A 119,243-nucleotide genomic window follows, 5' to 3' on the forward strand; every position below is an offset into this window, starting at 1 on the left:
AAAGCTGAAATAAGAGATATCTGTTGTTGGAGAACTCTATAAAGGCTGATGACATTTGCATCTTTAGGGCATGAATACAGGCAAACAAGAGGAGACGGCACATTGCTTCAGATAGCTGATGGTTTCTCAACACGAGTAAGGATAGAGTGGGTTGACATATTCACATAAGTCCTTCATATTTGCCCCTGACAGCTTAAGTAGACTTCTGAAAAAGAATCTGAGGGCAATAGACAAATGTCAAAAAGATTGGCTATTGCGTGTCACTGGAGCTGCTTTCCTCAGAAAGGCCTCATAGTTAAAAGTCCCAATCCTTAATAAAAACATAAACAAAAAGGTAGCGCTGCCCCAGAAATCCAAAATACTGGATTGGAGATGTTTGTTTATTCTGAAAATTAATAAAAGAGCGCTTAATAAAAGGACTGACCACGTGTACCAGTTAAACATGAGTTCACATTACATTTTAAAGCCCCAAAAGGTGTGTTTACGTTTGTATTGCATGTGAAACTTTTGAGGTGATAAAAAATAAAAAGTTGTAAAAAGCTTATTTTCTATCCACAGGTAACTCTTCGAGTACAGTTTTAACAGTAATATCAAGATGTCTCTCCTCCAGTTTCTTTACAGCTATTATTTGTAAAGACAAAAAACATCTCAGACCCAAAGGAAAAAAACGGTATAATTTTCCTTGACAACTACTCGTTCTTTACTATAGTGCTAGCATGTTACAGTATAACATGAGATGATATTCTTTCATTTATGGTAGGGAAAACCAGCACTTTTGTGTCAATGTTTAAGAGGCTTTTCTAAATCTTCAATCCCTGACTGACACACGCAAAATAGGCCCATGATTTCTGGCACATCACTCACACTGCGCTCCATCCCCATCTCCAGAAAGCAGCCTGTGTTTCCTCAGAATGTATCATGGTACGAAGACACGTGAAGACTCATGGACTCCCAACAAGGCAGAATCTCTCAGATGCCCCAACAGCTCTGTGCGCTTGACAAGCCGTCTGGACTCATGAGCTATTGCACTGTAAATCCCAAGAGTGTGACAACTTCACCCAAATTCACCCCCACACCCAGCATGCCACCAACTCTTTTCTGCTGAAGAAAAAGAGAACCATAACTATCAAACTGTCTGATCTATAAAGTAATCTTCCACTGCAATGGTGGACCCGAATGAGAACATTAAATATTCATTATTCCAGCAGCCTTTTAACACCTCTGATGCAGCGTTAGTCAAGTCAAGTTTATTTTTCATATCTCTTAATCACTGTTACAGTCTCAAAGGGCTTCACAATGGCCGCATTATGAAAACAATGAATGAAAACAACATCCCCAACCTCAGACTCTCAAATGAGGACAAGGCAAAACTCCCACGAAAACCTCATTAAGAAAATAAAATGGGAGAAGCCTTTGATTAGGGCTATTTAGAGCAGGATCCTCCCTACCAGGACAGCCAGGTGTACAATGGGTGCAGAGAGCAGGCAAAGTGTTGTGCATTTTTCCCTTATGTTCATCCTCAAGAAATGTTTGACACTGATCGATTGTACATACATGTTTAAGTCATGCGATTGTCTACGAATGAATACACAACATGGCAAGGAGAGAGGGAGCGTGCATTTGGTATAGCTGTTGTTCATCACGTCCATGGCATGCCCTTGCTGTCTCCCTTGGGGATAATCAACATGCTTTCCCCCTCCTCATCTCAGCTGAATGTCAATGGTGCCAAAGCTAAAACTGATGTGTGAGCTTTGAGAGAGCAGCCTAGGACCGGCAATCAATACTGCTGTCCCTTTGAGCACCAGCCTTTCACCCTCTCGCACACATAAAAACAGAAAACAGAAACACATGGCGTAGACACAAAATTAATGATGCTATGTGTAGGATTTTCACTGCAAGTATCACAATTAATGAAATCTTATAACAACAATCAGCACTATGTTCTAAGAGCTGCTTTCTGTCAGCAGTTTTGTTTTTCTCCCCCTCTGTTGCTTTTGAAATATTTTTCTTACCACTCTTCAGTAAAAGGAATTCTTATGATTTTTTTTGTGGAAAAGTTGACCCAAAACACCCCTTATTGTCTTAATTAAAAGTAAGACACTCATCATTAGGGCTGCTGCTGTAATAGCAACAGTCAAGTTTTTGTTGGAATATATTTTCACCTCTAATTTAAATTTACATGTTAGGCATTTAAATGACTGAATGTCTTATCCAGAGCAACTTAGTAGAATTATCTTAAGTCTTTAGATCAGCATCATTAGAAGCTACCAGTGGTAAGGAGTGCAAGCAAAGCCTTAGCGCCCAGACATTAGATCTAAGAAATATTCCTGCATCTCTAGGAAATCTGTGTATAATAGAGAAGTGCTAGGCAAAGAAATAACAGCCGGGGAGAAAATATTGGTTTCTTGTGACAGTGATATATTAATGAGAAAATGCTACACATGTCACCTTTAAATATATGAGCGTAAACAGAGGGAACTGCTTGCTCCACACAGTATTATGAATGCAAACCTTGAGACTGTCACCCAGTGCATGGATACAGATATCCTTGCATGGTAAATGTACCGTTCCTATGTGGCCACGTCAGTAGACTGTACTGCTGAGTGGAGCGATCCAGGGGTTTCTTAGAAGTCCCTTGACCAGCTTTTAAAGGAGCGTATGTCTGTCTCCCTAAAATCATATTAACATTAAAAAAATGTTTGTGACCCCCAAAGACTTAGAGAATCTGATGTTAGCAAAAATGGTGCTAAATTATCTGATTTCATAATGATGGGACAAAACATATAGCAGTTTCTTTGTGTTTGTGTGTAGTTTCCAGTAATATAATGGAACTTCAAGCAAAGATCTGTTTAATAAAATGCAGCTTTTTGCAAGATTTTGGAATTTTTAATGTACATTTTCAACAAGTAAAGTTTTTCTTGGTCTTAGGTCACTTTACTTAATTGGACTGTAATCTGCTGATTCTTTATTCTTCACATATTTTCTAATGGCTGTGCTCTCAGTTGCCATTCGATTTTTTAGATAATTATCTTTGAGTTGATTTGTTCATTAGTTGACTGTTTTTGTTTGTTTACCTTTGAGCATAAGATTGCAGCCATATTCAAGAGATACTGTACTTTCAAACTGAATATGACAGGTCACTTTACCATTAAAACTGAGCAAAACAACAAAAGAGTGTATTGCGTTATGGCTATATTAAGGGTTGATACACATATTTCTTATACTTGTTGTTAAGTATCCATATTATTGCTGTTACTAGATAAGGATGCCTAATGTAAAGAAAAACACTTTGGATGTCAAAGTATGGCTCCTTCCTCTTTTCTCCATTCTCTTTCACTGTCTATGGTTTCCCTCAGCACAAAAACTCAATATGCCAAAACACGTAACCGATACAGAGGCAGAAACTTCTTTTGGACAGCTCTGTGTGCGCTACAGGTTCTTTCTGGAATATTTTAAAACGGAGAGGAGAAGCCATTTCCCTGGTGTCAACTGCCTCATCTGTCAAACCCGAAACCCCAAGGTTGGTGGCTCAAAAGCCCAGATAATGGATGGTGCCTTGAGGTAATGAAGAAACAAGATTTGTAACCGGATTCCTGAAGCTCACTGCAACGGGTTGAGAGAGACAGTAGAAAGGCAGGGAGAGGATGTTGTGGCTATAGTGAGTAATGCAAGGAAGACAGCCATCAGCAATCATTTCTCCTGTTCCTCTTGCACCTATACTGCAGAGGTTTAAATTATTCCGCTAGATTTACTCTCCGGATTGAAGCTCTGTTGACACCCAGCTCCCATACAACGCACCTCTCACAGACAACCTTTTAACATCAGCCAGGTACAAATGTAAACAAACACGTGATGCTGAGAAGAGTCGACAAGTTGCTCACTGTCCGCCTTCTCTGCAAGAGTCAAAGCGAAGGTTGATGCAAAGACACAGTGGCGGTCAGGCTGTTCGATATATTTGTAAGATTTTTTGCAAATTGAACGATGAAATTAATAAAATATGCGTCTTCCAGTGACATGCTTTCCAGGGAGAAAACAAACATTCCAGGCAGCGCTGAAAAACAGAAAATCTCATGTGGATTAATTTCCATTAATCTCTTGCTGCGCTTCCACATTTCTGTAACTCCAACATCTGAGCGAAGCCCCTACAGCTTGGTGTTTACCTAGATAATGGTTATAGACATGCACACACGCTGCACTTTCTTTTGTGTGCGAACAGGAGAAACAAGGAATTAGCACCAATCCCTCCGCATAGTGAATAGGCAGCAACAGGAATGCTGTCAACCCCCTTTTCAAAATTCCCTCGCTCTATAAGATTTTCTGAATTCCTTGGGGAAAGCTTAGACCAAGATTGAATTAAGTACGACAGCAATTTTTCATACAAGATAATACCATGAAATCTGTAATGGCTCCACTCCAGTGCGATATAACGAATATATTTCATTGCTATAGGAAGCCGGAAGAGAGGAATGTATAGCAACTACGTTAAGAACAGCGTCGTGAGCAAGCATCCTTTAATTAAACACCTGCGTAACACCTTCAAGTCGTTCGCAGGTCATAAAGTAGTTTGGAAGGGCATGGAAAATCACAAGTCTAACGTTTTAATCTCGCCTCAAACCGAGCTACATTCGGCTCCAACCAAAACTTTCCACTTTCTCCGGAAAGCAGGAGATGAATGCTGCGATGCAATTTTAAAAGAAAGAGAGAGATATACTCTTTTAGTAATAACAAACGTCTGGGGGTCTGCCCGCGCTGACCTGTGCTGGCACGGCTTGAGCAGCACTCCATTATTCCCTCCTTCCTTGGCACCTTCACTTCACCGTTGACTTCATTGCCTTTCTCTTCTTCACTCCCTCTGTCCAGACTGAGCAGAAGGGAGAAGACTTTAGGTAAGTAGCTATAGACCTAGGGACTGACATCTTGCAGAGAGGAGATAGCTGCTATGGTACTCTGTGTGTGTGTGTGCGTGTGTGTGTGTGTGTGCGTGTGTGTGTGTGTCTCTGTATGGGTGGGCATGTTTGTTGCTCGCTGCCTTGCTGACTTCCTCAACAGTGTGTCCATCCCTCATCCGCCCTGTTCTGAGGCCTCTGCTCCTCTCTCTCCTGCTGCTATTTAAGTAAACAGAGGATTTTCTCCACCTCCCTTTCTCCCCTGTCCATCAGACAGCACTCACACTGGTGTTAATGCCCAAGAGAGCAGGCGAGTGAGACAGCTCACTGCCGTTTTCCACCGTTGCTCTGACACTGATTCAGTGCTGTAGGTTGGCTGGGAGAGGCGAGCCAAGAGGGAAATAATTATTTCCCTGGGAGACGGTGTGTGTGTGTGTGCGTGTGTGTGTGTGTGTGTGTCTCAGTCAGTGCTCCCAGTGCTCATACACAGAGGGTTAAGGTGAGACAGCTAAATGTCTCCTTGCATTCCTGCAGAAGAGAGAAGGAAAAGAGCAAAGCAGAGGGAGAGAGAGAAATGTTGTTTCACTGCTCTAGACAACTGTCTCCAAGTCAAAGTGATGACCAACTTCCTTTTGACTGTCAGTCAGCCCCATACCACACACTTCTGTACTTTCATTCTGACTGGTAATGCTTCTAATTCCATTTTTATAGACTGGACACAGCAAACACACACATATAGTTGCTGGTTGATGCTTTTATATATAAGTTTGTGCATTTCTGTTACTGAAAGAAAATCTCACCATTTGACAATAAAGACTTTGAGATGAATTTCAGAAGAAAAGAAAACAGACTCTGAGGTCTTGCATGGAGTAGCTGTGTATGTGAAGCTTATCAGCCTGGATGATGCAACTCTTAAAACTATTCTTCCCTCTTAGAAACACTCTTAACTGAGTGCTGAGTGCTGAGTTCACTCTAGCTCAGTAGTGCCTCAGAGATGTAAAAAGCCGAAGCCAAAGGCTACGGTTACATTTCTCATTTCAACGTGATTTTTAGATCCAATTCTAAAGACTGGATCACCTGAAAATGGATTTTACTTTTCACTACTCTCCCTCTCCATGTCTTTACATTGATAATATGCACATTGTGGGTGGACTATGTAGAACTCCGATCACAATGTGAGCCTGACCCCTTCCATATCTGGCAGAGCTGGACTGATCCATTAAGCAATACAAGAAGGCACTCGGTATGCGCTGCAGCATCCATAATGGCCTGCGTTTGTTTATCTTTGGGTTTGTCTTCTGGGTTTGATTTTCTGAGAAAGTAGCATGTGAATACAGTACTGCAGCAGACTTGGAAGACCTGGATGTCTGCTGTCTGTCTGAACGCAGCATAATAGTCATGGCTTAAAACCGTAATCGTCGTGGAAATGGTGGAAATCCAAGATATGGATCCCAGAATCCCAGATATGGATCATCACCAAAATCGAATCAGCTGATCGTTGGGCCAAAGGCTATCTGTCCACCAAATTTCATCCAAATCCATTTGTTACTTTTTGAGATATCTTGGTGACAGACAGACAGAAAGACAGACAGACAGACAGAAACAAATCATGTCAGCTTTATAGTGGAATACCACTCAATGTAACAGTTCAATGCTATTTCTGGTCAAGGACAGCTCAATTAATATTTCTGAATATGGATAACTCTCCTGGAGTTAGAAACCAGAGAACTAAAACTCTAAGCTGCAATGCTCAGCTTGAATCTGCTCCATAGAAAACAAATACAGGGCTGACAGTGTAAACTCATTGTCAGGAGGCCCCTTACCAAAATCCCCCAAAAAGTGCAGCAACTGATTTCTGGGTTTGACAATCCCTTAGCAATGTCAGCAAAATGTGATTTTTATGCATCTATGCCACTTAATGTGTCCAGGCATGATCAGGTGAAAAAAGTCACAGTCGCTATCAGATCCTCAAAATCAGATATTGAAGTAGTCAGACTTGCAGTGTGATTAGAATTCAACGTACTGTAATCTGAACACAATCCAGCCACAGTGGCACAAAACAGATGTAATTCGGATGACCCCAAACGTCTTCCAGGGTGACAGAGGCTGTGACAATTCAAAAAGGTCATTTCTTCTGTGCTAATTAAAAGTGGGGTAAAAAAAATCCCTTCGTTAAATATCACGTATCCCTGAGAATGCCAAAGCCAGCATGATAATGAATGCTTGTGATGTCTCTTAAGGTTAGCCTTTCCATCTTCATTGCTTGTTTTCCCTGGCAGGTCAAAGGCAACAATGAGCCAGCAGGATCCTGTCAGTCTCCTCATTCTTCTGCCTCTGTTTTTGCTCAAAATCAATATGCAAGAAAGATGCAATAGGTAAAAGTCATCCAAACTAACTGAAAAAAAAATATCTTTGGATAATATTAAGAAGTTGAGAAATATGATGGGAAACACACACACACACACACACACACACACACACACACACACACACACACACACAAAACCAATGTGACACAGTTTGACCTCATCCATCCCAAGAGATTTTTATCAGAAATTAAGGGTTTAATTCAAAAATGCTGGAACAATTTAGAAAAATTATTTAATAAAAGTTTCATAAATGAAGTTTAAGTCCTCAAAAGTGTTACAATTCTTTGTAATCAAAGGTCTCTGGCTAATAACTTCAATAGTGGATGGATGGATGGATGGATGGATGGATGGATGGATAGATAGATAGATGGATGGATGGATGGATGGATGGATGGATGGATGGATGGATGGATGGATGGATGGATGGATAGATAGATAGATAGATAGATAGATAGATAGATAGATAGATAGATAGATGGATGGATGGATGGATGGATGGATGGATGGATGGATGGATGGATGGATGGATGGATAGATAGATAGATAGATAGATAGATAGATAGATAGATAGATAGATAGATAGATAGATAGATAGATCAAGCGCCTACTAAAATGTCCAGTGTGGAATCTTAAAGTCCTGAATTTCAGACATGACGGGAGGATTTTTAAGAGGAAAATAGTTTGACGGGTGATGTCTTATCACATTGACCTGAAATTAATAATTTATCAAACTTCTCTGTAAGTCAGCCACATTTCCCACCCTCCAAATCTCTCTCTGTCTCTCTGCTTGGTTGTTCATTGCTACAAACTGAAGCAAACTGCATGGAGGAGATTTGCTGAGAGTAACTTAAGGTTTTCATTTGTTTTGTCTTTTAGGTTTTAGGTGCCTGGGATGTTTTGGGTTTTTTCATCTGTACCGAAGAAGTGTGAAACATTTCCCAGCCACTGCCAGGTAGTGCTTTTATGTGGTTGTCACGCTGTTCAAGATATTGCACTTTGCTATCCATAATAGACACAAGGCATTAATTACAAAAGGCAATTAAAAGGATTCTTACTTTTTCTCAGAGATGATAGAAGCCATGTGTTAGTTTGCTCTGTAAGTTAGAAATAATATAAAAAATTAGCACTTTCTAATAAACATTTTACCATTAATTTCTTCCTATCAAGCTGTGGAACCATAATAATGATGATTGTCTAGACTAGAGCGACTCCAACACACCCAGCAAGTCTTGTTGCCTTGGAAACAAGGGCATGCTGAGAAGCCAAGAGCTAATAATTCTGTGTGAGGTGGAGATGGGATGGGAGGGGAGGGGAGGCAACCAGCCTGCGAGGGTTAGAGCATGAAGGTGCGTATGTGTGTTTGTTTTTGTTTGTGTGTGTGTGTGTGTGTGTGTGTGTGTGTGTGTGTGTGTGTGTGTGAGCGAGCACGATGCATGCTTGTGTTGGAGGGTAGGGACTTTGGTGTTTGAAGAAGGTGCACTAGGAGCAGCGCCGGTGAGTTGATTTCTTATACCGTTTTCTCACCTTTCCCTCTCCTTATCTACTCTAAAACTCCCAACGCTGTCATCGCAATGAACAAGCTCTGCAGGAGACTCCCATAATAAAACTCAATAAAACAACATCTTTCTTTATTACCTTCGTGTTGAGCTTTGCATCACTACACTTGGTGTGTAGTGGAGTGTTTTGGGTGCAAAACCATTCAACGTGCTGATATGTGAAAGACGAGACCCAGGAGGAAAGGCTCTGCAGGTGCTCATGTTGTCCTACACCCCTTTATTTACTGTCCACTGCCTGCTGAGTGCTGTTCTGTCCCATCCAGTTACCCCCCACTACACACACCTCATCCAGTAATGTGTCATTTTAACTACATGGGCATAAAAACTGCTACACAAACTCAAATTTTCCTGAGGCCTGCCATTGTTCATAATATATATATATATATATAAATAAATGTGTAGTTGATACATAAAATGTCCCCTCCCAACGCCATTTGTCAAGCACTCAACCCTGCTGTGAGTGCTGAAAGCTACAACTTTTCCCCATTGTCACCTACATATCTTGTTTTATTTTGGAGAAGTCGAGCTAAACAAAAAGCAACACATTTGAGAAAGCCACATTCACAATTCAGAGTAAGTAATTGATGCTGACATACTTCATTTAACAAGACATGAATATTTCAGCGACCTCACAAAAGAATAACAATCTTTTTCAAAACTACTTGATTTAATTAATTCATGTCAAGAGCTGAGGCATCAGCCTCAGATAGCTGTCCTTGATTTTTAGTAAAACTTGTAGAAAATTGGTTAATTTTTCACTGACTTCCAGGTACATAGGCATTTCAGTTTCTTTAGTAAACATTTCATAAAAAAAAGTCTGCTAGCAGAAAATGATTTGCTGAATGAAAAAATATTCAGTAAAATGTAAAATGTATCTGTAACCGGAGGGTCTCTAGAAGAAAGCAGGAATATAAATTACTTGTAAGGATAATACATTTTAAACTCCTTTTCTGTTTCACCTTCAATGTTATAAAATGTAGGTTTTGATTCATTAAATTCATTTTGAATTCCAGATGGAGAAAGTGTTGTGAAGCAATGCAGATGGGTTTTTCAACCTTAAAGAAGGCCAAAATGTCCGTGCATGTATTTTTCCCTGTATTGAAAAATAATTTAAAGACATTAAATGAAATATGATGTCGCACTGGTTCTACACCCCAAAACAGTCTCCCAATCTTCAAAACCAGGTCAGAATGTTAATTCTTTCCCAATTTTTAAAATGACATTTTGCTGCAAGTAATAGCAGTCACAACCTTTAAACTCTGTATCAGATAATTAAAGACCTGTGAATAGGCTTGCTCTGACCAATCTATTCCTCATTAGCATTTACTGAAAAACTGAGCGTTACAATTTTGGAATATCTTCCAGCAAATAGAAAATATGTTTTTTTTAATGGGTTGAAAACAAAGGCAAAGGCATGAATCCAATCATGCCTCTGCCTTATGATTCAGGTGTAACAAAGCTTCCCAGTCAAGTGTAACATAATGAATTGAACCCTCCATTTTAGCACGATAGAGATTTCAGAGCTCTGTAAACAATGGGGGGATGTTTTGAGCCTGGAAATCGCATCTCTTGGTACTTGGACATGGAATTGCAACCACGGGATCTCCTAAATGCACAGTGATAGTGATCCCATCTTGTTGCCATGGTGATACTGCTTATAAACCAATCGTGTAGCCTTCTCATCGACCATGATTTCTTGTGTAGGTCTTGTCCCATTATAAATTCATGAGGAACCTACGTCTTCTTGCTCACACACGTACTGTATATTGGTCTATTAAGTCACATGTGTTCTCTTGCTATCACAAAAGATAATGCAGCTGATTAAACAAAGACAATAAATAGGATCTCACTGCTTTCCCTTAAACCTTTTCTTTTGGCTCTTCTGCATTCTACATAACCAGGGGGGATTTGGCTTGATAACCTGCTCCCCTTAGGCTATCACCTGTTTCCATCACTAAATAGAGCAATATAAACCATACATTTGATGTGATAACAAAGAAGTAGAACAGCGTGCCTGACATTATTTGTTTTCCTCTCAGAGCAAAGAGAATAAAAAACCTGCTCCAGGCTGCATACCCACCCAGAGAAATCAATTTGCAGGTTGGTAGTAACCTGAGACATATTGAACTTCTTTACAGAATAATCTCTTCAGGTAATACAGAGGCAACGTCTCAAAGAAAACAGGAGCTGAATTTATTTTTCAACCTCAAACGCAAAAAATTGAACAGAAAGTACAGCTAAAAAAAAAAGCTAAATTGATTCTATTCCTTTGACATCAGTGGGAAGTACTTGACTACAAAACAGAACATATTAAGAACTTTAGGGTTTTTAGATTCAGGTACAATGTAAAGCATCATCTTTTCAAGGTCTAGGTACAAGCTTTCAAGCTGCAAACTGCTTGGTACATGGTTGATTTCTCTTATCAAAACTTTGGGGGCCATTTCTGGCATCACAGTTTATCTCTACGTGAAAAGGTCAGTCCTGCATCCATTACACGGACGCAACATGTGAACCATGAAAGATGAGTTTGAACTGGTAAAAAGGTTGACTTCATCCTGACTTTATGTATGGGAAGAAGTCTTGCTGTGTACAGTCCAGGTTTGTCATTCTGTTTAGGTGTTTGCTTTCTTACAGAGTTATTAATATCTGCCCAAGTATAAAAATGACCTGCAATCAAAAATAACCTGCAGATATTAATGACTCTGTAAGCAAGCAAACACCTAAACAAAGGTCAGTCTGGGACTTACGCAGCAAAACTGGTGAAGAACAGTGAGTGGCATTGATGGAGGGCTAAAAGCCTTTCCTCAGCTGTCCAGTTCAGCTGAGCAAACAATCCTCTAATAGTCTGGAATAACAGCTCTTGACAAGATCGATGTGTTGTCAAATCAGATTTTTAAAATTGAATGTGTAGGTTCTCAGTAACATCCACTAATGAACTGTAATTCATTCCAATAAACAATTAAGTGGTACACTGCAAAACATGTCTGTCTTAACAAGCCATTTAGTCTAGTATTGAGCCAGAAAAGCTTGTTTTCCTTACAAAGTGAAAATGGGATGGGATAATACCACTTGTTTCAAAAGCAGTTTAATCTATTTCAAGAATTCAACAATGTCAATGTGTTTAAATAAGTTGCATCACTGCACTAGTAGCAACAAAATTCTTGAAACAACTTGATATGCAATGGAAATAAGTGAAATGATCTCACCCCATTGAGACATTTTTTCACTTGCTTTAAGAAAAATCAATGAATACTATACTCAATCAATACGATAATCAATAAAATATTACTCAATACTAAATTACTAAATTAAATTACTAAATTACTTCATAAGATGGATCATTTTTGCAGTGCACATCTCATTTAGCTGCTACCAGGCCTGGAATTTCATCATTTTAGGGGCAAGGCCACTTGGCCTTTGGTGTTGTCAATTTTGTGTTGACCTTCTCTTCTCAGAAGTTCACTCAGTCACAGCTTTGCGGCATTGGCACATCAGGATGAGTCCGATTAAGTCTCCTGGTTGGCCGGCGCTAGATTTGTGTCAAACTATTGTCATAAATAACCCGGTTTTCCAGCGGTTCATACCAGGCTCGAAATCGAACCCACCACTGGTTATGTGCGCAGCGTTTCACCTGATGTTGCCCAATAAGAATTCAGAATCTCAACAAAAGGCACTGGTGTCTAAAAACCGTATTGACAGGAAAGAGGCAGAGGAGAAAACGGCGAAATCAACTGGGGCAGTGCGGGCGGGACATCAAGGCCACTGCATATCATTTTTTGAGGGGCATAAGGCCAAACTCAGGGGGCACAGCGGCCATGGCCCTCATGGCCCCCGTGAAATTCCTGCCCGGGCTGCTACATTAGATGAAGTGTTTTTAAAAAAAACTTTCAGATGAGTTCCAATCAGAAGCTCTCAAAAGAGGTTTTTAAATAAATGAGAGAAGACTTTGAGCAAAAACAGGAAAAATATTATTTGAAGCACCCTATTGTCCTTCTGCTTTGCTTCAAATATAATAGACATGACAAACAAGACTGAAACAGAAACCAAGTAGACAGACTGAAAATATCCTTGAGTAAATCTCCCGCATACTGAGCAGCAAAAATCATAGATTTCATTAAAAATACACTGCCTTCTCTTTGCCTGTTATTGATTTTGCAATGCACTTAGTTTACCAGCTCCGCCACACCAACAGGCAATGCACTGTTCTATCTAATTATTATAGGGAACATGGGATCGTCAAGTCTGCACAAAGGCAGGATTAGTCGTGGCAGGCCGGGCCTACAGAGCTTTTGTAATAACAGCCAGAGCGAAGGTCAGTCTTTGTGTACTCCCTGACTTCTTAAAGGACTACAAACTGAATCATGTATCGATTATACTATTAAAATTGATTTTCTCAAAATATACTGCGCTACCCTCTGCTGAGGCCCTGTAACTCTCTCTGCTGGGGTACTTGGCCCTAAGATCATTGCTAATAATATTTTCCATGTAATCACCAGGAAACCATTATTGAACACCATTTTCGCATTGGCGACAGAGTAAAATTGTAATTAGGGACATAATTTCCAGGTTAGAAATGACTGTCTGATGCAGTGTCTGGGCACCAGTTCTTATTGCCTCTTTTCGGATGTGGCATCAAAAAAAAAATCACTCTACAATATGACAATGCTGAAATAGAGAGCATGTTTGAAAAGAACAAACAGGAGGGAAGGGCTTGCTTCTGTCTATTAAACCCTTTATCTAGGGGGCGGTGAATAATGTATTTGGTGAATAATTTATAACGGTTTATTGATAAAAACGACTTGCCTCCAGTGCAGCACCTAAACATCTGCAGGGCAGCTGCAGAGACGCACAGACCGAAGTGACGCCGATTCCTACATCAGAAAGCAAATTAATTCTCAGCATGTTTATGTGTCCGATGTAAAGTCATTGAATGAATCACTCAGACAGAACATCATTATGGAGAGAAAATATTCAACTCTCTAAAGAGCTGGCTAAATAAAGAATTCATATCTTTATAATATGATGCATGTGCCTCTTCATTGCCCAGAATGTCTTCATCTGTTGGAATGGGTGGCTGCTCTTGCTACATGAACACTGGCGTCAATACAACACATTATGGTCCCCATCTGTGAGATGAAATGTGATCTATCTCACAAATAAACACGTTAAAACTGGCTTAGCATTAGTTAATGCTTCCCAACTGTTAGCATCTTGGCAAATGAAGATATACCAATTAAAAATTAAATCACATCACCAATAACAATCCTAACCCTAACTTTAGCCCTAACCCTAACAACTACTACTAACCCCAACCCTAAACCTAACCCTAACCCAAACTATAACTAACGTCACCCCTTAGCAAGCCCTACTATGGTAATTTTACATCCCCAACAAAGGATTAATCCTGCTGAGAATGAAGAGGTCCAACAAACAACATGCAAAACCCAAATCAACAATCTAACATTGTAAAGTAACATCAGGGAACGAGAGAAATTAATCTTCTACTAGTTAGCAAAATGCTTCACAAACAATTTGAATTGTAGAGAAATGTGAAATGGAAAAAGCAATCTTCCAATGCAACTGCACTGAAAAAATTGCCATAGAAGAAGTAACTTACAGGTCACCAGTTGGCCTATAAAGGCCAAAGACATTTCAGATGTGCAGTTCAACAAGGACTAAATGAAAATGCTACAGTCTATTAGCAACATAAGCACATGGAGGCACCTTCCCCTCTGCCAGTCATACAAACAACGTATATAGCTAATCACAAGACACTAAATGATTTACCATGTGTGCCATATTGTGTTAGATACTGCATTAAAAGAGGCAGAACTGTTTGATGACATTTGATGGTGTGGCCACCTGTCCCTATAGATCAATACAATAATGTAACTCCTTGGCAAGAAGGCACACCATATCACAGCTTTCTTTTTCATTTCGTCCCTGTCCACTTCATAACAAAGTTGCCAGCATAAGTCAGCCATGACAGTCTCTTCAATTATGTGACACTGGCGAAGAAAGGAAGATGATGGATTGGTGTCAAAGCTCTGGGGAGCAAGGAGCCAGACAGCAACCATCGGCTGCCCATCTGTCAACAATCCCAATTAACCACTGTTCAGATAGAGGTGCACCCCTCTTTCATGTTCTGCTGCAAAAAACAAAACAGGAGTATCTATCACGATGGTGAGCGAGATCCCATTTTTACAATGAGGAAACTAGATTTGTATCCAAGTGAGTTGGATTGGTCCATCCATCAGGAGGGGGGGTGAGTCAAATTGAAATCTGACATTTAGAGCCTCAACGCCTTTGCTCACTGGCACCGATATGAACTACAGCAAGTGACAAATTGTTTGTATCAGGCCTGTCCCTGGGTGAAGCCTCTGATAATGTTTAGGGTTGAAATACACACCCTTGACATTTGCTGAAAGGTCAGTTTTTGTGTTCATTAATGCTCCCTTTTTACATACAGGCAGCAGCGGAGATGAGGATTATTGTCATAATCTGGGGTTATGCCAAATCCTGATGAATGCTCCCTTATTTGTTTAGTCTCAATATCGGGACAGACAAGTCTTGGTAAGGCAGTCTGCTTATTAAAATATGAGGTGTCACCTTGGATAAAGCTTCAGGTCTTTTGTACTTTAACCTAGCTCTGCACAAATTCTCAGAGTTGACTTAATAAGCAAATAAGCATTTTGCAACTGTGTCCTCCCTGCAATGTCTGCAAAAACAGTAAAGCATTTCACAGCATCACAATACATGCAGAATTCAACTCTTTTAATTCTCACTCTCCTTGTGTGAGAAGATCTCTGACAAGGGTTATTTTTGGTTCAATAGCAGGGTGTCCCTTTCTGACTGGATTAAGAAATGGATCTTTAATTCATATAATGTCTGCACCAAACAAATTAGTGGCTTGGATCCGGAGCCAATAAACAGCTTGAAGCTGGTTCGATATGCACATAGTCCTACATTGTTGCTGACAGCGTGTGTGGCATTTTTGATTAGCTAGTCTCCTCAGGGAAGAGTGGGGTAACTTGGGCCACTTCCTGCATTGTGAGTTTCTGTGGAAAAGGAAATACAAACAATGCAGGCTGTCTACCAAGGTTTCTACTTATAGTTTATGCTCTTGTATACATACGAAAACCTTGCTTTCTTTTGGACACTGTCCCAACAAACAGAGGATGGTACACTGGCTCAATTCACCACAATATTCCCATAAGGACTTATAGTGTATCTCAATAGTAAGTTTAAAGTGATCTTATGGTAATTTATGGTCTATTTTGTTTCCTATGGTATCACTATAATATTCCAGCAGAAACTTGTAGTTTTGCTGTGATGTTCATGCAGTATCCTTATAAAATGTAGGACAGGATTACTTTTTTTTTTTTTTTTTGCCTAAGGGTGAATATGCCAGAATCTTTATAAATATCGCCAAAAAAAACAAACATCTTTTTGTTGCTGTTGTTGTTTTTGTCGTCAGTTTCGATGGAGGCACAATAAAGGGTTAATTATCATGTCATGGCATCATGACTTCCGCCTCTCGTAATTATTCACCTGCCTGAACCTTGGCGCTTCCTTGTTTATATGGGAAAGCGGTTGGCACGCTATTGGACAGTTGTAGACGCGCTTTGATTTTAGTGGTCCCGATTTACGTCAATCATCCAGGGGGGCGGGCTAATCGCGTTAGACTCCATTCCTTTCAAAAACACAGTCGTTAACTGTCCCAGTGTGCGCGAAAAGAGTTGAATAAGACCAAGTGTTTGCCAGGTTGTTCCTGCTAAAATGTACACAGCTGTGTTTGTGCTCACGCTTGTTGTTTTAGTCAGTCATGTTGCGCAAGGCTTGGACAATGGTCTAGCGCTAAAGCCCACTATGGGCTGGCTGCACTGGGAGAGATTTATGTGTAATATCGACTGTGACACGGACCCCGATAATTGCATAAGGTAAGACATCACTGCTCTGTTCAGATGATAATTATCCAGGACAATCCGACGTCTCTGTGAGTAAAACACAAGAGAAACAGTCCTAGTCTACTACCCATGGCCTTTATGAGAAGTAACTGAAGCCCTGGAGACTTGAAGTAGCCTAATAATCCGCGTCAGTCTCATATAAATAAACGTCTGTTTTGCTAATGTATATCACAGATTGATAAAAGACAATAGTGATTCAACCTGTACTCAGCTTATGAAAGCTTTTACATTTGCTGTTATAAACATCCAGTGTCAGGTCTTCCTGCATCCACCATGCACAGGAAGTGATGCGTTTTACATAAAAAAAAACAACAACAACAATATTTTGCAGATAACAAGTATTTTTTATTTTATTGTATTTTGGCTACCAAGTGCTATACGCTCATTGCTGTGGTGTTTTTGCACCGCCCCTCCCAGAAATCACCTGTCAATCAAACGGTGTGTCCAGTACTTTTTTCCTTGGATTGTTTCTGTTGATGAAGTTTGAGTTTCTGTAGGTGTCGCTCTCTTCTTTATCTGTTCAGACATGTTGGCTATCGCTACTCATTATAATAATCCAGTTCTTCTATTGAATATCAAACAAACCCGGGAAAGACCTACCAGACACCGGGTGTTTAAAACAGCAAATGCAAAAGATGTCATGCACTGGGTATAGGTTGAATCATATTGTGTTACATTAATCGGCGATGTTGAGTAGCAAAACACATTTATTAATAATCCTACTTTAACATGTATTTGGTCCTGCAGTCTGGCACGACATTGAAGACTGGCATCTAACTGATACTATTGCCCCCGCCTGTCTCCTCCTGCGCGCTGGCAGTGAGCGTTTGTACATGCAGATGGCAGATGTGATGGTGAAGGAGGGCTGGCAAGACGCTGGCTATGAGTACGTCTGCATCGATGACTGCTGGCCCTCCCACCAGCGTGACGCCCAGGGCCGCCTGCAGGCCGACCCCAAGAGATTCCCAGGAGGCATCAAGAAACTGGCCGACTATGTGAGTAGGTAGAAGAGCAGCATGAAAACTCTGCAACTCTCTTACATACACTGAGAATGCACTTACGCCTCCATAGACATCAAACCAATCTGAGGTTTGAGGTATTGCGTTTATCACTGAAGCACCTTTTAGTTGGTACTGTGTTGCATCACCTGCATTTTGTATGCTCTTTTATTTTATTTATATTGTTTGTTTTTATCATGTGAAGTTTTTTTGACTTCTCGTCTGAAAAGTTTTTTTTTACTTATTTACTTAGTTTTAAGTAACAATTTAACATTCCCAAAGTGGGATCTTTGGATAAACAGGGTCCTCGGAAAAAAAGAATAGTATCTTAATTTCATGATTATGTCACTCCCTGGAAGATAGCAAAATGACAGTATGTATTAAGGATGACCGTTTTGATCATTGTTTCCAATCTTACCACTTATCTACAGTAAAGATAGTTATATAATTCTGTACCTAACAACGAACGTCTTGACAGAATATGTTAGGGGGTCCTTGACAAAAAAAAAAAACTTTAGGAAACCCCAGGTCTAACAACTCTAGAAGGAAATGTGATTACACAGACAGGTTTTGCATTCATTATAAATCCATCTAAACAGACCTGCCACTATTTGCATAATGAAGTGAAAAGGACCAGCTGTGGAACCCAGGTCTCAGATTACACACTCGCTTAAATCCTGCACCCCCCCGGCCCAGGGAGATATTTTGGCATATATTGTCTCAGGCAGGAGTATGCTGCCATCCGCCCTCCCTACACACACACAACCCTTTGACTTCATCAGTGAAGAGGCCTTTCTGAGTTGAACACCAGTGCGACAGGCTGACTTCAAACCCAAGTTTCACATACAGGAGGCACATATCAGGCAGGGATATATTTAGGCCTGCAAGGTCTAAGGCAGAGACTGTCTCCTATGACAGAAGCAGTGTAAAGTTTTCAGCTGTGTAACACCGCCACCTAGTGGTAAAAGTGTGTCACTTGCCCAGAAAAACACTATAAGTGAGTTAATACTTCAATAAATTAATATTTGACAAATGAATTTGCTATGTTTAGATCCATTCTAAGGGTTTGAAGCTGGGTATCTATGGTGATGTCGGGACAAATACCTGTGCTGGATACCCCGGCAGTCTGGGCTACTATGAGACAGATGCTCAGACCTTTGCCGACTGGGGTGTGGATCTGCTCAAATTTGACGGCTGCTACATGAACTGGACCTTACTGGGAGAAGGTGAGCTTTCAACTCAAAATGATAGAATGATAGAAATGATAGAATAATCATAGCTGGGGATTTGTCATAACCAAATAACCAGAGGGTGTGCTGTAAGTTCTCTAACAGAGGAATGCCATTCCCTTCATAAGCTGTTAACTTACCTCCTGGTTACTGCTAGGTAGTTGACGTTGTGTGTGCTATTTGGTAGAAGGAAATCTTTGTACAGTGCAACCTGTGGTAAAAGAAAATGTGACCTCATGTTAATAGTCTTGGAAACATGATTTTGGCTGGATCAAACCTTTAAAAGACATCCTCATCCATGTTCTATGTCCATTTTCTGGTTCTCATCATCAGTGAGAACCCTTGTGGACTCAATAGATCTGGTCTAATGTGGGCCTTATTCTAACACCTTCTGATTTGTTCTGGTCAAGGCTATGTGAATATGTCAAACGCACTGAACAGAACAGGAAGAAGTATCCTGTACTCATGTGAGTGGCCATTATATGAGTGGCCCTTCCATAAGGTAAGAGGGAAGTTATCATGCATATATATGACTTTGACCCACTTTAAAAATCAACACATAACACATTATCAGTGTGATTTATAATCCAACATATACTACAGCACATAACACAATAAACAAGAAATAGAAAGTGATCAATTACATAATAACGCCATAGGCCTTCTGTTATAATATAGTAATTCTGTACCTCCAGCCTAACTACACAGCCATCCGTGAGACGTGTAACCACTGGCGCAACTTTGCTGACGTATACGACTCCTGGAGCAGTGTCAAGTCCATCTTGGACTGGACCGCTTCTCATCAGGACATCATCGTTCCCTCGGCCGGACCTGGGGGCTGGAACGACCCCGATATGGTACTCCGCTCTACTCAGACACTCCTCTCATCTTCACTCTGACTGCAAACCAAACCCAGTACCAGTGACCTTTGTTACCCACTACTGTGGGTTTTCTATTAGTCATGGGAAGCTCACTGAATAGAAATGCTGAAGACAATGCAGAGCTGAGGTTTCTCAAACTGGAGGTCCACAGGCACTGCACAAATTTTCAACACCTTACATCAGGCTTTTGTGATGACACCATCCTATTTTATCCTTACAGCTTAGAGGTTTGAAATATCACAACTCTGAATTGTCTGAATTCTGAATTATTCATTCCCTTAAGGTTCTGCTGAGTTGGTGTTAGCAAATGTATGTGTGAGTAAAGTATTAACAGCAACACAGAGATTAAAAATAGCCAAGACTTCAGTCAAGGATGTTGATAAAATATCTCTGAGGCAACTGTCTGTAAACCTAAATGTACTCTGTTACTCAAATGCCTTTGTATGAAATTGGCTTGATTCTGCCCTCCAGCTGGTGATTGGGAACTTTGGCCTGAGTCATGATCAGCAGGAGTCTCAGATGGCCTTTTGGGCCATCATGGCTGCCCCTTTGCTCATGTCTAATGACCTGAGGGACATATGCCCCCGCTCCAAGGAGCTGCTGCAGAACAGACACATCATAGCAATCAGCCAGGACCCACTGGGCAAGCAGGGATACCGCACTGCCAAGGTAGGCTTGAGGTTACTGGGTTCTACGCATAAAGCATGATTGCCTCCAGGATTGGCAATTGGCAAAGCAACACAGAGCATTTGTGGTGCGGGCATTTTGTCTTATTTGGAAATGCTGGACACTGTAGAATGGGCTTGGGAGGGTTTACATTAACTTGTTTAGTCCAGTAATAGCAATATGAGGATGCAATGTGTGCACCTTAATGAAATGGATACATTTACTTGTTACGATGCAAACAAAGCATGGGCTACATCGACTTGATTATGGCTGTAGTGTACCAAGCATTTTATGACTGATTGTAATTTACGATTTTTTGTCCCACAGGTGAATAGTTTTGAAGTGTGGGAGAGGCCGCTGTCCAAGAAAAGGCTGGCTGTTGCCGTGCTGAACAAGCAGGAGATAGGTGGCCCACGAGGGCTGGCTCTCAGCTCAGTGCCTGGCTGGAAGTTCTGCGACCCCCAGTGTAATGTCACCCAGATCCTGCCTCAATACAAAGAGATGGGTGTTCAGCCTCTACACAGCAAACTGGTTGTACTGGTGAACCCTTCAGGCACCGTTCTGTTGACGGTCAGTCCCATCAGTAGTAACTTCAAGAGCCATCACAACCTGCACTGGCAGGACACATCTATCAAAGACAAGCACAGCACCATTTTGTAGTCCATGAGTGGCTGACAAATGGTGGTTATGCACTTTATTTCCCTGTATTGGTTCTGTCTTGCCTGAAAGGGCAGCTACTGTGACGGGTATGATTTTTGTAATTATTTTAACTAAGGATCTTGGGGTTTTTTTGCATTAAATGCTTGAATTTTAAAAGAATTGTAAAATTCTATTTTACAGTTACTGGATATACGTGCATCAACTGGGACCCAAAACGGTTTACAATACTGTTATTGTTGATCATTGAATAAATCACTACTGAATCTTGTTTGCACAGTTTCTATGAATGTTTGTAAAAATCTGAAGTGATGATCCACACCATACAGCAAATTGAGCACACAAGTGAAAACACCATCTCAAAATAAGTAAAACTAGCATATAACCGTCAAGCTCTAGTCTTGTTCATCTAAAAAGCATAGTGACAATTAAGGTGAAAGAAGGACTGAACTCCAGAGTATATTTCAATCAATTTATTGAAAACAGTGACAACATCCAGAAGACTGGGCCACAGTTTAGAACTGGATGACCTGGCCCTGAAAGAGAACAGATGAAAAGCATGGTTAAATTTATATACTCATTTATAATCCACAATGAGGTCAATTGTTAATCAAGGCATTCGAGCACTGTGTTGTTGAAATGGAAGGTCACTTTCTGAACCAGGAAGAAATGCTTTATAATGAACAGGTTTCCTGCACATTTGTTAACTGAGCCCCACAACTATTGAATGGCATATCCATAATGTAAAGTATCTGTATTGAAATGTTGATTTTATTTCCCACCTTGAACAGCCTATTCTAACATCCCAAGTCATGTTTGGGCGACAACTACCACTTTGGACTTAAAATGCATTAGCTCTACCAAGCAAGCATTTAACACTTGAACAGTTTAAATTAAGACAATTTTCTAATTTTGTGACTGACCATCGAACTCAGCAGTAAGAAAAACATTTCAAGCTCTTGGGTTGCAGTCTATCCAACCCACCCACAGTGCAACACACCTAGCATGTATTTCAACCTTCTTACTCTGACCCAAAGATTTAGAGCGAGTTGCACTGTGAGATGGGTAGAGGAATGAATTATGTAAACCATGAGGCTGACAAGCTACTGTATATACACACACGGCCCATTCACCCCATCACAAACACTACCTGAATAGTGCGCAATTGTCGAGAATGTCGACAAGCTTATCCTAATGAGTTTACAGTTTGTTTTGAAACGGGGATGAACGGAAACTGACAAGCACTAACTTGATTAGATTGTTTTACTGAGTTATACGGATTTGAACAATTTGTTTGTGGTCAGTGGATCAACGCACATGGTTTTGTGTTTCAGGATTAAATGTAGTATCTTTTGTTTCTTGCAACTAAGACCACATTTCCCAAAAAATGTGTTGCTTCCTGTTGTAAAGAGGATGTTGCTACTTGACCCTCTCTCCCTCCCAGGCGATGCTCCCCATATGTTTATTATGAAGAGCAAGCAGAAGGATAAAAGCTGATAAAAGCCCTTGATAACACCAAATATGCCTTCCGACAAGGTAAGCCAATATGCAGTAGAAGCTACGCTGTTAGAATAGTGGAATTGGAATAAAGTTGTGCTTCACTTATTAAGTAAAAACACCCTGTTTTGCAGCATAAAGCAAAACAGCAGATTTCCTTCCAAATCTGGCCTGGTGGCACAGAATGTAAAATGAAGCATTGGGTAGGAAGAGGAAGCAAATCTCAGCAGTGGTTTTTCCTTTACGGCAATTATACTCATGTTTAGGAATTAACGTGGTATTGATTTATTGATTTTATTGATTGTAATGTTACCATTACTACGTCCCTATTTTGAAGAATCAAAACCTCATGTGCACAACAAAGAGTTTAAAAAGGATAAGCAGATCATTTTAGCTTCCGGAAAAACAAATGTGGTCAAAGAAGCATGCCTCCATTATATACAGAGTACACTAAACACTAATTGGACCATGAAATCAGTTATAGAAAAATTTGTGTGATTTGAGCGCAATCCAACTTCTGAATACAAATTTTAACTATGTGCCACAACATGATCACTTCTGATTCAGCCCAAATATGTTGAAAAACTGAGAACAGGATAATTTCTTGGGTCTTTATCCTTTAATTACGCTTAAAGGCCAACCCAGATCATGTTCTCGGGACATGTTTTGGACAAGCGAGAATTTTTCAGGGTGCCAATGCATTTTAATTTAAGAACTGCATAGACTACATAGCCTTTTGGCACTTCCTGCACAATATACATCGCTTTTGCCTCCATGTCTGTCATCAAGATTGCCACTCTGACCTCAACAGTGCTTCATCATTTCAGATGATCTTTGAGTGTTATTTTGTGTTGCTTAAATGAGATCCATCAAAGGTTGTACTTGGTGATGTCTTTGGGAAAATATTTTAATCTGGAGATGCTAATTCCCCAATAAGTGCCATGATAGCTCTAAATTTACTGTACAACTACCAGAGGACTCCCACAAAATACCCACTTAACTGTGGACCACATGGTGGGAATGCACACACACATTAAGTTTGATGACCCTTACCTTTCTCTTCTTGTCACCACCCAACTCAAAGTGCTTGCATCTCTTGATGGCCAGCATTCTCTTGGATCTGCAGTTGGGCTCCACGCACTCTAGCCTCAACACAATCTTCTTTGTTGTCTTAGCCTGTGGAGAGTGTGCATTGGTGTACGATTACATACACTATTCCAGTACAATACTGGACAGCCCAAGTCAGAAACCATCAGAAGGTGATGCTTACCTTTTTACGGAAAATAGGCTTTGTCTGTCCACCGTACCCGCTCTGCTTTCTGTCGTATCTCCTCTTACCTGCAGAACATAAGTACTTTAGCCACAGTTCATGGCACACCTCATTTACACCCAATACCAAGTTAGCAGTGAACCACACTTTGCTTACCCTGTGCGTAAAGAGAATCCTTTCCCTTCTTGTACTGGGTAACTTTGTGGGGCTGGTGCTTCTTGCACTTTTTGCAGTAGGTCCTGCGGGTCTTCGGGACGTTCACCTTAACATCAAACAAGAGAAAAGTTTAGGCCGATACAACATGAACCTGGCAGCAGGCTAGATAAGTAACTTACACCCAGTCTGACTGGCAGTTCGGAGAATATAGGATGCAGTGAAATGAGAATTGCAAGCATCTTTCACCAGGTGACAGCGGCAAACTGCTTTGGCTAACGTGTTACAGCTAGCAAGCTAGCTGGCCAGCCAAGTGACCAAGCCGAGAACGGACACAAACACTTAAGTTCACCTAAAATATATGCGATTTCGCTGAGTAAAATACATGCGTTTAAAAGACTAACATCAAAGAACCAAAACACAACCGTCCTTCCGTACCTGACTTTGAGAATTAACGGATAGAAACCTAACGTTACGACAGCACGGTGAGAGACCGTGTGCATGTAGCAACAAGCTAACATTTGGCATGGAAAACATTAAGGTCCTTTCAGTGTGTGGTGGATGTGCGGATGTATGGTATTTAAGGATACGCTAAAAGGCAGTTATTTGTCATAATGTCTAACGTGAATGACATTTATTCAATCTTAAAACATGGGCCAGGTAGGGTGGAACCATGACTAGCAACGGCCATTTGATAGGAACATTTACTTGAGTAGTGTTCATGGACAATTAAATGGCATAAACTGGCCATATGACGGCTAATAATACCCTGAATGTGTGTATCGAAAGAAGGTTTACACAGATGGATTAACAAAATGAAATAAAATGTCTCAAATCGCTAGGATTGAGGTTGATTCTGCAAAGTGTATCCGAGTAATTATTTCATACCATGGCTGCGTCCCGATGCAGAGGAAAAGAGAGAGGCTGAAGCCGGAACCAGTTTAATAAAGACCTCGGCGGACGACTTTTGTGGTGCACAGTTTTTTATAGTCTGCCCCCTAGTGGCTTGTCGAAATAAAAACTGTAAACATTAGAGAGGGCAAAAACTCTACACATCTCTTGTATTTAACAATTACCAGACAGCAGAGGTCTCTTTAAATTTCAATTCACATGCATTCACTAGTCTGCTTAAAACACAATAAATACCTACTTATAACTGTAAGTCATAGTAAAAAAATAGATTATTAATGCCTTGCCCCTGCAAAATTCAATTTGGCAGTAGATTGAATAGAATTCCCCCAAGTAAAGTGGAATAGTCGAACTACATTCAGTAACCGACTGTGTTAATGTTTAGCCCTCTTTCACTTATCACCAAAACTGTCCAGAGAGCTGATATGAAAATGAGCAGGAAGAAAAAGGGGAAGTAAGTGGAGTCAATTCCTCTCTATGGGTGGGGTTTAGTTTCTTGCATCACAGACTAACACACATTTTATGGAAGACAAGCCACTAAGGCAGAGGTCCATGCCATCGCCTGAACCCTCAGCATCTGTGGTCATTCGTCTGATGCTTGACTGTTTTTGGTGTCTGGGTAAGTAATGAGGCTGTTGGATTGAAGGCTATTAAAGGTCAAGAAGTATTCTTGGAGTAAATACTTTGTTCACTTGAATCTATATGATGGAAGCAGTTTCTTAACTAAAATACATTTGGAAGACAAAGCATTTAGCTGAATAGTCACCATTGGCTTATGTCTACCACTCAAAATATATTAATTCAAAGTATTTTCTATAGCTCTGGAAGTTTGGTGGAGACACTGAAGTGTGATGGAAGTCCATCAATATGCACAGAGTTTGCATGCAAATATTGGTGGGACCCCTCCCCCACTGAAAAACACAAAGATAGATAAATGATATAAGCCAAATTGATGTGGCATTACCCACTAAAAGGCAATGATGTTATATTTGTTACAGTATGTTTTGATAATTGTTATGCACTATGATTTGTTATGCTGTGCCATGCCATGATGGAGAGTTGTTACAAGTACTTGTATAACTATGTCCTGCAGTAGTACAGTGGTTTAGATTTATGTTGGATATAAATTCAAATATTAATAGTTTTATGTGGTTAACTACTTTTAACTTAGGCATTACAAACTACATGTTTTTGCATGTTTTACAATATTTCTGTGTCCTATTCCTCCCCTAACTCTCGCTTCATTTTCCTGTCAAATTATAGGGCTGTAAGCCTATGGGTACTTCATTGTCCTCATGTAAAATAGGCTTTCTAAACTGGACATTAGTGTTTGGTGTTTTGTTCTCAGTCAGTAAAAAACACTTTCAGTTGATGTTGGGGCACACCTTGACAGAATGCAAAGACAAAGAAATAATTTGGAGGTAACCTGGATATGGCTTCATTGTATTCCCCTCATCCAAATCCAAATAGTTTGTTGTGAGACTAACTGTACAGGCCTGTAGAACAGGCTTAACAGACTTTTAACAAACAGAAAAGATGCATAATAATGTTGAAAGGATGAATCGTATTTGATGTTAGTATCCCATGTGTCATAATCCAAGGTGAGCATTCCTGTAGAGGCCCAACCAAGAGTTTAACAGAATGATATGCTACTATACAAATGAGTACCATAGAAAACATCACGCTATACCACCATAAATCTACAGCACCATATTTTTTTAACTTCACATTTAATTGTGAAGTAGTTTCCCCAAAACTGGCTTCATGTGCACGCGGTAGCTCTCTGAAAATGATCGGCACGTGTTTTATCCTGTTTGTGTATTCTGAAGTGAATAAGTGAATAGTAGAAAGCTTAATTGATGTGGTATCTTAATATGGATGGAGAGTATTCCTGTGTTAGAACCTTTGAAGACTTGTGGCCCTTTCAGCATTGAACATCTCCATAACTTTGCGCTCTCTCTCTCTCTTTCTCTCTCTCTCTCTATCTATCTATCTCTCTCTCTCGTTCACTCACCCACACACACGCACTTGCACACACAGCACACACTTATCTGTCAGGAAACGTCCAAAGAGAGCATCTTACGAGTTTCCTGTTAGACTAAAGTATTCATCGGACATGCTGAGCTTTGCTGTGTCATACATAGTGGACAAAGTGCAACGCAAGACACAATTGCATTCCAACTTAAAACACACTTTCATTAGACTTTTGGACTTTTAAATTTAAACATGTCGTGTTTTGACACAATAGGCCATTTTTTGGGGGGGCATATAGATGGGGAACACGCTGAGGCAAAAATATATTCAGATGTTCTCCTGCAAAAAGATGTTCCTGTGAGATTAAAGCAGCATTGTTGAGGATACTCTCTTGGCGCTGTTGTCCAACCGAGTTGCCTTAAAGATTGCCCTGCGTAATTTCCCTTGAAAGGCACATCAAATGACACATTTTAGCTAGATGTTTGTTTGTTAAATGCCACTAGTAAATCCATAAGTTTTGCCACGCAAATGCTAGACAACCAAATACACATAACAGTGTCAGACTGAATTGCTGCAGGGCCACTGAGTTTCTTCTCCCTTCATATTGCAGTACAACACTGATGCAACTTCCCTATGAGATTGTCTGTGTCAGCCGCCGTGACTCACAACCCTTCAAATAAAAAAGCAGTCCTTCTGGTAGCCATGATAAAATGGAATATGGAAATACATGCAGTTATAGATAGTGGACAGATAAGACATTTGCACCACCAGGTCAGGGAGACAGAGAGAGGGAGACAGAGAGGGAGACAGAGAGAGAGAGACAGAGAGAGACAGACAGAGAGAGAAAGAGAGAAGGGGAATGGCACGACGATGTTCATTATCCACAGGGTTAGTTCTACTCCACTAATGACCGCTAATGTGAAAAAACTACACGTTCGTTTTGTTTAACCTTTCAGCAAATGAGGAATGAGTAAACCAGTGTTTCATGGAATGGGGAACATTGCTGTCTGTATATGACAGTACAAAACAAAAACCAGATAACCACTGTCACTCTAGTGTGAAGAAATGTCACAGTCCTGGTTAGTGGGGAGTGACTGAAGCCTCTGGTGGTGTTACAGTTCAGATGATAGAAGGAAGTGCTCACAAGCTGAAAATAGGCAGAGCTGAACTACAAACACTTCTGACAGAGTATAGACAATAAGGATTCAGCTGCGTGACCAGGGTGAGTTTGAGCCACTGACTTACTGTCCTTGTTTGAAGCGGCACTACGGCCTTTAGTGTATTATGCATCTTTATTGTATGATTAGAGTCATATTCCATGTATGCAAAGCGTTATTTAGACGTTAAAGCGTGGTTGTATTTGATGTGTCTGATTCTATATGTAGCAGTGCTTCCTCTACAAATGTTGGTAGGAGAGGTAGTTATGACTGATCCTGGTTTTAGTTCTACATCTGTCTTTTGTTTGGCCCAGGTTTTGGCTCTAGTGCAGGTTGCAGTGCTAAAGCTGTTCTTGTTTGTCCATTTTACGCACATAAAAAGTGCTAATTCTACACACCGGTCCTTTACTGGTGTATCTTGTGGGATTAAAATGTGATAAACTATAATACATCACTCAGAATTTTTCATTTTCTCTAGCAGTGGTGTTTTGTTTTGTTTTCCTGCTGAATGAACAAAGGCAAAACACTGATCTGATCCAAAATGACAAGATACTGAGAGTTTTTGTTGTTGTTTCTGTTTATTGATGCTCAGCAGTAAACAATGGTTTCAGCCCTTTGGGTGCTGTTAAGGTGACACCACAGAGGGTATATTATCCTCATCCCTAAATATATAACAGACCTGAATAATTCTCTGCCAAACTCTCTCACACTCCCACCTATCTGTGGTATCAATAGAGGCCTCTATTGACTCATGTGGTTGGCAGGTACTGAAACCATGGTACAATAAGCCTGTCATAAAAGTCAAAGGAGATATAGGGTTATTCATTTGCCTCTGTATCTTATAATGCAGGTAAAATGCAATTAAGTGTGTGTGTGTGTGTGTGTGTGTGTGTGTGTGTGTGTGTGTGTGTGTGTGACATGTGATGATGAGGTGGTTTAATATTCCTTATGATGTGTTTTCAAATGTACCCAACACCATTTTTTTAAACAAAGGCCTACGAGAAGCCCTGATTCTGGCCTGCAAAAGTGGGTTCATATAAAGTATTTAAAGTGTGTGTGTGTGTGTGTGTGTGTGTGTGTGTGTGTGTGTGTGTGTGTGTGTGTGTGTGTGTGTGTGTGCACGCACACTGTGAGAGAGCAAGATTTGTCCCATCAGGCCAGTCAAAAACATCTGCAATTTCATGGCATTTAATAAACTGGCCGCAAAATTTTGGAAAAGCAACTGTGTTTGGATGCAAGTAACTGTCCTGTCATTAATTACTGTGATACATATTGTACATACAAATGAAATTTGGTGAATACTTTGGTGAATCCAAATCTCCTTGCACCCAAGTCACTTAATACAAATGCATACTTTTCCAGTATGGGCGGCCCAGCGGGAATTGAATTCCTAACCCTGGCAGCGTTAGTGCCATGCTCGGCCCATTGTGCAGGACCACAGGACCTCTGGGTCACTGAGCAGGGTGCAGACAGAAGATATAGCTGAAGGAAACAGATGTGCCAAGGGAGGAAACTCTGGAAACAAAGGGTGTTATTGACGTGAAAAGGAGGGCTTATGCAAACCACTGTTAATCTCACACTGATACCTGTTCACACTCTCTTCATCTCTTTCCAGATCTACACTCGCACCTGTTGTAGTGGCATCGCTCTGAGTCTATGAAGAGTGGGTAAGTAAAGACAACTAGTAACTGACCTGAATTCAGTCAAAGAACCCCTAAATCTACACTTAACTTTTGCAAAGGAAATGAATAAACTGATTAATTCAGTGTGACGGGCAACATAACCCAAGGCTGCCTAATTTGCCAGGCTAAGCATTGTGCTATTGGATGAGTCAGTCACTGCTCTGAGCAATGTGAATACTGCTTGGGCAGAGGTGAAATGATCCGTTTATGTATGAATGGGTTGACTAATGTAGCTCTAAACAGCAGGGTAGGCTCTGTTGTTGTTTGCTTTAAATTTACTGTTATGCTTTACATATTCATTATGCCTTGTTCCCACGTAGGATTCATACAGATTGAATCATGTCAGACTATATACTGGAAGAAATCTTCATAAAACGATCTCAGCAGAAGAAGAAGACCTCCCCCTTGAACTACAAGGAAAGATTGTTTGTTCTCACGCAGGAAAAAATAGCCTACTATGATTACGATCCCGACAAAAGGGTAGGTATATGTAACTGCAGAATTCATGTACATTGTAACGGCATGTAATAGATCTTTTACACAAAATCATCATACACTTTCAATTAACCTGCGAAGCGCTTGTCTTGGACTAATGTTTGCTGGCAATTTTCAAGAACAATGCAGCCCCATGCATCTGTTTACCCCTGAGGTACTTGATTGTTTTCTCCTCTGTTGAGCAGAAAAGGAAAGGGCTGAGGGGAGCAGTTGACCTAGAGAAGATCAAGTGTGTGGAGTTGGTCCAGCCAGAGCCCACCGCTCCACCAGAGCGCCTGTATGCATTCCAGGTAGACGCCATTTAATTTACTTCTTTAACCCTGTAAAGTCCCACTGAGATTTAAAATATGTTTTTAAAGGGAGACGATTATATAACGATTATAAAAGTTGCGGACAGATTTGCATCAATGTACTTAGTTAAAAAGTAATGAATGCTGGGACTATATCACCTATCAAAGTGTGACTCAAACACCTCACAGTGAAACCACTTTCTCACATGTCTATGATCTATGTTTTTTTTGGTGCTTTCACTCCCACCTGCTTCCTGGTGTTCATGAGGTGTTTTTGAGGTAGCAAGCACAAAATATTGCCAAGGTACTGTAACTCAGAATCTGTGACAACAAGATTTTCATACTGTATTGCATTTTCAATTTAGGCCACTATAGATGAATAATGCAGCCCGTGAAATGTGTTTCTTCTTTGACAGTGTCTCACTTTTTCAAAATTTTGTAGAAGTTCCAAGAAGCAACATGGGGGAGGCTTTTACTGAGAAATACTGAGGCAATTTTTCTCCTGGCAGACAAAACAGTTCAGTCGTTCAATAGTTAATGTTGTGAAAGTCCATTGTAAGAAGTGAAACCATCTCTCACACCCAGATGAACATGGGGCTTTCATTGACTATGCAGGTGTTGCCACTGCAGACATGGCAATTCACAAGTCAAAGACAAGGTGGCATGACAGAAGGTGTCTGGCTGACATAAACCATCTAAAAGTACCCCAAGAACAGCTTGAAGAGTTTCTATCTTGAGCTGCACTGAATACCATCGCATACCGCAATTTGCTTCATTTTGTTTCGGTTTTTCTCACACATATGTGTTCAGGTATAGGTGTAGAATAAGAGGTACCACATGTATCCATACATGAACTAATAAATGGAAAAAAAAAAAACATCACTTAATGTCTTGAAATGACACATAACTATAACAAAAACAGCTGATGTGTGTTTCTTTTTTTATCATTTGTGCCATAGATAATTTATGATGAAGGGCCGCTGTACGTCTTTGCAAAGAATGAAGATGTTCGGGCTGAGTGGATAAAGAAGTTGAAAGAAAGTTAGTATATATGCATATTTCTGTTTATGTAAGATCTAGTTTTCATGCTATAGTCACAGTATTAAATATGCAGAATTAGACTATATTTACATAAACAGGTAGAATAATAATCAGGTAGACATCATGGAATATATCACATATATATTCACGCTGACCATCCAGTGCCTGCTGCACAGCGGAAGTTCTGGGTGGCTATGCAAATGCAAATGTTGATTCAATGTAAATGTCCGCCCACATGTGTGTGTGTGTGTGTGTGTGTGTGTGTGTGTGTGTGTGTGTGTGCCCATACTTGTGTATAGTGGTGCGCTTCAACAAGGATCTGATGCAGAAGTACCACCCTTGCTTCTGGGTGGATGGGATGTGGCTCTGTTGCCAGCAAGAAGTTAAACAAGCTATGGGATGCAAGGTTCTGGATGGTAAGAACGGTGAGAGAGCCATCCTCTTTGAAACAACGGTTTGAAATCTGCAACAATCAACAAATTAACATCACCCTGTCACTAAATTAGTCCATTCATGAATCAAATTATATCATTAATAGGCTTTGCATCCAAACAGTCTCGGAGAAGGGGATCCAGGAAACCTCTTCCTCCGACCCCACAAGAGGTATTCACACGTCCTTTTAGAACAATATCTATTGATCAGAAACAGATAGAAATTTTATAACACAGCCCCCTGAACTCATGTTGTTTCAGGAGAAGCCGGCCAGGCCTTTACCTCCACAGCCTGAGCAGCCTGCCCGCTCCGTGGGTATGACAGTCATAGCCGAGTACGAATACTCACCCGTGACGCCCCAGGACCTGGAGCTGAGGAAGGACGAAGCGTACACCATCCTCGAGATGTCGGACACAAACTGGTGGAGGGCCCGGGACAAATATGGGTGAGACGTGTGGCTGCGAGGAAGGGCAGCATCATTGCCTGTGGCTTTGTGTACGTGTGTGCAGGTGTGTGTGTGGTACAAAAATGAGCACAAGAGTGGCCCAACCCATGACCTATAGCAATAACAGTCTTCTAAGATTAGACATGAACAGCCCATGAGACCAGCAGATCTGAGTCAAGAGGCTTCAGTGACAAATAGCATCCATTTGCTGCTCTCAAAATGGCAAACATGGGTGTCACTCAAGTATCAATGCAGGTGGTAGGCGATGACATTTTTCTAAGGAGTGCATGTCCTAAATTTGAAGCGGTTGTATTCTATGGTTTTATCTGTATGTCCTGTTTTTACTGCATCTGACCAAAAGAATTTTGCTGTAGGGATAATAAAGCCTACCTCATACTTTGTGCCATGTAAACAAGGAAAAATAGGAGCATAGTAGTGACATTTAAGATTTCTTGAAAATAGTAGAAACTGCCCATTCCTACTTTGAATGAATTACAGTTGCACATGTTCAGAGATCTAGGGAACATGAATTCTGTCGCTGTTGGGTGAAAACCTGTAAATGTAAACCTTTGTTTCTAGCTTGACTACCATGTATTTTTTAGTTTATCCAATGGGTTTTTAAAGGATTTGAAAGATTTTTTTCATAGGCCCAATTTTCTCAACCCACAGAGAACCATGTGATCCTTCAAGTGAAGTTAACAACAAAATTCATGCACATTGGTATGGGTGTGTGTATGTGTATATGTGTGTGTGGGTGTGTGTGTGTGTGTGTGTGTGGACATTTTTTTACTTTTTTTGTCCTGTTCTCCTTTGCAGAAAAGAAGGATATATACCAAGTAATTATGTTGTGGAGGCAGTAAACGGGCTAGAAAGATTTGAGTGAGTATGGGTTCTGTTGTACTTGTCTGCAAATCAGTTATAGCATTCATTAGACAGTATCTTATATTATATCAGTGTTTATAAGGTGTAAGTGTTTTGTAAGCATCTTAATTCTTTGTAAAGCTCCCAGTGAACCAAATACAGTTGTAATAAATAACTGTGTCTTTGATTGCTGAAGCAGTAAATACTACCGAAAGAGTTATGTGATTTCCAGTAAAAATCTGTTGCTGCTGCTTCCCCTCCCACCATGTACTCTGAAACATAATGATAATTCCACTTATTTTAACAGCTGGTACTGCAAGAACATGAATCGCAGCCAGGCAGAAAACTTGTTGAAGACCGAGGTAAATTCAATGAGTGACATCAACAATGTTACACCTTACAACTTTAGGAAAACATCTTTGATATATTTGTGTTAGCTGCAAAATGGCATACTCTACTGAATCTACTCTTCTCTTATACCTCTGGTACAAAAGTCGTCTTGTTTTAAAGCTTGTGCATTGTTTCCCATTCTTAGAACAAAGATGGAGGGTTCTTGGTACGGGATTCAAGCAAGGCTGGGAAGTACACTGTCTCTCTGTTCAGCAAGGGTGGCGGGTGAGTAAGGCTCACTGATGTTAAACTGCACTGCATGGCGCACCGCCTATACTGTATCCACCAGCCCCAGTCATGTGTGGACACATCAAAAGAAAAACTGTTTGTAATGAAAGCGGAAACTGTAGCCTGCAGAGGGAGAAAGATGTAAATCATTCATGCAAAACCAGGGTTAATCTGTCTACAGAGCTTTCAATGGCATGGGTGTGAGAGCGAGCTGTTATGGATAACACTGAGGACACATTCACTTTCTTATACATATTGGATCGAAAACTGATAGAAAACTGTGTCGATCAAAGCCTAAACTTGTTGACTAATCTACTGTATGTCACTCTTTCTGTTGCTCTCTCTCTCCATAGGGATACCGGTGGAAGCTGCAGACATTACAACATCTGCACTACCCAGCAAGGCCAGTTTTACCTGGCAGAGAAGCATTTCTTCAGCAGCATCCCAGATCTCATCAACTACCACCAGCACAATGCAGCAGGTTTATCACTGAGAATATATACATACATCTAAAATAAATATCCCCACATAACTCTCTGCTAATTGTCATAAGTAAAGATATCTATCTATCTATCTATCTATCTATCTATCTATCTATCTACACCTTATCAAATATATTCACTTTACAGATAATGATGTGGTCAAAAAAAAAGATATGACTTGTTTATCTCCTACACTAGGTATGGTCAGCAGGCTGAAATACATTGTGTCAAACCGGGCGCAGCCTCCATCGACAGCGGGGCTTGGCTATGGTAAGAGTGTGACTATGCCAATAGTATGACTTCAACTAATGGCTGGGGTCTGGATGGGTTTATGACTTGGACAGAAAAATTCTCATGGCTAATTATCACCAGAGGCTATGAGCATAAACGAGGTACTTCTGGAAAATAAGGGCAGTGGTGGTGGTGGTGGGGCTGTTCATTTGTTTGTTCATTTGTTTGCTCAGTTGTTTGTTCATGCGTAACATTTTTTTGCTGAGGGGAATTATGGTAGGTGCTCTTTAAGCCGCACACACTTCACTGGGCTGATTTCCTGTCTCTTGGACGTAGCAAGTTATAAAAGTGCCTCTCCATTCTCTGCTGTTTGCTCCAGGCGTGTGGGAGGTCGACCCCCGCCACCTCACCTTCATCAAGGAGCTGGGCAACGGTCAGTTCGGAGTGGTGAAGTACGGGAAGTGGCAGGGCCAGCATGACGTGGCCATTAAGATGATTAAAGAGGGCTCCATGTCAGAAGATGATTTCATAGAAGAAGCCAAAATCATGATGTAAGCCAAACCTTTCTCTGTCACGCAATGTTAGAAGAGCAAAGTCATTTTTACATGTCACAATGTCACAGACTCCCTTCTCTTTTCGGTTGAAACCAGGAAGCTCCGCCATGAGAACCTGGTTCAGCTGTACGGCGTCTGCACCAAACAAAGGCCCATTTACATAGTGACAGAGTTCCTCGCCAACGGCTGTCTGCTGACCTACCTGAGGGAGGGCCTGAAGCAGCACCCGACCACCGTCCAGCTCCTGGAGATGTGTAAGGACGTGTCAGAGGGCATGGCCTACCTAGAGTCGCAGCAGTACATCCACAGAGACCTGGTGAGAGACATGGTGATGGTGCAACACATGCTCCACTACACTCCTATAATACTGCATCATGTTATGTTGAGATACACTGGGGTGAGGTCTTTCACAACAGGATGAACTGCTGCAAGATGTTCAATAATTATACATAAATCAAGAGTATTGTTTATTCTGTCCTCAGGCTGCCAGAAACTGCTTAGTAGATTCCAACGGCACCGTCAAAGTGACTGACTTTGGACTATCTAGGTAAAATACTTAATTAAAGGACACATAATACACATCGGTTACTCCAAAACAGTGTGATACGAAAACAGAAAATCCTCTCCCTTTGGTCTTAGGTATGTCTTGGATGACGAGTACACAAGCTCAGCAGGTTCAAAATTCCCAGTTCGCTGGTCGCCTCCTGAGGTCCTGCTCTACTGTAAATTCAGCAGCAAGTCAGACATCTGGGCGTACGGTGGGTAATGGGTTTTATTTCTTTACAAACTCTATCACTTTATAGTTGTGTTTACACATCGTAAATCATGCGTGTGTGTTTTTATAGCGTTACCTCCTCATTTACTTTATTAGGGGTTCTAATGTGGGAGGTGTACACCTTGGGACGGCTTCCGTACGAACGGCTGAACAACACGGAGATAGTGGAACAGGTGTCCCGGGGCCTGCGCCTCTACCGCCCCCAGCTGGCCAATGACAAGGTCTACAACATTATGACAAGCTGTTGGATTGATGTGAGTAAGAAGCCTGTGGCTGTTGTGTTTTGGGTTTCGTTGGAGGTTGCATTTAAAGATCCGTAAGTAGAGAAATTCATAATCGTTGCCACTTGAGAGACAGCATGAGCCGCAAACTGGCCTAAACAAATAATTAAGTATAAATAAGTGCAAGTGTATATACACTGATGATAGGTGTTTATTGAGTGCTTCTCTCACAGCTCCTCTTTTCGTGTTTCTGCTTTTCTAGAAGGCAGAGGAGAGGCCCACCTTCCAGGAGCTGGCATTGACTGTTCAGGATTTGCTGTATGAGCTCCAGTAGATCTCAAAATACGTGCACACACACACACACACACACACACACACAAACAGTTGACTCTCATCCCCACATATTCATCGCTGTGTGCCCTTGGAAATGTTAATACAATCATTAACCCCAGTTCCAGGAAGCTCACTCTACATGCTGAACATGGGACTGAACGGCCATTTTGAGATCCTCTGTAATGTGAATGCATAAACTATTCTGTATGTGTCGGTCTAATGTGAATGTTATGCTACTTCTCACGTTTTACTAATTGATTAGAATAATCTATCACATTATTAGAAGTACAATTATTGCCGTGTTGACCAGCATTTTAAAATGTGTATATTTTATTGAAGAAGTTTGAATTAAACGTTTATTGTATGTGTCTGTATATTGGCTCTGCTGTTGAATCATTGGGGAAATTACTGACTCTGCAAGGGGAATAGAGAATTGTTCTTGCACTAAGTAGCCTAGCTATACCAGGCTTTTCCAAGCTTAGGTACTTGGAAAGTTCAAAGAGAAACTATAATGACCGTAAAAACATCTGATAGTTGTTTTGAAATGCAAATCTATTCCCAACGTATTTTTGGACGTGAACATATTACTTTTGCATATGTGTTAGCTTATATTTTATGGTTTAAACAAGTATATATTATATGATCACATGGGTATGCTCGTAGCGGGTGTTATAGAAGTCTTGAAATTGCGCAGAAATTACAAAAATCCTATGAGAAACACGTCACAAAAAGCGTGTATGGTGTATCTGGCTGGAAAGTGCCAGCGCGCTCTCTGATTGGTCGACGTACTTCCTGTTTCCCGTCGTGTCTGTCCATCCATACACGTGAAGGTCAGCTATCAGTCATTCATAATTACAATTCTGCATTTACACTCTGTTTATATTAAAATATGGACGGCCAGGGAGCGACAGCGGACCCGCAGCTTCAGCAGTTCATCGAAGTTGAGTCTCAAAAACAAAGATTTCAGCAGCTGGTGCATCAGATGACTGAGGTTTGCTGGGTAAGATAAGCCTGCAGTTAGCTCTCCAGCTAGCACAGTATATGTAATGTTAGCTAGCAGCAGCTTTTAGATTTACTTTTTACTTGTCATTACCTGTATAGCCCTGCATATAGGTATAATTGCATGAACGTGTTTAGGTCTTATTATTGGAGTAGCCACATAAAACAGGTTTATGATGATGGGCAAGTGTGTAACTTGGACCACCAGGCCGGCGTAAGCAAAGTTAGCTAGCTAACGTTACTGTAGTTACTGTAGCGCTGTGGTATCAGTTTTCGCTTGCTTTTGATACATTAGTACAGAGTTTATGGACATTTACTGCTTGTGTTAAATGAGTTACATGTATTGCTTGCAATATCTTTCATGATCATTGTCTTTAGCATAACTCGTGTATCTGTGATCTCTCTCCAGGAGAAATGCATGGATAAACCCGGGCCAAAGCTGGACTCCAGGACAGAAGTGTGCTTTGTTAACTGTGTAGAGCGGTTTATTGACACCAGCCAGTTCATCCTGAACAGGCTGGAGCAGACCCAGAGGAGTAGGGGCTCGTTCTCAGAGACGATGTCAGACTAAACTCTGTCACTGAAAGGACTGACAAGACAGGAGCACACAGCCACTGATCCAAGACAAGGCCCTTTGGTCCTGCCAGCTTTCTGTATGGTGCAATATGAGAACTGTCCATTAATCTGGAAATAGGAACAAGAAGTGTTACTTTTGATACAAGTGCCTCAGGTTAACACCATGTATCTTGTCGCCGCGACTCATGCAAGTCTTGGGTTTGATTTGTCCTTCACTCAGTCGGATGTGAGTTGTAAGAAGTTTTAATTGTGGTCAGTTGCTAGTAATGACTTCATGTTGGTTTCGTTTTAAGTCGGGTCATACACATGGAATTCAAGTCTACTCCCTGGTCATATTGTGAAACTGCGTTGGAGTGTCTTGATGTCCGCTGCAGTAACTAGTGGGTAAAGTGTGGGAGCCTGCAAGGGGTCTGCGGCAAGATCCAAATATCTGGGACATTCAGTTTGCCTCCTGTGTTTGACAGCCACAAGGAGTTCACCACATTGTTCCAAGAGGACAATGTCTTGATTGAAAAGAGGCATGATCTATGGCTAAAGGCTTTGAAATGTACATATGCAATAAAGATAATGCCAACTAACCCGGTCTATTTTTTGGCACGGTGTAGTCAGGTAATATTGTAGTTAGGCTTTAATTAACATTACTATCAAACAAAAAAATACAATTACATCATGGAGGAATGTTACAGCTCGGCACATCATGGGATGGCATTTACATGAGGAAAGAAAGTTCTTCAGTGAGGCTTGTAAATAATACTGAGGTATTACAGTAACATGTCAGAGGACTTATTCAAACTTTGTCAACAACAAATGATTGAAACACATTCAGGGAAATTAAAGCTTTTGCCTTATCATTGGTCATAAAAAGTTCATAAAGCACATTTGTACAATATATGACGCAGGTTAAAAAGTGCAAAAATATGCATAGGTAATAGCCTTGAGAAACATAAGGCACAATTTGTCTTAAGTACTATTCAATCTTGAATTTGACAGTCAGTATGATCATATTTTTAAAAGATTGTGTGTATTTGTATAAGCTTTTAAATGTATAACACTATACACATAACACTGCAACAGCAGACATTCACGCAGACATTCAGATCAATTCTAATAAATTATACTAGATTATAATCCTGTACCATCTTTCTTTAACCACAGTAAAATGATTTGGCTCCCAACGTGACAAAGTACAAAGATGATGATAAAATACCCTTTTTTTGTAATAAAATCCCACGGGCTCATAGCAACAGTATGCTCATTTCAAAGCAACTTTGCTCATCATCCAGTGCATATATACATTGTGTATGGCAGACTCGAAATTCAGATTTAGTACACTGTCTTAACTTGTCACATTGTAAAGCTTGTCAGTGAAATAAAGCTTCATAATGGTCAGTGGCAACATTGCTAAGTAGTGACAAAGCTGTTGTTCCTCCTCACGGAGCTTTCTGGTGGGTATCCCCCCTTCGAGCCCCCGTCTCTGGGCATCTTAACCTCATCCTCTGCTTGGCTGTCGTGGTTGGGAAGGGCCACATAGGGCTGGTGGCCCCATGGGAAGCCCTGAGGACCCTTCCGTAGGTACAGTGGAAGGGAATCCAAGGTAAAGGTAATATCCTTGAAGGCATGGAGGAGGAAGATCCCCAAGATGATGGTGAGGAACCCGCTGATTGTTCCCACCACTCCATCGGTGGTCATGCTCAGCCATTCCTTGAAGAGGATGGCTGAGCAGGCCATGACCGATGTGGTGAAGAAGACATAGTAGATAGGCGTGACTATGGAGGTGTTATAGATGTCGAGGGCTTTGTTCAGGTAACTGATCTGAATGCTGATACAGACTACCAGGCAGACGACTAGGGACCAGAACAGGGGTTCCTTCAGCACTGCTGTCCCAGCGAACAGTTCCTTAATGCCAATGCCCAGGCCCTTGACACAAGACACAGACAGGGAGCCAATCACAGAGCAGATCAGGATGTAGACCAGCACATTCTTCTGTCCATACCGTGGGGCCACAGCAAAGACAAGAACCAGGCTGCTTGCCACAATGCACGCAGCAAACACAATGAAACCTAAGTGGGAGTATTCGACAGTAAGTTAGTGTCCTTAAAAACAGTTCCAGCTGTTATCTGGGAATCATTTTCCAGAGCATTTTCAATCAAATCATACAAGTAAATACCCACTGTCCCTACCTGGGTCTTTCAGCTTCTCGGCCATGGCACTGAGGGAGGCCACCTCCTCCTCCTGCGGGGCATGGATCACCATCACTGTGGAGCCCAAGACGCACAGCAAGCAACCAATCTTCCCATGCACATTCAACCTCTCATTCAGGAAGTAGGTGGAGAGCACAGCACTGGAAGAAGAAACAAACCTGTCAGATGCTGCATGCTATCACAAATGCTACTGCAGATTTAAACTATCAAACAAAAACTAGAAGTTTGATGTGCTATTGGTATTCTCACATCTCTGTATAACACCAAGAGAATGACACACGACAGCCTGAGAAGTGTGAAAAACTGCAGCCGACACATCAACTGTCAAAACCAACGTGTGAGACAATTACCTTACAAGTACGCTCATTGCACCGAGTGGAGTCACGAGTGTGGCGGGTGCAAATGCATATGCAGCAAAGTTAGCAGCCTCTCCAGCGCCCACTGAAACACAGACCGTAAACATTAGGACACACTGCCACCACAAGGGGAAATTCACAGCTGTACACGTTGCAGTTGGTGAGTTTTGACAAATTATTCTCTTCCAACCCACATGTGCAAATGTGCTCTTTTGAGGAATGTGTACTTCAAATGAATATTGTGGGCACTGCATCTACTGCAAAGACCAGCAGCAAAAAATACCAAACCCACAAGAGCCTCGTTTTCCCTTTGAAAACAAAGACCTCAATGTTATAGGGATGGCTGGTAAGCGGGGCGACCAAATCAAACACAGTTGACCGTGTCACACAGTTCAGCAGCAGAATAAAGTATTCTGTTTTAGTACAACTGGGTTCGCAAATCATTCACTTACTTGAAATAAGTCCTGCCCACCATAGCCATTCCTTGAGGTAAGCATACCCGCCTTGACCTGTGAGACACAGAAACAAAACTGCACAAGAAGTACATGGCACAGTTTTCCCCATAACTCCATATTTCCTCACTGATTTTAAGTGAGAAAGTCAGGTGCTTCTTTCACCAACTCTCTTCTTACCACAACTTCATGTCTGCTTCACTGCTGTTATGGAATTTCCCTATTGAAGTCACCAATATATTCCTATAAGTAGTTCTAATGTGTATGATGTGTGTGTATGTACTTTTACCATGTGGTATTTTATCTCCTATGGCAGTGGTTCTCAAAGTGGGGTCCTTGAGGGGGTCCCCAGCAAAAAGGGGAATAATTTATTTTCACTATAATTCCATCCATAAGTAAAACAATGACAGAATGTATGACTATTTTGGTCATGGGTTTCATACCCTTTCTGTAATAAAACATCTAAAAGTAAAAATCTTATCAGATGGGGGACCCTGGGACAAAATCTTATCAAATGGGGGTCCGTAGTCTAATTTGTGTCAGTTTAGTGGTCCTTGACGTGAAAAAGTTTGAGAACCACTGTCCTATGGTATTACTATAATATTCCTATTATGTTCCAACATATACGCAAAGTTGTTCTGTGATATTTATATAGTTCAACTCTAAAATTTAGCATTACTGTAGTTTTATTTTTTCTGTAAAAGGTTACCTGCTCGCATCGAACCCTTGCTGGCCAATCGCAGAAGGCCTTTCTTCTTCAAGATGAAGCTTGCGCCGATAAAAACACTGGAGCTCACAGCCAGAGAAAGACCAATGTAGAAATCCACACGGTTCGTATCCATCTGAAACAAAATTACACAAAATGTGCTGTGTTCATCTCAAATCGTATAGGTAACAAAGCTTGTTTGTGAACTTTTCATGTTCGAGCAACAAGTAGCCTACATTTCAAATCACATGACATGCTGCTGCTTGAAACCGCTATGTTAAAACTACAGACACTGAGATATAAAAAGCAACATTTTTCAACCTCGATGATGACTTCAGCTAAATTAGTTTAATTTATTTAAATTCAATAAGCTATTTTTTGCCTACAATTTTACAAGAAAGCTATGTTTTTTACCTTAGTGGTCACGCCAACGTTTTCGTTGCTGGGAGTGGAGCAGCTGATTGGCTGTTAGTCACCGCAGCACTTCCTGGTTACTGTCTGTGTTGAGGAAGGGAAGAGGACTGCGGCGGATGATATAACTTCTTACAAATATTATCTGCTGCTTAACTGTTTCCACACTGCATATCAGGCTGCCATGAACTCCCCACAAAATACACCTGCCTAACTTTGACAGCACGGAGCAGAAGGAACTCCTCGTAATCTGATTGGTTCTTAGTAATCGTAAAACCGCCCCGAAAAGGCGGGTTTTTTCCACTGTTCAGCGTTTTGATTGGGCGAATAAACGTTGCGTGTAGAAACCGGAAGAAGACCTAACCTTGACAAGGAAACAAATCGCACATGTTACTGTTTTAGAACAAATTCATACAATTCAATAACACATACTATGTTTATCGATAACGAATGCCAGGACTATTCTATGATATTGGTAGTATTTTGGAAATGAGTGACTGGATTACCAAATCTGTACTGCACTCCTTGGACTAAACATTGTCTGCGATTAAAATCCATTTCTTAATCTACGGTTGGACTTCATGTGAACATCACCTGCTATCCAATGATGAGGATTCCTTATCTGGACATTGTCAGAAACTGTAAGGCTGTGCGAAGAGTGCAACAAAGTGCATTTTCGACGCCAATTTCACCTCAGTGGAATCAACAAAGGATAAAGCTGAGATGCATGTGCACACATCTGTCCAAAAACGAAAGGAATTACTACATCACCACTCCCATCTTCTATGTCAACGCTTCCCCTCATTTGGGACATTTGTATTCAGCTGTGATGGCTGACTGCCTACACAGGTACAAGCTACTGCAGGGCTTCAACTCAAAGTTTGCCACAGGTAAATCTCCCATTGACACAAATACATGCTGTGGGAGGAATGTTGACCTTTTCACTCCTTACATTTGGTTGCATGTCTCTAGGAACCAGTAATCCCTTAAAATACCTTTACATTTACATTAATTCACCCCTGCATGCAAAATCCCCTTAAAATGAGTTAAGGGAGTTATTAATGGAGGAGACCCCATAACCACAAAACCACTTTAAACACCCCTTAATGTTTGACTGCTTACTTTCTAATTTAATGTAAAATTCAGAGAGAGAGGAACTTTCCATTAATAACCATGGAAACTATGCACAAAAGGCATAAAAACAATCTCTCCCTATGTCCCTATCCCTTAAAAACCCATGGCAGGCTACTAGCCTTACTTTTTTAAGCTATGTTATTTTTAATGGATAATTAATGTTTATGTAATGAGAAATTAAGGACATTTCAGGGATACAATTAAGAGGTTTGGTTTCGTAGTGTGTAGTATTGTCAATCTAGGAATTTAACCCTTTCTACTGTTGTTTTGTAAATCTCTACAGTGAGAGAGTCGGCTTAATGCCTAAAATGCAAATTTATGCAGTGAGAATTTTTAATAATACATGAGATCTTGTATTTCAGGCACAGACGAACACGGCCTGAAAATCCAACAAGCTGCTGATGCTGCGGGGAAAGATCCCCTGAGCTTCTGCACCGAAGTGTCTGAGAGGTTCAGACATCTCTTCAGGAGCTGCAGCATCTCACACACAGACTTTATAAGAACCACCGAGCAGAGACACCGGCTTGCCGTGCAGCATTTCTGGTCAGTGCTTCAGAACAGAGGGCTCATCTACAAGGGAAGTTATGAAGGCTGGTACTCCACGCAGGATGAAAGCTTCCTCACTGCGATACAGGTGGGCGATGCTTTGGACTCATCGGGGAAGAAGATCAAGATTTCTCTGGAGAGTGGCCACAGGGTGAGTGAGATATGGAGGTGTGATGTCCAGTGGTGGAAAGAGTACTAGATTGTCCTACTCCAAGTAGAAGTAGTAAAAATCTACTTGAGTAAAAGTAAAAAAGTAGCTAATTTAAAATGTTCTCAGAGTAAAAGTTACTTTTAAGAAAAGAGAACATTGTTATGTGATCTTTCCCATACCAGTCCAAAAGTTTGAGAGGACAGAGTTCAAAATAGTTTCTTTTAATTAGAAAGTTTGGAAATCACAAAATAAAGTGCACACATTTCTCTTCACTGTGAATGGCTCCACAATTGACCAATTTCGACTGGTCCAGTTTCTGATGCTTATGGAGAGCCACAAAATCTGTACTCTGTAATGGATGTGATTTAAAATGTAGCTAAGTACAATACTTAAGCAAAAACCAAGTAACATGACTGACTTATAGTACTCAATTACAGTAACACGAGTAAATGTAATTAGTTACTTCCACCCTTGGTGATTTACAGTTGAGATGAATGAATGCAAAACTGTCTAAGCAGACACCAAATGAGATCCAAAGATATATCATGCGATCAAACATGTTCTTTATTAGTTAGCACAACATTCACAGCTCCTGCATTCTATCTTCACTCCCCTGACAAAACACAGGCTTGTAGCAACCTAATCTAATCCATGCTGTTTTTGCAGGTGGAGTGGATGAAGGAGGAGAACTATATGTTCCGTCTGTCTGAGTTTCGGTCCCAGCTGCTCGACTGGCTGAGAGGAAATCCCAAGGCTGTACAGCCTGAGCATTTCTACCAGACGGTTCTGCAGTGGCTCCAGGAGGAGCTTCCTGACCTGTCAGTGTCCCGTCAGAGAAGCCGTCTTCAGTGGGGCATCCCGGTCCCAGACGACCCTGAACAAACAATCTATGTGTGGCTGGATGCTCTGGTCAACTACCTCACAGTGGCTGGTTATCCACATAAATACGACCAATGGTGGAATGAGGCCCATCATGTTGTAGGAAAGGACATCTTAAAATTTCATGCCGTCTATTGGCCATCTTTTCTTCTAGGGGCCGGACTGCCGCTGCCACAGGCGATACATGTGCACTCTCACTGGACAGCAGGGGGCAAGAAGATGTCCAAAAGTTTGGGGAATGTGGTTGATCCCCTCGAACGTTCGCAGAGGTTCACAACTGATGGTATGAGGTACTTCCTTCTACGTCAGGGTGTCCCAGACTCGGACTGCGACTACAACGATGACAAAGTGGTCAAGCTGCTCAACGCAGAGCTGGCGGACACTCTGGGAGGTCTTCTGAACCGCTGCACAGCTCCCGCTGTCAACCCAGCCCAGGTCTTCCCCTCCTTCTGCCCCGACTCCTTCCCCAGTGATCAGAGTGGCAGAGCTGTGGCCGAAGACTACCGCATGCTGGATGCTGTGAAAAGCCTCCCGGCTGTGGTGGAGCAGCACTACGAGAGCATGCATGTGTACAAAGCTCTGGAGGCCGTCGGCGGGTGTGTGAGGCAGACAAATGGGTTTGTTCAGCGTCACGCACCTTGGAAGTTGGACAAAGGGGACAGTAAAGACCAGCGCTGGTTGGACACCATCATTCATGTGTCCCTTGAATGCTTGAGGATTTATGGCACCCTCCTCCAGCCCATAGTGCCAGAGATGTCTAACAAGCTCCTGTCCAGATTAGGGGTGCAACGAGGCGAGAGGAGCTGGTCTGCTCTGAACTTCCTGCCAAGGTATCAGGGAATGGACTGTCCCTTTGAAGGGAGAGCGCTAGGGTCCGACTCTGGAGTGCTTTTTAGTCGTCTGGAGAGTCCAAATGCAGGTAAAGGAAAACCTATAAATCCAAGAAAGGCTGCAAAATTGAGATGAAAGAATTATGTGCTATGCTCCCTGTGCAGTGATTGTATTTTAGTGAATAAAGACATTGAATGTTGGTGTTAATGCTTTCTCTTGTTTTTTTGAGTGTGATAATGATTTGGTATTTGTAAAAAAATATTCATAATCTAGTTTTCTATGAATGGTTCTGAGCCTGCCACACCATACATTTGTTTCTGTTATAGAAAATAATGCTTTCCAAATAGTTTGGCACAGGTAGTAGTCTCATTTGGAGAACCTGATGATGTTTTTTGTCAAAACGTCTCTTAATACAGACTCAAAACATTACTTGCATCAAGGCTACAGGAGTGCGGCGACTTGTTATGCCCTTGTCAGCACCATAACCATCCAGAAGTTATTTCCATTTCTCTCTGTAATTGTTTCATGACAAGTACAGGATTAATTCTGAGCCACTTCCTGATATAGCTGCTGAAAAAGTGGTTTCTACCCTTAGTTTCTATCATGCAATTACCATTTAGTCTTTGAGGAACTGACTCTTCCAGAATGAGACAATAAATCTCAAGTTACTTTGTGACAGAACCACACTTCTGTTCTGCAGGAAGTAATTATTTGCTCTAAAACTCCCGGTGTAACCAACTTTTGGAACACTATTTACAAACTAGAAGGGCACTCGGAGAGTGCAGACCTCTGCCAAGGTTCGTGCTATTATTGCTTGTTCGTGTAACGCTGTAACTTAGACATTAGGTTATTGCTGTTAGATGAATAACTTGTATTTAGCTAAGGGGAGATCCTAGTGTCTGAAAAATACACTGTGGGATTTACATGCACATCTAGATTAAGTTGAAGTGTTGTCATTGCTGTCTACACAGGCTGAACTGGATACTTATGGGATCAGATATGAAAGTGGTCACACACTTGTGTCTGGGTTAGGACTATGAAACTTACTCAGCACAAAGGACTGTGTAAACTTTGCATTTAAATGCAACCCATAACAAAGCTGTAAATTCATTTGATTGCCCTTTTTCCATGGAGGGTTTCATTGAAAGTTTTAAAAGATAATATACAGGCAACCAACACAAATACAAGACATAAAAACTGACATGATTTTTTAATGAGAAATACACGAAACTGAAAAAATTGTACAAATTGAAATAAAATAAAAAATTGCATTATTCTTATAATTTCTGGTACTTTTTTACATAAACTTCCATTATTCTCCATGATCTGTTTATTTCACAGCACAATCCCTCCTCGGATATTCCGTAATTACATGACTGAAGAGATATTTTCTGAACATGTTGCCTCGGTGGTCAAGTTGGGGTTTGGTTCGCCCATTTGGTCGCCCTTTGTGCCTTGAACAGTTGTCCCTCCTAACAGCCTAAACCTCTACAAACAGGGCCTGCACGGCATTGGACACATTCACCTGCCAATCTACAGATTGGGGACACTCCCACACACTGAGGGTCTCTATTCTCCGCACACTACTATAAACAAGCAGTATCAGTAATATGAATTGGTGCTCTGTCCTGGTTGTGTATCTGAGAAAGGGAAAAAAAAAACAAGGATCATGTGTCAATATAGAATCTGTTGTTCATCAATATACAATGACAACTGTACACACACACATATACACACAAATGAAAACATGACAAGTTTGTCGTCTTACTTGAAAGTTGCTGCTGGAGCTGCCTGACCAGAGCTGCAGTCTGCTGCTGCTGCTGAGTCTGCTGCATACCTTGTCGTGGGAACTGAAATGAAGACACACACAAGTCGTTAGCTTTACAGGTGTTTAATAGATAGCCTACATTAATTAGTACTTCAATAACAAATTGACGTGAAAAAAATTGAAAAATCAACCATATATTCAACCCATATTATTGGTTCACTCCACTATCACTTTTCCTCAGGTACACCGAGTTCTTGCCTTGCGCTATATCACATATTGTCATATTAAACTTTTGACAATATGATAATGCCGATACTCCACCGGACGCGACCTACCATAGGTTGCTGCGGGGGCAGTGGCTGCATGCCCAGGGCCTGGTTCTGTGCCTGGGCTGGTGGCTGCGCCGCCGCTACCTGCTGCTGCTGCTGCTGCTGCTGAACCTGTTGTTGGGGTGTGACCTGCTGTGGCTGGACCTGCTGCTGCTGTTGCTGCTGCTGCTGCTGCTGCTGTTGAACTTGTTGTTGGGCCTGCTGCTGCTGTTGGGCGCACATAGGGAAGAGACGAAGGTGAATATCTGAAGGTGAAGACTTAGGAATTTTTTAAATTTTACTGATTATGTTTAAAGCGCAGGGATCCTACACTGTGGAACGGCCTGCCTGAGGAACCTAGCCTCACTAATTGAGTATCATCTTTTAAATCACTTAAGACACTTTTAGAGACTTACTTTTATGTAACGATTTTGATTCTGACCACTTGTAATGTTGTTTACTTGTCTTAATTTAATATTTTGTTAAATGACTTTTTTCATTACTTATTTTAAAGCTACACTAGGCAACTTTGCACATTGGCTGCTCCAAATTGCAGCGAGATACAACTTCCAATACCCAGTAATCTAATGTGTCAGTAAACTACACACAGCACACTCATGTGTAGCAACTCTGCCAGTCTGCGATCAATTTATACCAAAGAAGGGATGAGAGGCAAAATAAGTTGGTGAGTCCAGCTTTCTCTGGATCACCAGAATTTCAAACAGAGGCAAACAGAGCAAATCTATGGGGTCAAATTATGGGGCATGGGACACTCTTGTCTATTGCAACCCCACTTCATGATTTAGCCTGAGACAGATGTATTTTTACATTAAAATCTTGCCTAACTTTTTTATAAATTTCAGAATTCCTTCTATTTATGCCACTTGTAAACTCTGCTTTTAGATGAGCACTATATAAATAACATACAGTATAATAAAATGTTATTATTCCGTTACTATTATTATTATTATTATTATGAAACATTGGGTAGCTTTCAGGGATAAACTTTCGATTAAAAGGCGCAAATGAAAACTAAAACTATTAGAACTATCAGTGCATCTAAACAGTCAGTTACTGATAGCAAGTAATAGCAAGGAATTGGATAAATGGATAGCGAGAGTGGTAAAAACACATACTCTGAGTGCTTGTTGTCTGAGGTACTGCTGCTGTTGCTGTGCTTGTTGTTGCTGCTGCTGTTGCTGCTGCTGCTGTTCTGCCAGCATCTGATTGGGCCTCATGCCCGGGTGAACCCCCTGGCCTCCCATGTGGCCAAGTCCACCATGCATGATAGGGTTCTGCTGGATGGGCTGGTGGGCAAACCTAAGGTTCATAGGAGTTGAAGACAGATAATGAGACACGGACGGGCAGCAATGTGATTAATATGAAATCAAGCACAAAAACTCCACAGCATAAACTGGAATAAAGCAAAATTGACGAGACACTTGAGCTTGGTGCTACAGGAGCAGTATATTATACTTTCAAAGTGCTACTGAGTAACAACATATTAAAATACAACACTAACCTTCAGCATTATTATTAAAAAAAGTCATGACAAAGCAGCAGCCTTGCATACCTCTGTGTGTTCTGCATATTGTGTGCGTAGCCTGGGGCCTGCTGGTGGACATAGCCACTGGGCCTCGGCTGCATTTGCCTCAGAGGGTCCACCACGGCCGGGTTGGTTCCAGGATGGGCGGCCTGAAAGTTTTGGTTCCCATAGGAGGAAGGAACTATACCACCACCTTGGGACGGATGCTGCTGCATCCCCATGTGCGTGTGTGTGTGGGTATAGCCCTGAGATATGTTCTGAAGAAACAGAGAGAGGATGCTGATAAGACAAACTGAGACATAGGAGGAAACCATCATTGATATAGTGATAGTGCCTGAGTGTATTGAGCCATTTTAACAAGGAAAAGGAAACAAGACACAAAACAAGAGCCAGAGCTTGTGTGTGTGCATGCCCATCTGCATGTGTGTGAGTGGATATGAGAGTACTGGGCAATACTGGGCAGTCCAAAGGAGAAGTGACAGACTGCAGCAGAGAGTTAAAGTAGCTTGTAGGCTGTGCTGAACAAAGGACATTTTGAGTCTGGACTTAAAGAGAGGTGTCAGATAACACATGCATTTTCTAAGACTTCAAAAAAACACAAATAAAAATAGACCTCTTACCTGAGATGGCTGCATGGAAGTATATGGTTGGTTGGGTGCCATTTGTCTCATCTGCTGCCCCAGCATGCTCTGATTCTGAAAACAATAACAAGTCAGTAAAGCAGTGAGTCACTGTCCTCCGCAGGAAGGTAAAGATGACACTTAATAGCACTGCTTTTTCTAGACAAGTACATTACTCTACTTACAACAGTTATCTCATGCTTGTCTTAGACACTCAAAACCAAAAACTAGGCATCAAACAGACTCGCCACTATCCTGAGTCAAGCTCTGATCCAGCTCACTAGCTACCCCTTCTGGTCAAGTCTACTCAGTGCAGACTGACTCACCAGTCTGACCTGTAGCTGCTGGCGCAGTATCTGGCCTTGTGGTATGCTAGGCTGGGGCTTGTAACCCATTGGGTATTGCTTGTCCAGTCCCATCATGCCGGGCATGTTGCCCTGCATGCCGGGCATCATGGCCGGGTAGCTGGGCCGCGTGGGCATCATTTTGTTCATTTGGGGGTTCCGGGCCGGTCTATATGGAGGATCTAAACCTGGACCTCCTATGGAAAGGGAAAAGATGTAAAACACAATCCAAATCTGTTAGTTCATTGAAGATATTTTTGATTCCAAGTCTTAATTATTCCTGGACTCATATGTCATACTGCTAGTGATGACGGTGATGATGATGATGATGAAAAAGATATTCTGGAAACTGACCTGGAGGTAGAGGCTGGTTTTGTGCGTATATGCCTATGGGCTGCTGGCCGTAGCTTATCCTGCCATATGGGTGGTTCTGCTGTCCCATGATCAGGTCAGGTGGCATACCTGTCCCATAGGGCACGCCACTTGGTGTACGGTTCACATAGTCCTAGTGAGAACAGGAAAAACAAAATATTTTATTGCTTTCTTCTGATCTGATAGTAGCAATTTCTAACCAGGAAATAAAGTGTATAGAGAATGCCAGTCAGTCAAATCATACTAATCCGAAATCATCAGATGTGGACCAAATAACTGACCTCAGTCTTGGTATAGGGAGTTTTCTTCTTCTTGTTGGATTTCTTCTTGTTTGAATCAGTCGGCGCAGTGGGCACATTCTTCTCTGGCTTAACTGCCTCCACCATCTTCTTTTCTGGTTCCTGGGAAACAGGCGTCGGGGGCTCCTCCTCTTCCGGGGGCAGGGGGAGGGGCTCCAGGTAATAGCTACGAGGTTTGGGCTTCAGATGGGTGTGATAAAGCAGGAAGCGCTGCTGTTCCTCAAATTTGGTGACCTTGCGGTCCACACGCACTGTGCCAAACCAGCCCCAGGAGAGAGGGGCAGAGTGTTTCAGACCCTCAAACACATCCCAGGGAGAGATCTTCTGTTTGGTTGAAACTTGAAGGCCCTGGTGGAACAGAGACATGGTTATATATTAAAGGCTATGTTTAAACTGTGAAATCGGCATGTGTTTTTTTTTTTTTTTTAACTGTAATTTATCCAAAGTTTGTGGAGCAAGTATGCACTATTTCGCACTGAAACAAGTAGAGCCTTACAACATGTAGATGTCATGGAACATGACCATGTGAGAAAGTCCTTACCTCCTTCTCAAAGCCAGCGATCTTGTTACCCTTGGTGTCTATTAGTGAGCCCTGGGGTTCACAGGTTATGACATCACGGGTCTGCTTGGGCAGTGGCAGTAGCTGGCGAACTTTCTCCAAACTTTCTGACTGCCGGTCGCCGAGCTCTTTCTGTGAAGCAAAAACGGCACATTGTGGGAAACAGCGATGATGAATATGTAAACAATTAAATTAACAGCTGTTCTCAATAAGGCAGTTAACTCCCTTTTCCCTACACAAGCAAATCTGTTTAAAACTTTTGTTTTAAAGAAATTAATCAGCTAATCAAGACAGGGGTAGTTAAGTTATAGAGCTTAGCTTGGTTGCATTAAATGTAGAAGAATTTGATTGTATGATTTCTACTTGACTGTGACTATTTTTCTCATATTTTTGCACCTCAACATAAATTTTACACATTTTCACAGACAATTTTGGCAGGTGAAGTTCTAACTGCAACATACAACTGGTTGCTTGTGTCATTTCATTCTGACTGTATATTTTCCAGATGATGCTATGACCTTGCTGCCTGTTTTACCATGAACTAATGCCCCTTTCTTACTGATTTCATTGAGGCAGAAAATAAAAATAAAGAAATGTCTAAAATTAGGAGCACATCTACATGTACTGTTCTTACCCTGAGCTTCTTGACCAGGTTCATGTAGGCCCTCTTATTCTCTTCCATGCTGCCCTGAGAGATGCTGGACATGTCAGCAGCCAGTGTGCCATTAATCAGCACACTCAGCATGTCCAGGACTGTGGTGAATAGCTCACTGTTGGAAAGACACAAACATTAATCAAAGAGGCTGATTGTGTGATTGATACCCGTTGACTGTAACGATTAGAGAATTTGTGTTTACAAATAATTGAACTGTCCAAGGTTACTGCGACTAATGCAGACTGCACTTTAGAATGGATTTTTCCCTTGAACTGACACTTACTTATTAGACTGCATGTCCACTGTGCCACTGCTGATGATGTCGAGGAGTAGTACCGCCCACTCAGTGGTCTGCTGGGTGCTGCGCTGCACCGTGTCAAACATCCCACCCACCTTGTTAGCAGAGGCAAAAAACAATGTCACTCCTCAGATCATGCGAATATAAAACTGGCATTAGCAGATGAGTAATAAGAGGAAGGGTTGTCATTACAAGGGCTGCCTTATTCGATGTCAGCCACTCAATTGTTAGAAATTTTTAGTCAAATGAGTCAGTTTAATTTTTTTTTTTTAGATAGATACACTGGCTACTTTCTTTCTGGCCTCAGAACAATATTCATCAATAAACACTAGTTCTCTTTGACAGATGGTAGATCTAAATGTCAATATGCATTCCTGGGTGTATCTACAATTTAGCAAATTTGTCAATTTAAATGGTTAGTCAATAAATCTATTACTATAAGTGGAGTTTCTGTAGTCAGGGGCACTTGAAGGTGATCATGGCGGTCAAGAGGCTCTTACAAGATTCAGTCGTAGTTTCAGAGCCTCATGCATCATCTGCTTCGCCTTGCAGTCATCCTGGTATTGGTCTTCTCTCCAGTTGGTGACAATCTGCTGCACTTGGCTGTAGAGTGAGGTGAGCAGGCCCTCCCTCTGTTCATCCTGGCCCTTCAGACAGGTCAGCACAAGAGACAGGAATGGCTGCTGGCTCAGCAGAGACATACTGGGGGAGAACAAAACAGAATTGATGAAAAAACAGATCACGCTCAGTAGGTTGGAAGGTTGATTTTTGTTTTCTGTAGCTTCTATAAATGGATTATCTTGATGGAACGACCCGGTTAAATAAAGAGTAAATAAAACATGATCTGTTCTAGCATGGAAGAGGTATGGGCTTGCCACTTACCTTTTCTGTTTCTGCCTGTCTCTCTCCTTGCGTGAGGAAGAGCCCAGGTGCTGTCCCTTCTCCAGCTCCTCCCCTGCTGCCTTCAGTACATGGCCCTGTACTGAGGTGGGCAGCTTGGCTATCAGTGGAGCCACCAGCCACACACCCGACCGCTCTGATGAGCTGGGGCACACCGCAAAAACAGAAATGTTAAGTCTCAACTGCACTGAAAGCAAACCAAACAGGCAAGGATTGTAAATTTTATGTTGATAAAAGGGTGTAGGCCAGCATTTGGCCCTTAAAATATCTTATATGAAATTTTACAGTTTAGATTTTAGGCATTTAGCTGATGTTCTTATCCAAAGCAATTTACAATGAATGCGACAACAGAATGCAACAGTAGAATATGTTTCTAGATCACCAAAATTACACATAACCAACAGTAAGGAGTGCAAGGGTTGGAGCCATAGTAACCTCACAATATGTCGATGAGCGCAGAATGTGTGAGAATATGTGAGAATAAAATGTTGCTATGACAATCAATGTAAGGGAGAACTGCACGGAAAAGAAGTCAAATTAGTGCTAAGGAGAGATACAAAGACACACACCTCAAAATAGGTTTCATCTTGCTGGCGGTGTTGTTGTTGTTGGATGCAGAGCCGCCTGGGACCGTTGCTCCATTCCCTGAGGGGTTACTGGAGTTCATCTCAGCTGATTTCTGGAACACCTCGATGGTGGCCTTGGCTATGTTCTCTAGCAGAGAGTAGAGCTCCTATTGGAAAAGACACAAGGGGTAATCAAGGGATGATCAGATTCATTCACACGCATTCAAAGCTGTGTTGATGCAGTCCATAATACCGTAAAATTACAGATATAAAAATTTCTTATGCCAAAAAATATTGTTAGATGCTCTGAAAAACAAGCAGTGATGTAACTGACATTGTTGGTGCTCTGCTTGATCATCAGCTGCAGCTCCAGGGACGACTGTCTCATCGTCCATTGGTCCATGTTCTACAACAGGGACAGGATTACTGTTAGTCACATACATTCTTTCCTTGTGTGTATTATCAAAAAGACAGTTGTCATCATGGACATTTGATGGGACTGGTAATACATGTCCTATACCCCTGCTTCAACCAGCAGAGGGCAGCAATACTTCACAGTCCCGGTCCAATAAAGAAATCTCCATAACAGAAGGTATGTACTGATCAAAATGTTTCAAAACAAGTATGATCACAAATGGCCAAGGCTTAACCACTTATTAAATCCACCTGTTTCATCTGTCTGAGCCACACATTCTTCAGTAAGCCAAAGGAAAAGATTCTTCTCAAGCTCAAATGGACAAAAAAGTACTTTGTACTTCTCACGCTCTATTTAAACACCATGTGAGTTTGTGAGTATTCTGGACCTGTAGTATGCGTTTGATGCGCTGCCTCTGGGGGTTGTCGCCATCATCACTGTCCAGCTGGCGGTGTGGATAGCAAATGAGCTGTAGAAGCCGCTGGGCCTGAATGTTGACCAGTACCGGGTCCTGGAGGGCACTGCTGTCCTCAGACAGAGACTTAAGACAGCGCTCTCCGACCCATTCCTGTAGCACAGATGGAGGGGAACACAGTTGGGGTGAGAAGGGAACAAAGAAAAGGCAAAAGTAGCAGAGGGGGAAATGTGAAAGTAGTTGGGAAATGACAGTTCCTAACGTGAGGGATTGAGTTACCGGATCTTGTTTGAGGTAACAGGGCTCCAGTGATACTGAAGCTTAAGCCCAAGTATCATGGAAACTGAGTCATGCAAAACAAGCTTAACCAAAGCCGGGCGGTGATGAAAACAGGGCAAGGGGTCACTTTTCCTCTCTCAGGAATAGAACAGCACAGCAACACATTCTAAGGAGAAAATGTTTTTGAAGTCTCTTGAGACCCGAGGCCACGTCTAGCCATCTGGGCTACTGGCAACTCTCCTACTGGCCTTGGTATCTGTGTGACATAAGCGGCATCTGCCGCTGAAAATGATCTCATTCACACTTCTTTTGCATCTTTGGCTGCATTCACAAGTATGTCAGAAAAGCAGGATTGCTAAAGTGAGTAAAAAAGGAAGATTGAACGTTGTTCCTGTGTGCATTCCCATGCAAGCTCCTGACAGAGAAGACAACCATGTTAATAATACTTAACATGGAAAGGTAGCATGCAAGCATATCTCTAAGCAGTAGAAAGCAATTTCTGTCAGAGTCTAACAGTTAGATCACCACCTTCATTTTCAACCTTTTCCATTTCACACTAACAAACAATGTCAAATCCTATAATGGTGGCTGTGATGGTGGACAACTTTACATTTAATTTCCTCTTTCATCTCATTTCACATTATATCCTCACCTGCTGGCAGATGCTCTTCAGCACATACTTTGCATATACATCCAAGCTGGCTGTTTCTATGGAGACAGTGCGCCCCCCAGATATGTCATCGAGGCCAGCAGGGTGCGACAGTCCTGAGCCCCTTAGCTCCGCATCACCTAAAATAACATGGAGAGAGAGAAGATAGTCATTTCTGTCCTCGACATGATGGAGTATTTTACGGTATGCTAATCTGCATCCATCTCATGTAGGAGGCAACTGACACCGAGGTTCATACAGGGGAATATCCTTTGGGCCGTCACCATATCACATTATAAAAATCAGATGTGTATACATTCTGTGTTTAACACAAGGGATTAAATAATGCTCCAGACAAGGAGTGACATGATTTAAGGACTGATCATTCATACAAGGCAGAGCAGAGTTTGATCCAGCTCTCATCTTGAGCTCACTGATATGATAGTACTGCAAAAAGGCTTACCAAGCATAAAGACAGCCTTGAGGACAGCAAATACTGCTCCCACAACTATGCTGTTTTGAGAGGCAGCAAGAAGATGGCGATCACACGACGACCGGATACCAACTGAGGATTTATCTGCACAAAATCATACCATATCATCAGTATAAGACAAAAAGTGACAAATCGGCCAATTAGACAGAGATACACGGACATGTATAGGAAGGTTTGTGTATGCTACCTGACTTAGCGCCGTCTTGGGGGACAGGGTTGCGCTGGGGCGTCTTGAAAAGGTGCAACAGAATCCTGCAGGTGAGTCTGGCTCCTGGCTCAGAGTCCTGCTCACTGCAGGCTGGAGGTGAGTTTGGAAACATATACAACGGTCAAAGTTGAGAGTCCTCAGATCACACAACTGAGCTTCACATTTTTTTGCACAAGCTACACAATCTACAACATCAAAGTGACATCTAAATTTATACCTTGTCCTAGATAGACTTCTAGACAGCCAGAATGAAGTGGCATTTTCATAGAGCTGATGTGAAAGAGGGAATGAGAACAAAGCATTTGCCACATAAGAGTGCTGTTGGCATTTGGCATGTGTAGTAGTGTAATAAAACGAGCCAAACTCAACCAAACAGCATGGCTGAATGGGGCTTTGTCTCCAAGCTGGGAGAAACAGATTAACAGTGGGGAGAGAGAGAGGCACTTCTCTGGCCAGTGCACAAAGCACACACAGGCTTCATGGACCCAGATCAAATGTGCTCTGTTTACTCCCCTCTCCTCCCCTCTCTGATAGAAGTAATGCATTATACAGCTTGGTATTCCTTCAAAGACCTACGAGACAAGCTGCAATATACTGCTAACTCATTTATAACAAGCCTAGGGCTGCGAGATTATATATAGATGCTTTGAAGGGGGCTGGCGTGGAAAACCATGGTACAGCCATATCACAGCGAGAAACAACTCAAATGAGGGCGTTACTGGAGAGAAGGTTTAAAGGGGCAAATCAGTCACAGCACCGTACGAGGATGGCAATGTGAGAACTGTTCTTCATTTTGAAACGGCTTCATTAATCTGCATAATTTGGGTTGCAGGATGCTTGAGAGTGAACACTCCTTACCAGCGTTGAGGAGGGAGGGGATGGCCACACAGCGAACCAGGTCCTCTAGGAGTAGGCACTGTCTAGCAATGAGAATGGCTACGAAGGTTGCCAGGGAATCATGGAAGGACAAATCACTCACCTAAGGGATAGCAGTGCACAGAGATAAATTTTTGATTTATTACTGTGAGACAAGAACACGATGTCCACAAATGAGATAATGACTGAACATCAGAATTCACAAAAGATGGAGCTTTGGCAGGCAGGTAGGTGAGAGTAAACACATTTGGCTGATATTGTTATCCAGAGTGACAAACAATGAGTGCAACAGCAGAATCGCTTAAATCCTTCAACCCACACAAGCAATCAATAGTAAAAATCAATGCCACAGTGCTTAGAGAGAAGATGTAACAAATATTACTGTATGTGCAAAAGATAAGTGCTAGATAGAGAATGTAAAAGCACTTACATCTACATTACACAGCAAGTCATTGAAGCCACAGTTGCCATTGTTGGAGGAGCAGCAGAGGGCCTTGAGGATGCCGAGCCACTCAGCACTCAGAGAGCGACAGTAGGCTGTCAACTCTGCACACAGGATCCCGATGTCGTTCACCCTGAAAGCACAAATTTAATCACATGAGACAATAGTCTAAAACAAGAGCACAAAACAGTAGTACTCTGAGCCATAAATTGATGGTGCCTTTTGATGGAGAGGAAAAAAAGAAACACAAGCAACCAACACAGATAGAACAAAACTAACACACCTCTCAGGGTCTCGGTGGTCCACGCACACGTCCATGAGCACGTTGCAGACGAAGCTGTAGCGGTTGGCCGGGCTGTCGTTAAGGATCTTGCCCACCATGGAGTGGTTGAAGTTGTGGGCCGAAGGGTTGGCAATGGCCTCCATCATGAACACAGGATCCCATAGCATGTTGGAGTCTGATGGATCGATGTTGCAGTAGATGGAGTTCTTCACTTTGGAGCAGAACTCACTGAGAGAGAACGCAAAGGGGAAAGGGAGCATTTCTCAGAGCTCAGTATGTGAGGACAAGGGGACATGATCCTGATACACGAAGGGGAAAGACCATGAACTGCATACCTTGTTTATTCAAACCTCACATAGGCATAATAGGCAACAAAACCTGCTTAGGTAGATCTGGTATAACGTGCAAAATGAAATTTCATTGAGCAAATAATTGTTGGATTTTTCTACTTAATATATGAAAGTAAAAGCACTTTTACAGCAAATACATCTGTATTCAAATGTTATGAATGTGTATGAATGTACAATGTATATTTTAAGTTAGATATGGTATTTCAATATAGTAATAATATCATTATTCTACACATTCCTTCCTCCCAAAAAGAGACTTCTATCCTTGAGAGATTTGGATAAAGAAGATTCTAGCTATTAATCTGCTTTTCCATGTGATTTTGTCCTGGCATAGTGCAGCATTGATTTTAAATTTTTTCTACCTGAAGATCTCTCCAAACTTGCTCTTGAGGTGACTGCAGGAGGTGTAGAGGTCGTACAGGTAGGCCAGGATACAGCGTTCTGCGGAGGAACAGTCTGCCGGGTTCACGCCCGATTTCACCACGATACGCAACCTGAGAACATGTTTACACACAGTCAGGATTCAACAGCGACAATTCCCTCCTTACTCAGCTATCTAGATGAGGGTTTTTAATGTATAACCATCATTTAAATATTTTATTCAGCATATTTAAATTAGAAGCTTTATATAAGATATCTTTAGATACGACACTTCAGGCATTTCACTGATGCTTTCATCCAGAACGACTTTCAATGAGTGCAACAGTAGAAGAAGCTTAAATTTCTAGATCACCCGCATAACAAAAAAACACAAGGACCAGGGCCATAGTGCCCCGACAACATTCCTGTGACTACAGGGATCAGCATTTAAGAGAAAAGAACTGGGAAAAACAAGAAAACTAGAAGGCTATGAGAGCACAAACCTCCGCCAACGCTCAACAATTCTCCAACTTGCAATTACACCCAAACACATCATTCCTATCACTTACATTTTAAGTGAAATTGCTTTCTTGACTAAGCAAATATCCCTATAAAATTTGGAATCAAGTCTCTATCTCTGTTTAATAAAAAAATAAAAAGTTTAATAGTTACGGCTATGAAACGATTATCGTCTGATGGTGGAAATCCCAGATCTGGATCACCACCAAAATCTAAGCAATTGTTCCTTGGCCCAAGGCCTATCTGTCCACCACATTTCATGGAAACTTGTTCACAAGTTTTTGAGATATCCAGCTGACAGACAAACAAACTAACAGGAACAAAAACACAGTCTCCTTGGTGGAGGTCATAGGAGTTAAGGAGAGAGAGAAGGGATTTTGTGAGAGTAAACAGTAAAGGAGAGTGGGCAGGATTCAGTGGGGGAACGGTGACGCAAGGTACTAATTAGCTAATAATTTTTGCATGTATTACATAAAATATTAGAGGTTTCTAAGTGACATACCCATCAAAAACCTGTGCGGTCTGCTCAGGATTGAGGATGAGGCAGGAGTGGTACCTCCTCAGCACTGCAACAATACACAGACAGAGGCCGGTGGTGTAGCTGCCGACCAGGCTGGACGACTTCAGCAGCAGCTCGGCTTCCACCAGGCTCAACTCATTCAGCAGCTGCAAAACACAATGCATCTTTCAAAAACAATAAATACAAATCTGATTTGAAAGGCTGACTGGGAAAAATCTAGCGCCATAACAGCAAGAGAAAGAATATAAAATAGACAGATTAATCATGGAATGGGATTCTAGAAAAAAATATTGATGAGATGCCCACATTAAATGGCAACTGTGGTAAAGATCATACCTGAATCGCAAAGTCTATGAGGCCACTAATATTGAGGGAGTACTCCATGAGGTCAAAGATGAACTGTATGTGCTGGACAAGGGGCAGGTGATAGGACATCCCTAAGGCAAAGCTGGTGATCTGTTCCAGCACATTCCTGGACACCTGCACACACACAAAATATCAGACATCAATAATATCATAATAAAATAGCAATGATTTTTGGTCTTGGTTATGACTCTACAAACACCTCTTTTGTGTATGGGCTGCAACAGAACATCATGCTGCCAAGCAGCAGAGCTCCAACACAGCCAGTCTACATTTATAATGAGCAGAAACATGCAGCAATGCCAGAATATTCAGCTTGCCAGCCACTGGAATTTTTTTGTTAGAAGGGGACAAACTGGACAGATGGAGGCATTACAATCAAAAGGTCATTTTAAAGGCTGTATCTTCCACACCATTTACAGATTTTGGGGCATTCAAATTTTGTCCTTCAGTCAGGAAACTGGGTCCACATACCCCTCTTTTTTTCTTCTGTCAATCTATGCCATCAATCATCAGAATGGGCAATGATTCTCACCATTTCAATTTTTTGTTAAAGTTATTTCCCCAATGCTTTTTCAATTTTGACCCATCAACACCAAAATTGTACACACCATTCCTACACCAAGATAGACAACTGTTCCATTAACCAGCCTTATTGAGTAAACAAAATGGCTTCCATTAACCAATGAACTTTGAAGTGGGTGTGGTATATTAAAAACCATATATACATATTTACTACCATGACAATCTGGTTATCAAATTTCTACAAATTCATCAAAAGCACAGTGAATATCAGCGCTTTCAATGTTTAGCCTTTCACAGTAATGTTAATATGAAGACAGATGCAAGCACCACCACAATGTCCTTGGATAGATGTTCCTCCTATCAATGAAACTTGACTCAAATTCCTGAACACTCTCACATAGCTCTTGTCCTCTTTAGAGTCTTAAATCTTTAACAGTCCCACATAGCCTTGAACCCTGGACTCGCTACTTGCAGCTATATTTAATTAAAAGCATTTCAACTGAAAATGAAATTGCACAGAGTTTTGAAATGCAAAGTGAATGCGTGTTTCATATTTCAAATAAGCTATTGGCCAATATTTGAGTGTATTTCAGTTAAGCGCTATTTCATTCTCCTGAACAACCTCTATTACAGAGAAATCTAGATAAATAAGGTTCTACTGTATTTTACAAGGTACTGCCACTTGAGAGCATTATCCATTCAAATAGTATTCAAACACTGCAGAGCAGAAATCAATTTGCATTGAAATTCCATTTAGATTAAAATGAGTCACCCTGGGAGGTAGCTGCTTCTAGGCTGCTAACGTATTTCCATTAATAAACCCTATGGCCAGTCCCCAAACAATCAACTGATTCCTGCATGCTCTGAAATGAGAAATAGGACATTTAAGCCTCAGGTTGTGTGGTCTAACCTGAGAGGTGACCTGGTGCTGGTCAAAGTGGGAGAGGTGCTGGAATTTGGAGAAGATATCCTCTGCAGTGGGAAAGGCCTCAGGCTTACTCCTCTTCCTCTTCTGTCCTTCCTCTCCTCCTACGTATGTGAGAATAGAGAGGGCAAGATAAAGAGAGGGAGCAACAACTCATAACTGGTCAGGGATTTTTTTTTCCAGTCTGCTGAACAGGCCAGCCGTGAAATCGAGTTAAGCCAATGGTCTGTTATCTTTTTTCCAGGCTCCTTCGATTTGAAGCTTCAGTGCAAAGGACACTTCTATAAAGGCACTGAAAGGAAAGGGAAACAGTACTTTCCATTTAGGTGAAACACAATTGAGACTTGAAGGTCATCAGCTCACAGGAATGTGCTAAGGTGACACAAAACCACTTCAATCTATGTAATTATAACTTAAGTTATAACTTATCACCTTAATTCACCTTAATAAGGTCACATGCATCCGAGATAAAATGGCTGTGGATAGATGACAGCTATTAGCATAGAAATTGGGTGCAATGAATATTGAGTGATGCAACCCCCTAGGGTCAATAAAGAAAGGAAAAGAAGCTTGTTCTCTAAAGAAGGGCAAAAGTAAAAGGGAAAATAAATGAGGACTATTAATGACTATTGAACGTGGGAGAGTTATTATGAGGATCAGATAACAGCTGGAATAGCCACAGTGGGAAAGCAAGTAGTCGGCTTGCATCTGAACACATGCCAGCATGACAAAGCTTCTGCTTTCCAAACTGCTCTCTGGCAAAACATTATCTCTCGTGTATGATATATAAAGATTATTCTGCAGAGAGATGTCGGAAAATAACCACAGTCAATCCAGTTGGGGACACATCAAGGCTTCACTCAAAGCCATTTCAAAGGCTCCATTCTCCACAAAAAGCAGTCATCCCTAAACATGAAAAGTAGCTGAAATAGTTAAAGTTAAAGTATAATTTATTCTAAAATGGCAGTTGGCTGCCAGACAAACTGCAAGCCTGTAGTTAAGATAATGCAAAACAGAAGTAAATGGCAAATGTAGGATGTTAAGCCATCAGTCAAAAAGTGATAGAACGGAGGAACATGGTTACCTGTCTCTGCTGTGCTTTTGCGGTTGAGCACCTTCAAGATGTCTTTGGTAATTTTCTTGATGGCGTGTCGTGCTTCGTCTCTCTGCTTGCCTACGCCATAGAGGACCACTAGGCGCTGGTTGCACTCGTGGCTGGCACTCTCCTCCTAGGAAAAGACAAGGAGGCCATCCTTATAAACCGGATGTATCTGACAAACTAGGCACTGTGAAAAGACACACTGTTCACCGAGTAAAGCTACACAAACAAAAACAAAAAACAGATCTGAGTTGGCTAGGCTTCAGGGGGAAATCCAACAAAATGGACTAGATTATCCTACAATAATTTTCCCAAATGTGTTTTGAGTTCTGAGTTCTCAAGAGCAACGCAAAAGACATCTAACTGCATCGTCTATGAGGGTTGGAAAAAGAATCCAACCAACATAAAGAGAACAAATCAATATTAACAACAAAACAAAAGAAATGGGAGATGTTTAATACTGGTAGGAGTGCATTATTGAAATTTGCTTTCAGCCATCTCAAATAATGCAATTTGTCATGGGAATGCCATGGCTCATGTGTCTTTTGTATTTTAAAACTCCAGACTGGAGGCAATCTCACTCTAAAACTGAAGATTATTCTGCACAAAGATATTGTGTGTCTTTTTGTAGTGTATTAGTCATACGCTATATATGTATGAAGACTGAACAATCTTTCATTCTTTTCCAGACTTTTTGTCCAAATGGCAAACTTTTCCAGACCTGCCAATGACCTAATTCATTTTTCTTTTCCAGACTTTCAACACCTGGACTGCATTTCCCTTTTGATTTGAACTTGGTAAATTCTAGGAACAGGTCTACTCTTGCAGATAACAACCTGAAAGTGAATTGTGGTGGAATTCCTTTTTAAATGCTAAGCTGTGAGTGTGCTTACCTGAGGGATAGGGAAGTGAGTGGCATATTGAATGTGGCGGGGTTGCTCATACACTTGTGGGAAGGCAGGGTCCATGCCCTTGTCTTTACAAGCGGCCTTGCTGTCCTGCTCTGGGGCTGGCTTCTCAGGAGAGGGGCTCCCCTTGGACTCACAGTGCATTGGGGGAGAGAACATCTGCAAGGCAAAAGGCTAAAATGACTGAGGGCAACGGCACAAGAACAATGCAGGAATTTTATAGAAAGTAGTGGTGCATACTGTTGGAGAGTACTTATAGAAGTGCTGCTCATTAAAGATACCTCGACTCTACACAACATTTGTGTGTGCATCATGAAAGACAAAAAAAAGAAGATAAATAGTGTGTCTACCTCGTCGAAATTAGCACTGGAATTGTGATCGATCTCCATTGACTCCGACAGGCCGGTATCCTGTTGAACAAACAATGACCTCATATTACCTTTTTAAACCAAGCGGTTACATTGTATATTTCTTAAAAATGAAGAGTTGCTGCACACTCCTGCTCTGATAAAGGAAGTATATTATTTATTCGTTAAAAAACCAACATTTCAACAAGAAATCATCAGGGTACTGTGGTCTTTAACTAATAAATAAGTCCTCTGCTGTCCTTGGCCAGCACCTCACCAATACTGGCGTGTGTTTTCACAGTTGTTTGAAACATTGTATATTTCCACATATGACTCATCATAATCTACAAAAACAGTAACAGATGCCTCCAACATGCCTCCATCTTGACACTGCTGCCTGCGTCCTGCTCCTTGCGCTCTGACTCATCGGAGGGCTCGTCGCTGGGGGAGCGCGGGCGGGGCAGGTGGGAGTCGGAGGCCAGGTCGCCGCGGGAAATGAGTGTACACATGTAGATGTTGTGGGAAAAGACGTCATGGCGGATGAGCTCACAGAAGAGTAGCACGAGGTTGGAGAACTCCACTCTTTCGCTCTCGTTCCCTGGCTCAGCTACAGAGGGAAAAAAGGGATTTAATAACCTTGTGTTATTAAATCCATCTGCCTTGATATCTAATCTGCACATCTGCTATCCTAATATTTCGATTTAGTGGAGAGAACAATTACAAGTTTGTCTCACCTACATTTAGCTACTTCTATCAACCAGAGCACCTTGTAACAGGTACAACTGTACAATAAGCGTTATTTCCTAAATTGACAACATTACAAGCAACCAACAGGAAGTACAAGGGTTAGTACAACAGCATCCAACAGAACAACTGAAATAAATATTCCAGTGTTCCTGTAAAATTCATGTAAAAAGAAGTACTGGGAAAAGAAATAACAGCCAGGCAGAAAAAGGATTCAACTTAACTTCAATATAAGCTCAACAAAAGTTTGACACCTTTGAGAGTCACATAAATGATACAAGAGAAATGGAGCCCCAGTAAATGTAAAGAAAGAGACTCACTCAGTATAGGGGCCTGAGTGTCTAGGAACTGTAACAGAACATCCTGAAAGACTGGTAGTGTGGCTGCTGAGAGGGAGCCGGATGACACAGAGCCCTTCTCATCCACCACCTCCGACTCGCCACACCTCTGCAAACAAATACACACACACATATATATATATACTGTATATATACACCCACACATACCCACAAATACAGTGTGTGAAACACTTAGAGCAAGCAAACAGTCTTTGAGTGATAGCTGTATAACACTGATTTGCAACCTTCCCTTATTTGAAATGTTAATTTGGTTTTACAGCTAGAATACAGAAGTCACAAAAAAGCCTTATAAATCATGCAGTGGGAATATTTCAAACGTTATCACAATGTTGAGGGGCACAATGGGTCTTGAGCAGCATCACAGCAGTGGCAAAGCAATTCATGCGTGCCATCAGGTCATGTGGTAGAAAGGAAAATGAGCGAGCAGGCGACAGAGAAGGAGCGAGCACAAGAGAATACAGCACTCTAGAGTGTGTCCACTTGGTCACTTTTAAATATTTTCCCCCCACATTTGTGCCAGTACAAAAAAAAAAAAACAGTCAAGTCTCTGGAATTTTGACTCATAATTTTCCTTCAGAAAAAGAGTAACTAAAGTAGTGTGTGGCAACATGTGAGGGTTGAGCGTTGGTCAGGACGAGCAGAGAGCCAGCAGCTGTCCTGGCCGGCCAATGAGAGGCACCTACGCCTAAGCAACTACCGCATATATGTGGATGTGTTTCAGTAGGCTGGTGGCCTGGCTGTGTCGAACTTTCCACTACTGCCTGAAAAGGCTATTCAGTTACTAAGACTGTTGGGACTTATCCCCAAAAGGGGCAAAAGTAATTCTAGTAATTCTGTGGCGCGCATATTGAGCTATATGAAGTTTGTTTGTTGCCCAAGTAAAATATGGAAAAGGACTGGAAATCTCTGGTGTGCTGCCTGTCCTTCCTCCAGTTCAGAGAATTCTCCAACTGTCACGCAATGATTTGTGTTTTCTAAGCTATTAAAGAATGTAGGCCATTTCTGGTCAGAAGTGATGTCATTCTGTTCTCACCTAAAACCCACAGTCTCTCTCTAGGTGATCAGGTTTTTTGGAAACTGATGGATGCACTTTGGCCAGATAATGGATTCAACCTAGTATTTGCTAAGAAAATCATTGGATCAAGATGTTTTACTTTGTCACGGTTCAAACAAAGCCTATACACGAAGGGCCTGAATGTAATAATCACACAGCAGGAAAAAACAGGACCAGCTAGAGGAGACATGTGGATAGCTTGCTTTAATATTTAAGAAACATTTCCTGGCTCTCACCGACAGCGGTAGCCATCTGTGTCCAGTAGCCTATCATTTTGTTTTACACTTCTGACTCAATTGCTGATTCAGTTCATGCACACATTGACCTGTAGATTTGTAAAATATAGACTAAAGTGCTATGCAATACACTGAGCCATATTTCATTAGTGTGTGTTTGTGTGTGTGTGTGTGTGGAGGGGGGGGTGGGTTTCTCACCTCTGCCTCTATTTCAGCCTGTCTCTTCTCCAGTAGCTTGGCAACCACCATGGCTCTGTGTCTGCCAGAACGCTTACAGCACACTGCCCATTCACAAAGCAGGGTCACCACCGCATCATCATCTGGTGACATCTGGACACAAGCATGAGTTATGAGACAATATGGCTAAAAATACAATCTGCGTGTCTCCACCTTTTGTAATTTGATAATAGGAAATCATCATGTGGCATTCAGCAAAGGAGCTAGCATCTAAATTACCACGTATTACAGTAAAGAAAGTTTTTCTCTTGGTCCACTTTTCAGTCAAAGGTTGCTAAGACATTAAAATAAAACACACAAACGATTCAGTCTGGTTCCGGCAAAAGAAGGTCATCTTCAGTGCTGACAGTATGTGTTTGACCTTTGTAAGCCTCTTGTTCAAATTTAACATTTGGCCATATCATATCTTATTTAAAAGCTTTAAAGTTTTTGCCCTTTTAAGCATGATAAAATGAGAGACACTAGAGGGAAAGGGCGAGAACCCACTTTGATCAACCCTTACCTCATGGCCGTCTTTACTCTGGCCTGAGCCAAATATTCGGTTGTAGAGAGAGTCCAGTGAGTTGCTGAAATCAGACTTCTCAAAGCTGTGGTTGTCTAAAACCTCCAGGGTGTGGAGAACCCTCCCGATAGTGAATCCTGCGGACAGATCACAGAAAACAATTGTCTCAGAGATACAAACATCGATCCAATTATGCATACAAAAACCTGTTCACAAAGAGCTGAGCATGTTACTTGATAGCTTGTCAGGGCGTCTGCTGCAGATGAAGGATTAGTTTTCTTACCAGCTGTGGTCTCCTGGCACTTATCAAATGACCACCTGAACTCCACTGCCTGCCCTCTCTCCTTGATTTGCTCCTCAATTTCTCGCACCTTTGCACGGACCTGAAGTGGAGGAACAAGTGAAAAGGTACTTTTATCATCTGGCAAGAAAACAAAAATTAAAGAAACATCCAACAACAAATGAGAAATCATACAAGATCTTTTCTAGGCTGTACTCACATATTTACAGGAAGTCTTGGAATAAATTAAGAAGAAAACTATATGAACACCGATAGCAGTACCTGCTGTGTAAAGGCAGTGTTGCCCCCTGGCATTGGTAAGTTGGAAGGGGCGATGGGCAGGAGGTCCAGAGGGGAGCCAGTCTTGTTCCTGCTGTCTGTTAGAGAGTAGTGCCACACCAAAGCACTGGGGCAGCACAACACTATGCTCTGAAGCAGCAATAACAATGACAAAGATAAGAGGGGAAAGAAATGTCAGAATTAATAAGCGAAACACTCTACTTCTATCTTGACATTTTCAAAAGTTGATCATTTATCAAAGCATGGAGAGTTCTGACTTAAGAGATACTGCACATATCAGTCAGTGAATCTCAATATTATCTAAAAAAGCATTTTCTACAGCGTGTGCAATACCTGTAACATGCAGCTGAGCCCAAACACCAGAGGCCTGTGCTGGGGACAGATGTAGAAGTCTGTGAACGGTGTCTGGGGCTGGTTTCCTCCTGCGGGCTGGGAGGTCGGTGTGGGGGGTAGGGCGTTCCCTGGCTGTGCCAAGATACCGTGGGCCGGGTGCCCTCCTGTGCCAGGGCCCAGGCTCCCGTCGCTTAGCAGCAAGTTGAGGCGGCGTGTGCAGAAGTAAGCCAGTCTCCGAGACAAGTAAGCCGACTGCACAAACTCCCCTGAGTACTGTGGGACGGGCAAGATTGACAAGATTACAACCAGTTAGCTTCACAGCTGGGTACACAATGATGGACTGCTCTAATTGACCTGCTCAGCTGTTAACTGTGGTCAACTGTAAAAGACTAAGAGCAGGGCAGCAGCCAGATATGAATATGTATAACTGTGTGCAGCTGAATGAATGTTAAGCAGGACATTGCTGAAAAACAGCATGCACATTCACCAAACCTGAGACATCAGTGTGTGAGCAGCGATGTGAGACTGAGGTAGAGAGATGCTGAAGTGATAGCGGATGGTGGGGATGGGAAAATATGCTTATCTCACGATACGATTCTATACACGATCTGGGGTTCAGGATTCGATAGAACCACGATACGAAATAAATAAAAGTTTAATGCCAACAAAGTATGACTTGTGCAGTATTATGTTTATTTCCGAGCCACAAATCTTTCTAGCAATGGCACTGTCTTGCTAGAATGTCAACAACAATTTAAAAATGTCATTACGAAGTGCAAATAGTATAATTTCACGGTAGAGCTTGTGAAATTGTGATGGGCAAGCCATCTCATTTGTGATTACTACAGCAGGGTAGTTCATTTTTCTGCCCCATGATATGTATTGTTACATTTTTGTACTGTGATATATTGAATTTCGATATATTGTCCCATCCCTAGTGGATGGATAGATGGATATAGCCTACCTGTAGTAAAAGGGGCAGCAGCAGTCTGAGAAGTTCATCTTCCCCAGGTCGGACCTTCTCAAAGCATTCCAGCACCCATGTCAGGAACTCGTGTCTGTCAAGCATGCCGTCCTGAACACACAAACAAAACACAATCACATATTTATATCATGTTGGTCTTCAACAAAGTGACCACTGTAATTGCAGAATTCTAGGATTTTAACATACAGTGATTTCCATTTCAGAACTTGTTTCCCATTACACATGTAAAAATGAGCTTCCTCCCACTGGCAAGAACAGCGCAGCAGCACTTATATGAGAAGCAAAGCGGAGGATCAGGAATCAAGTGAGTCAAGCAGCCAGAAGTGTACTTTAGAGACTCAACTGACCTGAAACATGAACATGGCTAGCTTCTCGTTGTATTCCCACTGCTTCATGGCTGTCTCCACCTCAGCAGGGGTGGCTGGCAGGGGCGAGCCGCAGCCTTGGCTGGAAGACTGCCTGTAAAACTCAGCCACCTTCTGGAGCTGCTCCCACAGGTACTTAGTGATGATCTGGGTCCACTCTACACACACAGACACACACAAATGCATTTTCAAGGCACGGAGCGCTCTGATGAATGGCTGCACATTCTAATGAAAGCAATCGCATCGCTTCCCATGGCAGTGACGATATTCATTTTTTTGTTCATCATATAAAAAATATGAAACAGGCATCAAAACAAATCAATGAAGGTTTCCTTAAAGTGGCTGTTAATAATTACGTTGTTTGCTTACCTATACAGGGATCAATCACATGTCTCTTTTTAACTTTAGTTTCTGTAATGGCAGCATGATATGCACAGGTCATCTTGATCATCCATGCTGAACGCATGACGGGGACTGAGTACTTGGCCAAGTATCCAAAAACCTCTTCCTTTTTGCTGAAGATTGGAACCTGTAACAAGATTTTAACAGCATCAGTTATGAGTGAAACAATGCATACATTACGTGCACACAGAATATTTTTCAGAACAGCACAAAAAGCATGAACCAAAATAAATGAATTGGAGATTACACCCTTGTTCCTCATCATGACAAACTATAAATTACTAATGCTCTGAGACTGAGAAATGTGTAAAGAAGAGTGAGACTGAAGCTGGCAACATAATTAGCAAGTAAATTGCAGGGAAATGTGTTTTTCTTAAGGTATGGTAAACAGTTAAAAACACAGAAACAGTACATTTAACTCAAAGTAATTTATTCAGAATTCGTTCTGATGAACATGACAAGAACAGTATAACATGGTACTCTTAAAACACTCCTTTCCAACCAGTTGACTATTTAGTGTACAAATAAGATAGGAATTGTGCTGAAATGTGCAAAATAAAAAATAAAAAGGTGAACTTCATGCATACAAGTCCAAAAATAATGTAAACACCAGCTCCAGAAAATCCTGTTTTGCAAAGTAGGTTACAGGAAAACACACACATTTTAGCCTGATGTGGATTTGCTTGCCAACACTGCCTGCTCTGTTTCAAACATTAATTTTTGGATGTTAAACTTGCAGCAATGCTCTGGAGGCAGCATGCGCATGAAGCCCGCTATATGCTGCACATAACAATCAAACAGATCTACTGGTTTTAACTCTATTCTCCGCTTATCAGGGGCCGCAAAAATGTAGACAACGTCAGAATCCTTTGTATTTTCCCGGTGTTTTCTATTTCTTCCCTGGTCTGGCCAATTGACAGAATGAGATGGAGAAGAAGAGCCTTTGCAAAACTGAGCTAACAAAGTCATCAGCACAGACAGCTGGAAACATGATGTCAACAGATAAGGTAGACGCAGATGAAGAATCTGAGATTTGGCTTTGAGAAAGGCTCAGCGGTGTCATCCCCCTGTATAATGAGAAGAAGAAATTGGTTATGGCAGTCAGAAACAAAACGGAAATACTAAACACACACTATAATGTAATACTAAATGTTAAAGGATTGACGCAGTTAAGAACAGAAAGCGAGCCTAAGTATATAGCCTTATGTAGCCTGCTGTATTCAAAATTCAAGAGTCATTTACTGGCACTTGTTCGAAGAGATTTGTTGTGTGAGAGCATAATAACTCACCAGACAAACAATCTATAGCCAATGTGTTTAGGTCAATATTACACAGGCCTAAACAAGACAAGCAATAGAGCTGATCTATGCACAAGCGCCACTTGGTTATAGTACTGGGTGAAAAAAAAGAGCTTAACTTACCTCTTCAAAATTGTCTCCATGTTGCAATGTTGAACAAATGGAGTCATCCGGTAGAGTACTATGTACAATTTTTGCCCTTCATTCTCTTCTTGGCTTTCACAAAACCGGCACGTACATTTTGCCAAGTGGTCTTGCACAATTTGGGATCATCCACAACTTGGTGGAGACTTCTCCCCAGCAATTTTATACAATCTCACCATCTTTACAATCCCTTCTTGTACGGTCATAAACGTGCAGATGTCCTCTTAACAACCTCAGCAAGCCTAGCCTCAAAACGGTTTAGTTTCAAGAGTTGACGACGAGATGTTAGCATGGAGATGTAAACAACGGCAATCAACCGGGGAAAAAAATGGAAGCGCTTTCCCACAAGGTAACACAACCAATTATGTGATATTTTAGACCAACTGTAGACAATCACACACTGGGTACTGGCACGCGAAGAATTCCTCTAGCTTGGCCAGCAAGCCTGTGAAAACTGTGGAGGCCAAAGCCAATGCAGCACTTCGTTTTCTCCACAAACGTGTCCTTTTGTTCGTACAAACCAGGTGAATTTTGTTTGTGCGATAAATATACTGCCAGTTTGACTAATGTGAAGAGAATTTGCATGAGTAATGAAGGAGCTATTCCACAGTCTTACCTTTTTTGCCAGCTGTGTTAGGGGTTTAGTCCCAGCTAAATCGGTGAACCAGTTGTTGATGGAGCTCTGTGACCTTGCCGTGACGAGCCAGAAGTTATCCTTCTGGTTGACCTGTGGCTTACGCTTCCCTGTGTCTGGGAATGTGTTGTAACGCAGCTTCTCAGCGATGATGCTGCTGAAATTTGAACTGATCTGTGAAGCATTGAGGGAAACATTGTGGTGAAACATCTATCATGGCCAAATCAATCAAAACCATTCATACAAAAATCCAAAACATACAGTGTTAAGAGGAAACTGATTTTAAAGGGACTAATTACCTTTGAAGGGTTGAAGTTGACATTTTTTGCACTGCCATGTTCGTCACCAGACACAGCGGGTTGATTGTTGAATCCTTGCTTCACGTTCAATGCAGTCAATTCATCCTGAAATGAAAATGATTTTCATTACATATGGATAGTATATAAAAACATGCATGAGAATTTCTTATTGTTTAACTATAAACCCCAGCCAATCTGTTTCCAAAACAAATTAAAAAAAAGAGGTGGTGAATAAAAGAGGTGAAAATAAGTAGTTTGAGTAAACCGAGTGATGTGCTATCCCACTGTTAATGTGCATTTTGATACTGGCACAGCAACTTTGACAGAATAGCCCTTCAGGTGTGCAGCTGCAGTCAGTTTTCCATCTAAGCTAGGCAACCGCATCAACTCAATAACAGATTATCTGAAGTTAATAATAGATATGGGGCAAATAGTAATACTCAACTGGGCCAAGCTACAGTTAAATGACATTAGAATGCTAGAATAGAGATCATGTGAAAATTGCGACACAGGTAGTTTAGCTAAAATTATGGCTCGCTACCCATGTAGGTTAACGTTAGCTGTGCCAGTTTAGCTAATGTTAACTAGGTACGCCGGATCAAAACATCAAGCTAACTAACGTTAACTAGTCACGCACTACCAGGCACGGCAGAGCAAACCAAAGAGGCAACGCATATTATTTTCCATCACGAACACAAAACGATGGCTGCAATTTATACCAAACTAGCATTCAGCAGCCGATGAGCTAGCTAACTCTGGTTGCTAGCTAACCGGTTGTTTTCGAAGTAAGCTGGCGAGATGGCTAACAAACTGACAACTAGGTGCTGTTCATTGTTATTGCTAGGCCCCAATCGTCTGGAGGGCTTGCTAAACAGGCTAGCTAGCTTGCATAGCAACTTGGCTTGGAGATTCCTTCCCCAAAAAGATATTATTGTCGTTTTAGGTTGCACATTCCAAAACCTGACCTCTTTTTGCTTTGGATCTTGCGGATAAACGTCCGGAGGACCAAGCCGGGGCCGCTTTAGGGGCCGGTGTTCGTAACTTAGGATCCCGAAAGCAGCCATCATCCAGCGGCATCACAGCCAAGGCTTTCCTCTCTTCAGCAGCTTGAACCTAGCTACAACAACGAAACACACTTCCGGTCAAATTTTGCTCTCAAACTTCAAACTAAAAGCCCTCAAGTCCTAAATGTTAAAATGTATAAACTTTGTCTTTCTAGAAAATATCTGAAAATGTATATGACATGGAAAACTCCATCAGCATAAAATGCAATGTTTCGACAAAAAAATGAAAAACAGTAACATTAAAAATAATTAATAATATTGTAATAACACTGTAATAATAATAAGTGGTATTAGTGTTTCACAGGAAACTATAATTTGTGAAATTGATATTAAGTTGAATGCGCCGTAAAAAAAAAATGTTTTGTATATATAGTTGTCAAAGCCTGGAACACTATTTATTTTTTTCCTGGGTTAATGGGTTGGTTTAGAAATGCTCTGTTATGGGTAGATATTTAGCATTGTGTGCAGCATCCATACAGAGCCCAGAGGAAGAGAATTACCACTCTTCTCTCCAGAAAACAACAAATCACACCCCCTTGATATGTGGGAGAAACTGAATGATTCCAGTCCCATACTTTGGCTCCTATGGAGAAGGAAGGAAGGAAGCAAGGAAAGAAGGGGGGAAGGAAGGAAAGAAGGAAACCAGTCCCAGAATATTTGTAAATGTTAACACCACTGCTTCCAATTTAGACACAAATCTAACAAGACAGGTAGATAGGAAATATAGTCGATACATGTTTGTGACAAACAAATGAGCAGACAAACAAATTCAAACAGTCAAAATGAAAGCAACACACACACCTCTCACAAGCACACCTACAATCACATGCGTACAAGGTCCACTATCTCTGCTTGCATTTACTAATCAATACTTGATAAGAGTAGGCTAAGTATTGATTTCTAAGTGCAAAATGTCCAGTAACAGTTGTTTTTTTATGTAGCCTACACAACAATTGTTTTGCATTCACCCCCACCTCTGTCCCTTCCTCCCACACACACACACACACACACACACACACACAGATCTGTGCTGTAATTTCTATTTGTGCAGTACTTTGATTTGTAGAATAATAAGCTGTTCCACACACACAGTATACATAATGGCCTGGTAGCAGTACAGTGTCAACTGTAGAGTGGGTGTCATCGGGAGCTCATTATCAATATTCAGTCCACAGTCTGGCACTCGGTCTGATCAGTTGGTCTCATCAGGATCCAGCTGAGCTTCAGTCACATCATGGACGTTGTGGTGTTTCTCCTTTGCATTGCGGTTGATCTCAGTGATGAAACCAGCAAACTTTTTGGCCTTCTGCTGTACTCACATATTACAGTGCAGGGGGGTATGTTGTCTGCATAGTATTGCTGGCCTATTTCACTTAGTTTGATTAGACTATGTTGACAAGTCTGTAATTATGTTAGACTAGACTGAGTCTACTGGAAGGGCTAGTCTGCTAATAAATTATTCCAAATTATTATCTATCGATTACTTCTCATGCAAGATCTCAGACAACTGAGCATCAGCTTGTATAAAAATATCTTTATTGAAAAAGATTTTTTATAACAAAAATCAAACATTTACAAATAAAATATATTGCAAAATTACAATCTCAAGTGTTGTACAAAGGCAATCTTGACAAGTCATTGCAATATCATTGCAAAAGAAAGATATTGCACTCCTCATGATCGATCAACATGCACGTAATTATAAGGCAGATGTTTACAATCCCCAGCTTTGTAAAAACACAGATTTTGAAAACAGCTGTTGATGTTGATCAATTTTAGCTTTTTGTTGAAATAATCTACTGTAACATTTGTTTTACAGCCTCAACGTACCTGATCTTCCATTTCACCTATATCACCTGTTATAACATACACCCAAAATTAAATAGATACTACAGACACTGCTGTAATATAAAATGTGCAGATTTCAAACTCCAGCATTTGGATTTAGAGGGAACATTTGTTCATTCTAAAATAAAATAGGCTACTTGCATGCCATCTAAAAAAAAAAAGAATGCAAACACCACTACATATGACCTGTAAATGTTGAGGGCTGGAGGCACATACTGCATCTGCAATAATTCACTGAAATTATTGAACCATAAAAATGAATGAACTAGGTATATCAAACAGAAAAAGCAATGATAAAATTAAACGACTCTGCATTTTTTAAAACAGTGCCTCAGTGGAATGGTTACTAAGGTTTTTTTTTTTTTTTTGAGGTACGGTGTATTGAATGATTAATACTTACAACAAACGTATCAATAATGTTATAAAATATAAACCTCAGTCGTTAATCTGGTCAACACTGTCATGGGGGCAGTAAGCCACCATTCTCTACTTATCTGTACATTTCTACACTGTGCAGTTCTTGGTTAATGAAATGAAATGTTTATACAAATTCTGACAGTCTCATTGTCATTAGCCTACCTCCTGGAGATAGGGGAAAAAGAAGCACCACATACACTTCCATGCATCTCCATGAAATATAAAGTGCCATTGTTAGAGTCATTGCTCCATTTCGTTTGCAGATAATTCTTTGGCCTCCAAGAAATGAACTCCTGCGACACAGCAGCAAAGAACAGGAGGCTATTGTGTCTTTCTTTGCATAGTTAGATTTTTCCATTTTAGTTGTGCCCCTAAGAAACGTGGTCACCAAATCTTTGGTTTTGAAATGAACAGACATTGTTTGTTACACATAGCAGCCTCTGCATCAGCCTCTGTATTTGTTAACAGAACACTTTCATTCCGTGGCAGGATTCGGTTGATTTTGTTTTCTTTTTTTTGTGCAACTCAGGTATTCTGCTGTATTTTTGCATCGTGTCACGGTACACATCATGAGTTCAGCTCTGATCCAGTTTGGTGTCTGATGCTTCTATCATGGCTCTGAATCTGGAGTTTTCATCTGCCAGCAAGGCAGCGGGACTGTCAAACTCCAAAATCTGTGAGGATGAAAAGGATGAAACAAATGATGAGTAAATGCATTTAATAGCATGCCAGCTACAACATCAGAAGTACCATGTGCTGGGTCAATGAGTTTGTGTGAGGAAAAAAATCATCAAGGCGTATTCTATTATGTGCCACATCAATATTGCAACTTAGGTTTATTCCCTTGGGAAGCATATGAGAAGCATTTAAACATCTCGTTACACCTTGGTGAATGACAAAAGTTTATGTAACCGATGGTCATTGGTCGCTATTAAACATTAACCGTTGACCTGGCTCGAAATGTGAACCTTTTTTTTTGGCATTTCTGCTTTATCGGAAAGCTTACTGTGGAGACAGACGAGAGAGAGAAAGAGAGAGAGAGAGAGAGAGAGAGAGAGAGAGAAAGAGCAGAATAGAAGAGAGAGAGAGGGAGACAAGAGAATAGAAGAGTGAGAGAGTGACATGCAACAAAAGTCCTGTGCTGCATTCAAACCCAGGGTGTTGCAGGTACACGGTCTGTGCCAGCTAAGCCACCAGGAAGCCCCTGACCATGAAAGATTAATATTTGCTGTCTAACACAATCCATCACTAGCACAGGACCCAATTAAAATGGGAAAGCTGGGCATATTTAATAATAATATAATGTAATACTGTATTGATCCCTATATGGAAATTCTCTTTTTACTTGCCCCCTTCAACAAAGGTCAGGATCAGATACAGAACAGTTACAACTTAGGAGTAAGTTGGAGTAAGTTCACACCATGGAGCCATATTTTAATGTATCTACCAAGTTACACTTAACCCCTCTACACTCCACATATCACTGCATCCCCAGCTGGAGAGGAGGACTCAACTATATTATCAGGGCTAATAGGAACCACTATTACTGACAATCACTGGTAGGCACTTCATGTTCTTGCCTGAGCGGTCAGCCTGACCACAAGACCTCCAAAGTTAAGTGTGCACTGTCTTATCCAATCTGTCACTGGAAAAGGACCCAATTGAAATAGCGAAGCAGGGGTATTTCAACTCAGGAGTGAGTTACACCCAGGGGCCAAATCCTGCAGCATGTTACACTAACACCCACCTGGCCGCTGTCCAGGACCATGACCCTGCTGCAGCTCATCACTGTGTTGAGACGGTGGGCAATGATGAGAGTGGTGCAGCCACCAAACGCGTTGCGAATGGTCTCCTGGATCAGACGGTCTGTCTCAGTGTCAATGGCGGCCGTTGCCTCGTCCAATAGAAGAATCTATAAAACAGCAGATTTTACAGAAAGTCAACTATAAAGTCAAATATAAAAAGTCAAATATAAATAAAATCTAAATAATATCACAATTTGCATACTAGATAATGTAAGACAATAAAGGACAAGGTGAGAGAATTAACTGTCACAAAGAAAATTTGTCTTGAGTTTATAGTGCCTGTGCCTGTTGTATACTATATATTGATGTCTTTAATATTATTCTAAAATGTGGAAAATAGTAAAATGTGTGTTTGGTAGTGTAAAGTACTTGATCAAAAGCATACACACATTATATGTGCTGTTGATCCACAGTTGACACCTAACAGTTCATGAGATGAAGTTACAATGTAAGCCACTGGGTGGCAATGTTATGCCATACAGTGAGCGCACACTTATAAGTGAATGATATGGAAAAGCTCTGTTTTCCCTTTCTAAAATTAAAGACAAACTCTTGCGCAAGCAGCTATCGTCACCCATCCAAAAACAATGTTCCACAGAGTGTAAATGTGAAATAGCGGTATTATACAATCAGTACCTTGCTGTGCCTCAGCAGGGCTCTGGCCACACAGAGTAGCTGTCGCTCTCCCACTGAGAAGTTCTCACCGTTCTCCGTTACCTCTGAGTGGAGCGAGTGAGGCAGCTGGCTGACCTGAGGAAAGTCAAAGAGTTATGAGAAACAGCTGTAATGGGCTTATTCTATTAAAGTAATGAATTATTTATCACAACTATGTAGTATTGACAGTGTTTAACCAACTTTCCACCTACCATCTCTTTTATATGAGTCTTCTCAAGTGCTTCCCATATCTGGGAATCAGAGTATTGATCCCATGGGTCTAAATTGGTCCTATTGGGAAAGAAACCATAATCATGATCTTTTTCAAACTGCGTTAAAAGCTACATTATGCAACTTTTTCGCCTTAAGACAAAGAAATGTATTGTTAGTCCTGCCCTCCTCCCCTTCTGTTGGTCAAGTTCATGCCCTAAAACTTGTCACTCATCTTGATGAGCTGTCTGCTTCCTTGCCTGAGGGTGAGGTAACCGGCATCTGTAAAGCTATTACAGCCATTGAAGAAGCAGACGGTGAATGCAGGCAATCTGCAATTTAAATAAAATCAATGCCCACCCATGTTTTTGAACGGGTCTTATCTGCCACACATTTAGCTTAGCTGTTCTTTTGTTTCTTACTGCATTCCACCATTGCTATGATTTCCCTCCCTGAAGCAGCTAGCCTCACGTTGATAGCCACAGCCAGCTCACTGCTGACCACGCCCATCAGACACTCGACCATAGCATCATATACGTATAATATATATACCCCAAAGCATCTCAAACATCAATGTACAAACAGGGTCACAGACACAGACTGCTAATGTATAATATATCCTATTTATTTATTGTTATTGAAAAAAGTTGAAAAACAGGTAAGTGGGCTGGGAGCACATCCCTATTTGCAGCATTGACCTGGGGAGTAATTGCATTAGAAGGGAAGGTTACGCACATACAAACGTTTATACACCTGGGAGCTGCCCACTTCAACCACATTCCTGTACTGCTGAACACTGAGTATCTCCACTGGAGCGGTTGCTTAAGTGCACTTTAACGGTAATTGCTGAGGGATGGGGGTTCTAATTTTCTAAAGCCAGAAGAGTACATACGTTACTGTTCTGCAATGCATGTTAAATACATGCATTAGTTAAATACTAATTATCAGTGGATTACCTGATGGTGCCGATGAAGAGTACAGGCTCTTGGGGGATGATGGCTAGCTTGCTCCGCAGGTCATCCAGACCAATCTGGGCAATATTGATTCCGTCAATGGTAATGGAGCCTCCTGTCAGCTCCACAAGCCTGAACAGAGCTACGCCTAGAGACGACTTTCCTGTAAAAACGTGGGAAAAAAGATGCTGTGTGAATAAATATAGTAAGATTACTTAAAAGAAACTAAGCAAACTGAAAGAACAAATAAGAGTCTTCTCTGACAGTCTGTTCTGAAAATCTGGAATTCATGCAAAACTAATTTCATGTGATTAATTTACAATGACTTGACAGAGTGAACTATTGAGGCATCCATTCTTGGTAGAGGAGACAGCATATGAATTGTATTGCATTGTATTGTATTGTATTGTATTGTATTGTATTGTATTGTATTGTATTAGATGTACGAGTTGGAAGAGAGATGTAAAGGGAGACTGAAAAAGCTACCCACTGGGGAAAAAAAGGTTCGTACCTGACCCTGTACGCCCGACAATACCGATGGTCTCTTCAGGCAGGATGTTGAAGGACAGCTTCTTGAGCACCAGTGGCAGATCGTCACGGTAACGCATCTCCACATCCTGGAAGGTGATCCTTCCCTGCTGAGGCCAGGCGAGGGCAGGAGCGGATGTCCCGGGACTTCGTCTTGGCGCTTCGCTCTCCAGACGCTGAGATAAGGAGTGGCGATGGAATCTGGTATTAATCTCTGTATCTCTGCGGAGGTGTAAGCCCCCTGCCTCACTCGCAGTGTAATTCATAGATTTTTCTCTCTAGGAGCTTTTCTTGGCACTTGAGACAGAGCGAAAAAAGTTGAGTTGGTATTCGCATCTTTATGGTTTGATGGCTGTTGTGTGAAACAAGCCCTGCCATGTGCTGTGAAGTGTGTAGAGGCCTCACACTGGGTTCCATCTGCTTCCTGCTGTGCTTATCTCACACACACACACACCCCCACACCCACACACACACACACACACACACACACACTGCTGTCTGGACAAGAGACAGCCCTGAATCCAACTGCTCTGTCATATTGGGCTGGTCTGTGTCTGATTGTTGTGTGTGTTTCCAGACTTTGTCCGAGCGTGTGTGTGTACATCATCGACTTAGTGCCACATGATCCACCTTCCCAATGTGCATGTGGTACAGACTGATGTCGTTACTGCTCTTACCTTTATATAATGATTGATCCTCTCTACTGACGTAAACCGAGCCTCAGTCTCTGCCAGCAGCCTCACCGTAAACTGAAACAAGCCAGTCAGCTGAAGGTGAAAAAGAGAAAGAAAGAAAGAGAGGTGGAAGGTTAATGATAAACACCCTCACGCCCAATTACTATAAAATGCTCTCAATAAAATGCTCTCAATCCAAGTGTGCTGTGATTCCCTACAATGAACGAGCAGTAAAACCTATAAAAATTTACAACCCAGTACACAGACTTGCTGATATGGCTCCTTTCACTGTCTAGTCAATCAATTTCAATTAATATTTCTCTGTCATGACCACACTAAGAGCAATTCAACAGGGATTCAAGTATTGAGCATTTAAACAACAATAAAACCCAACCTCCAAGATCTTAACAAAGAGCAAACAAACACTCCTATAGGACTGGGTCTGGGCGTGCCCTTGCACGTGTGCAGCAATATGATGCAACGGCCACCAAGGAAGAGAAAGACTGAATTTGAATGTGTATGACATGTTGGAGAAACCTGCAGACAAAAGCACTGCACAAAAAAGTGCAAAAATATAAAGTGAAATGAATCTCAATGGAGAGAAATGAGAGAAGTCTGAGTCCGAAACGTCTTCTCAATATTTCACAATATTTCACTTTTTAGTTTTGCACTTTTGTGCACGGACACATGATAATAAATAAATCTACATTTTTGTATCTGTAAACCTCAGTTTGGACTTTCTCCTTATTTTATATCAGTGTGTGGGTTTCTTTCATTTTTCCTAAGTTTTCTTTGGCAACCAAAGCACCTGTATTATACCTCCTCAGGACAATGTGAAGAGCACAAACTACTCATACAAAACTTTCGCAACACTGTTAAAAAAAACATCTTGAATTTCTGGGCCTATTTTGTTGTCTCATGGTGTATTTTTCTCATTCCCATAGATGATTGGACAAATATAGACAATGTAGGGTCGAGATATTTCCAGCGCAGATACAATGTAGTTTGATAGCAGAAAACGTTTCAGCTATCTAGAACATTATCAGGTTTTGCTGTCAGTCCTTCAAAATCAAAAAGCAAGTGCTTAGTTCAGCAATCATACAGTGAGAAATCCATCATAGAAGAGGCAAAGAGACCAAGAAGTAGAAGTAGGCAAGGTAGGATGAGGGAAAGTGTGTACACCAAAAATGTAATTTATAACACTTCATCACAAAACAGCTTCTAAAATTAATTGAACATCATAAATCAATGATATCTAAAAGCAAGAGCATCCAAGTGTGAATTTTTCCTGTAAGTGCTTTATTCAAGGGCACCTTGATGTTAGCAGTTGAGTAACAGGAGACTGTTCACTTTGCCCATCCACATTTTCCTATCCTGTCTGGGGATTCAAACTGGTGACCCTGTGATTACAAGCCCTTCTTTCACCCATTTAGGCTACCAGTCAGTGCTTCCCATGTTGGTATATGCAAATGTACATATGTAATTGTACAAACCTGCACTGCGTATGATATGGCGAGGCCTGCATAGGCTGGAGGAATCTGCTTGTGCATGAAGACAATGAGAAGTGCTACAGTAGTGATGAGAGCGATGCTGATGAGGTCGAGTCGGACAGCCAGCCAACGCATAGCGCAGCTGAAGAGGTAGTGGGAGGCCTGGTTGGTGTCCAACAATTCCTGATATCTGAACAGAAAGATAAACTCTTTTTAGCTGAAGCAAAAGCAAGCACAACTCAATCGTCCCATGCTTGCTGACTACAAAATTTCTGGTTTAAAGTTTGGTATGTTCACTAATGTAGGAGTGAACTATAAATAAGATAAGATAAGATAAGATAAGATAAGATAAGATTAGATAAGATGAGATGAAACTTTAATGATCCCTGCGGGGAAACTGGGTCATTGCACCAGCAAACAGTTATAGGATATGGCAAAAAATTTTTGAGTTTAAATAAGAATATAGCAATATGGCAATATAGCAAGAATATAGTGACAGGGTTATATAAACATATGCAACTGGCAATTTCAACACTAGAATGTGTTAAGTAGAAATGAATGAAAAAAAGTGTGAATTATAGCATGGGTGTGTGCAAAATAGCAGCAACAGGACTTAAAGAAAACACACAAAAAACATCTCTGTACTTAAACTGTCAAACTGGGACAACCAAGAGGTAAGCGTGCAGTAAGGATACAGTGCCTCTCTGATACAAAACAGTTTTTCTCACCTGCCCAGGAAGTCGTGTCCTCTTCCATAGGCGTGGATGGTGGAGAGGCCCTGCAGACTGCTGGTGATGTGAGAGGTGAATGGTGATTGGCTGATGTTCTCCAGGCGCTTCAGCTCGCGAATCAGAACCCTGGAAATGCAGAAGCAGGATGTTGTGTGTTTAAAGGGGGCCGTATTATAGGAATTCATACTTTCCTCTACTTATATATGATCAAATGTTTAGAGTAGAGTTTAAAGGGGGCCGTATTATAGGAATTCATACTTTCCTCTACTTATATATGATCAAATGTTTAGAGTAGAGATTAGAGTAAATAGAGATTACTAAAATTTTATTTTGAGTAGTTAAAATCAAAGAGTACCATGTCATTTAGAGTTATAGAACATTTACTACTGTCAACGTCCAAACTGTCTAGTTTACATTTTCCCCCATCATTTTGCAATGCACGCCGCATGTAATTACATTTTTTAACATTTACAGTACTCGTTTTTAAAGTGTTTTTAAATTATAAACTTTAGACCGTCAAATCTGACTTGAAATTAACTGTTGTGCGGGCAAGACATGAATGTGAAAATAAGGTTTGTAAGGCGACATGTTTTTGAGGTATTATTTCCAGGTGGAGACTTCCATTTCTTCCTGTGGGTGTCATGTGATTGACAGTAAGCACAGCGTAATGTAATGGGTGCACTTATATGAAAACACTCAGCTCAGGCACAATGGGAATCATGACAAAACAGAAACTTTGACAAAACCAAATTTCATGTCAACCAGGATGGATTATCTAGCTTGGGCAAGTTTCACATCGGTGGAAGTTGTTTTTCATACAGTACAAGAATGAATGGCTGCAAATGACTTCTTGTGAAGGTAGGCACACACTTAAAAAAAAACACACCAGCATTATCCTTTAAAGTTATTGCTTTTTCAAAAATCCATCCTTGTTTACAGGCAGTTTTGGATGAACTCCAGTCAACACATCACAACTGAAGTTGGTCTTGATTGGCTCCCTTCACAGAACAATTGCTAAAATCTCTCTAATCAGGCAAGTTTGCTGCAGCTGAACTGGAAAACCTTTTCTCAGCAGGTTTGCCTCATTTGAATTAGAGGAGCTGGTATTGTCTGCCAATCAAACTCCAGTACTGACTGTTCTGCCTGTGAGGACATTTGAGGCTTTTAACTAAACTACTTGTATTTGCAATTTTCCTTTTCTGAGCCACAGTATGTATGAAAACAAAATCGTGACAAGAGAATATGGGAACTTTAAAAATATCGGTGGGCGTTTAGCTTTAAGGGGCAGCGTAGACCTGGGTTCAAGCCCCCATATTGTTTATAAACTTGCATTACTATTAGGAGTAGTACTTTTTTTATATACTGTATGAAATGTGAAGAGTCTACTTTTGTTAAGGTGACTTTGGTCTTTTTTTTAGGGCCAATGTCCCTGTATGCACTTCACATTTTAGTTATAGAACTGATATTGCTGCCTTCCTCGACTTGTCTACTTTGTGAGATCCTGGAAGGAGTATAGACGTTGCAGCTGAAAAGTGAGGCACCACAGAGGAAAGATGGAATGGAAAAAGCATTAACTCCAATGACGGTGCAGTCGTGTGACAGACAGGTGGACAACGATGACAGCAGAGCCCAGGTGGGACGGAGAGAGAGCAACCGCTTTTCCTAACAGAGATCTGGTCATTTTCCCACTATCTGATTTATGTGCGATATTATGAGCAGCGTCACACGCAGACGGCGATGCGCCGGGCAGCCGGAGGAACACCAGACTCCCAGTCCACGGGGATGTGTGAGAGAGAGGGGTTTATTGACAAAGGTGGGGTGTCTTTCTACTTTTAGACGCAAAGAAAGGATGGATGGCGCATGTGAATAACAAGTCTCCAATGAATCATTTCGGTTTTCTCATAAAAGCGGGGAAGAGAGAGGGAAAGAACATGACGCTTCCTCGCTCCGAGGCTGTGTTCCAGACAAACATGTTTATGCCCTGGGCAGTTTCATTTCACAATTCAATAAAGCCGTTTTAGAAATTTCAATGGGAGATCCAGTTTGATGTAACATACATGAGTAATTCAAATCCAGGGACGTTGTGACTTTGATATTCGATATTTCATCCTTTCCCAAGTGTTTGATGCCATGGGTGATCATTGCCTTTTGGGAATACTCAGGGAATATTACTTAATACTCTCTGTATCAAAGATTCACAATAATTTCATTTGCGTTTGCCTTTTAAAATATGAATACAAATATTTTTAATCAATTTAACTGTATACTGTATTGGCATTTGGAAGGTTAATGTATCTTGTTTTTGTACTTTCTAACGTTGCACCAGCATAACAATAAGACTGAGAGTCATGTTCTTCGTGACTTTTCTGATGCAGGAAATAAGATACTGTGCTTATTTCCCCCGGTGCCAGTAAGTTGTTCTTCTCCTTGGTGGGCCATTTTTATTACACAATTGCTACAAAACCCTAAATAATGGCTACAGCTGAGTCATCAAATAATCCAGGGATATTCCAGCAACATTTACAAGAAACCAGAGGTTGAGAAAAATCAAATCCATGACGGCTAACAGTCTACATGCTCTGAGACCGAAAGTTACTTTTAAAAGTTATTATTTATGTCACTTTATTTGCCTTCAAAAGTAACTAGTTACACTATTAAGTTACTCTTTATTAAAAGCAACTTGTTAGAGTGCCTTTTCATTGCCCACTTCATAAACATGCTGTAGCAATATTACTTGTGCTACCAAGCATATTGTCAATCATTGTTTTAGATTTCAGTGAAAGACTATTGCTCTGTTTTTAGAACAGTAAGCCAATCTCATTTATGACAAGCAGACTTAGATTGCAATTTTTCAAATAGCAGCATGCCGTCATGTTCGCTTTATTTTACTTTTGTTTTAAAATTTGAGCTAACAAAAATGAAACAATATTAAAGAATAATAAAAGTAACGACATTCTAATTTCAAAAAGTAACTAATGACTGCAAAAAGGGAATAAAAAGGAATGTCCTGACGAAGGCCTAGCAGGCTGAAATGTGTCGGCATTCCACTTGAACTATTATTGGACTATTTGACTACTGACTTAATACATTTTCCTCCTCACACAGCCTTTTTCTCTGTGGGACGTCAACCCTTTAACACCTCAGGTAATGCGGCTTTACCCTTCCCCTTCCATTACTTAACTAATAGCTGAATACACAAACTGAAAAACTAACAAGTACCTAACAGGTTATCACAAAAAAGTAATCTGAGTATTTGTTACTCAGATTACTAATAACAAATCTGAGTATTTGTTACTCAGATTAGGGTGATGTAGGGTGATTGCAAATTGTCCCCTAGAGCATCAACATCTTTGCCATGTTCATCATTGACAGCCATGGTAACGACAGCACTGATGTTAACTCTGACCTGGAGACGCGGTTGACAATGCAGAGGAAGGCTCCCAGGGGCAGGATGGAGAGCAGGAACCAGGGGAAGACGACGCCCACCATGGCCAGGCAAAACAGCACCAGGGTCAGGTTCTGCAGCAGCATTTCACCTTGCATGGTCAGACGCACGTCCACTTTGGGGAGGAGAGACAAACTGCATCAGACACACTGTGCAGCCCTGGATCTATCCATATGTGTTTTTTTTCCCCCTGACTGATCATGGTCTGCTTATATGGGGACATATTATTTATTTGCGCAGTGAAAATAACAGAGGTAATATAACACAATGATAAAACACAGAGGGGAGAGGAGTAAAATGCGAATTTGTGCAGGTAAGATAAAAAATAAACTAAGCACCCCTATAAAAACATCATGCCTTGAAACAAAACCAACCACCCAAAACAAACAAACAACCCCACCCACCCCCCGACCCACAAATCAAGATGTCAAGCAAAGACACAAGTGAAGTGGATAACAGAGAGCGACTCACTAGGGAAAAGACTCTTTGTCAAATCACACAGTGTCTTGGCACTACACTATGTCAACTACGGTGACTTCACTGACTGAGCGCTCTCTAGGGAGAGGGGGGGGGGGTTCGCGGTCAAGACAAATCAGGCCTCACCCTCATCCATGTCTCTGGAGAAGCGGGTCAGGATGCGACCCAGAGGTGTTGTATCAAAAAAGTGCATGGGGCTGAGGAGGAGCCTGCGGAACAGCTTGTCATGGAGCGCGGAGGCAGCCTTCACCGTGCACTGTCATCAGACACAACAGCAGTGTGTGAGCGTGGAGCGCGACACAGCGTAAACAAACAACCTTAAGAAACATACGGAAACAGTCACAGCTCGGGTAAACAGACAGTTGGACGGAAGCTGTTTCCAAATGTGCACAGACGCGACAAATGATGGGAAGATACAGTAGCAGCGCTCATATGTTGTAGGCCATGTTACCAGCACTGCCTCACCATACTGCTATGGGTAGTCAAGGCCTTGTTACATGTTAAAGGACCTTACCGGTTTTATTGCATGTTGTAGCCCATTTACTGCACTGCATGCATACTTAACATTACTACCAACAATTTTCCAAAGCATATATACTTTTTTAGCTGTTTGGATGTGTTTTTTTGTACCTTCCAGGTTTCCATTCATTTCAGTTCGGTACAAAAATCAACTAGCAGAGACTTGAAATTTGCTTAAGATAGGTAATCCATCACAGTGAGCATCTTGCCTGGGTTTATTTTTGTCCAAGTTTGTTTAGTTGAACGCGCACATTGACTGAAAAGTCTGCAGATCTTCAAGTGCGTTCACATACCGATGATAAGAAAACATGGTCGTCCTAAAAAGGACTGGCTGCTTCTTGCTTTTAAAAAAGTTAGGATAATTAGTCTGGCTAACTAACAAATAGGAAATTAGTTTTTCCGATTTATCCACGTGAATGCACAATTCCTCTCTGGAGAAATCCGAAATGCTTTCTATGCAGAGACACCTAGACAAACGAATGTACAGTACGTCTCCGCCAAAAAATGTGAAAACTAAATTCAAACGTCCATGACTTCTAAACCCGCACACAAATATTAGCCGGAGCAGCAGAGAATTTTAAGCTAGGTTCATCACCTGAATGTTTGACTCGGGTAAATATTAAAAAATCTACAAAAGTATGGTATGCTTGTTAATGGTTGGTAGTAATGTGAAGTATGTGTGCAGTATAGTAAATGAGCTAGAACATGCAACAAAAAACGGTATGGTCCTTGATTTTCCTTGTGCGAGGCAAGCTGTCAAACCACACATAATGAGTTTCTGGGAGGCTGACGTGTAAAGGTTATAACCTACTGCATGACAGACATCTCACCAATTGGACAGAAATTACTTGTGGCAGCAGAGAACACATTAATTCTATTAATGGAATATTCAACACTCCCAAAGATCTCATCACAGCTAGGAGTAAAAAAAGATTAGCCATCTTTGAAAAATTTGCAATTTCAAGTGGCACACAATAACGTGGGGACCTAACCTCTGCAATGCACTGTCAGGAAGGGTTAGCTGGAAAAAGGGGACACACACCCGAAGGGAAAGTGACATGCACGTACCACTGAGCGCACACACACACACACACACACACACACACACACACACACACACACACACACACACACATACATACACCCACACTCATACACATACTCTATTTCTCTCTCTCTCCCTTTCTCTCTCTCGCACACATACACACTCACACATCCACACTAGAGCTGAAACGATTAATCGATTAATCGATTAGTTGTCAACTATTAAATTAATCGCCAACTATTTTGATAATCGATTAATCGGTTTGAGTAATTTTTTAAGAAAAATAAGTCAAAATTCCCTGCTTCCAGCTTCTTAAATGTGAATATTTTCTGGTTTCTATACTCCTCTATGACAGTAAACTGAATATCTTTGGGTTGTGGACAAAACAAGACATTTGAGGACGTCATCTTGGGCTTTGGGAAACACTGATTGACATTTTTCACCATTTTCTGACATTTTATAGACCAAACAACTAATCGATTAATCGAGAAAATAATCGACAGATTAATCGACAATGAAAATAATCGTTAGTTGCAGCCCTAATCCACACTCACACACATACTCTCTCACACACACATACACACACACACACACACACACACACGCAGCCCTTCTAAAGCTGTGAGTCATGGCAGCGGACAGATAAATGGATTTGGCCCACAGGCACTTTCAATTATAGCGCTGGAACTATGAGAGTGCGAACAAATGACAATATAGACAATTAGGGAGGAGTGCTGCAAAGTTGTACAACAATAGTATATCAAGTTTTCATGTTCCCTTCAAAGTTCATCAGTGGTTAAGTGGACAAAGCACAAGACAGATAAAGACAAATAGGGGACCCGCTGAGGAAAATGTTTGGGGAGCTTACCTTTACAAACACCAGCCCTCTCATTGTCTTCAGAAATAAAGCAGCTCCCATGGATAAGATGTAAACAGTTGAATAGTACTGAATGTGTGGGTTGAGCCTCATACTGTTGCTTGCCACAGTTTCATTCACCAAGATTAATGATGTGTTCTGAGGGCAGATGGAGCAACAAATTACTATGAATGGGAAAAAAATACACTGCTTTCCAAGTAGGATTTTTGTCTCTAATGAATTAGAGAAAACCACACTACCACACTACAGCATACAAAAAGCACATGAAAAGCATTCAGTCCAATGATGTTTTCTATGCCAAGCACATTTCTCAATAGCAGACACCGGCAGCTTTGCTGCACATCTGTTTCTTCACTGCTTGTGCTTGTTTTTAATTAAGTTTACCGTGGTGCTGTTACTTTTTTAATCAGGCACATTCAGATTAATGTTCAGTCGGCTGCCACAATTCAGTGAAGCATAGTAGTTATTTTTCTTGTGGGAGCCACTTACAGAATAAAGAGAGGCCTCTTTTATAGTGAAGCAGGAAGCTAGCCAAACTCACCCCGCTGCCCTGCCTGATCCAGTGGCTCAGCCACCAGTTACTGAAGGCTATGCTGCCTGTGGTGGAGAGGAAGAAGAAGATGTTTACGATGAACGCTATCGGACCTCCAGCTGCTCTGATGTAGGCACCATACACAGACCAGGCCACTGCACCAGAACCCTTCTCTTCCGCTTTCATCAGTTGTTCTGAGTGAAGAGAAAGTAGGAAGGGAGAAAGGAAGGAACAAAGGAAGGAAGGAAGAAAGTAAGGAAGAAAGAAACAGTTCTGTGTGAGTGAGAAAAGGCACAAAGTTCCTTGTGAGCCATTCTCGGGCAAACAGGCATTCAGAGAACACTTTACATCTGGAGCATGGGGGGTAGCAGGGTCTCTCACCTCCTTTCTCCTTCTCCACCTTTGGTTTTGTGACCTTGGCAACAGCAACAGCAGTCTCAGTCTTTTCCTCTCCTGCTCTCTGCTGCTTGTTTTTCAAATTCTTTTTCACCAGATTCTGAGAGACGGAGAGGGAGGGGGAGAAGGCAAGCTTTGAAAACAGCCCCCCCACAAATCATGGCAGCCGTAACAATACCCAGTAAGTCATTTAAACAGAGATATCGGTGACAGGGTCTTTAGCAGCTCACCAGTAAATCAATGCACGCATAAATAATGAAAGGCCCTGTATGCATTAACATTTCCCAGCCACCGGGCCTGCCTCTCTGGGCTTATGAATTATTCAGCTTGTAATGTACAATGTTATTGTGTAGGGGGGCAAAGCCGCTCTTATTCACAAAAGAGCTGGCCTGGTGCCTCATGTGCCCCTGGCCTTACCTCCTGTTGCACGCTGTTGAATAGGGTGGCATAGTCACGCTCTTTGCCCATTAGCTGAGCATGGGTGCCATGCTCGGCAATCTGCCCGTCCTTCATCAGAATTACGTCGTCACACTCTGACAGATACTAGGAATAAAAAACATTGGCGGGACAGCAGTGATTTAATGCTACAGACACTGCAGAGACATTTGGTGCTGTATATTTTCAAATGGCTCTCATCTAATCATGGTTGCTTTTAGAACTGCCAGGACAGGAGGAACTGACAGGAGAGGAAAAACAGATTGGGAGGGAAACAAGGAAATGCAACCGTGTTTATGCAGCTGAAACTAGAGCAAGTGGTAACGGCAGTGTTTGTTTATGGAGAACTTACACAAAAGAAGCATTTGGTAACCATTTAAGGAACTATGAGGGACGGTTCCTGTACTTATCATTACTAATCCACAGACGTTCCCTTACCTGCAGCTGGTGTGTTACAAAGAGCACAGTCTTGCCCTTGGCAGCGCCGCGGATGGCATTATAGAAGAGGTGGGAACCCACATGTGCATCGACGGCACTGAGAGGGTCGTCCAGGAGCAGTATGGGCCGCTCGCTGTAGAGGGCTCGCGCCAGGCTCACCCTCTGACGCTGCCCGCCACTCAGGTTGGCACCTCTCTCCCCAATCTGGAAGGAGAAGGCAAGAAAAGTGTTCAGAAAGCACCCATCTCTTGTTGACGGTTGCACTGAATTGCGAACCGGCATTTGCATAAACTGAAGCCCCTGTGCATTTTATTTTGCAAATCCAGGTTTGCTGCACTGAGTTAGAGTACAGGCATACTGAAGTACCAAGCATTTGCTGAAAAATCTGTTTTCTACAGATACCTCAGTCATGTCTCCATATGGCAGTTCTACCAGATCTGGGATGAGACAGCAGGCCTCCAGGACAGCGTTGTATCTGATGAGGAAACAAGGACGCAACATTAGGGATAAATCACAACCCCCTTTGGCTCTCCTTCACTGCAAAGTCATCATGGTTGAGCTTACTTGTCTTGGTCATACTCGTTCCCGAACAGGATGTTCTCCTTCAGTGAGTCATTGAGGATCCAGGCCTGCTGGGACACGTAAGCAAAACCACCGCTGACTGCTACGTTACCCTCTAGCAGAGTCATCTGCAACACAAACAGAGAAGGTTGGAAGCAGAGAGACAAGTTGATACATTTCTTTCCAAACAGTTGATCGTTACATTGGCATTGTACAAGAATTAAAGCTTCACCGAGCCTAAACCCAGTGAACATTAGACGTCATTTCTAAGTCGCAACTATGCTTTAAGCTCTCATACAACCCAGGATCTTTTTGGCTATGTCCAGTTTTAGACTAAGCAGTAAATACATTACACATTTAAACAATGCATAAACAGCTGTAAATATCAAAAATAAGAACCAGAGAAGTCCATATAAACAAGATAATGCTTTATTGTTGTCATATACCCCAGAAGATGTAGTCGAAGATGTAGAGGTTTACTAAACTTTTCACTTTTAAACTCCATGTAGCCTAATTTTAGTCTATAGTCATCTATGCAATTCTCCATGTCTGTCTCATGAGAAAACTTACACTGAATAAAATAAATCTAGTTGAATGTCCAGTAGAATCTCACCTGGCCCAGTAGAGCAGACAGTAGAGAGCTCTTTCCGCTCCCCACACTTCCACAGATTCCCACCAGCGCCCCCTACAGAAGGAAACAACAACAGCATTATGGGAATGAGATGGAACAGTAATATCCTATAAAACGTGTGTCCAACTATGGAAATGACTGAGAAAGTCCATAATGCTAGGTAAGAAAATGTACAAAATATATGGCTTCTCTGGTGCGTTGATTTCAAATTTCGAATTCAAGAATTAAAAAAAAGGGAAATACACACTCTAAAAAGGATATCTTGATTGATTTATTTTACATGTTTCAAATAAAAAATATGCAGCTTGGCAAACTGACAAGAAAAGAGAATGTTTCGCCCGTAGGGTTTGTCGTTTTGGCGAAACGTTGCAGATTTCCCTTATTTTGATTCCAACTATGGAAATAAAACTGTGCTTAATCCACTTGGTGTGTGTGTGTGTGTGTGTGTGTGTGTGTGTGTTTTTACCCTCTTAATACGCAGGTCAATGCGATGCAGGGTCTTGTGCAGCGGCGGTCGTATGCTCTGGGTGGAGGAGATGGTGCTTTGTGGACTCTCCTGCTCCATATTTGTGAGGAGACTTTGGCCGTTGGGACCCTCGCCGTTTCCTTTGCCCTCCTCTGTGATAATATACAGGCTGAGCTTCTCCCTGCGCAGCACCCGCTTCATGCCCCCTCTGTTAAACGGTTTCTTGGGTGGTGCGTTGGGTTTGAGAGCGGCTGGAGAGCGGGCCTTCTCCCATGCCAGCGTGGCGTCCCGAAATTCCACCGCATTGCTAGGATCCTCCATTTTGGCCAAAACGACCTCTCTGTCGTCCATCATGAAGAGCCTCTGTGAAGATAGAATTTATGGGTTATTGTTTATTATGCATTATACACAGATTCCAGAGAGTATTTTGGTTCAGCCTTGGCAGAAAGGCCTGCTGACTTCGCTCTCTCTGACTCTGTGAAACAATCTCCCACTAATGTGCGACTTTTACCATGTGTCTAAAATTTGAGCCATACGTTGAAAACATAATGTCAGCACTTGTCCACATTTCCTACCTGAAATCTTTTGACTGCCACAGCACCCTCCGACAGTGACCTCACAGCCAAAGGTGTGACTTTCAGGGCGAAAGTCATGGAGTTGAAAACGGCAACCACAGTGAAAGCCTGGGGTAGGTAGGGAGTGTAGAAACAGAGACAGTTATTCTTTGAATTATCATTAAATTACTGAAAGAGCTCTCAGTTCTAACACACAACAAGAAGTGCATGAAACGCTTTGTGAAATACACACAAAACATAGAAACACACACATCACAGCTGGAGACAGCCTCTTCTTTCATCAAGTTTGTAACAGCTGCTTGTTGAAAAATTATCTGTTTGGTTAGCTCTCAAATGTGATTGCCTCCACAGATATTATCTTTCTGTTAACTCTGTCTTTAACAAACAAGGAAACGTGGGAAATAGAACACCAAGCATGTTTCCAGTGATGAACAGCGTTGGGCAGTAACGAGTTACAGTAATGTGATTATTTTTTTCAGTAACGCGTAGCGTAAGGGATTAAAATCTAAAATCTAGTAATTACATTACAGTTACCAATCCCAGTAACACTCTGTTACTGCATTACTTAAACCTTAATCATCTGCCCATGAACTTATTCTTTTCTCTCCTTTGAAGTTTTCAAAGTTTTTTTTTCAAAAAAATCCCTGTTTGGTTGTTAGCTTGAAGTATTCCCATTACTTTGAATTTATCTCAGTCAAGAATGCAAAGAATTTTATCATCGCTCGTAAACTTTGTGTGGGCAGCAAAACACTTTCCACAGCGAAAAAACATAACATCTAATTTATCAGCATTGTGAAACTCGGGGAAAAACAAGGAGCCTTTACTGCCAATGAAGTAATGTAACAAGTAATGCAACTAATTACTGCTCCTGTTGAGTAATTAGTAAGGTAATGTGATTACCTTTTAAATGAGTAATAAGTAAAGAGTAACTGATTACATTTTACAAGTAACTTGCCCAACACTGGTCATGACAGGTGTATCCAAAATGGGGAAATATGTAGGTGACATGGCGACTAACGGTTCCTCATATAAAAAACAATACCTCAGCTGCAGTGAGGTCATAGCCCAAGGTCATGTGTAGGGTGAATGTGCACACGCAGGCTATCACCACGACGATGGGAGCCACGCCCACTGTGAGGCTCTGGACAACCCCAGCCCGCTCCAGGATCCCCCTCTCTTCTGATCGCACCTCTGGTGAGGAGAGAGAGAGAAAGACAGAGAAAGAGAGACAGAGAGAGAGAGAGAGACTTTTAAGTGACTCCCCAAAGGATCCCCACTGAACATTCAACCAACAACACCATAAGAGCCACTAACAACACACACTGGGGACAGAAATAGACGCACGAGCCTCGAGGGAACAGAAGGGCCCCACATCCATACATGGCGTGAAAAGGACTTTAAAACCTGCAGGACCTTGACAACCGTCCAAGTCTAGTGCCCTCATCCTGCCCTCCCTGTTCCATGTTTGTGTATATCTCCCAAATGCATGTGCTGGCTGCTTTGTTCACCCAGTTCATTGGGTGCAATCACTGAACCAAAAAGCCTGTGCATCTTGTATTCAGCCCAGGCAGCAATGTGTGTGAAATATGAGCCTCCCTCCTCCTAACACATTTCATTCCCCGTGGGGATTCCCCTTTGGATGCTATGTGTTTTTCTGCATGGATAACAAAGCAAAAGCCTCACAGCCCAATCAGCAGAAACACCGTGATCATCCATTTAACAACAATGGAAATTGAAAGGAGAGACACTGTAACTCTTAAGACTCACTGGCCGTTAAGATGAATGCCAATTAATTATCATTATAATAGGTAATCACAGAACAGCGGTGTAAAACGAGCCCCACCTGGCTAATTTGGAGCATGATTAAAGGGGAAAATTATCCTTACCCACATACAGCCAAGAGCCTTGTGAGAAAAGGCCATCTCTAATTCGTGGCTAAGTAGAGCCACGTTGACAGGGCTTCAAGGTATCAAACGGCTCTAAACACCTTGCAAATTAACCTTGAAGCCAAGAGATTCAAACTGGCCTTGATTATAGTGGATGGCATAGGGAGAGGCTTAACCGGAGGAAGCTAATGAAAATGGATTTAGGGTCAGGGGTATCTTGCCAGTTCACTCAGAGGATAAGTCTAATTTCAGGTGATAAACTGATGATTTAGTTACTAATTTAGGTCCAAATGAGCTCACCCTTTCCTCAGAGAAAGTCGTCAATAAAAAGCCTAGTAAAAGCAGCAATAAATGGCATTAGGTATGGATTCCCCGGAATTGCTTGGTCCCGCCCAAAAGCAGGAAATGAGTGGTGCATTTACGATATCGCTGAGTCACCAGCCGACACGACAGTCACTCACTGTGGATGTTCTGAGCAAAGGCATCCTCCCAGCAATACATCTTGATGAACTTTATACAGCCCAAGATCTCGTTCATCAGCCTCACGCGCCGGTCGGTCACCACCACACACTTCTTGCGGAAATACGCCGTCAGCCGCGATGCAAGCATCTGTCCAGACAGGAACGGAGGAAATGATGACAAGAGAAATAAGTGGCAGGAGGGGAAATGAAAGCAGACACAATCACATCAGCGATGCCGCGGGCCTGTCTAGGGGACCAGAGTGATAAATGTCTTTCACATCAATATCAAGGTCTCCAACTGTCAGACTCCGGCTTAGACTGAACATAATTTAAAAGGAACAGCAACAAAGTTGACAGGAGATTGATGGCCTGAGAGTTATGGTGCTGCTAAAACACTGGTTGTGTTCTGCAGCAACTTGAATTAAATTGCAGATTTGTCGTGTTTAAAAAACTGACTGGCAATGATTAACCAAATTCAGCACACCCAAAGTTCAATAATGAGTCATTACTTTTGGGAGAACTTTTAGAAAATGCTGTAATGAAAATGCTCTTCACTGCTGCACTGTTCCTGATCATTATTTTTGGTAAAAACTTTTAGAACATGCTGTAATGAAAACACTTTTTATTGCTGTATTGTCTCCGATCATTACTTTTGGTAGAACTTTCTGTAACGTAATGAACATTCTGTAATGAAAATGCTTTTTTTTTTATCGCTGTACTGACGACAATACAGTATATTAAAAACACTGAAAATACTGACAGTTGCCTGTGTGTGTGTGTGTGTGTGTGTGTTTGTGTTGTTGTTTATCTATTGTACTCTGTGTGCCTGTGCAAACATATCATGTATTTTGTCTTTATCTAGTGTTATAGCAGCATCACACAAAAGCCCTGAAACTCCATCTGAACAAGGTTTTCATGCCCTCTCTGATTGAACTCATTGTTACAGATGTTCTAGCTGAAGTCATACCATGGTTGGGTAGAAGATGATGAAAATGGCCGACCCCACCAGTGCAGTGGGTCCCAGGAAGTAGGCAGTGTAGGACAGACCCAGTATCCCCACCAGCGGCCCCCCGGCCAGCAGGCAGCCCACTGACACCGCCTCATACAGCCGCTGGCCATCACTGGTGCAGATGTTGATCAACTGGGTGGAAAGACACACAGTGACACACACCATTTACCTAACAAATCAAAGAAAAGTCTGCCCTGAACAAGACGTATTAAGACATCAGCACTTAATATCATCAGCACAGATGTCATTCCCACGTTTACTTGTTGGACAGCGATTCCTCCTAAGCCGCTCAATGACTAATCTTAGACAACCTCCCTTCCCTCAGGCTATGGGATTTGGGAAGATCTAGGCAGAAACGGTGTGATAGTACATATTAAATCCATTTCAATCATGTGAATGCGCTGCCCTGAGGTGACGGATGGTTTAGTTAATTTGGAGCGGAGTCCCCTCCAGGGTTACACCACCTACCTCTCCTGGACTGATGTCTTTAGTGCTGCGCAGGCGGAGGATCTTGTGGAAGGCGAAAGTGAGCGCTGCCCCTCGGAGGCGTGCTGCAGTGCGGTAGTTGACGGCCCACATGAGGGCCAGAGACCAGGAGCGCATCAGCTCCATGAGGAAGATCCCGGCTACCAGAGACAGACCGTAGGGCAGCCAGGCCTCGGAGCTCTGGGAATATTCCAGCAAAGCCCGAACCAGGAGAGCCTGGGGATGAGCAGGGAGAAGGGGAAGGAAATGAAGTGGAAAGGAGGGGAAGGGAAACAGCAGAGGAATAGTAATGGGATAAAGATGAGCAGGAAAGGAAGGAACACAGAGGAATAGCCGGAAAATGGAGGAGGAGGAAAAAAGTGGGACAGGAGTAGGAGGAGAATAAGAATGAGGAGATAGAGGGGGGAAAGGGAAGTGCCATAGATAAGAGATAAGCAGGGCAGTGGACAAGAAGTTGATGAAAGAGAAAAGGAAAAGGAACATTTTGAATCAACAGATTAGAGATCATATCAATAAAATGAGCATCAAAACGTGGATAGAAGAAGGGCTGGTAGCTGGAAACAGCCAATTTAAAGGCCCAACTGGGATGACTTTGAAAATGCAGAGAGAGTTGTGTGATTAAAAAAGACACACTGACAATAAAAAAGATGGAAAGGGAAGTCAATTATGTACAGTAAGATTGCAATCTATAAATTGCAGAGCAATACATACCACTCACTGCACAGTTAGTGAGTGCACTAAAGAAACCAGATAGGAATGTGAGACAAATGTGTCATTGTATAACAACTAAATCCAGTTAATGCTATTAGTTGCGGGTAGTTGCTAGCACATAGTGTGCACATAGCATGACATAAAAATAAACAGCTTAGGATGCACAACAATGGGAACAATGGGACCCACTCAATAATATCACAGACAGGGAACTCCAGACATAATTCCCCTTCAGTTTAAAATCAATTATTAAAAATGTCTCATAAACATTGTTCTGCAATATCTGCACTTTGAATTTCTCTATTGTCTGAGGCTGGTGTAAGGGCATTTTAGGAGGGGAACATGAAGCCAAAAGTGTGGCAGATGGAAAAAAACAGCGCATTTCTGGGCCAAAGCGTGACTGGGTACAAACCAGCTAATCTGTGGTATTAATATGGGTTTCACTATCTAAGGCTTTGTAATCTCCCAGTATGTTTTCATTTCAATTTCCAGACCAGCGTGAAACGGGATAAAGTGATTTTCAGAAAATACACCCGGACTTGGGACTCCGAGCCAGCGACCATGCTGAAAGGCGCATTAGCCGAATCAGCAGAATAAAAAAAGAGAGGAGGATTTGGAGAATACTCACGGGCCCCACGAAGCCTGCCACCATTGTGAGGAGGATGGCAAAGATGGCCACCAGCATGCGCGTCTGGCAGAACCTCCAGAAGACTCTTGTCAGGGACGCCCCCTCTCGCCCTCGTCTCTTCAGCTCGTCGTGCCACAGAGACTCCAGCCTGACCAGGGGCACACAGAAATGATGACTTCATTAACTATTCAACTCAACTGAAAGTCATTATTTTGTTATTTAACTTAATTTACCTGAATGATGAGACTCAACATTTGTTTTTCCTCTTTCAGGCATTACTGCTATGCGAAGTGCTGTCATGGTACCAATTAACTGTACATGAAAATTAGCATTTGTGAGGGGCAAAATTATGATAAGTTAAAAGAATACTTTTTGTTATTTTTCCCTAAATTACGTTAATTAAACACTACAGCGCTCCACAGAAACTGCCAATTAATCAGCCTGTCTTCAAGTCCAAAGGGAAGTGAAGATGATACAAGAACAGTGGGAGAAAAACAGGCTGGCAATCAAGGCAGCTGAAAACCACAAAAGAAAATGAAGGCAGCCAGTAGGCTGATAATACAGATACATGATGTAATTAGCCTATGGTGTAGATACTAAATAGTTTAAAGGTGACCTACAATGTGCAATCCTTTTTTAACGAATGATGCATTACCTAATTAGAAAACTACCAAACATGTTAAAGATCTGCTAACATACTCTTATCGCTGTACAATGCCCCTTGAAGAGGGTAAAATATCTTGTTGGCCAAATGCATCATTGCTAATGACTCAACAAAGCAGCAGCAGAGCAGCTGCAGAAACTAATTTACGCCTTAATGGCTTTATTAAAAATGTATCAGAGATGGAAAGAACATTAAACCAACTAGTTTCTCTGCCTGATAATTACTACTTGAAGTGAAATGGTGCTGAATCCAACTGAGAAGTTACAATTAATTGCTCCCAAATAGTTGCACAGTACACAGCTTGATTGACTGGAAATGAGACTTCAAATGAGAGCAATAAATGGAAGTCTTTCTGACGTGTTGCTGAAGTCTGTGAATGCGGAAAACAGTGAGCAATTTACTGAAAGTACAGCAAGAACTAAATAAGAATCTCCCATATTAACATGCGCCTGAACTATAGCACATATTAATACACTGCATGTCCAGTCATGGTAACTGTATTTATAGGACACACTTATCATAATGTCCTTTACAGAGAACAGAGGACACATATACCATTAACGACAATAAATAAAAACAAAAAACTGCAAGATGTGGGGGTCGGAGCTTTTTGTGTGTGTGTGTGTGTGTGTGTGTGTGTGTGTGTGTGTGTATCAGAGCACCAGGCAACATCACAGCAGTCCGCAGGAGAAATGACTTGCTTTCAAATATGCTTGAAATGTTCATAACAGCCATCTTCTGAGTTTGATAGATGGCAAAAGACGGTGATGTTTCAAGAGTGTGTTAGCCAGGACATCACATTCAAGGTTCGCACCTCACTGAGCACCGTCAAGTGTCAACTCTCCCAGGGTGCTTTTCCCATTCCCCGCTCGCTATCATCTCGGCTTTGCATCGGGGTTGCATAACTGTTCTTGCTATGTAAACACAAAGTAAAGCCCCTCCCCTCCGCCCCAGCTACTCAGCAGCTCACGCATACCATCAGTCAGCCAACTTCAGAGTTCTGAGCCCCTTTGCTGCTTTCCTTCTATGTGCTTCTCCACACATGACATTTTTTAATTGTTGTTTACATTCTAGCAAGCCAATGCAATTGCTAGAAAGATTTCTGCCTCAGAAATGCACAGTCATACTGAAATTTTCTATATTACATCGTATTGTGGTTTTATTGAATCGTGAACCCCTATATCCCGTATCGAATCGTATCGTGAGATGAGCATGTCGTCCCCCATCCCTACAACCCTTCTAGCCCCATGCCAAAGCCATCAAACAGAGTCATTTACAACACACACAGTTGTCACTAGATACAAGAGTAGACTCTCTCACATGCCCCTCCTCTATACTGTAAAGTCATGGGGCCATAATTTGCAGCACGAGTAATGGAAAAAGCATTGGTTCTATTTTGAGCAAGCCGTAAAAACTCAAAAAACGCAAAGCTCCCTCATGCTCTTCTTGCCAATCACTAATGCCCATTCATGAAAGCCACTTCCAGAAGGGGTTTTGAGTTACAACTGGGCATTTCTCTAGGTGTAGTTTAGCAGGCACACCATGACTTTTAGCTTGTGGTCTGGTCTAGCCTGGCCCGAGCCAAAGACAGCTAATGAGTGTGAGACTGAGAGAGACACGGTGTGTCCTGGGTAGGAGGGTTAATGACATAACCGCTCACAAGTCAGGCACTAACTCTCACTGTAATCTCTAAATCCCGCTATTCTTAGCCGCCTCCCGTCCCGCCACAACTCTCCTGTCCTGGTAAATAAAGACAGGATGTTCATCAATCAACACACACACAGGCAGACCACATGAAACCCAATGCAAAAACGTGTTCAGAGAAAGCACAAACACACAAAAGCCTAGGCAGTTACACACACACACCCACCCACACAGAAGGGAATCACACCCTTAGCATTGCAAACTCCCACACTAGGATTACCCAGAATGCAACCTGTTTGGCCTTGGCCTGGCACCTGTCTCCCTGCTGCCGTCTATGTTTGAACAGTGTTCTTGCTACATTCATCTCGCTCACATGCAGGGCAGGGAAAGTAAAGTAGGTTCCTCAATATTTGTTTATGGGTGGAAAACAATCCCAGTGAACCCGCAGAGCGAGATTATAGTAGGTCAGCTGTAGATATGATAGCAGCTTCACCTCCGCCCAAACACAACAAGCATGGCTGGGCATCTGCACCTGGAGCTAAAGTCACAAGGAAATGAAAAAATGACTTTTTCACCTTTTTAACAAATTCTCTGTACTATAGCATGCAGCTATTTAACAAGACATGCCAAAGAAATGTACAAAATCACAGCGTATTTTTAGTCATTACTTCATCATGGCATACCAGTAGGCGTACATAAAAATTCTAACCAATAATACCATCACAGATTTAAACAATCTGCCCCTCTCATCATATAAAGTCTGCAACTTTAATAAATGTGACATGCATTTTTTGGGTGATTACCCCCCAAAACTCTTAAAACACCATAGTTGTCTGCTGGTAAACAGTACTGTAAACAGTAATTACACAATGGTCAAGTGACATTTCCCTCAGTTGTCAGGCGTGTAAAATAGATATATACATATACAGTATATGCCCCTGGGACCAATCTGATCATCCAGGGCAACAATGTGCTATTTTACCAAAGTTCCTTGTTGTTCCTCCTACCTCCCATTCCTCCCATTCTTCATGCAGGAGCCAGATCTTGTCATTTGAAGGATATGCTATCTGTCATTACCTAACTGACCACTATATAGATTGCAGGCCTCTCTCAGTACGGGGAGAGACTAACATCACTGACTTTGTTCATGTCATTTCTCTCCACTGATGTATCACTAAAACCTCTAACTGATCACATCGACTGCTGTCTGTTCCTGTGCTCCAGTATCAATATCACCATACAACACCGCCCCAACGTCCTGCTTTGTCTGTTGAAATGCTGTTTCCTTGTGACTTTAAATTGATGTTGAACTTTGGCAGTACAAAGAAAAGAATCTGCTTTGCCTTTTTACAAGTACTGATAAACATACTACTTTCTTCGTCCCGTAAGTTTCCTCCGACCAAATTTCAGTGTTACACTTGTTCAAACTGAAAAGTTTAATAAACATAAAGAAAGCGATTCACTTAAAAACAATTCAGCAGCATGACTCGTGTCTTTATATATTGTCAGAATCCGCTTTGTTCGCGTTCATTTATGTGCTAGAAGTGTGATTTTCAGACCTGTTCCTCCATACAATAGCAGTGAATGGAGAGAGAAAAAATGCAATTCTCCACTCTCCTCTACTGGAGCAACAGGTAACAGAGAATCGCCGATTTTGGGATTATATCACGGTCAGGAAGCTGCACAACCCAAGGTACTACCAAAGTTCGACATCCCTTTAACAACGCAGGTCACTTTCACCAGGTAAACCGCCTCAGTGGCCTCACCTCTGGCAGTTGATTTCGGAGGCTTCGTGGCAGGACAGCCCCCAGACATCATCTATAGACAGACTGGATGCCTTGTAGGCCTTCAGTGCCAGCGGGGACAGCCAGTGCAGAGTCATAAAGGAGAAGAGGCCAGCGTTATCGACTGGGTGCTGGTGCCTGGAACGGGGGAAGAGCACAGAGAAATAAGGTGAGACGCCTAAAAAAAAAAATGCAGGCGCACACACACACACACACACACACAGAGGTGCTATGTTGGGAGAGCCGGCACACACGGGCCCCTGCAGGGAGCCGGCGCCTTTGCTCGCCACAGTCGATGAAAAGGTGAATCATGGCCATGATGTTTGAACAGCAATTTGCACGACCTTCACAAAAATCTGAGGGAGCAGCGAAAAAAGAAAAAAAAAGAAAAAAGAAGTTCAGGGGCCGTTTATCAGTCGGTGTATGTTCAAACACGGAGCCGTCTGCTGCCGGGGGATAAGTTCCCTTCCCTTATCATGGCCTCCTGCTACAGTCAGGACATTAGACAGGCAGCAAACACAACTAATGCGGCTATGTGTGTATCTTTTCGCGTCTATGTGTGTATCTTTGAGTGTGTATCTGTTTGTCCATCTGCCTGTACGCTGCAAAAAATCTCCATCTTTACAAGTCATTCAGTCTGATTATTGAGAATCCTAATTTTCTTAAAACAAGTGAAAAAATCTGCCATGGTGTTAGATCATTTCACTTGTTTCCAATGCAAATCCAGCTTGTTTCAAGTATTTTGTAGAATCAGGTGTCATTTTCTTGACAGAAGTGCAGTGATCTGCCTTATTTGAATGTGTTTCAAGATATTGACGCTCATTTCTAGAAAATTCCTTGAACAAATGAAACTGCATTGGAAACAAGTGCAGTCATCTCACCCCGTTTGCATAATTTTCACAAGATTTGAAGACTGAATATGAGACTAAATGACTTGTTAAGATGGACGTTTTTTGCAGTGTGAGTCCGCCCGTGTTCGGCTGGCGGTCAGTCGCCCCATGAAGCCGAACAGACGAACAGGTGACATTGTTTTATTGTTTACTTGTGTGTTATCCTGAAGGGCTTCAGTAGCTGCAGGCTGTGCCGGTAGCGGCCTTTCCTCTTCGGCCCTCTCTCCGCTCCTGTTTCCGCCTCCTCTTCCTCAGGTTCTGGCAGGTCCGGCTGCGGGGCGGACAGAGTCAGGCCCTCCACCCGACCAGCTGCTTCCAGGGCGTCGGGGAACATGGCTGCCCTTCTGCGGAGAGACCAACACAACCGCATTAGTACCAAAGTAAGTTTCAGAACTGTGCACAGAGCAACCCGTCACAGGTCTAAACAGAGCTTACATGTTTACTCCTTGCTACTCTGTATCGTCGCGGTCGGGTGAAAAACCTTGCATCTGCTTTTTCAGGAACTAAGAAAAGCAGGGTTTTTTTCAGCTCGATGACAATGCAGTTTTTCACATTATCCGATGGGTTTTTGAAAGGGTTTCATAAGCCCAAGAAGTCAGAGGATTTTCTCAACCCACAGAATCCTATAGTTATAATCCTATATCCTATAGTTATAAAACATGAAAACCTCCAAAACTGGGAGTTATGAGGTTTGCACACAATAAAAAAAGGTAGGTTGGAAAGGTGAGAATGTTATATGCAGTAGGCTATGATTCAATTTTCTTTTTCTTCAAGATGTTTTTTCTTCTTCATTGGAAATCCCAGTCTGACCTGACCAGCTGACCCTCACAACGGGAAGAGGAAGACAGTCAATAAAATCCTATGATCTGTCTGTTCCTTCTCCCTCTACCCAGAGAACTGTTAGACAAGCCTTGTGTTTCTGCTGAATCACCCTCTGAGACACAGATAGACTTGAGAGATCACCTTGCTCAGAGGTCGCTGCCCCTCTCTGGCATTCAACTCAAGTGCTTATCTATTTAAAGACGACCCGCCGGCAGCCTCAGGAGCTTGGGAGCATTTAGAGGCAGCAGACATTTGAGCTACCAGTACGTCCTCGCACTGTCACTGATCCCTTCTGTTGCAAAGCTCCATGACAAGGTCAGCCAGACTCAGTGTGTGGTGCAGATCCACTATCCAGAGAACGTGGCCTATGACGAGATTCAATACAGACGGCCCAGTGGGGTCAGGGACAGAATATCATAACAGAGAAGGATACGCTTTTCTGATAAAACACATTGCAACAAGCAGGCACTGTTGGAGCGCTATGGGAACCAAATGCAGATTTGGACAGAATGCAAAGAAACATTTTGAAACATGTTGTGTTTTCTGCTCCAACCCTCTGCCTTTATCATGTGAAGTTTGCCATACGGCTGTGAGCTTTTCAGAACCCAAAACTTTGTAATACTGCATTCCAGTGGTGCCTGGGGTGTTGATTTAACCTGCTGGTCAGGTTTGGACCTGTTAACACTGCCAAAAACTGCCAAACCAGTAGGTCACCGTCAACTGGCAACTGTTGTGACTGTCTAGTATTCAATGAAAATATTTACTTACCAACTGATACCAAGAAATGTAAAAACAAAATGAGAAATTAGGGCAGAGCAAGTTAATAAGTTTAACTACTGCACACAAAGAAATGACCTTCTCAGGAAAGATGGACTTTAGCAAGTGCCAAAGATAAAGATGTAACTAATGATTTTTGTTTCCCCTGCATTTTTGGCTGACCTTGTTATTGTGTCAGTGTTTCCGAGGGGTAAAAAAAACATGATCAATATTCCCACTGCAAATAGACCAATTTTGAAAAGGTCATTGAGCACACAACATATAAGGCATTTATTAATTTATTTTCCATCATTTCTGTCCAGTTCAAGGTAATTTAAATGAATCAGAGGGATAAGCTAGTTATATGCACATCTTCAACAGCAGAAAGAAAACTTTTTATTGCTTACTTTTCATACCACTATGGCTAGAACTATTGGTTAATAATGCTTAATTAACTGAGCTTAATATGCATTTCCTTTATATAATATTCATCAATATGAATTTACTTAATATAACGGTCATGAATATATCATCACCATGACACTAACCATCAACAACAAGTGGTAGCGTAGGGATAAAGTTTTCATTCAAAATTCACTTACATGCAGTTCGGCTCCTGCTGCGCTCGTGCCACCTTAGCAGTTCACTTCTTTAGATCTTGTGTTTATGAGGAATAATTGCAGACACAGATGCAGTTTTACGCATGACACCTCTTTCTAAGTTTTGCCATGAAACCCGGGTCACTTCCTCACATCTTCCTCCGCGGTGCAACGGCAGAGCGTCGCTCCGGTGCGCTCGAGCTGAACACTCTGGCACAAAACATAGTAAAGTTGACGTCTCACGTGTATATAGTACGTGCTGTTTCCCCCCCCCCCCCCCCAGCAGTCTGAAGCTCCAGTTCACGTCCACGAGCAGCCTGTAGGGGACGGAATTCCCGTTATCACTCTGACGTCATCCAGCCGGTGACGTGACCAACCGGTGACCGTTGCTAGAACTGTCACCGTAGTAACGTTAATACTAATAAGGAAGTACTGTTACTGTAGAACCTCTTTCGGGGTCGGGACAAGGTCGGGACCGATACAAACTTCGGTGGCGCTGGGCCAGAGAGCAAGGAGGTTTTTATGGTAAGAAGAAGTAAAGAGCTCTCACTCTGCCCCTACTTCCGCGTACCACAAAGGTGCCAGACACCAATGTCGAGGCTTTCATGGAGTGATAAACAAGCCTACTGTTGGAGATGTTGTGTTGTACTGTTGACAGCTAACGTTGGGAGACTGGGGACGGTTGCAACAGGTCTCTTATTCCTCCAATCAGAAACATGCTAGAGTGATGACACTCATACTGCACATGCTCAGTTAGACCCTCCCCCCCACCAGGAAGACAGAAGACACATTCAACATCTGCTTTCATGAGCTGTGTTTTTGTCATACTGTCCTGACCTTTTGTATGAATTAATCAAAACATCCTTCTTTTGAATCATTGTTTTGTTGACTTCTAAGTGACATGGTTAGCATGTGTCAAGGTCAGTGTGTCAAGCCAGTCCAGTCCCTAATGGCCACTTCTAATACTTCATTATAGCCTATTTTTAGCATTTTCGCCTTTATTGACAGTTTTTGCCCTAATGTCACACCAGAGGGGCACTTGAGCTGCTCAAATAGCCTACCCATCTGGTGTGAGATTAGGGGAAAAATGACTGAAAAATGAAAATTAATTCTGTGGGGTTTTTTTCCTACTGTGGGGGCACCCTACTAAAACATAAGACCCTCACTTTTTTTCATCCAAAGGGACATTCTAATGGGACACTTCATTTTTGCCCTAAGGTCACAAGGAAATGTGTTTTTTCTACCATAGGACCCTAACAGCTGGTTGGTGCACGGACTCGCTGTTTACCATGTTGGTCTGTCAGCCAGGCAGCACCCTAGACTGTGTGTTTGTGTGTGTGTATTTGTGAGTGTTTGCACGGATGTGTGTGTGTGTGTGTGTGTGTGTGTACACGTGTTGTCTGTTCACATGTGTGTTTTCACAAGTGTAGGTTGATGATGTCATGCCATTTTGAAAAGTATCTTAATAATTTTTATTTAGCAGACCTCTAGGCCTATGTCATTCTATTCAGTCAATTTTGATTTGAAATTATGTTGCCTTTAGGTCAGTCTTTAATGAATTTTATTTAGCAGGTTGATATAAAATGATTTCAGGTTGGTGCGGGTGGAAGAGGTGCCCCTTTTGCCCCTTAGAGAGTCTGTGCACGCTGCTGACAGAGAGTACAGTTAAAAGACAACTAGGCAAAGTGAGAGGTTTCACTTCTGCCCACTTGTTTTTGGCTGGGAGTCATAATGAGAACATCTCACTTTCAGACCAATATATTTACTTATGTGAGAGGCTTAGCACGGTACGACCAAAAAATCACCATCAATTACCAATACATTTCATCCTGTACCGTTTTCGTTGAAGTTTCTCATAAATTAACCTTCCTCCATCTGTCTTTTTTAGAGTTAAATATCACTTTTACTTTAACTTGTAATTGATTTTCTTCCAGTCCCTGCAAATGGATGATCTATTTTTATCTATTTTTGAGCTTCAAAAGGCGCATCCAATTCTGAACACTTACTTATAGTCACTCATTCATTCATATACTCGATATTAACCGTTCCTGTACCTTCACAATGTTACAGATACATATAAGAAGTGCAGGCTATGTACTCAAGGCTCTTATTTTTCCATTTATCAGCCAACACTGATTCTCTACATGAAGTAGGCCTAACCGTCGCCCAAAGTGGGATTTAAGGCTTCCCGCTTCTTGTTTGTGACTAAGTTCGTAACTTCCTGTTTTTATATGCTTATATATATCTGATAGCAGTAATGGACATTCAAAAAGATTCTTTGAATTCTGTCCAACCAGTCTGCACTCAGTGTATTGCTGTTAAGGGAAAAGCTTTAGCATATGGCCTAATGTTGCAGATATACTCCATTAACTAGAAGGGCACTCGGAGAGCGCAGACCTCCGCCAAGGTTCGTGCTATTATTGCTTGTGCGTGAGTTGGATCCGGATCCGCTCCAAAATTTAATGGGTTCTTCCTTGGCCCATGCTACACCCTTCCACGAAGTTTCATGAAAATCGGCCCAGTAATTTTTTCTGTAATCCTGCTAACAGACAAACAACCGGCACCGAAAACATAACCTCCTTGGCGGAGGTAATAACATCAAAAAACGTTTATCTGGACCAATTTACGTGCAAACCAAAAGTTTCCAGAGCTAAAATGTATGTTTTGTGATGAGTCATTTTTGAGAAAAAATGTTCTTTTAAACTGTTGACTTATCTTCTAAAGCATAGACAATCTTTGCATGAGGTTTCTGCAGAGCTACATATGGTTGGTGTTAGGTCCGGAAGTAAACACAGGCCCTTCCTTAAGCACCTCACCACAAGAACAAGCACACTGCTGTGTTTGATAGATGGGTGCACTATACCAGATGCAGTTTTGACAAAGAGGGGCCTGCAGCCTTTTATAAGCTATTTAACTTGCCTGCACTGTTGGCTAAGTGCCTGGCTCAACCTCCTAAAGAGTTTAGTTATATCACTGCAGGGACAATTTGTTTACAAGCATGTCAGTTGAGGTTAGTTGATATTATGATTTAAGGCATATTATATCACTATAGCAGATTTTAATGTATAATTTACATTATAATTCAGAACATCACCGTTTCCTTCCAGGAAGTCACATGGAGATGTTTGTGATTGACAGAGTGGGTGTATTTGTTTTTGTGCTCATCCATGCATCTAAAACCGTATTGCCACTGTTTACATGTCACCCAATAAAATAAAGTAAGCTGGAAAAAACAAGACATCTTCTTGTGGATTTTAATGGATACACCACAGTCACTACAACCCCTATAACCAGCAGTATCTAATGAAACACATTTTAAAATAATAAAGAAAATGTGTTCATGTTGAATTATCTTCATCTCCAAATGCTCTTTGTAAGCTGGTAATTAAATCACAATTGGCTCCAATCACAGAGGAAGACAAATCAAAAGCTGGAGACAAAAAAAACATTAAAAAATAGAGATAGAAACATTGGCGCAGACAGAGGGGCTTTGGATGTTGCCTACCGTTATCAAGCTTTGCTGCTGGTGCTAATAGATAGGCTGTCAGTTGCCGTGAGAGTTTCAACATCCTAACCATGCTTTGTTTACTCTGTTGACAGCAGAGTGGGCGAGTCAGACTGAAGCAATATCTTAAAAATAAATAGTAAACCCTCTCTGTTAGGTGACGTGAAGTTGTCGTTACTTAAAAGATAAAGACCTTCAGCTCAGCTGGCTGTGTGAATAACAACGACACAGAGGCCTCCTCATAGGTCAAAGCAGTCAAGCAGTGGCAATTTAAAGGCCTTGGCTGTGCACACAAGCATAGGGCATAAAGTAGAGCAGAACAATATGAACTTCTGCAATTTCCAAATCGCAGACAAATTAATGCAATAAATTTCTTAAGAGAGAGGGGCCGTCCAAATCTTCTGAACACGGTGTTTCAGAGTTGTGATGATATGAATTGTAGTTTAAATCGCAATTGCAATATTCTGTCAAATAATCGCAATTCAATTTTTTGCCAATATCTTTCAGTCCTAGTACAAAGCAAATTCAAAACGATAAAGGAAAAATAGTAAATGCTAAGTTGGGTCTCATTTTTTGTGATCTCAGGTAATGTTTGGTTTTGCCCCTCTGTCTGGCTTACTTTTCAATGTCTCATACTGTTGGTTGTTTCTTTATTGTGGTTTTTATTGTTTTTCTGTTGTGGTTTTTATTGTTTTTCTAATGTGTTGGTTGTGTTGTTGTCTGGTCCTGACTGCACCTAAATTTCCCCTTGTGGGATAATAAAGCCCTTGACTTGACTTGAATTGGACTACACTGACCCCTGTTGATGCACCAAACTCTTGATTCAAGAGCAGCTGAACCTCTGATTCAAACAAACCGCTCTAGCTTCTTTAAAACCATGATCCTCAACATTTTCAACCGTTTACAAACTTAGTGAAGCTAGCTGCCCACTCCCTGTACTAGCAAATGACAGGTTGCACAAAACATCCACGTTCCAACAATTAAGTGAACCACTTATTTAAATGCCACGTCTGTAGTACTTCTTCAGTCATTATATTTAACCAAACACTAAAAGCATTGTAAGCACTGGACTATCCAAATAAAGTGTGGCCAACATGGGTTTTTCTCACAGACGAGCCTGCTGGGGGTTTGATAGGATTTCAACATGCTGTGATATTTACTATGAGCCAACATGGATGACATACCGCCTCACAGCTAGCAGCTAGAGTGTTATTGATAGATCATTATGTTGGCTTGCAGGCTGATCAAGTGTCTTACAGAGGTCGGGTTTCTGCTCCTAATCAAATATACAGAGGGTGTATATCCATAGTGTCCCTCCCTCCACTAGAACAGAATCATTTATTAATGACAAAGGACATTGCAGAGCTATTTATGTTGAAGTATAGCTAAAGCAAATTCATTCTATACACGATGATAATGTATGCTGTTTGGTTGATGCTTTTGTACAAACAGCTTATGAATGCATAGCTTTTTGTCGCATGTGGTAATTGAACCGCTGCACCTGGCAGTGTTGTCGCCACGCTACACCCATTGACTATTTGTTTGATAAGAGAGGCACCAGACTAACTTGGTTATATCCAATAATTACTGCATAGTGGAGCGCAGTGGCATCAGCAAATATAAAAAAGTATTTAAACTGTTCTCTGACTCTGCCGCTACTTTTCTTACAGTATATGTATTCGGTATGGCATTGACTTAATACAGTGATGCAATCTCACTGGCTGATTTCTCTGCATCACTGGCAGACAGAAGAAAGCAATACATAATCTACTGGAGAAAATCATCGAAAGGGTCTCACTTTACTGAGCTGGGAAATTTGCTGAACGTCTGCAATCAATGAACTGAATCTGGAGTTCCCTATCAATTTCCCCGGAGATTTATGATGAGGGCCAACCCATGACTGTTGATGTTTGGAGCACAGTGCTATCATACAACTGGGGGTTTCTTCCATGGAGAATTTTTACACTTTTATAGTTTACCTTACAAAGGCTATTGATGGATATATTCAGAGAATAGTTTACTCAAAGAGAAAGCTTGAAAGGACTCTCCAAAGTGTTCATACATCAAATGAGATCCATATGCGTACAACAGATTTTGTAAAAAAATAAATTCTGCAGTATATGAGGTGTAGTATTGCAACCTCAATCTACAAATTCATTAACATATGGGCTTGATTCAGACATAAATTCATTCAGAAATGTACACGGAACTATTATGTGACATCCACACGTTTGAGCTGTTTCTATTCAGACTTGCACTATAAATGTGTGCACTAAGGATTTTGGGTGTGGCTCTTCTTACGGAAAGCTTTATTCAAAAACTTTTTCTTTGTTGGTTTCTTTGTCTTTCCCATCAGTATGGTGGAGAATCGGTCCATGGTCTTTTTTCTCCTGTTCATGTCTTTCTGCTGAGACATTGCCTTTAAATACTGTGCACCTTTAATTCCATTATTTTTCGCCAAGATAGAACGCCAGTTCAACGTCAAGACATCGCAATATGTTTTGTCCCAGAGCAGCTCATTCATTACATTAACGTTATCATAACCTTTTAACTGAATGACTGAACCAATGAGATAGATGTAATAGTAGAGAGATTGGTACATGTGTGGTCAAAACTATTGGTACCCCTTACAATTTTGCTGATAATTAACTATTTCATCATAAAATATCCATGACTTACAAAATCTGAAGAAAATGAGGCTAGTCCACATTTTTGCCAATGACAAATCACTGAAACATTAAATTATTATTATTATTATAATCATTATTAAAGTGTTATTATTTTCTAATCAACTCACCAACAAACTGTTCTGCAACTGTATCACTCATTGCATTAAAACTTTGCGAAGGGCTTTGACATGCATGTTATGTCCACATTTGCATCACATACCAAGTGAATATTATCTCTTCCTATGCATATAAAATGGTTCTTGTTGTCTGATGTTTCATATGCATACAGTACATTTGATGGTACTGATGACATTTGGAAAGCCACACAATGGAATCTGTCCTTTGGCTGTTTGGGCATCAGTGTCTGTCTGACATGTTCCTTGGTGTATCTACTCATCTACTCATCGCCATTAAGAACTGCACCAGGCAACAGCAGAGGACTGAGATATTCCCACAGCATCCTGCGACAGCCTGCCAGCTGACACAGCACCTGTCTCCAGGGTGGAAAGGGCGCGCGGTACCTGAAGTAGCACATAAGGGATGTCAGCGAGGGCGACCTGACCCGGCTGCTTGACACTTAAATGTTTGCTGGTATTGGGCCAATTCCTGGATAAATTCTCAATTGAATGCTACATAGCTTATAAATATTCTCTCTGGTAGGACAGGCGGATCTTGGATGGGGAGCTCTCACCGTTACATTTTCAATTTTTTGACATTCACCTTCACACAGTCCTCCACAAATTTTCTCATTCGCTCTCATTCAAACGAATAAAGAAGCGTCCCCATGCCTGTCCAGTGGACATTCACAACAAATATGGCCTAGGAAGGCCGCATTGCATTCTGATCTATTGAGGCTGCTGTTGAGGAGAAATTTAAATCTCTGCCTCTTCTCTTGTCCCTGTATGATGTGTTTCAATCAAAAGCCCTCGCTCTCTGATTCTGAGGGACTGACACCAAAGCTGACATTTACCGTTGATGTTTTAGAAAAAATGTTCTATTAAACTCCATTGCATCTGTGCTGGAAATACCTTGATGTGACATCAAGTTGTCCACGTTTGGCCAATTATCTGTAGGAATAATAATAATAATAATAAGTTTTCTTGACACATCAATTCATATCCTATTCGATATCTCTGGCATTTATTAGTATGCCGATTTCTTGTTTGAAATCATGCAACTGATGCTACTGTGACAATTGAATTTCCTTTCTTCCTCCCTTTCTTTCTTTCTTTCTTTCTTTCTTTCTTTCTTCAGCATCTGTATTTGAGTGGTTGAATTGAATGTACCAGGGCTTCTTTTGGCAACTAAATAACTCTTACTTGGGGCTCATGTAATCAGGAAATATGTTATTTGGGTTATCATTCCTTCAAAGGCCTACTTGAGCAGCTGAGTATCATATTGAAGCCATAAGTGGTTGAAAGTGAAAGATTCTGAACAAATTCCTATTACACTGCCATAACCTTTTAGGGATATATCATTTTCAATAACCTTCCAGCTCAGAAAATAACATTTTTAAATTCAATGACTTTTCTAGGCATGCCATGACCATAATAACCCTGATACATGCACACAGCTTAGGGAAGTACTGGACTGGAGCAAATAGAGGCACTTCACTGCTCTAGTACTCAGAGGGTAATCCCCCTTTTCCCTTCTGCAAGACGGGCAAAGCAAGCTACAACAGTAAATTGAAGGTTGCAAAAAGTTATCCTGTGCAACGACATTGATTTCCAATAAATAATTTTAAGCTGATTTCCACTAAAGTTTTTGTAGTCACTCATGATTCGAGAAACTAGAAATGTCCAAGCCACAACTCACGGATCTGTCATGATGTCTGAGAGCCCAACCTTGGCAGTTCTTTGGGGAGCACGGCTTACCAGTTGACTATCAATCAGGTTTAATAAGGGGTCAGTCATACATTGAGTGAAAGCTTGCGGGCTGTCACTGTTGGTTTTGTTGGAGTGTATCCTTGGGCTCTTGATCAAGCTGCGCAGCAAGGAATCAAAAGGCGTTAAGGGAAGACCGGTGCCGATGCACTTTTAATGACACTGACACACTCAACTCCAGGCTTCTCTCTGGGTTCGTACAGAGTGCTGCGCTCAGAAAGCTTCTTAAAGTTTTGTGGGAACTATAAATTAATCATTATTACCATGGGCATTGTAAATGATCATTATCACGGGCAATGAAATATATATGATGGGAGTAAGGAGATTTAAAGGACAACGTACTACAAAAACGGACGTAAAACAATTCAAACTATGTCTCAAAGCTAATTTCAGAGCCTCAATATCCATTTAGTCACTTACAGTACGATAAGTACAATTACACTCCAAAGTGTGTGAACCCCTTAATGTTTTGCCCATTTTGTTATGCAGTAATATAATTTAAAGCCCTTATGTGTAGCATATTTACCAAATATATCATTTCTCAAATTAGTTTTCATAGCATAGTATAATGGCTTCAGAAAAATGTGATCATTAGGCCCTTTTCACATCGTCATGGTAACAGCTTCCATATTGAGAAACTCACCTGTAGCCTTTCTCTAGTTTAGATCCAGGAGTCAACAAAAATAGTCTGTACTTCATCAATGGTATCTTTGGGCCGGTTGTGGAGCGATTTAGTGAAGGTCAGAGCTGGCAACAAGAAGTTACAATGCACCTGTTAACTCAATGCAGAAGCTGTTGCCATGACAATGTGAAAAGGGCGTATTAGTTAATTGTAAGTGTTGCTCTCTATGTGTTTATTCTATGTGTCCTAACTAAAACAGGAGACTGCCTAAGCAACCAAGCATTATATTATACTATCCTGGAATAATCAGGATAACCACATCATTAACCCAATGTACTGTCAAGAGGAAAAGATCCATTTTACTATACAGCTATGCTCCCATAGGTTAGCTGTCATTCAGTATCATAACATAGTAGTAGCAAACCCTCTGTTTACTATCACGTTGGACTTTGATGCAAATAATTCTGATGTTGAAGTTAATGTAACTGTGTGATTTCATTTTATTTTTAATGTTCTTTACTTTTGATTTAATTTGTTATTTTCTAGAGGCCTTTCCTTGCCAGAGAACATCCTCTCTCCAGGTTTTAAGCTCCAGATCACAACGGATGGTCTGTACAGATGAATGTATACCGTTGTTCCTTATGGTGCATCATGTGCTCAGTGTGTGTTGCATGTGAAACTCAGCAGAGAGAAAAACCAGTTCTAACAAGGAACGATAAACAAAAGTAACCTTGTATCCTTGTTGGAACAGTACTGTAATCTTCGGGCGTTGCTTTCTCCAGGAAGTGTTTTATAAGCTTTGTTAGTGTAGCTCCCTTTTGGAGAATTGTATATCTGCTTGTATTTTCCTTCTCTCCATTCATGAATGCATAAATAAACCCTGTCAGATGTTGCAACTTAGGAGATGAGGCAAAGACTCAAGGTGCTCCGTAGCTTCATCAGTTTACCATAGATAGTTTGATTGAGAGACTAACAAAAGGTAATGGTAACCTGATTCATTATGATGCAATTCAAATGTAATGATTATTGTAAATAAGTTTATAAATAAAAGTTTGTTGATGTGATAATCTAGTGTGCTTGACAAGTTCTGTGGGTCAATCTTCATTGTAAGAATTCTAATAACTAATTATGAAACTGGTTGTGATTTGATGAAGTTATAACAAGTTTGTAATTGTTTTCATTAGTATTGCGTTTGATAGGGTATTTATAATTCTGTGCTTTTTAAATGGTTTACAAGGAAATTGTATTTTTTCTAACTTTCTAACTTTCATGATAGAAGATGTGTTACTTTGTACACACTGAGTTTTTTTATTGTATGCGTTGTTTTCACATGTGAAGCAACTCATAGACCTGCAAAACCACTCGCTCACTCGTGTTTCTGACCTCTTATGGCCATTAGGATGCATAGACATAGACAACACACTGAACCAGCATCATTCACTCGCCTCCTCTCTGCAATACGGCTGAACTGTGTAGGCTGCTTCACATCTATGTCACTGTGTGTCCTTGTTCATTCTGGTGGTAGTACATTAAGCATGATTTCATCAGGGACGTTTATTCAAATGAAAATCCCATCATTATCTACTCACCCCAATGTCAGTCGAACTCGTACTTGTACAACCACTAAATTCACAGCGACTGCAGTTCCAGCTCAGCCTTCTTCTCAACAATAGAGGTGAACAGGGTCTGGGTCTTTACAGTTCCAATAGAGGCATAAAATGATGATGAAATCTCTCTGAACAACTCTGCAGCATCATCCAAGGTTTTTTACAGCCAAACGACTGCAATGTGAGACCAAAAGGCCTATATTTGCCTCATTATCTCCTATATTTACTTCACGGACACCGGCTTGTTTGTTGAAGCGTGAATAGACTCTCCCTATAGAGCTCCGGGTTAGAGCTGGCTGGGCTAGTGCACACCGCCACCAGCCTCCTCTATTAGAGGCACCGGCCGCCTCCCCGAGCATTTCAGACCTATGCAGTTCAACGATGACTTCATGAAAATCCTACAGTCACTTAACGGAAAACACCATGAGGATGCTTGCCAGCACTGCTGCCAAGCATAGAAAACAAACACTTAAGAGCAGCTTTTTGAGACAGAAAACACTACAATAGGGAACATTTCCAAGAACTGATGCCAGCCAAATCACTCATCTAAAAATAAACTTTTTCTGAGAAGTTTCCACTGTGCAGATAATTGCTGCCTGTGCAAAGCATCTCTTCTTTGGTAAAGGTCACTCGATTCATAACAGCGTGAGGAGTGGCCATCGCTCATTAGAAGTTGCGCTACTCCGTCTAACCTGGCATGAGCAGCGCTGTGCTGGCATTTCAGATCAAACACACTGATCAGGCCCACTGATTTCACAAACTAATGGGCCAAAAATACCACCGTTGGACCTGACTGCAGGAGAATCTCTTGCCAAGATGTTTCCTCACCAATGAACAGCATAAAATGCCAAAGGGTTTTGGAAGAATCCCATGAATACATCTCCCAAAGTACAAAGAGACTTCCCTTTACTTTCTGTTCCCCCTCCATACCCTTCCTCTCACCTGTAGGCTCCTGATGTTAGATGTGACAAAGCTTGCTTATTATGTGCAAATACCTTATGGGCTTTCACTGCTGTGCTTTCAACTATTTGCTGCTTTCTATGATGATCTATGTATAGGAGAGACAGAGGGAAGGAGGGAGGGAGAGAGAGACAGAGACAGAGAGAGAGATGGGGGGGTGGGGGGGTGATAGAAAGAGTGAGAAGCAGTGTGTCATACTCGACTGCTGGGATGCACAGCGTAATATCCTGCGCCCAGACACCCCAGAGAGCACAGTAGAGAGCAATTATTCCAACACTTGTCATTCATTCAGCCTAAAAGTGCATGTAATTCTCTGAGCACATTGAAACAGAGTAAACAAAAAACATTGTATAAAACATGATTTGCCACCCTCCCAACTAATAATCCTCAAATAAATCTCTTTAGTTCTAGCTTTAATATTCCATAGTCCTTTGGTTTCTAAGATGTCATTCCAAGTGCCTGCAGGCAAGAGTTTCTGGAGCTGTGCTCCGTCTCTGCAGCACTGGCACCTTGGGAAATGAAGTGATTTTTTGGGCTTTTTAGTTTTACGCATGCATAAATTAATGAGCCGCACGCAGCAGTTATTTAGACATAAATGCGCGTGAGCCAGTCCCCTAATGCTGCGGCCATACACCCGCTGTCAAAGCAAATCATTGCTGGTGCAGGACCATTGGCTGAGGAATGTTATTCTAGGATGTAGCTTCCATTCTGCTCAATAGGAGGAGCTGTTGACTCACCACCTCATGTCACTGGGCTTTCTGAGCTTTATCAAGTTAAGATCTAGATATCTAGTGATTTATCTAGTGATAGCCGAAATAGTGGCGTGCCGTTTTGTGAGATGCTGGTCTGTCTGACTGTCCATACTCTTGTTTCCCACTGCAAACCTGATGATCTGTGACCAGTGTGTTGTGTGTAATGACCCAACTTTGAACTGGTGCCCCTCTGGATGCTGTTAGGGTTTCTCTAATCCACTTTCTGAGGTGATAGTTAATCTTATTTTGGAGCTCACATGCAATGCATTGCATACACACATACACACACACACACACACACACACAACTAGAATCCTCTCACCTGCGTACTCAAGGGAGGCCATAATTATAATTAAGCAGATCAGGATGCCTTCAGGAAGCAACATGAGAGGAAAAGGTAATTAAGGGTATCTCAAGCATCATGATATCACCCAAAAGAACCTTGTTATCTCCTTATGTCCAATTATGCCTATCTCGAACGTGACAAGAGTATGTAGAAATGGATTTAGGAACTCCAAGAAATCCCCCTGCCAGAATGACACTAATGCCCTTAAATGTAAAATTCAGGCTCAGTATTTGCTCAAGCTTAACAGCGCCGGATGCCCAAGGACATCCTCCAACCTCTCTCCTAGAAATTGTACAAGGTGAGAGTCCTCCTATGGCATCGTTTTTCACTTGAATCCACCTTGAACCTAATGAATGAAGAGGCTCCTCACTGTGGCATGGTGATGAGAAGACAACAATGAATGGAGAGCAGCATTCACTAGGGACTGCTGGTGGATTTAATTAGTCTGTGTTTACCTCCTCGTGTGACGCCTGAGATCCTGATGCACAATCACAAGCACGCCCGCACACACGCACATACGCACACACACAAACAAACGAACAGCTGTAGAACAGTTGAATTGTGAACGCCTCCGATCTATCAGCTCGTAGGAATGGAAACTCTGTTGGGAGGGAACGCTAGACAGAAAGCAACTTCTGAAAGAAAAGAATGTGCCATATTAGTGTTTTGTTTATGTCGGAGACAGCGAGAGGGAAAACTAACAAGCGAGAGAGAGGAGTGTGGTGTAGGTGCAGTGGAGTTTGTCATCAGGGCGGCTCTGCTGAGATCAAGTCTTTGTGTGGAGAGGAAGTCTAGTGATGCACAGCTCAGTAGAGACAGCATCTCTCACCATCCCAAGTGCATCAGGCATCAAGCAGACAGATGCTGAAAACCATGGATTTGCAGTTCCTTGCCTTTCAATAACATCATATGTATATCTTTGAGTGAAAGCAAAGCAACATGAAATTTACTGTCCGTACCACTGGTAGTTACTGTAAGTACCGGGAAAAAACCCCATAAAAACATGAGAGAGAGGAGCAGGCATGACCTCAGTACTTACGCACTGCCATGACTAGATATAAAAAAAGGAATGCACCTACAGAACGAGCATTTGCTCTCTTCTAGTCATGCTTGACAGAGCCTACACAAGTGGGTTGAAGGTTATGTGGGAGTGGAGGCAACTTCACTCCCAAACAACAGATAGATAGTTTACTTTTCACCCATGCAACCCATCTTCCCTTTCAAACCACTCCTGTTAATAAATACTGAGACGAACACATGCGCATGGAAGGAAAGCCTTGTAGGGGCAAAGCATACTCATTAACCATTATTAATTCAGGTACAAGCAAGTGCGTGAACGTTTATGTTTCAAACTCAATGCCTCGGGAGATGGAGGAGGCCAATGAGAGCAAATCATGTGTAATAAACCTTTGTTTCCCAGAGCAGCAGTGGAAGAGAGCGTGCCGCCAAATAGCCCAGTGGAGGCGCATTAGGAATGCTTGACTAGGCTTTTGGGAGGAACCTCCAGTCCTGGCGGCAAGAGCTCTCCCTCCTG

General features: G+C 41.6%; 8 protein-coding genes across 10 annotated transcripts; 4 read left to right on the forward strand and 4 right to left on the reverse strand.

The window, feature by feature from the left end:
* Positions 1-16,485: 16,485 nt before the first annotated feature.
* Positions 16,486-21,462, forward strand: gla (galactosidase, alpha). Its single transcript, XM_071520817.1, has 7 exons — positions 16,486-16,751; positions 17,599-17,773; positions 18,828-19,002; positions 19,416-19,507; positions 19,701-19,862; positions 20,358-20,555; positions 20,880-21,462. The coding sequence occupies exons 1-7, from the start codon at positions 16,591-16,593 to the stop codon at positions 21,210-21,212; spliced, it is 1,296 nt and encodes a 431-aa protein (XP_071376918.1). The 5' UTR covers positions 16,486-16,590; the 3' UTR covers positions 21,213-21,462.
* Positions 21,463-21,667: 205 nt separating this feature from the next.
* rpl36a (ribosomal protein L36A) lies at positions 21,668-25,063 on the reverse strand. Its single transcript, XM_071520824.1, has 5 exons — positions 25,018-25,063; positions 24,133-24,238; positions 23,977-24,044; positions 23,760-23,882; positions 21,668-21,745 (listed from the first exon to the last, which is right to left on the reverse strand). Exons 1-5 carry the CDS (start codon positions 25,018-25,020, stop codon positions 21,725-21,727), a joined length of 321 nt encoding a protein of 106 aa, XP_071376925.1. The 5' UTR covers positions 25,021-25,063; the 3' UTR covers positions 21,668-21,724.
* A 505-nt stretch (positions 25,064-25,568) lies between these two features.
* btk (Bruton agammaglobulinemia tyrosine kinase) lies at positions 25,569-37,003 on the forward strand. Of its 3 annotated transcripts, none has more exons than XM_071520818.1 (19): positions 25,569-25,657; positions 29,785-29,836; positions 30,172-30,331; positions 30,532-30,636; positions 31,596-31,677; positions 31,977-32,102; positions 32,216-32,280; positions 32,370-32,554; positions 33,371-33,433; positions 33,723-33,777; positions 33,951-34,030; positions 34,387-34,514; positions 34,714-34,785; positions 35,126-35,297; positions 35,397-35,616; positions 35,783-35,847; positions 35,940-36,058; positions 36,172-36,329; positions 36,559-37,003. In XM_071520818.1, the coding sequence occupies exons 3-19, from the start codon at positions 30,191-30,193 to the stop codon at positions 36,628-36,630; spliced, it is 1,908 nt and encodes a 635-aa protein (XP_071376919.1). In that variant the 5' UTR covers positions 25,569-25,657; positions 29,785-29,836; positions 30,172-30,190; the 3' UTR covers positions 36,631-37,003. The 3 variants fall into 3 exon arrangements, with proteins under 3 accessions (XP_071376919.1, XP_071376921.1, XP_071376920.1); XM_071520820.1 differs by having other exon boundaries at positions 31,977-32,093; XM_071520819.1 differs by lacking the exon at positions 25,569-25,657 and adding an exon at positions 28,163-28,234.
* A 432-nt stretch (positions 37,004-37,435) lies between these two features.
* Positions 37,436-38,769, forward strand: timm8a (translocase of inner mitochondrial membrane 8 homolog A (yeast)). Its single transcript, XM_071520825.1, has 2 exons — positions 37,436-37,629; positions 38,038-38,769. The coding sequence occupies exons 1-2, from the start codon at positions 37,519-37,521 to the stop codon at positions 38,197-38,199; spliced, it is 273 nt and encodes a 90-aa protein (XP_071376926.1). The 5' UTR covers positions 37,436-37,518; the 3' UTR covers positions 38,200-38,769.
* Positions 38,770-38,951: 182 nt separating this feature from the next.
* Positions 38,952-42,591, reverse strand: LOC139645188 (magnesium transporter NIPA2). Its single transcript, XM_071520823.1, has 6 exons — positions 42,334-42,591; positions 41,923-42,055; positions 41,214-41,270; positions 40,756-40,846; positions 40,385-40,545; positions 38,952-40,264 (listed from the first exon to the last, which is right to left on the reverse strand). The coding sequence occupies exons 2-6, from the start codon at positions 42,053-42,055 to the stop codon at positions 39,606-39,608; spliced, it is 1,101 nt and encodes a 366-aa protein (XP_071376924.1). The 5' UTR covers positions 42,334-42,591; the 3' UTR covers positions 38,952-39,605.
* A 122-nt stretch (positions 42,592-42,713) lies between these two features.
* mars2 (methionyl-tRNA synthetase 2, mitochondrial) lies at positions 42,714-46,919 on the forward strand. The gene is made up of 3 exons (XM_071520816.1): positions 42,714-43,220; positions 43,827-44,161; positions 44,828-46,919. The coding sequence occupies exons 1-3, from the start codon at positions 42,935-42,937 to the stop codon at positions 46,004-46,006; spliced, it is 1,800 nt and encodes a 599-aa protein (XP_071376917.1). The 5' UTR covers positions 42,714-42,934; the 3' UTR covers positions 46,007-46,919.
* Positions 46,920-47,064: 145 nt separating this feature from the next.
* Positions 47,065-73,351, reverse strand: med12 (mediator complex subunit 12). Its single transcript, XM_071520815.1, has 43 exons — positions 73,220-73,351; positions 72,255-72,359; positions 71,938-72,129; positions 69,847-70,006; positions 69,460-69,635; positions 69,092-69,202; positions 68,128-68,400; positions 67,777-67,923; positions 67,498-67,597; positions 67,215-67,351; positions 66,674-66,805; positions 65,147-65,273; positions 64,460-64,689; positions 64,086-64,145; positions 63,721-63,894; positions 62,813-62,957; positions 61,714-61,832; positions 60,252-60,395; positions 59,898-60,061; positions 58,879-59,010; positions 58,167-58,394; positions 57,872-58,016; positions 57,424-57,544; positions 56,545-56,655; positions 56,328-56,441; positions 55,868-56,004; positions 54,910-55,089; positions 54,441-54,512; positions 54,110-54,273; positions 53,523-53,684; positions 53,141-53,342; positions 52,626-52,735; positions 52,322-52,457; positions 51,670-51,819; positions 51,111-51,476; positions 50,812-50,962; positions 50,432-50,654; positions 50,114-50,180; positions 49,521-49,750; positions 49,080-49,267; positions 47,975-48,213; positions 47,640-47,721; positions 47,065-47,511 (listed from the first exon to the last, which is right to left on the reverse strand). The coding sequence occupies exons 1-43, from the start codon at positions 73,319-73,321 to the stop codon at positions 47,474-47,476; spliced, it is 6,546 nt and encodes a 2,181-aa protein (XP_071376916.1). The 5' UTR covers positions 73,322-73,351; the 3' UTR covers positions 47,065-47,473.
* Positions 73,352-74,931: 1,580 nt separating this feature from the next.
* Positions 74,932-105,515, reverse strand: LOC139645180 (ATP-binding cassette sub-family C member 5). Its single transcript, XM_071520810.1, has 29 exons — positions 105,369-105,515; positions 103,341-103,532; positions 102,281-102,436; positions 98,207-98,354; positions 96,850-97,083; positions 96,340-96,513; positions 95,373-95,520; positions 94,068-94,216; positions 93,026-93,133; positions 92,451-92,813; positions 91,967-92,038; positions 91,357-91,481; positions 91,195-91,267; positions 90,793-90,996; positions 90,337-90,462; positions 89,905-90,019; positions 89,533-89,717; positions 88,983-89,129; positions 86,677-86,806; positions 86,035-86,188; positions 82,626-82,754; positions 81,901-82,087; positions 80,411-80,500; positions 79,717-79,909; positions 79,209-79,368; positions 78,255-78,333; positions 78,025-78,138; positions 77,331-77,495; positions 74,932-76,257 (listed from the first exon to the last, which is right to left on the reverse strand). The coding sequence occupies exons 2-29, from the start codon at positions 103,520-103,522 to the stop codon at positions 76,159-76,161; spliced, it is 4,209 nt and encodes a 1,402-aa protein (XP_071376911.1). The 5' UTR covers positions 103,523-103,532; positions 105,369-105,515; the 3' UTR covers positions 74,932-76,158.
* Between the last annotated feature and the right edge of the window lie 13,728 nt (positions 105,516-119,243).

Source organism: Centroberyx affinis, unplaced genomic scaffold (genome assembly GCF_046629955.1).
Source record: "Centroberyx affinis isolate AG114_WGS23_722 - 3 ecotype Tasmania unplaced genomic scaffold, CSIRO-AGI_Caff_v1 ptg000827l_1, whole genome shotgun sequence".
Lineage (NCBI taxonomy): Eukaryota > Metazoa > Chordata > Actinopteri > Beryciformes > Berycidae > Centroberyx > Centroberyx affinis.

Coding starts and splice junctions, on each gene's coding strand:
- LOC139645188 (XM_071520823.1), bottom strand. CDS start 42,055: ATGGATACGAACCGTGTGGATTTCTACATTGGTCTTTCTCTGGCTGTG. Junction 41,271..41,922: donor CAAGGGTTCGATGCGAGCAG/GTAACCTTTTAC, acceptor TGTGTCTCACAG/GTCAAGGCGGGTATGCTTAC. Junction 40,847..41,213: donor GTGGGCAGGACTTATTTCAA/GTAAGTGAATGA, acceptor TCTGTGTTTCAG/TGGGCGCTGGAGAGGCTGCT.
- LOC139645180 (XM_071520810.1), bottom strand. CDS start 103,522: ATGTTCCCCGACGCCCTGGAAGCAGCTGGTCGGGTGGAGGGCCTGACT. Junction 98,355..102,280: donor TCCGAAATCAACTGCCAGAG/GTGAGGCCACTG, acceptor GCCCCTGGTCAG/GCTGGAGTCTCTGTGGCACG. Junction 93,134..94,067: donor ATGACCTCACTGCAGCTGAG/GTATTGTTTTTT, acceptor TACCTACCCCAG/GCTTTCACTGTGGTTGCCGT.
- gla (XM_071520817.1), top strand. CDS start 16,591: ATGTACACAGCTGTGTTTGTGCTCACGCTTGTTGTTTTAGTCAGTCAT. Junction 16,752..17,598: donor GACCCCGATAATTGCATAAG/GTAAGACATCAC, acceptor GCGCGCTGGCAG/TGAGCGTTTGTACATGCAGA. Junction 19,508..19,700: donor ATGAGTGGCCCTTCCATAAG/GTAAGAGGGAAG, acceptor CTGTACCTCCAG/CCTAACTACACAGCCATCCG.
- rpl36a (XM_071520824.1), bottom strand. Junction 23,883..23,976: donor AGCCTATTTTCCGTAAAAAG/GTAAGCATCACC, acceptor CACTCTCCACAG/GCTAAGACAACAAAGAAGAT. Junction 21,746..23,759: donor GTGGTGACAAGAAGAGAAAG/GTAAGGGTCATC, acceptor GTTCTCTTTCAG/GGCCAGGTCATCCAGTTCTA.
- btk (XM_071520818.1), top strand. CDS start 30,191: ATGTCAGACTATATACTGGAAGAAATCTTCATAAAACGATCTCAGCAG. Junction 33,434..33,722: donor AACGGGCTAGAAAGATTTGA/GTGAGTATGGGT, acceptor TTATTTTAACAG/CTGGTACTGCAAGAACATGA. Junction 35,617..35,782: donor AGTACATCCACAGAGACCTG/GTGAGAGACATG, acceptor TTCTGTCCTCAG/GCTGCCAGAAACTGCTTAGT.
- timm8a (XM_071520825.1), top strand. CDS start 37,519: ATGGACGGCCAGGGAGCGACAGCGGACCCGCAGCTTCAGCAGTTCATC. Junction 37,630..38,037: donor AGATGACTGAGGTTTGCTGG/GTAAGATAAGCC, acceptor ATCTCTCTCCAG/GAGAAATGCATGGATAAACC.
- mars2 (XM_071520816.1), top strand. CDS start 42,935: ATGATGAGGATTCCTTATCTGGACATTGTCAGAAACTGTAAGGCTGTG. Junction 43,221..43,826: donor CAACTCAAAGTTTGCCACAG/GTAAATCTCCCA, acceptor CTTGTATTTCAG/GCACAGACGAACACGGCCTG. Junction 44,162..44,827: donor CTCTGGAGAGTGGCCACAGG/GTGAGTGAGATA, acceptor CTGTTTTTGCAG/GTGGAGTGGATGAAGGAGGA.
- med12 (XM_071520815.1), bottom strand. CDS start 73,321: ATGATGGCTGCTTTCGGGATCCTAAGTTACGAACACCGGCCCCTAAAG. Junction 55,090..55,867: donor TGAAGAGCATCTGCCAGCAG/GTGAGGATATAA, acceptor TCTGTGCTACAG/GAATGGGTCGGAGAGCGCTG. Junction 50,181..50,431: donor CAGGTCAGACTGGTGAGTCA/GTCTGCACTGAG, acceptor TCAGAATCAGAG/CATGCTGGGGCAGCAGATGA.